A 128,919-nucleotide genomic window follows, 5' to 3' on the forward strand; every position below is an offset into this window, starting at 1 on the left:
ACCACCAAGAGCCGGTGCTCTCCTTCTAATTGTCTCAAATGCAGATTGAACCTAAAATTGACCTTGTTGGTCGGGGCTTCCAAATCGCATGGTTCCGCCCCATTTGATAATAGGCGGTGATTTAAGTTAAACCCCGCAATCATAAGAATGACTTGAAGAGCTCGAGGGATAGACCATGCACCATCGGAGATAATCTCGCTAACCTTAGCTTTACATCCCTTGAGAACCTCCGGTTGTAATTGTAGCCTCTGTTGAATTGATTGCTCCCCAATCCAGCCAGCCTCTCCATAAATCTACCTTCTCACCGAGCCCAAAATCCACCGAGCCCTAGAAGAAACTTCGTGCAAAGCCCACTTAATTCCCGGCCATATAGTAGACTTTGCATAATAGTTTATCAACTCTCCGCCTCTAGTAAAGAACTTCTTTCTCATGAAAACAAGATAATCATCATCATTAAACCTTATATGCCAAGCTAATTTCATTAACAAAGCCGATTTAACTCCTTCAATCTTCGATACGAGACCACCCTCTTTCGAGGTTTGCAAACTTTTTTCCCATGAGGTTGTCACTAGTCTTTTCAGAGTTGGATTGCCCGGCCCGAGAAAAATTCCTTAACAGTTCTTCGACTTCTTTTATGATGCTTACAGGCCACTTGTAGACTCCCATGTTGTACACCGGAATACTAGACAGGACCGACTTTATGAGAACACTCCTCCCTTGAAAGGATAGTAATTTTCCTCTCCAACCTGTAATCCTCTTTTTTATCTTGTCTATCAAGGGAGCTAACACAACTCTAGTAACCTTACCTTTGATCAACGGCACCCCCAGATATTTCTCGGGTAGAGCTCCCACTTGAATATTCAAGAGTTGTTGCAAGTGATGTTTTCTTTCCATATTCATACCCCCAACAAACATCCTACTCTTATTCTTGTTCATAATCTGACCCGACGAAACTTGATATCTCTCCAAAAGATCAGCTATGTTAGACACACTTCTAGCATCCCCTTTGCTAAAAATAATAACATCATCTGCATACAAAAGGTGAGTAGGGCTAGCAGTCCCTTTAACCACTGTAAGAGGTTTAGATAAACCCCCGCCTCTCAATGAGTTGAGACCCTGCTCAAAGAGTCCTCTGCTAGTGCAAACAACAGCGGGGAAAGAGGATCCCCCTGCCTTAAACCTCTTTTTGGCGCTATGAACCCAATAGGACCTCCATTCAACAAAATAGACAACCTAGCTGTGCTAAGGAGAGCTAGGATTAGCCTATTCCATTTTTCTGAAAAACCAAATCTTTTCAAAACCTCGAACAAGAAATCCCAAACTCAACGTGTCATATGCGAGTTATGTCCACCTTGATGGCTATACTCCCACCATATCTCTTCTTATCCAGTTCATTTATCATTTCCGATGCAAAACCAATACTAGCTTGAGAGTTTCTGCCTTTGACAAATCCACTTTGTTCTTTCGAAACCAGGTTCATCGATGATAGTATTGAGCCTTTGTTGCATAATTTTGGAGAAGATCTTGATCGAAGTTACTTACATACATATATAGGTGCATCTTCGATAACTTAGAAGCACTCCTATCTTTTGGAACTAAGGTAATGAAACTTCGCATTGCCACCATTGGGTATGATACCTTCCCCGAAAAAGATTTGACCGCATTACAAACCTCATACCCGATCAAATCCCAAAGAATGAACATAGAAGTGGCCATTGTATCCATCGGGGCTGGAGAGTCGGTAGCCTTCATGTTATTCATCTTCATCCAAATTTCACACTCTCAGAGGAATTGCGCCGCGACAAAGATCATATTGCCTGCATCCGTTACTTTGTGTGTGATCAAATTCAAGAGCTCTTCATCCATATTCACCTCCTTATACAGAACTTGTCGGTATAATATTGGACAATGTAATGGGAGATATCAGCTTGACTATGTAGTAGGACATTATCTTCGGTTTGCAATTCCAAAGATAGAGAGTTGGTCTGCCTTTTATTTGACGGTTCTGTGAAAATAAGCGAATTCTTGTCGTTACCATTCAACCAAGAATCTTTGCTTTTCATCTTCCAAAAAGTACTTATGTTCTTTCTGGCCAGCAGCAGAGCCTCTTCCTTCTCTTCCATTTCAGTTTTGCATCGATCATTTGTAGGATCATTGTCGGCCTCAGCTTGTGCCAATGCAAAACCTGCTTGGGCTTTATTCACAGCTTGCTCAATGTTACCAAAAACAGATATGTTCCAGGTTTTGAGTGACTCCTTTAACATTCGAAGCTTCTTATTCATACGGAAAATGGGGGAGCCCTCAACAAAAGACGGCCAGGAACACTTCATGAAATCTTTGAACTCTTTATGACTAGTCCATGCTTGGTTGAATCTGAATGGTACATTGTGCGGTCTAGGAATGTGAGCCACTGCCCCCAGTAATGGGGCATGGTCAGACCCCTCTCTAGAACCCACCTTATACCTCCAACCACCAAATTTTTGAATCCACGCCTGATTATAGAACACTCTATCAAGCCTAGCAAGAATCCTCCCTGAGCCATGCTGGTTATTACACCAAGTATACTTGAGACCCACATGATCACTAGGCTGCAAATCACAGTTATTGTACCAATTTAAAAACTCTAGCATCGAAGACCTTCTAGGAGGCAGACCCCCCTTTTTCTCATCATTATGTAAGACAACATTGAAATCCCCTAACACTACCCAAGGTAGATTAGGCATAAGATTTTCAAGCTCAACTCAAAGTTGTCTTCTCTGCACCATAAGACAAGCTGCATGAACTGCAGTAACAACACAGTCCTCTACGAAAGATTTGTAACATGTTGAAGCGAGGGCATGGATAAGGCTAACATTCACTCCTCTCCTCCACAAAATCCAAATATTGCCTTTCCTATCACTTGTTTCATTGTGAAAAAATTGATAATCTAAATAAGAAAGTCCCAGAGACAACACCGAATCACTCTTTGGCTTCCTCTTTGGCTCCCATACATAGAATCTCGTGTCTAAACCTGCCAGTAAAAACTCTTTGATTCTAGATAAAGCATTATTCTTACCAATACCCCGCACATTCCAAGAAATGATCTTCATTAATTAGAAATAGGGGTTTTCTTCTGCTCCTGCACTCTCGACCTGGTTCCGGGTGGAGAAACAGGTTGAGCTTTATATTTAGTGTTCTGTTTTTTTTTCTTAGTTGAAGCTTCAGGGTCCTGGGCTTCCAACCATCTTGTAGCAACTTGAATCACCTCCTTCTCAACTGGCGACTGAAGCTGACCTTCCAATAAGCTTTGGAATCCCGAAGCAAGACTCTGAAAGCCATTGTGTACGACTATAGAGCCAGTAGTTACTGGTTGAGACTCTGGTATATCTATATGGTCCACAACCACATCAGCTACACCTAGTGCTAGGACCAAGCCTACATTGTCCACCGGTGCAACCTCTTCATTAATTACTGCTCCCGCTGCCTCTTCTACTAGATTTCTCACGGCTGTATCTATAGCTTTAGTAAGTAGTAATGCTATACTTTGGTAGATAGACAAAGGCAGCTAGCTGCCGGATCTTGCATGTGATTAGTTCCTCCATAACTAATTCACAACTAATAATATACCAACTTATAACCACCACGAGGTTCTTGATACCTTGAGTTAATGAGTCTAATGCATAAATGAGCCACTAATGCGAAGGGGACATCCACCCTCTCCATAGTTCTTTGCCATCAAGATCAAGATTCAAGATGCACAAAAATTTAAGACGACTTCGACATTTCCGTCCACTTTGCATATTCAGCCCATGATCAATCACACTCCTACAGTCTTACTCCTACATCAAAATGTCTACTAGTGACCTATTGTATAGGTATATAGTTTTGGTCCACGCGAATCATGCTACCAACTGAGAGGGCTCCATGTGTATAAATGCAAATATATGCAATTTCAAAGAACGATCACAACTCACTAAAGGAATCATGACCTGTAATTGCTTTCAAAAAAGGTAATTGGAGGGACTTGCTAGGAGCCTAGGCCCTAGGATATGCATATAACTTGGTCCACCATTGCGCGAGACACCTCTCACTTCCAATGAACCACACATGAACGTTAAATCAGATTTTGGAGTTTTATAGACGAGCCTGATTTTGCCGCACGTATACATGCATAGGAAGTTGAGGTATTGGTGCCGAATTAGAATTATGTTATTTGAATCACTCGCTATGCATTCACTAACATTGTACAAGAAAGAAGTGTAAACAAAAGGGTAAATTTCTGATTCCGCCATGATAATGTCATTTTGTTCTTAATCCGCCATTGTTAACAACTCGGTAAAAAAGTGCTGATATTATTCCATTAGTTGCTAACAAAATGAGTTACAATTTGTGGCGAATTAAAATACATTGACATTATCATGGCCGAATTAGAAATTTACCCTAAACAAAAACAAGTTTACTCGGTTACTCCAAATCATCACAATATCTGCCGTGAAAATTCAGGAAAAAATCCACATTTTGAACTTAACCCAGTCTGCCAGTCAAAGATTTCGAGATTTGAGGCGTTGAAATTTCATCGATATATTTACTTTACCAGTATGTATCGTCCGATATCGTTTTCTTCCAGTAACAGAAAAAATGAATTTGAGCCGTTGCATTTCTCCATTAAAGAAGCTAAAAAACATGCACAACCTTCTTCTCTTCTTCACATACTCCACAACTACAACAACCATCAATGCCAACAAACCAACACAACCATCACCACCACCTATACAAGTTTTACTCACTGAGTCAGCAGGTAGAGGTGTGTTTGCAACTCGTAGAATTGGAGCTGGTGATTTGATACACACTGAAAAACCCATTGTTTCTTACCCTTCACAATCTCTTGTTCACAGTGTTTGTTACTTCTGTCTCAAAAGGTTGGGAAATAATAAGGATTCTTTACAAGGACACAGTGTGAAGTTTTGCAGTAATGAGTGTAGAGAACAAGCAAAGGTATTATCTTTTGTCTTTTTAGATATTGGTAGTAAAGATGGTTAGAAATTTCATTTATATTGGTTATGTAGAGACCTCAGTTTGTTAATATAAGTTAATTATTGTTATATTGTTTTTTTTTAGAATTTGGTTTTTAAGTAATTAGCATTGCATTTTTATTTATTTTTTGTAAAAAATTACGTTAGAAGAAGCACCAAGAGATATATGAGTTTTTTAGCTCTAGTTCTTTTGATGGCTCATAATTAGATTTCTTAGTGGTAATGCATAAAGCCTTATTCTTGTTATTGGAAATCATATTGACAATTGGGTTCACATAATGAAAGTCTTTCGATTTAGTGGTAGAAAACGATTGTGTTTTGAGTTGATTGTTTAGCTAGGCACTGTGTTATGGTTTCCTTGCTTAACTGGGTGTCACTTTTTCTTTAGGGGTTCTATGAGATTGAGGAGCGAGTGGATTGGTCAGCATATGATGAACATTGTAGGTACAATATTATTGCAATGCTACATTTTTTTCTTCCTGGAAGTCTCATTTTTCAACTGAGACTTGCAAAGCTATGTACTATGATATGGATATTAGAATGGTAGTAGATACATTAATAAAACATCTTTAAGTATCGGAACTTCCAATGAAATAGAAACTTGAACTTTACAACACCAGGGATGGGGAGTTTTCATTTCTTTAACACCTAGTTTTGGATAGTAAGGAATAGATTCTAATAAAAAGCGATTATATATCTGCTTTTTATTTTATTTTATATTATTATTATTATTATTATTATTATTATTATTATTATGTTTAAAGCCAGAGAGAGAGAGAGATGTACTGGTGATCTTTACACTCGTTATAGTAATTTACTTTTCAGTTAGAGTCGATCAACTGATCTTCTTGCTTTGGGTTTTTTGTCATATGAAGGAAGCTAGGTTTGAAATATCCACTTCTTGTGAAGAGGTTGGCTTGTATGGTAGTATCAGGAGCAGCATCAGCTCAGTGTCTCGACATACTTCAACCTGCCAGGCTACTGACTCAGATGATTTTAGAGGTGAGGACCACATAAATGAACATCTTAGAACTCTGAAGATTTGGATGAAGCTGTAGGTTCTTGTGTTTTTCTAATTCATGCTATATTCATCATTGCACAGTGCACCGGATAGAAGTAGATTTCTGTCTGCATCATGCAGATATAACTAATAATTCTATGGTACTATGAGATCAAGGCGTTGAGCATGGTTTTTTGTAAGGCTTGAGCATAACAATCAAGCATCTGCGATATGCTAGGCAATGCTACCTGTTGATATCTTTAGAGTATAAACAAAAAGGAAAGTTGTAACTGAAAATGTAAAAATAGATCTCGAAGAAGAGCAATCTCTCAAACATGAGAATTACACTATTACGGCCTACATGTGTCCTACGAAACACATGCACAGCACACACCAGCAGTACTTTGTCATAGATTTATCAAGTAGTTTCTATTTCATATCTACTTTCTCATTGTTCTGATGGTTTCATTTTGGACTTGATACCAGATGGAAGATGAGTTCAGTTTGCTGAAGAGCTGTTTAATGAAGGCAAACTTCAAGGATGAGCAAATGGCATGTATCCTGTGTAACTTATCCAAGTGTTACGGATATTATTTCTTTTGCTATGGTCCTACCTACGGCTCTTTGCTTGGAACCCTTAACAGAAAACTTAGTCCTTACCAAGGAATGGTATACTGGTGTACTGGCTCGATTCAGTATCAATGCCTTTTCGCATTGATGTTGCTGGAGGATCATCATATGAGGATCTATTCTTATCAGCAGCTGCCTCTGTTGAAGCTGAAGCGCCTGTTGGCAACGCTGTGTATATGCTTTTAGTCCTTCTACAATCATGACTGTGGTAAGTTGTCACTCCTGCTATCATAGTGGGTTGCAATTACAGAAGAACTCATCTGATTCCAAGAAACTCAAACTTAAAAGTGCCTTCTTAAAGCACATCTGTAGAGCTCTTTAGAGTTGATACGGAACCTAGAAAGTCCTATGACTATCTTGAATAACATACCTAAACCTCTAAATTGGTATATATATTACCAGTATAGAAGGGAAAATTACAATATACTGAATATAGGATGAGGTATCCTATATTGGCGTCAATACCGGTTTCCTAGAGATCGGAAATATCAATATCGGTTTCCCAAGATTCCACCCTGTATGGCGATATTTTTCACCCTGTTGGGATGATCATATTATCATTGCTTTTGTCTACTCAATTCAATTTCAGGATTACATTTTAATTTTGTATACCATGGTTTTCACCCAGATCCTAACGCTCACATAATATGGATAGAGAATGTGAATGCGAGACTCAAGGCCCTCCGAGACATTGAAGAAGGTTTGTCTTTGATACCTTGAGACATTTCCGATTTCAAAATCACCCTTTTAATCGGTTTTCTGTTCCATGCAAATTGTTTGAGACATTTTCACTTTTGGTATCAGGAGAGGAGCTTCGTATATGCTACATTGATGCCAGTATGGAGCATAATGCCCGACAAAACATCCTGTTTGAAGGATTTGGTTTCAGGTGTGGCTGTAATAGATGCTTATCTGGTGATTAGTGTTTCTTCTTTTCTTTTTCTGTATCTCTCCCTCTTTTTCTTTTTCATAAAGGGAGTTGTAGCATACTAAAAAGACAAAAATTTTGTTATGAAATGTCTGTAATTCTGGCGGAAAAAGAGGCCTTCCACCCCGGTGGCTCCGGATTTCAGATGCAACACTGTTGTTATGATACTTAAGTGAAATTCCATGCTGCAGATGTAATGAATCTACATTCTTTACTCAAGACTTTTTTTTATGGTATCGAGACATTTTCTTTACTGGTGGTTTAAAAGAGAAGGGTTAACTAGTATTACCCCCCACTAGATGGTGAAATTAGGGTCTCCCCAAAAAATACGGTAAACTTGGTTTGACTGTTAACTTTCAAGTCAAACAACTGAAAATGACACAAATGCCCCCACCTAATTAAAATTGAACATTTTATTTTTGAAAATAATGAGGGTATTTATGTTATTTTCAGTTGTTTGACTTGAAAGTTAACGGTCAAATCCAGTTGACTGTGTGTTTAGGGGGAAGACTCTATTTTCCCATCTAGTGGGGGAAATCCTAATAGATCTGACATTTTGGAATTGACCAAAGGAGAACAATTAAACAGAAATTGACTAAAATAAAATGGGAGAATGGTAATGCTCCAATTGTCTACAAGAAATTCAATATTCTTGTTGGCACATTTCCGGTGAAAACTACAAGATAAATAGAGGAGGAAAAATCATTTTGACCATTATCTGAACATACATTGCCCAAGTAAATTGAAAGTTCAAACATAAATCATGTAAACCACTCCTCAAACTCACCTTTGTGTGAATAAGTTCACAGGCAAAAACAAGTTAAAAAATCAACAGAATTGGTTACGAGTAGGAAGGACATAAAAAACCAAATCAGCATCAACCATACAGAACAAAGATAACTAAGATGTTTAACATATTCTGTCAAAAACTCTTTCAGTACTCACAAAGTCGCAATCTCAGTGATGTAACTCATCAAGATCGACCTCAAATCATTTCCTTCTTCTCCTTCTTCTTGGAGATCAAATGCACAGGATCCCGTGACCATAAACTAGCACATTTGCTGAAGGCATTTCTAACGTCGCAAGTCCTCCTCCTAGATCGGAAAAAAAAAAGATATGACAATCTAAATATATAGTTACGTGTCAAATTAACAGGATGCCAGATTTATGCTTAACAAAAGAGAAGTACTTTGTTGTTTTTTTAGGGTGATCTTGGGCACACCCATAAAAATATTCCCGTACCCCATAACTAACTATACCCCCAATAACCGCTTCAATCTATTTAATATCTCCCAAATTAATTTTGCGTATTTCCAATAGGGATAAAGAAAGAGAAAAAACAAAAACACTTATTCTAAAAAGAAACAACAAATAAAAAAATGTGAAAGTAATACTCTAGAAGAGCGACCTTGAAGAATTTTTGCACTAGAATTTCTAATAGAGGTAAAAGAATACCCAAAAAACAAATTGTCTTTTTTCTTTTCTAGAAATTGCTTCAATTTCGATTTTTTTTTATTGCAATTACTTATTCTTTATAATTGTAGAAGGGTTAAAAGAGTTTAGTAGAAATATATCCAATTGGAAATTTCTCAAACGAAAAATGAGAAAGGAAAAAAATGCATTAATGGCTGATAAGTGAAGGAGGAGAAAGACTTCTTTGTTTTCTCAAATTCTACAATTTTACCCTTTCTAATTCCTTTTCGTAAGGGCGAAAAAAAGTGACAGAAAACAAAGAAAAATAAGTGCGGGTTTGTGTTTGCTGGAAGGATAAACACTTGATTTGATATACTTAATAAAAAAAAAGATAATTTAGGAACCTAAATGTGTTTTAAATAATTTTATTTATTTATTTTAAAATTGGGGTACGGGAGTGTTTTTATGGGTGTGTCCAAAATCACCCATTTTTTAATGTAACAAAAGTCTGATTCTGTTGAAATTTCTCTTGTGATATCCAAGTGGAACAGATTCCTTAATTTACATACCACATTTTTTTGGAATAGCTTTTGGTATTCTTGGGACCTATTCTTTGCAATAATAAATATTTGAATTGCATAAACCTTATTTTCATTCAAATTACTACACAAATTTAAAGCAGTAGACAATGTTAATAATTTTTCAATAATACCTCTGATGATATTGCTCCCACTGATTCGGTTTCTTCGTGGTCTGCAACTCGGCTAACCAATTCGCTTTCTTCATCCATCTCTTTGTGGGGGATGTGCTCTATCTTCATCCAGTCTTCACCTCCGACGCTTCTAAATTGTCGTGTCAGCTTAAAACATCCTCTGACAATTAAAGAACGAACTGAAGTCGAGAGCCTATGAGTTGAAAGTGATTGAAGTTCAGGACAGTTTTCAAACTTCAATTTCTCCAGGGACTCAAGATAATGAAGTGAGGGTATAATAACCAGTTGAGGACAATTGCCGATGGTAAGTTCACGAAGGCGTCCCATGTCATTGTCGTTCGTTCCATTCCAACCTACTAAGCTAGGCATGTCGCACAGTTCTAGACTCTCCAAAGATTGAAACCGCACGCCAACGCTAGTATCACCGTAGAATTCGCCGCTTAAATATTGCAAGTTAGTCATCACAGCAACTTTCAGAGACTTCAGTTTTGGCAGTTGCCCAAGAGAAGGAAGGAGAAGACAGTTGTCACACTCGTACAAACTAATACTAGTAAGTTTAGAGAACAATGGATTACAGACCCAAGGAGGAAATTGGCCAGCACGATACCGTTTCAATACCAATTCTTTCAGGCTTTTGTGAGGTTCGAGATTATTTAAAATGAGTTCTACCTGGATTGGAAAATCTGTATTGCTCCATTGCAATTCTAACCTGTCGAGGTACTTCTTGCTCGCTAAGTTGGCCTCCTCAGCTTCTTGACCTTGGCTTACCCGCTCAAGCTGTTTAATGCAAAGTGATCCCCGAATGTTATTCATGTCCTTCAGTTCTTTGATTTGGCCAAGTTCTACACCAACAACGAACTCGCTTAGTGTTTGAAGGCCGGTTAACTTTCCAATTCCGGACGGCATGGATGTCAATTGGCAGTCTATCCCAAGCTCCAGATGTCGCAGGCTTTCAAGCTTATCTATGCCTTTTGGTAACCGGAGAAGCCTCAAACAGTTCTTAAGTCTTAGTTGTCTGCAAACTGCACAATTGGTGAATTGTTTTAGGTAACAACTTGAGACGTGTCTTGGATAAGTCGAGGAAACGAAGATGTTTCAAGTTACCAATACTCTCATTCAACTCGTTGATGTAAGTACAACTCAAATCCAACACCCGTAAGTGCCTCAATTTCTGGAATAAAGTGGAAGGCAATATTATGGAGGTTTCAAGTTTACAAAATATCAGAAAGGTGTGTAAGCCGTTGCATGGGTAGAAGGCCTCAAAGGTCATTTCTTGGAAATTGTCAGAAAAAAATGATGAATGTCGAGCACTTTTACTTATGCCTGACATGTGAGATCCATCATTTTCCTCCATTCTGAAGAACTTGTCACCGGCAACTGATTGAGCAAAATGATGGATCATGTCATGGATTATGTACGTGCCGTCTTTCTTTTGGAAAAATGACATCCAGAACAGCTGATCAAAGTAATCATGGCCTATTTCTTCTGTCCTTCTTCTTCCTTCTGGTAGAATGAAGCCCTCCCCCATCCACATTTGGACTAACTTATCTTTTTCGAATTCATGCCCTTGTGGAAACATGGAGCAGTATGCAAAACACTGCTTCAGATGTGAAGGCAGATGGTAATAACTCGATCTCAGAGCTGGAACAATTTCTTTTATCACCTCCGGTAAGTCCCATATGGCGCTTTTTAGAATGCTTTGTAGAACACTATCCCACTTATCGTCATCTGTTTCAATACGTAATAGATTGCCAACGATCTTGGCTGTCAAAGGTAACCCCTGACAACAATGTGCTATTTCCTTACCAATTAATTCCAATTCTGCAACTGCTTCCAAGTGATTTCCGCTTCCAAGCGCCTCTTGTCTTAGCAACAACCAACTGGCCTCGTCTGACAAAAGCTCCAGATTATAGATTCCATTTGTGTTTACCATTGATGAAACTACTCGACTTCTAGTAGTTACAATGATAGTGCTTCCTCCTCGTCCATGCCTCAAGGGTTCAGTCAGGAGCTCCCATTCACGCCTCTTCTCATTCCACAAATCATCTAAAACAAGCAGAAATTTCTTATCTCGAAGATAATTCCTCAAGTGAAGTTGAAGCAGATCTAACTCTAAGGGAAGAGAAGTTACGCCTGTAGCTGCCTCGATGATAGACCTTGTAAGTGCTTCAACGTTAAAATCTTTGGTAACAGAAACCCACATTTTCAAATTGAAAGATGATTTTGACCACATCTCAGATTCATTGTAGACGAGTTGAGCAAGGGTGGTCTTCCCAACACCAACCATACCTACAATGGAAATAACAGAAACATTTTGCTTTGATGCCTCAGGAGCTAGTAACATCTTCACTAAGTCACTCTTTTCGACATCCCTATTGAAAGAATGGGATGCGTCTATTAACGAAGTAGTCAGCAGCTTACTCTTGACCTTGTCATGATTGCTCCCTTCAGCTGACTCTCTCAAACAGAGGCTATCAATTTCCCTCAACATGTCATCCAACTTAACTTGAATGTTATTCATATTACGTGCTGAGGAGGAACGATTGAAGAATGATGAGAATAACTTCTTCTTTGTTGGCCAGAATGATACGAATAGCTTCCGCACGCGTGCCTTGTAAATGTATTGGATATTTCCACCTTTCAGTTTCCAAAATTTAATGGCAAGCTCATCTATCAAGTCATCTGCATCGTATGCCAGTTCTTCAAGATCTCGCAGCAAGACTTGCCATGCCATGTCGCATATTTCCTTGTCCTCTACATAAATGATCAAGGCTTGGACTCGCAACAAAGTCCTCTCAAGTTTCTTCAGCTTATACTCCACATTGGATATAGAATTGACGAAGGTAACGCCAAGATTGGTCAGCTTCTCTATCAGCACCTGTAACGAAGCAGATACAAAAGAAGAAAGCAGCATAGGCGCCATGCTTCTTCCTTGGTTCTCAGTTTGCTCAGACTGAAAACGAAGGCTGATTTCAATTAATAGTTAATGTTCCTTCTTTGCTGCATAGCTCATTTCAGGTGAGGAACTAGTAGCAAACTCTCTAATGGTATAGATATAGAATGAATGTGCTGCACTGCACAGTTTGGCTTGACTAACTAAGGGAGTCTAGCACTTGGACAATTTCCATAGCCTTTCCTCGCATTATCGAAAGCAGTCATACGCGTTTCATAGTTTTGAGAATTAACCTGGTTTGAATGTTTCGAACATGAAGTCTGTTTGAAAGTGTTAATCTGACGATTTGGACCGTCGGGTCTTTGTTTCGGAAGATATGGGTTGGAGTTTTGTGCATTGGAGGGATGAAAGTGATGGTTGCAAGGTGGATACAGATAATGCATTTCAAGCTTGACGGTGACTGCTAAGCAATATAGGAGAACTTTCAAGAGTACTGTCTTGAAATCTGATAAGATAGAGACAGAGCCACCATCACCAGAATATACACCAAAGAGCCCCAGTCCTATTCAGGATAGGAATGAGGCTCGACCACTTAAATCTCTCCTACATCGATTATGGGACGATGCTAAGGAACTAAATCCATATGATGTGTCATCAGGGTTTATTTTCCCACCTCACGGGGAAACAGAGGAAGTGGCTAGTAATTTTCAAATGGCTGATAGTGACTGTGAGGATGAGGATGACTCCCCTGGGCACCCAGGACGCTTCTATGTTCATGGTTGACTAGCTCTGTTTAGTTCTACATTGTTTTTTGAAAGATAGGAAACTCTTTTTTGTAGAAACAATTTTATGAAATGGAAATTTAAGCAATGAGATTTTTGCATATTCTATGTTATTGATAGTCAAATGCATTGATTTTATTTAATGGCTAGAATCATGCTAGTAGATTATCATGATCATCTCATATGTGAAAATGTGGATTACTTAGATTTAATTTAAGAGATGATTCTTATTAAGTAGTATCTTATTTTTGGAATTCAAACTTGATAGAATGGCACCCGATGGAAAATCCCCGTTTACGATGCTACCCGAAAAGGACTTGTTAAACGATAAAATTACGAACTTTGGTCTAGGAAAGTTAGGCTAATTCCGGAGATAGGAAGGTCATTGACGATAACCGAGACGATGCGCGAACCTACCGCGGAAAAGGATTAACCTGAAAGTCGCTTATATTCTTTGCTTAGGAAGTAGAAATGAGTATACAAGCAAAGATAATGTTGCCCGAATTGCCATACTTGGCACCATGAGGAATGACTTCATGATCGCGGTATGATGGCCTTGGATCGGCTAAAGAGCTATGGGAAGCGATAAAAGCGGACCTTGGGGTCTGCTCTTGCCGCAAACCGAGGAGGCTACAAATGAGCTTTGACAAATTTATCAAGTCCCCATACCTCTGATGACACAACACATTGCACGGTGATGAAACATGGTTCTTTGAGTTAACCCAAGCGGGACAGTCCCGTCAAATGAACAACAAATTCAAGTCATCACTAGGTCTTTACCTAAAACTTGGGAACAATTTAAAATCTTTATCTTGACGCGATGACGATATCACAAACTTTGCACGAGTGCAAAGGAAATGTGAAGCTTGAGGAACAAAGGCTTTCTCAATGAAAAGCCCGTTGTTCAAACCTGAAAAATGTTGTCAACTCCAAAAGGAAGGCTCCTTGGAACAAGAAAAGTGGAAAAGGGAAAGGCAAGGAAAAGGCCAAGCCTAACCCACAACAAAAGAAACCTAGGAAGTCATAGACATGACTAGTGTTGAATGCTTCCGTTGTCATCGATGGGACACTATGCTGGGGCATGTCCTTCTCCTAAGGTGAGTTTTACTTTAAGAATCTTGTCAATGTGATAAGAATCTTGTCATCTTTGTCGATTCATCACAATATTGGATTGTAGATTCAAGCTGACAATACATAACATAAGTCGATAGGTCCCTCGTTTGAAGATTTCGAAACTTCCACAAGGAACTTCGGAGAGTCCACATGGGAAACCAAAGTGTAGCTGATGTTTTGGGCACGCACTTGTAGGTTGGATTTTTATGAGTGGGAGATCCATCCTTATTGAAGAAGTACTCTTTGTACCCTCAATTAGGAGAAATCTTTTATCGGTTTTGAAATTACTTCAAGAATCCTATGTGTTTAATTTTTCCTTAACTCGCTTGAGATATCTTTAAATAATAGTTTGATAGGTCATGCTTATTTAATGAATTCTTTTATGACATTACACTTAGCACAAACCTGAAGTTTTATGTCTAAAATGGTTGGTACCAATTGTGGCATGCTAGACTAGGACATATTGGACCTGATGGGATAGACCCGACAGCAAGGGGAGGGTTGTTAGGTAACTTAACCTCTGTTAAAATGGAAACACAATGAAAGTTGTTTTTTTGGAAAAGCCACCAAGAAACCTTTTGGGAAAGCCCAAAGGGCAACTTATCCTTTACAACTTATTCACTCGGACATCCGTGGACCAATGAATGTAATAGCGACAAGGCATGGGGCTTTGTATTTCATTACCTTCACGGATGACTATACACGCATGGGACCGTGTACTTGATGTCTCACAAATCGAGGCACGCCTTGGACTGTTTTAAAAAATTACAAGAACCTAGTTGAGAATCAACTTGATAGGACAATAAAGCGCCTTAAGAACTCCGACCATGGGACGTGAATATCTTTTTTCGATGAGTTTAAGGAACTCTGTGAAAATAAGGGTATAGCTAGACAGACTAACTATTCCTTATATATCAGCGAGAATGGTGTCTCCGAGAGAAGGAATAGAACCCCGCTGGACATGGTTAGATCTATGATGGCTCGAGCTAACTTGCCTATCTCATTTTGGGGTGATGCATTGTTAACGGCTAGCACATACTTAACCTAGTTCCTTCAAAACCGCTGACAAAACACCCTATGAACTATGGATTGGTAGACAACCCGTTTTGAACTACCTTTTAGACTATGGGGGTGTCTTTGCTTTTGTCACTTCTCAAAATCGAGAATTTGGAAAGTTGAGTGCTCTGGAAAGAAGTGTATCTTTATAAGATACGATGAGACTTCTAAGGGGTATGTCTTCCTAGGGGAGGATACTCAAGGGCATGTCACGAAATAGAAACCGCGTAACGTCGATTCTTAGAGGATCAATACCCAATGAGGGGTGAGGTTGATAAGGATATACAACTTTCACGAAGTTGATAATCTTATAACTGGCGATGAACAAGCGAAGATGAAACTTTCATCAACCCACGATTCTAGTAACAATGGCATTGGTCAAATGATTGATCAATCCCAACCTAAATAAGAGTGTTAGAGGCCATATCCCCAAACGCCGGTTTGAGATTGAAGGGAGATAAATATGACCAATGCACTTACAGAAATATCGATGAACCTAAAACGTTCAAGGAGGCTATTTAAGGTCCAATACAAGTAAGTGGATGGAAGCTATGAAGGAAGAATTGGAGTCGATGAAGAAAAACAAAGTATGGGACTTAGTTGATCTACCTCCAATAGGAGATCTATTGGGAACAAGTGGGTTCTCAAGATCAAGAAAAATGCGGAAGGAACATAGACAAATTCAAAGCTAGGCTTGTTGCAAAAGGTTACACCCAAAAAGAAGGAATAGATTATGAGGACACCTTCTCACCAGTAGTGAGATTTGCCTCCATACGTCTCCTCTTGTCAATGGTTGCCCATTTTAGATTTAGAGCTTTACCAGATGGATGTCAAAACTGCTTTTCTCAATGGAGAATTACAAGAGGAAATCTATATGGATCAACCCACTAGTTTTTCAATCAAGGGTCAGGAACACAAAGTGTGTAAACTGAACAGATCCATATATGGTTTAAAACAGGCCTCTAGACAGTGGAATCTGAGATTCCATGAAGCAATGCTTCAAGACAAATTCGAAATGGTAAATAAGGACCATTGCGTATATGTTAAGACATCTAAAAATGGTTTTGTGATTCTATCTCTATATGTGGATGACATTTTGTTAGCGGTAAACAATAAGGCATTGATAAATTCCACTAAGGAGTGGTTGTCATTAAACTTCAAATGAAGGACATGGGTGAAGCTAGTTATGTCTTAGGAGTTAAAATAACTTCGTGATCGCCCAAACGCTTGTTATCTTTGTCTCGGGAGACATATATCAAGAAAGGTTTTGGAAAGATTCAACATGACCGATTGTAAGCAAGTGGATCTCCCAAGTAAGTCTAGGAGAGTCTTTGAGTTCTAAAATGTCTCCCAAGAATCCTCACTCAAACTTCGGGCTATGAAAAATGTATCATACTCAAAGCCTTGATCGGGAAGCCTTATGTATGCAATGTTGTGTACAAGGCCGGACATCCGCTATCTGATTGGGTTAGTATCAAGGTTCCAAACAAATCACGGGGTCGCATTAATCGGAAGGCTGTCAAAGAAGATAATGATGTATCTAAAAGGCACCGTGGACTACTCACTTGTCTACCAAGGGAAAGATCTTAAAAGCGATTGGGTACTCCGATTTGCCGGTGGGCTGGAGACCTTGATGAGAGGAAGTCAACTTCGGGATATACCTACATAATGAATGGAGGTGCTATATCTGGAGCGGACAAAAGCAAACTTCCATAGCACTTTCAACTATGGAAGTGAAGTATATTGCATGTTGCTTTCTTACCGTGAGGAGTGTGGCTCGGGCTCGGGCATTCAAAACACTTGTCGGTGTTCTCAAAGAGTCTTGAACCCGGTTCACATCACGGGCGACAAAGCATGGCTGCTCTTGCATATGCTAAAGATCCAAAGTACCATGGAAGAACCAAGCATATAGAGTTAAAATACCACCACGCATCGACAAATGATATCGAAAAGAAAGTGGTTCTACAACACATATCCATTGATCGGATGGTTGCGGATCCACCGACCAAACCTATTCCAAAGGAACTCTTCCTTGCACATGTAAAAATGCTTGGGTTAAAGAGGATGTGATTATGTTAAGAACACTTTGATGGTTTAATGAATAAAAGTGCATTCTTTCGGATCGATTGCATTCTCATTATACTATTTATCATCTCATATGTATGTCGGTAGGGTTGGTTGGTTCCTCACATGAACGATCCACTTCCATTTTAAACAGATGGGAGTTTAGCTTGACAAGTCACTAAACCTTATAGGAAGGGTGGACCTAGTCTTTAGAGTCATGCCCTTTCTTATAATTGGATAAGAAGAAACAGGGCTTCATAGGGAAGATTCGTCTAAACCTACAAACGGTTATTGCCAAGTGGGAGCATAGTATCATTGGAATTGTCATTAGGGATGACAACACTTGCATGGTATGAGTGGACATACGATATCTATTGTTGAGTAAACAAATTAGATACTCTTGCCATGACATGTTTTCACACAACATGTGTATAGTTGACCACGAGAGCAAGAAAATAAATATCCCTAAAATTCTTGCTATGTGAGCTCTATTGATATATTTTTGTTTAAAACATATCGAATGGTACTCTCCTTGAACTTTTGACCTTGTCAAGAAAATAAGAGGACTACTCAAATAACTTTAGTTTGCTCCCCACAAGCTCTTACTAAAAGGTCGATGGATGCATCTTGGGAAGTTGGTAGAACTCGGCGACAATGACTTCGTGTGCAAAGGGTAAAAGAACCGAAGGTTTATCACACAATCACCGGGATTCTACGGCGGGACAATTGATGATAATTGTGAATCATGTGATATGTTTTTGACTTTATGGTTTGGACTCATAGGGATGAGTGCTATTTGTCAAAGTGATGAAACAAACGGATCTTGGGATATACACACACACTCTCCGGATATTAGGTTTTCGGTTTATCTTCTTTAAGATCACTTTTATGGTAGATCAATCGCCGTGCTTTTCATTGTGACTTGCTACTTCCACGGAGATATCATGATCACGTGTGCTAGGGTCACACGAACCATTTGCCGGTGTGAGACACACAAATGGCTAAGCATTCTACTTAAATGCTTCTCTTAGAAACCTTCTTCCGCGTTGTGGGCGAGTGGGAGATGTTGGAAATAAGGTTGGATAGGCGCCCACCAAGATAAGGATAAACCATCGAGTATAGGACTCTATCCTATCGATATTAGATGAGTATAGGACTACATCCTGTCGGATATTAGATGAGTATATGACTCTATCCTATCGATATTATATGAGTATATGACTCTATCCTATCGATATTAGATGAGTATATGACTCTATCCTATCGATATTAGATGAGTATAGGACTACATCCCATCGGATATTAGATGAGTATATGACTTTATCCTATCGATATTAGATGAGTATAGGACTACATCCTATCCAATATTGAGGAGGTGGGAACCTCTATAAATAGACCCCCACCTCTCACATATTAATCATCCAAATAACAAGAAAAACTCTCTCTCCTTTAATGGCGGCCTCCAACATTTTCTAAAGTAGAAGCCCGTAATTTGTGGAGATTCCATAGGTGGTATTCTCCACTAGCCATTGTCGGTTCTTGGTTCTTGGTTAGGTGAAAAAAAAAATGTTGCTTCCCGTTTGTGGTTGGAACTTGACTCCGGCAAAGTTAAGAAGAAGATCTTGAGTGTGCCAGAGAACATCTTCTCACCTCAGTAGATCAAAAACTTGGAACTTGAATTGAAAGTTGTGACCAAGGTGCGATCTTACGTTTCCCTTATCTTTATTTTATGCATGTGGTATAACGTAATTGTATATATCGTAGGAATCATGCATGAGATATCGATAAAATCCTACAATTATCGAAAGCAGTCATACGCGTTTCATAGTTTTGAGAATTAACCTGGTTTGAATGTTTCAAACATGAAGTCTGTTTGATAAGTGTTAATCTGACGATTTGGACCATCGGGTCTTTGTTTCGGAAGATATGGGTTGGAGTTTTGTACATTGGAGGGATGAAAGTGGTTGCAAGGTGGATACAGATAATGCATTTCAAGCTTGACGGTGGCGGATTGGAGATGATGCTATTAGGAGAAGTTTACTTGGGTTCACTTTTAATGTACTTGTTATGTTATTTGTGCCCTGTAATCTGCTTTGACTTATTTGCCTGTTGTATTTGATGTACTAGTTCATAAATAAAAAGTATGATTTATCGGAAAAAAAAAAAAAAAAAAAAAACATGAAGTCTGTATTACAGTTCAATTTTGTCATGATGCTCTTCAATTCGCATGTCCCTCAGTCGCATTCACTTTGTGCTGTGGGTTAGATGTCATAACGAAACCAGAGTACCAGACAACCAGTCTATCACACATTCACACGTCTTCCATAGAACGAATCTAAATGGTATCATTTTATATAACTGCTAATCCCATTTCATCAACTTGCTTACCAAAAACGTTTGGACAGTATTGAAACATGATGATTCTCTGAATACAACTAGAAAAAAATATGATACAGAAATATGTATCTATATATATGCCTACATTTAAAAGAGCCACAACAACAACAAGAGAAGATATCCGTTAGTAGTTTATCACTCTTCCTCATTTTTTACAAGCCTAAGTAAGGGAATAGGGATGGTACCAGGTCTACAACTGACCAAGCAAGTCCAGCGTACTGAAGGAACCTTATGCCCGTATCAACATCGAATGAATCTTGGGAGGAAAAAAAGAATACTTTCTGGATGTAACCAGATTGCTTATTACCATTGGACATTTTACCATTGTTGGGTTCGTTTAACATTGGGATGTAGCAGGACGACTTAATTGGGATGCTCAAAGTGTTGGATACAACTGGAAGTATCCATTTAGCAAGAGCCTTGCTGCAGAACTTCACAAGAAGTATTGTAGGAATACCAACAAGCACTCTTCCCAAAAAAACTTTGAGACCAAGTGTCGGACTGAAGATGTGTGGAACGCCTTCATGGTGGAACTGATGATAAGTTTGCTGAACTCCACTAACCTGGATAATCATATAATAAATATTTAGCAATAAATAAATAAATAACAAATCAAATATTACTTTGATCCAAGAACCATGAAATTATGAATGAGTAAACAAGCAAGCTTGAGTACAATAAAATCAGTTGCTCTCTTGTTCAATTTATCATCGGAAACAGGAAAAGAAAGTTCAGGAGATAGAAGTCAAATGAACTCCCACAAAATTTCAGGGCCTACAAGGGGTCCAACCATCATTAATACACCTCCAAAATCCAAATTGCATTTTAGTTATCATGTTTTTCTTTTCCATATTAGGTCTGACAGCATAACAATGGAAAATCAATTAGTTAAATGTAGATGGAAAATACACAATTAAGGGGCACAAGAGCTATACTCTGATGGAGTCAAATACAGATTATCCTCCCCTAAGGCTGATAAGTTAGTAAATTTGCAAGATCTCTAAGGGAACTCTTGTGTCTTGGTACATGTAGATATGTGACACTTTACTTCCAACAAATAGAGCCCTCAGTAGGACCAAAATGCATTTTAGTTATGATTTTGGTAAACTGGTTTGTGTAGGAAAGAAGAAAACACAGCGAGATTAGTAGAATGACCTTCCTTCAAATGAACAAACGTCTTTAAAACTATGAAGGCTGTAGATCAAGAGAGGTTATGGCTTACGAATGCTGGAAAGAGTCCAGGTGGTGAGCCAGATTCCTTTTATCAACACAGGTAGTTGGTAAAGTTGACTTAAAAAAGAAAGGGACCAAATTACCCAGTAATGAGATACCACCTCAAGCAGTGGAAAATAGTCAATGTTTTCTTCAAGAATTTCAATGCTAAATAGAACCTTGACAGCGCAAAAGCAGTACCGAAGCCAATTATTTAAATAAGTAAATAACAAATACTTTCGAGCCAAAATACTAAAGAAATTCATAGTGTCCAGAGACTTTTTTCACGGAAGAGTAACGCTTCTCTGATACAGGGCACCATTTCATGCTATCCTTTAACCTGCTAATTATAATTAAAAGTAGTTTACAAAATAGTGCGCTTGACATTTCACGCTTACCTTATAGCCCGCAAACTAAAGAGTATCATAACCACATCAGTGGTAATTCTAGCAGATACAAGAAGAGCTAATTAAGAAGCATTTTAAGAATTCAGTGGCATTTAGATCCATTAACCACATGGAAATTAGGAGAAATATAACTTATCAACAGCCAAACGTCAATGTTATGACTTATCAAATTTAGAGCATTTGCCTTGAGAAACCAACACAAATTGCTAGAACATTTAAGTTCGGATATCATGATGATTTCAAATAGGTTACCAAACATCTCATTCGGAAATTCTTTGTTCAGAACTGAAGTTCAGTTAACAAATTAACTTTGGACCCTGAAGTAGTCAAGGTCATGTAAAGGCTGCATTAGGTACTGAGTTTTGGTGAAGAGGTCTAAAATTTTGAAATAATTATCTTGAAATGGTAAAGCGCATAATTTTCCAAGAACCACCTACAGTTCTGACTAAAAAGAGCAAATGATTTTACATTATCTAAATTTCGTAATGAGCCTCCAAATTGGGAGGCTTGTTACTCAACTAGTCCCCATGTTCCTCAAATGGATGGATTTCTTAGTTGTTGAGAGGGATGCACATCTCATGTCAAATGGAATATACCATATAGGAAAAAAAACTAAATCTGACAGATACATTTAAATTGATTTCTGTACTTACTATTCCCAAAAGCAACACCATCGAATGCTGTGTGGAACTCATAGCTTGGAGTTGGAAGCTCTGGTGTTGGATATGCAAAGAGCAGTAAGAAACTGAGTGTGATCCAGAAGGATGTCACTGCAACAGACATAAGAGAGATTCATTGAATTAAGAGATGGATCAGATCATCAGAAAGATGAACAAACAATATTAAACACCACCGAATAACACATACCATTTTGTCCAGAGACAACAAAACTATCCACATTGTCATGAACCATAAGCCAAATAGCAAGAATCACCAATCCGATGACAAGCCCACCTAACACATCAATTACACTGTGCATTCCAAGGTATATCCTTCCTAACAAGAGACCCACATTTCAGTTTTATTTATAAAATCAATGTCAAAAGAAGCCTTACTAACCAACAACAGTATAAACTTAATTACCCAAAACAATCAATCCCACAAGCAAGCAAGCTAGACTAAATCCAACAGTATTGAGGCAGTGTCATGTTGGCTATAATTGAAAACATAGTGCAACAAGTACCTGAAAACACATAAAATTCATATCTAAATGAGTGTATTTATTGCCACCCTTGCTACTAGTAGTCCAATATAAAAAGAAGACAAGGAAGAAAGTATTCATACCCAGACAAACAAACTGTGTTCAGTGTATGAGAAGACGGCAAGCCATATTCCAATGCATTTTCTTTCTCATCCTTAGTAGCTGTCACTCTCCTTACAGGTGGAGAGCTCGGTCTAGGTGCCGATACCACATCCTATAATCATCCACACAATGAACACCCCATTTCACCTTAAACTGAACTAAACAAAGAACCCATATCACCTAAGAACAAGTACCTTAATACAGTTCCCCATATAATCACACACGGCCATTAATAGTGTCATCTGTCTAGCCAATTTACCATGCCCACTCTACAATATCACCAAAAAATCAAAGACTAAACAAGGAATCATATAGAAAAATCCAGTAAATAAAATAAAAAAACTTACCCAGAAAAGCAAAGGTAGAAAAGCAGTATAAAATGGCACAGAAACAACACAAGACATAGCAGAGAAAAAATTGTCCAAGAACCTATGATGGAAACTCTGCAAACAAAATCCACACACTCCATCAAATTATAATCCAAAAAACAAAAACAAAAACAAAAACAAAATGGGGTACCTGGATTTTAATAATAAAGGGGGTGTCTTTAACAACATGGTGAGAAACCCAAGGTTGAATGAAAGATCTAAGCTTGTATGTAACATTAAAAAATGAAGAGAAAACAATCCATGAAAAGATACTAAATATAGATACAAATTGCCACATGGGCACTATTATGTTCTCCATCTCCTCTTCTTCTTCTTCTTCTTCTTCTAAAGTTTGATTCTTTTTTTAAAGAAGAAAGTCTTCAAAAGAAAAAAAAACAGAGAAGAAGATTCCCAATAATTATAAAATGAAGATTAGACAAACAGTTGGCGGGGATTTAAAAGATGGGTCTACCGTTAACATGGTTTATTGACCACATACCGAGATTGTAATAATGACTTTTTGTTTCTTATTTTTCCATGCCGTCTCTGACTCTCTGTTTACTAACATTTCCCGCGAAAATATCTGCGATATATATCAGAAAATCAATCCAATAGGCCGGCTCAAACGGCATTCCAGGTTTCTTTCGAACTCTTACTCATAACTTCATCTGAACATCAAATTTGCACACTGTGAATTTGTTTGAATAGAGCATTTCTAGATAGTACATAGTAGTAGTGTTTTCTTCAAATTTGAAGGCGAAATTTGGAGAAATTGGACGCAAATTTTGAACAACTCTAAGTGGTCGCATATATCGACCGCAAATATGATTGTAGAGCCCACCACGCACGCCATTAATAATATCGCGCACTAGTACCACTGTCACGTGTCATTGTTACTGTCGCGCGCCATTACTAATGTCGCGTGCTATCGAGTAGAAAGTCGGGAATTTCATAAATTGCTTCATTGTCACCCAATACTCCAAAACTATCTTTACAATCATTTCATTTTACCATGTCTTCTCCTTCATCATTGCAAAAAACTAGTCAACATACCGACGATGGCGAATTAACTCAACAATCATGTTATTTTGATACACTCGATCAAGAGAGGTGTCAAATTTGCACCTCAAGAAAATACATTCTATTATCATGTAAGTATCTGAATGCAAGGTGTCCTAAAACACCATATTGCTAAGGCTATATGCTCATACATAGAAGTTGTAACGAAGATGGTGAAGAAGTAAGATTTTTAAAATGCATGTATGATATATGCCCTGGTATGGAATATATATATATAGAGACAATTTGTTGATATACACGTGTGGTGGAGAGGATGATCATTGGTATAGGTATTGCCCTTATGCACATATATCATGCTTAAATGGTTGTGATGGTGTTAGAGAGGTGAAAAAGTTCACACACTTTGAAGAAAAATGTTCTGATATATTGAAGTGTTTAGTGTGTAGAAAATGTGAGTGGTTGGGTGCTGTAATGGAAAATGTTAAGAGTAGTTAATCATTTTATTTTCTATGACTATGTAACGTAATATATTTTTTTAATATGAATAAATTTTTATTTTATATAAATATATGTTAGTTTAAATTAAAAAAAATAAATATATATATAATAAAATAGAAATGGATTAACATTGTTTATTGATGATTAATAATAAATATGCATTTACGAAATTAAATTAAATTACAACAATCAACATCGGTCATTTCTAATGTTCAATAGATGCTTGACAAGCTAAGGTCGTTTTTAAGTCTATCATGCATACAGTGGCGGAGCTAGGAAAGTAAGTGAGGGTGAGCCAGCCAGACAAAAACCAAGCATACAAAAAATAAATAAATAAATAAATAAAAAACATATATTATATATATTAATGTATTAGAAAAAAAAATCAAATCTAAACAAGTATTTGTTCATAGTTGTCCTCGGCGGCCTTCTTTTTCGTCATCCTTCTTCATCTTCTGGAAGCGTTGTAAGATCAATTCGGTATCAATGCTATCAAAAACTTCTTTTTCAATGTATGTTATTAAACAATCATTCAACCACTCATCTGCCATCCGATTGCGCAAACGATTCTTTATGATATTCATAGCAGAAAATGCCCTCTCCACGATGGGCGGTAACGAGGTAAAATCAGCGCCAACTTAATCAACAAATAAACAAGTGGGTACACAATGTCTTCCTTCGTCTCAACTATTTTTTTGGCTAGGCCGCTAATTCCATTTACTTCACAAAACTTAGTATCGAGCAGCACATCAATGATATAATTCTCAAGCTGATCCGCTAATTCCATCCGATCTATCTCACGAAAAATCATCGGGATAAAGTCGAGCAAAACGGATCAACTTTTGCTTATCGAAAGCAACAAACGATTCACTAGGATCAAGACATGCCATACAAAGAAGTAATTCTGTGTTTGCTTCATTAAACCCGGTCGTTTAACTCTTGAATTTGCAAATCAATACGGTTGATAAAATAATCTAACCGCGATAGTAATGTAAATTAGTGTTTCCTTCGCTCTTCGTCGAGACCTCCCTCGAGCCATATACCTCTCTTCCATATTTGGAACAACCACATCATGATTGACACATAGTGAAGAAACTTCGGTCGGGAGACTATCCCACCCATCATCTCTCATCGCTGTAAAGCGTACCTTTGTTATTTTAACAAGAGTCATGGCATTGACAATGTCTTGGTCTTCATCTTTGCAATGCCTTTGACAAATCATTGCTAATTCCTAATATTGCTTTCATCAAATGCAAATTGAAGATAAATTCAAAAGACTCTGCTTGAATCTAATAATCCGTAAGCCTCACCTCTTTGTTCGAGCTTGAACCATTTTCCGCTACATTATCAAGCACATCAACTACTGAACCATAAGTGGTTATCATGCCAAGAAGTGTATAATAGTGTGAGCCCCATCGAGTGTCACCAGATCGTTTAAGACTAGTCTTTTGATTCAACCCTTTGCCACTTGAAATTTCTCCACTTTGTAATCTTTTGCAACAACTTTAGCCTTCATTGCATCGTATGAACATATCCCGTCGCTAAACATGATGCTCCAACGGTATTTACCACATTAGAGATAATACTAAAAAGGTTAGCGATTGGTGATGATTCTTTGCAACTATTACAAGGGCTAACCGGGCGATGGGCAAAACAATGAATATAAACTGCGGACTCATTCTCCTTCATTACAAGTGCTTTTAGGCCATTCAAATCACCTTGCATATTGCTTGGCCCCATCATACCCTTGTCCACGCGGATCTAGATATGCTCAACCCATGCTTGGAGAACAACTCATCGATTGCCTTTTAAGTGTTAATGCACTAGTTTCCTTAACATGCACAACTCCAAAAATCTCTCAATCACGAACCTTTCTTATCGACATAGCGAAAACAAGCGCCATTTGCTCCTTAATTGATATATCACGTGCTTCATCAATTAAAATAGCAAACAATGAATTTCCATAATCTTTTAGAATAGCATTTGTAGTTTCCACGGCCGGCCGAATTCACAATATCTTTTTGGATATCGGTGATGTCAATTTCGATTTTTAGAAGCATTATCAAGAACTTTCTTAATGACTTAGTTATGATCTTTCGAAACCGTTATAAGTTCAAGAAAAAATTACCTTTATTGATCGACTCATCTGATTCATCATGACCATGGAAAGCTAAACCTTGTCTCAAAGAAACCTAATGCAATCGGTTATTGCGGTTAGGTGTATTCGATAATCCGCCGAACTTGGTCAGTTATGCGTGAAGAAATGTCTCGATATCTTTGCTCTTGATTTAACAAAGCACATGGCTGCCCTATAAGCAATATTATGAGCACTATTTGGTCCTCAAACGTGCTCCTTTAATTTGGTTTTCTTTCCCAATTAGTAAACCCCACGTGAGAAAAAAACATCCCCACCTCCTTGTGCCCCCTATTAGGTTTAAAGAGAACAATATAGACATAATCACGGCATCCTCGTGAATACTATATTCCAACCAACTAAACTCCTCATACCACTCAATCTGAAAGCGTCGGATTCTCTTGCCTCTTGTTCTTGGAGGAAAAGCATGATTAGGCTGGCAAGGACCCCTAAGCAAATATGCTCTTCTCACCGAGTCTTGATCATTAGGATGATAATCTGAAATCTTTTTTTTCTCGGTCGGGGTCTCCACGAAGACTAGACAAGTCAAGTTCTTCCGCGATTTTCACGTTGAACCCGCTTTGACGTGGGTTGTTCAACACCACCATCCTCAATTTCTTGGTGACTTCGCTTTGAGGAGAATCCTACTTCAACACTGGCAATAGTATTTGTTTTATTAGGTGGTTGAGTAGGTTGAGTGGGTAACGACTTTCCTTTGATCAAATACTTTAACATATCTGTTTAAACAATTAAAATAAACTATTAATCAACTGAATTGAAATTGCACTAATTAAAATAAACTACCAATGTTATTATGATATTCACAAAATAAAATTAAATAAAAATATGTGGTTTAATGAATTCACAAAAAAAAATACAAAAAAATTAAAAAACATACTTTAGGAACAACTTAATATGAAAAGATAAAAAAATAAGACAAGAAATTTAATAATATTAGGCTTACTTATAAAATTTTAGAAATTATAGATAACTAATTAAAATAATAAAGAAAAAGGTAAAACTGTGGAAAAGTAGGTACCTGCGTAGTGGGTTTTGCTTCAATTTTTGATAAAAAGTCAAACTGGAGTAAGATATTTTTGTTTCTTTGTTTGTTTCAATTGTTTGGTTTCGGTTTGTGTGCCTGCTTTTTATTTTGTCTTTTGGTCGGTTATGGGTCGTGGGTTTTAAGTTCGACTTCAAAGCCAACACTGTTAAGTACTTAAGTGTTAACCCAAGTACTTTAGTACTTTACACAGACACAGTTAGCTTTTTTGGAGACTGTTCACTCTTTTTCGGATATGACTAGCTAACTTTTTGGTTTGTGTGATTATGTGAATAGTAGAAAAAAATTTGTTTACGAAAGTTGAGGGTGAGCCAGGGCGTACCCTGGGCCCCCCCTGGCTCCGCCACTGCATGCATAGTCTTTGATTGAACTCGTAGAGTCCCATCAATGTAGTATTCCCGAGTAAGTAAGATCTGTGGTTGCCCTTCTAGATCAGGAATGTATCTTCTCATTTCATAATTTTTATTCTTAGCTCCGATTATCATATTGTGCAATATGATACATGCTCGATCTTATAACATTACCCAGCATTGTCTCCACATGCCATAATTTGCAAGTTTTTGCCAAAATCCCAAATTTAGATTGCAAAACCCCAAAAGCTCTTTCAATATCTTTTCTTGCAGCTTCTTACATCGTTGTGAACCACTTCATCTTTAGAGCATTAGGTTTTGAAATTGTTTGTATAAATGTCGTATAGTTAGGATAGATACCATCAGCTAAATAATAACCCATATTATAGTTATGCTGATTTAGATCAAAATAAACAAGTGGAGAAGTACCATTGATCACGTACTCAAATACCGGTGAGTTGTCCAACACGTTGATGTCATTGTGTGACCCTGGCATCCTAAAGAAAAAATGTCATATCCACAGGTCTTCGGTTGCAACAGTTTTGAGAATAACATATGGTTTTCAAGAACAACCACTGTAAGTACATTGCTATCCAGTTGGACAATTATGTCATTCCCAATGCATGCAATAAATGCTTCCCAATATACCCGGCCATCCACGTATGGCAGAATGTGCAAGCAAGCGTTCTGTATTTGCAATATTTGTCCTTCGCAAGTAGACTGAACCGTACAATTTGATAATTGCATCACAGAAATGCCTCAACGCCTGGTTTTCAGTTTGCGTGGAAATGTATAATTGATCGTTAATTTGATCAGCCACCGTACCATAACCAAGAATACGCAAAGTTGAAGCCGCCTTGATCAGATGATCTATACCAAGTTTACCAGCATTGTTACATTTAAGCTGAAAGTATTTAAAATGAGTCTGAATATCGTTGAAGATGTGAAGGAATAAAGATTTTTAGTCTGAAAGTTTTTGAAATCCTCTTTCGGAAAAACAGGACGATCGACCGAAGTAGTTGGCCTTCAAGATTTCCAAAGTCAAAGCATACTTTCTATGCTTCACTTTTCGACCCTTCTTTGAACCACCATGTGGTGCCTTCGGAGCATGTACTTGTGCTTGTACAAGTACAGCCAAATGGTGCTTCATAAAGAGAATGACGTTAACAAATTCTTTATCAAGACTATCTGTCGAGTCTTCTGCTGGAGAAGATGAAGAAGAAGACGATGATGAAGATGAAGATTGAAGGGGAAAAATCTCATACACTTCACGATCCATTTTTTGGCAATGTGTGTGTATTGTTTGTTGAGGATTGATGTGAAATGGTCGAGTTGTTTGATAAGAATATTTGGGTTGAGTGTATGTAAAATGAATAAGGAAATGAGTGTAGATATATGGATGTAGAATTCCGGCCATTTTTTTGTCCGTTAGAGCATGCGACATTAGGAGTGGCGCGCTACAGTACCACTGGCGCATGGTGCTGGTCAAAGTAAAAAAAAATAAAAATTGGGGCAACATTTTTAATGGCACCCGACATTGCCACTATCGCTCCGCATTCGCATCCGAAATCCCAAATTTGCGAACAAGAATGCGGCTGGACAAGTGATGCGACCGAATTTGCTTCCACCTAGAGTTGGATTTCAGCGAAATTCCGAGTTTTGGAAACAAATTTGAAGAATTTGGGAGGTGATACTACCACCTAGAGATGCTCTTACATGCATATTATAATGTCTTTGAAAAATCCCTCGGTCACATTTGCCCGCGTCGAATGGAACCTTACCTAAGTCTATTAGTACTCTTGTGGTTGTACTATTCAGCTTTTCACATGTCATCGAACTTTTTGTTTTATGTTTATCATTTCGTATTTCAGGTCTAGTTAACAATGTGCCTAAAAATAAGGGTAAAGTAGTTCAAACCGCAACGCAACAGCCAACAAGAGCCGAGTAGAGTGATTTTTATAGTGGTCTCTGAACAAGAGAAATGGGACAGTGGAGAAAAATCTTGACTGTGCCGACAAGGAAAAGAAAGACGGGGGAGAAAGTAGTACTGATGTAAATGCTAATGTGCCTCTAATAAGTGTTTTGCACAAAGCAAAGAAGAAGATAAAAAAAGATTGCAACGAAAAGGTGACGAAGGATAGTACTGTTAAGGATAGAAAAATTGGTTCTATGAAAGATGATGAGAAGGACTCATCTTCTTCCCAAAGGGAAAAGCTGAAATATGGAAAAGAGTATGATGGTTTAGAGGAAGAAGAAGTTGTGGAGGAACTAGATGATGAGGCAAATGAGGGAGATGGGAAGAAGAATTTGAGCAAGATTGTGATGAAATAGCTGAGAAAGAGGGTGGTAATGAAGAGGAAGATGTGGAAGTGGATGCTAACGAAGAGTAGGAAGTTGAAGCAGAAGATGAGACCTAAATATTCAAGAAGGGTAAAGGGAAAAATGGTGGTGAAGAAAGTGACAGTGAGTGGAGGAAGGGTGGTATGTTCTGTAGTGCCCCCTCCCCACATATGGGTGTATGTGCAGGTTTGGAAGGATATAGTCGTAAAATTTTGCGAGGTGAGGTAACATTTGCTTTAGAGTTTATAACTATTTAGTACCACGAACTTTCATTTTTTTTTCTAAATGTTACCCGAACTTTGAAACTCGCCTATTCGTACCACGAACTTTCAATTTGTTTCAATTTAGTACATCAGTTAATTTTCCGTCCAATTTTACTAACGGTGTTCACGGTTAGCCCTATTCACACAGCACTATTCACGTGAACAATGTTTTTTCAAAAATTCAAATTTTAAAAAAACCCAAAAACACTATTCATATGAACAGTGTTTTTTCAAACATTCAAATATTGAAAAAACCAAAAACACTATTTATGCGAACAGTGTTTATCACTATTCACGTGAATAGTGATTTTTTTTTTTAATCTTAAAACTTAAAAATTATTTTTAAGATTGGTTAAAGATTTTTTTTTTAAAAATCACTATTCACGTGAATAGTAAAAATCTTTAATCAAACTTAAAAATAAATTAATTTTTAAGATTGATTAAAGATTTTTAAAAAAACAACACTGTTCACGTTAATAGTATTTTTCACTATTCACGTGAATAGTGATTTAAAAAAAAATCTTTAATCAATCTTAAAAATTAACCTTAATTTTTAAGTTTTGTTAAAGATTTTTTTTAAATCACTATTTACAACACTATTCACGTGAACAGTGTGTGTGTGTGTGTGTGTGTGTTTTTTTTTTTTTTTTTTTAATAATCTTTAATCAATCGTAAAAATTAATTTATTTTTAAGTTTGATTAAAATCACTATTCACGTGAATAGTGATTTTTAAAAAAAAATCTTTAACCAATCTTAAAAATAATTTTTAAGTTTTAAGATTGAAAAAAAAAATACTATTCACGTGAATAGTGTCTTTGGTTTTTTCAAATTTTGAATTTTTGAAAAAACACTGTTCACGTGAATAATGCTGTGTGAATGGTGAAAACGCGAATAGTACTGTGTGAATAGTGCTAACCGTGAATAGTACTAACGCCGTTAGTGAAATTGGACGGAATTGAACGGAAAATTAACTGATGTACTAAATTGAAACAAATTGAAAATTAAATTACAAATAAAAAGTTTCAAAGTTAGAGTGCCATTTTAGGAAAAAAGTGAAAATTCGTGGTACTAAATGGTTATAATTTCTTTGCTTTAACTAACTAATTTTGGTCTTTTCATTTGTAACTTAACATTACATCAGTTGAGTTTGTGTTTAATTTTCATTTGTAGCTAAACATTGTGTTTTTCAATGTAGGAACGTCCAATTTTGAGAGTGGTGCATCACATTCAAAAATTGGATCAATGGAAATTGGTTCATGAGTGTGACTTGTTTAAGTCCATGCTAGCAGAAACTGGGTTGATGAATGTGGTTCCTCAAGCTAGAAAAATTAAAATGAAAATAATTTAAAAGAAAAGGCATCACTAAATAAGTTGTGGCAGATTTAAATAACAACTTTACAAGGATTAATCTCTCTCTATAGGATTTCCTCTCTTGTATATTCAACCCTAAACAATGTTTTAAAAAATAGGAAAATCTGTCTAAATCTAGCGAATTGGCATTTATGAGTTTAAAAATCAAACTCTTTTTACTCTTGTAAGTTGCCAATTTTGAGTTTGAATATCATTTCTTGGTTAGAAAGAGATAATTTCACTTCTTAAAATTTTTAAATGTATCGGTTTAATTAGAAGGAAGTAAATTGAATCCAATGGAACGTCAGGGAACACAACTATTAGATTGGGTATGGCCGTATGGGACTTTCGATTTCTTCGATCCGACCCATATTCTAGTCGTATGATTATGATTGCAACAAAGAGGATTAATCGCAAGAACTACTCAATCATCGAAGTGTTGTTGGCGTATACATAGAAGAATATCTGAAGGTCAAGACATATACGAATGAACTTTATGGGTAAATTCTTCACGAAAAACAGCCAAGCTGTGTTCAACTGTTGATTAGTTACGAAAGGGCAATTTTATCAACATAAATAAGGACCATTGGCAGAAGCCAAAAGAGCCCTTGGAGTTTGACTTTTCCATGCCTGCCTTAAAAGGAAGAATAGATATATCAGATAATCAGAATACCTTTTGTTGGGAAATAGTTTAGTGATGGGGTTTTGGGAGGTGCATATTTGTGTTGTCATCAGATTCAAAATGGATACGACAGATGATCTCACTTAATTGTAATTTGTAAAGTGGCAAGTTATTTCTTCTCTATGTTTGTTGAAAGAGAGGGCGATGTTGACAATATGTCGTATGTGAATATTTCCCACTCAAACCATCATGCCAGATTGTTTGCCACTGTATTATAGACTTTTCTTTTTTATATTGATTTCAATGTGACTTTCTTGTTAAACTTAATTTTTTGACTTGCACTGGAAACAAAATAGTGTGGAGATTAGAGATTTAGTCATGAAAGTAGGAGCATATACGGCCAATGATATAAGCAACTGAGGAAATTATTACAATTAATTGCATGTATTACAGGGATTATTCCATGTAACAAAATACAAAAGTATCTTATGTATATATCAACACATCCCTCTTCCTTTCATTACATGCCTTCTTAATCCAGGAATATGAACTTTAGAAATGTAATGTTTCCAGTCTATGCTCCCAACATCAAATCCAAAGCTCCTCTTCTCTTCTTCAGACAAGTCCTCCATCAGGTTCTTTGTATTTGTATTATCAAACCTGAAATATAATGTTTGTTCCATGACAATTATTAGTATATTTTTATGTTCCTGCTCAAAACTTGTGATAAGGGTGTTAAATCTGGTTTTATGGCAGTTAGGATGATACTGAAGCACATATTCAGCCGTGTTGTTTAACATGACCACGTCTGTATTTGACTTGGTATAGGCTCAACTTTAATCAAACTATCTAGCTAGTTCTAGAAATACTCTAGGTTCTGGGCTCATCATAGACCTGCTGACAACCCTGAATATTCCAAGAGTACAAATCAATTGAATTTGGTTCAGATATGCTTAGGCATTTTATCAGATCCAACAGGCCAGTTTATGGTACATTAGCACCAGTTATCCCCTACTAATGGTAGAAACCTAAACAATGTTTAAATTTTACCTTCCACCATAGAATGTGTATGGCTCATATATGTTTGCCAAGTACTTTGCTTGCTCCACCGATTTTCTGCAAGCTGTCTCTAGTCTTTTCGACAACTTCTCTTGTGAGGCCGGCAATAAAGCCTATACGCTCGATCGTGTCTGTCCACAGATGTGATGAGAAGTCTTCCATGGAGCTGAAGAGCTTCATTTTAGGTACATTTATTGGCCCTCCTCTTGTGTCAATGCAAGGGGAAGAATTAAAATGTTCGAATAGAAGTTTAGCCAGGTCTTCAAACACTAAGGGGTTTACAACAGATGAGGCTATTTGGTAAATGCTCATTCCTGGTCTTCCTGCAGCTCCATGCTTTGCCATTGCTGCTAAGGTCGCATTCACTACCATATCTGCTGGGACCTATTACAATGATAATAATTAATGAATCCAATAACATAGTGAAGTTATCCTACTTTTGTAGTCTTGTAGAAGAACTTGCAAGCCAAGGATGTGATACTCACAACATCAAGTACTCCTTTGGGGTCTACTAAAAAACCAGTAAGTTGTCCTTTTCCGTAGTATAGAACTATTGGATCCATCATCCTGTGATCCTCAGATGAAGATAGAAGAGAGCAAATAAGATGAGCAAAAAAAAAAATTAAAGAACTATGTGGCATTTTTAAATTTTTTAGAAATCAGTATCAATTTTAAGAGAAGCTCGTCGTTAGAATGAAATACCTGTTTCCTTCCATCCATCCAGGAAAAGGCTCTTTACAAGTGCTTTCTATAACGCTTGGCCGGATGATGACCACTGGTACATCATCTCTCATGTTGTCTATAACCATCTCACCCATGGCCTTTGTGAACACATAAGTGTCTTGCCATCCGTAGACCTTTGCCCTGATAGAGAAAATTTCCAGGGGTATACACACAAATTTCAGTAAAGAGAGTTAAAAAAGAACTTCATTGGACACAGAAAAGAAAAACAGTATCACCTCTCTAGACCTAAATCTTTCATCTTTTGAGTCACTGCATCATTTTGAAAGGATTCCCTTGTATTCATAGCTAGCTTTATTTCAGCTTCAATATCCAACATTGGGAGGGATCCTGTAGGATGGGTATCCAAGCTAATTCTCTCCCTTGCTATGCTATCTCCTACTTAAGAATGGCTTCTCTAAGATTGTACCTTGTCTTTCCCCATTAACATAAGCTGCACAAATGAAAGAAAAACCCGACCACTGTGTAATTAAATGTCTTTGTACATGAATGTACTACGTGTCTACGTCTATCTTTGTTCAGAGTGTTGAATCTTTTACCTGTTGAAACTTGCAGGAAAAGCTTAAGTTGGGGACACCTCTTGTGAAGCTCATAAGTTGGCAAGGTCCTCTGGTGTTGATATCCAAAGCAACATCATACCTGAAATTTTTATGGATCTCAAGGTAATGTGAATTTTGAAGTGTATTTGATTTCATAACATGATTCACAATTGATCACTTTATGTACGTGCACACAATACCTTTCATCAAAAGTAGTACTTGCTGCCGAATTCACAATTATATCTACTTCGTCTGTAATCTTATCAATTAACTCTGTTTCAATTCCAAGATATGGTTTGCAAACATTTCCTACCACAGGAACCAGCTTGCTTAACATAAAAGACTGGTAGGATTTTCCATGAGTTTGCTTCAGGCACTTGAAAAGTTCTGTGTTTATGATCTGAAGAAAACCATTGAAACAATTCTTATGTTACTTGATATCAAAGTGATATCTAGTCCATTGTATATATAGAAGTATTGAACACGTAAACTCATCAGTGTATTTTACACCAATGTAGCTAAAATCAAATAACCATGAGTTACTAGGGAAAGAGAAAAGATGTTTACTTCACTCTTCAATCTTTCCATTGCTGCTTCCTTGCTATTTGCCTTTATCAATAGAAATATCTTACCAACATCAGGCACAGTCCTTAAAATCTTCTCAGTGAGAACTGAAATGCAGAAATAGAAATTTAAACCCAACAAATAGTTTTAGAAAATTTGGTACAAGTGAGCTAATTAGCAGATAGCACTTCATAAATAATTTTCAACTTTTATCCGAAAAGAAAATGTCAACAATTAATGACTTATTATTTGTGAATAATTAAATAGACAAAAGTAAAATCCATGGCTTTACATTGTAAGTCAACATGTAAAATTGCTAATTACTAATTCTTTTCCTGTACTAATTAAATTTGATAAGAGGATTAGTGTAGTACCTTTCGCGACGAAGCCAGTAGCGCCGGTGATTAATAAATCCTTTCCTCTAAGAAATTTAACAATGCCAATCCCTTCCATTACGGTAGCATTTGTTCCAACATATTGTGTCAAGCCATTCACTGTCATCTCCTCTTGTGTCTTTCCATTTGGTGATAAAGGCAAGTTTTCTGCATCTATCAATGTACTACCATGATCCTTCTTCACCGTCGTAGGCAGGGGCGACCTTTCTGTGAAAATAGACGACGCCCCAGTGGAAGTTGTCACATTTCCGATAGTACTGCTCATGCAACATACCATGTTCTTCTTCTTTTTCTTCCATGAAGATGGCATGTCAATGCAACATGACTTTGTTATACTTTTTGTTACAAATGAGTTTGAATTGAGGAACAAAGCCCCCATTACTGCAAAGAAAATTGAAGGATCTAAAAAAGAAAAATGAAAAACAGGCAAATGTTTTGTGTGACAAGTTGTTGGACTAAAACATTAACTAAACTCTTTCTGAATAATAAGAAAGCAAGTAAACAAACTAAAATTGTTAAGGTTGGTTTTAAGAGAAATGTGTGATAAGAGAAAGATGGGTGAGATTGAGTTTTTAAGGGAGAAGGAGATATGAGTTAGGTGATTAGAATTTGTGTTTAAAATCTTATAAAACGGCTCTCTTTTTGCCACCCCTCTTCACACTCTTCTTCATCGGCTAATATGGCGCGAATCTTTACTGTTCTATTAGCCAAGAATATTTGTTTTAAACAAAAAAAATACGAAAAAATAGGAAATGTGAGTTATAAAATTAATTTGTCATATAAGCGTGGGGGATGGTAAAAAGATTACCTTCGAATTAAACAATTATTAACTCCAATATAGTTATATCTACTAACATTTTCTTTGTTATATTTGCTAATTATCTATATCTTAATATCTATGTTCTGTACACATTACAGATCCACTAGTGTGTCTGAGGCTATTTTAATTTCCAAAATATCCCTGTTTCAAACAGTTTAGCCCCAAAAAAAAAATACTTTGTAACAATGTTAATATATGTACTATGGGAGTAGATCAGTAATTTTAAAATAAGATAAGCAACCATATATAGAGATAGATTATCAGCTTTACTGCAGGTATTTTTTTACATAAGATCTGGTCTTTTTTTTTTTTGCAAAACGCACTCTGGGGTTTTATATCACAACTAGCCAATATGCCGGCCTGTGGCCGGCTTACTACATTAATAGTTGATTTACTTTGGGTTATTATAATTGTATATTGTACTATTATTTTGATGATGAACTAATTAACTACTTAATGTTTTAAAAGAAAAAGTTCAAGCCTATTATTCTAGTGTATTGGGCTTTAAAATTAGTTGGGAATGTTGGTCTTTATAATTGTTTGGGGAAAGAATAAGACATCTGAGACATAATTATTTTTGGGCAAATACAAATGCTTTTAGAAAGAAGACATGTATTGCCAAATTACACCACTTGTCGAATGTGTTCTTACACTTCTTGTTTTATTAGGGTTACTTTTGGAATCCCTAATATAGCATAAACTCATTTTTAGTTAACCCAAAAGGGACAAATCAAGATTAAAGATTCTCCCCTTCGACCCACATTAAAATGGTTACTGTTTTAAAGCTGATATCTAATTAAAATAGTTGAGTTAACAACTAATAGAGAAGAAAATATAGTGATATCAAGTAGACATATATGTATGCTCTAAGTATTGAGTACATCTTGATAATTCTATCTCCATGTTATGTTGTCCTCGGCTTTTAATTCATTTTAGCTCCTCCAATGGACATGTGCATGACAGAAGCTTGAAGTCTCTTGTATAATTCTAACACCTTACATAGTTCTAAATTCTCAATCTACCAACTCAAAGTGCAAAAATAATACTGTCTCATTAAACAATATTGACCCATAAAATCTGTATTGAGCCATACAGATAGTATAGCTAGCTAGAGAAAATCACCAATGATAATTACAAACAATAAATCCTGAAATAGTTTGATATCAAATTAAAATAGTGATCTTGATGAAGAACTTGGAGGCTTGATGTTGCATTTGAAAAGGAGATTAAGAAATGCAGGATCTTTATACTTTTGCTGCACCTAAAGTTATCTTGTTGTAGGCATGCTGGGTAGTAGTTAGATGCCAAGACACAGGACTGAGCCCATTCCAGTTTTTTCGAATCTTGTTTCAACCCGGCCTATAACCTTTCACAATATTTCAAAGAGAGCATCTCCTAGCTCCATAACATGCTTTCTATAATCAACAATTAACTCTTGCAAATTAAACATCAACCTGTCAACAAAATATTCACTCACATAAATAAACTAAGAATACAATTTTTGCAAACTTTCTGAAGCCACAACAACTCAACCAATAATTATTGATCGCAATATCAAGTACACATATTTTGGCACTCGAAAATAGCTACTGCTACTAACAGTTAACTAATATTATTTAATTTTGGTACTACAGATGTTATGGTACCTATAAACAACGACCAAGAGGATCAATAGTAGACATAAGCAAAGTTAAAGTGTCCCTCCAATCAGTGACTTTTGACTATTAAAGAGTAAAGTTCCTACTAAACCTCAGTCTCTTTGCTAGATCACGACTATAAGTCTGTTTTTCAACTCATTGTCTTGAAGAGCATTGCACTGCAACAATGATACCGACAAAGAGTCACAACGGCACCAATGTGAAAAAAAAAAAAACAATTGCACATTATTGTTTATACTATGAAGTAATCTATGAATGAGGGAACACAGCTTCATGAATGTATTCACTTGAAATCAACATTGACCATATTACCTCATGATAAGAGATGCAAATTTTTTGTCCTAAAGCAAAGCATATAATTCCATAGTTCCATAAACAAATAAATGAGGATTATGGGATTGTATCATAGGATTAAGGACTACTCCAGTAAAAATTACATTTAGGCCTGATTGGATAACTAATTAGATGCTCTGTCTCAATAATCTCCTTTAAAAAATTGTAAAATTGCAATAAGTTTACTTAGGGATGAGTAAATAAATTTTCATATCGTTTTCTAATAAAAGAAAACCCTACACTCATAAACAGTGTGAAGTAGAACAACCCAAAAAAAAATTTGTATTGCAGATAGTTTATTTGGATCCATTTAACTATGCACCATCTAAATAATATTGATTAGATAAAACTATGCAAGCTAAATGTTATATAAAACCAAAATAGTAAGTCCTCTTCTTTGGTTAAATGGGTAAATTGGTTCGCACAACATTATTTAGAAAAAGAAAAAAAACCATATGAATACTATAAAGAAAGCATAGCTTGCTTACCTATGAGACAATATTCTGCTACATGCGCTCCTCTTCTCTAAGCATTTTATGGCCTTAAAAGCTTATAACACACTGCAGTTCTTAGTATGCTCCCTAATTAGATGAGTCTCCAATAATCTGTGGCGAACAATCTCTTATCTTTCACAAGTATTATGCTTTCTTTTCGTTGTTGCACATGTTGCTACCTTTTGACTACCCTTCACATGGAAAAACTTCCGGAAGTCATTTCTTAAATATCACCTTCTTAGCCATCCAACAATAGTCTGCAGAAATGACAACCTAAGAGTCATTTTTTCCCCAAAAGTAAGCATTATGATATTGTGATGATATAGTTACCGACATATTTTTCCGAATTTAAGTTTTCCAAGCCTAATGAAAAATCAAAAGATAACTCACAACTTGTACTACAAATATTCGTTTGCCATGGGACTATATCAAACATCCATCCATTCATATGACTATATCGACAAACCGATAATGCGCAAGCAAAAATGAAAAAAAAAAATGATTCGCAGACTTCCTTGTTCAAAAACAATTCGCAGCTACTAATAAGTATTGGGTATGTTTCTAATTTCCTACGGACGGGCTTGCTACATGATTGTTTTTAAATAGGTCCATATGCTTAAGAAAGCATCACATGAAAAAGAAGTTTTTTGCATTATCCTAATACTCATAGTACATTAGCTTACCAATAAAATGGCTAAAAAAGTAAGAAAACACTCAGAACTCACATATGCAAGGATAATCAGGATCTCTAGAGGAGTAACTTTCAACTTTGCAATTGGTGCTCATCCAGTATAAGTCATTTGCCTAGCTTCCATCTAACATCCTTTTGGTCATTCTGGTTCCTTACAGTATATTGTTGTATTGGAGTTGTATGCTTATAGCACTCCCACTGTACATGTTAATGAAAGTCAGGATCAGTAAGGAACACGCTCCATGACTAGCCAATGTAATGTAAATACCACATTGCCGTACAAAAATCAGTATTTTAATTTAAACGCCAATGAAGTGAATTATGACATACATGGAGATGCACTGGAAGTAGATAAAGTAAGTTAATCAGATACAATTAATATGCTTCTAAAGTCAATTTTTGACATTGTCATCGAGCTCCAGGAGGGATGTCCATGTAATCCATATTCAAAGCATAACATACGAATAAGAGCACATGTTTCCTAGAGATGATTGATTGTCAATATTGCTCTACATAGAACACAAATAAAGCCCTACTATTTTTAAATTATATGGAGATTAGGAAAAACTAAGAAGGTACCTTGATATCTGCTTGTTACTACTACTTAGAGTTTTGAACTTTCTAAATTAATGTAAAAGCAATCAAGGTTCCTTACTCACGATCTTCGTTTCGTAGAGTTTGAATAAGGATTCGAACTAACCTAAAGCTTAGAACAACTAAAAATTAGATGTTACACTAAAGGGAAATTAAGGAGTAATGTTATAATATAAATGTTATATTTTTTTTTCTTCCTACACAAACATTAATAAAAACATTAACAATGAAAACATGCACTTAATACCGAAATAGAAATTTGAGAGAGAAGTTGGAGAGTTAATCCTCCTCATGTGAAACTATCATTAGTGTTGATTTGAAAAAGGTTTTGATTCTTCCTAGACTCATAGACAAGTCCCTAACGGAAAAATAGATTGATCCCTAGCATGCATGGCTCACTAAAGAGCTCATACATGCTAGCAAGTGAAACCAAACAATGACTTATCTCTAAGCTCATTGGTTGATTCCTAACTAAACTCTACACCAACTACCATTTTGGGATAGGATGTAGAGTTAGTTGTTCTTCCTAAACCTCCCAAACCAACAACAATTTGTTTACCCTCACATGAGTTGGATTAACTCCCCAAAAGGGAAGTTAGCTCATGATCCTTGGGACAAGGATTTATGAACTAAGAAAAACACAAAAGAGAAAGAGAGAGAGAGAGAGAGAGAGAAGAAATATCAACAACTAAACTCACTTCTATTATTTTCTAGAAGAACAAGTGTTCCTCCATTAAAACTATTACAAGCTTTTTTTATCAAAACTAAAAACTAAAAACTAAACTTCTCATCTTTTTCACTAAGGAACTAAAATAATGCCATGTGAGGAAAATAAGTCAAGGGAGTAAATGGAGTATCCCCCACCCTTGTCTAATTTCCTCTCCATTTGAGAGAAATCTCATTTCCTCCCACGTGAATTATCAAAACCACATTGATTCATTTTTATCTACCACATTAAAACAAAGTGACACCTTGCCTTTTTCTCACTATTAACACCTAATCTAATTTATTACATGCAAGGTGTCAACTTTGCACCAATAATTTGTTATCTTTGTCTTGACATGCTCCATGATTGACGACTCATCCAATCTTGTGGCCCCGCATAGTGGGTCCATGTGCGATCCATGGCGATCCGGTATTTTGGGCGGTTTTACAACTTCCCCTATCGTAGAGTTCAAATGCATACGATTATTATCCGAGCAGCTCTCTTCTCGCATTCGAGTCCCGGTTCGAGAGGTAGGAGCTTTGGAAGTTTGATGCTTCTATGTGGATTTGGGAGAATTCATATATCTGCTGTTCCTCGTGCTTTATTGCGAGTTTAACCAATATTTCCATATTTACCGCAAATACCGCAAAAGTATGAAAACATATTTATTTCATGATTATTAAACACATAATAAACCAAATTTATATGTCTCAATGGGGTTTCATAATACACTTTTGGGTGCTTATCACACTACCCCAAACAAAGACTTTTGCTTGTCCTCGAGCAAAGAAGAGACACTAAAATAGATAAGTGGCCAAAATGTGTAGTCCTAAACTAATTCTCGTTTAGCGAGTCGCGGTTGCATTGACCATATGCAACAAGGCCTTAAACCACTAGGAATTCCCTAGTGGACGAGTTATAACCTCGTGAGAGTTTTCCGAGAAAAGATACTCACAAACTTCATTTATACTACAACGACTTCGATGACGAAACTTGTTTCCTAAATTAATCTCGGATATCCATACATCTCCTTAGCGGGGAACGAGGATTGATTTCTTTGAAACTCAAGTTAATATGTATTCAATAATTAAAACATCTACATATGATTATTCATGCGGTGAACTTTTCATTGAAATATACTAGCGGGGTTGTTTCGATCCCTTGGAGAGCTGCACCTAAATGGGTTCTCACGGTGTGTGTGTCAAAACACAATTCCACTCAAAATTTTACCACTCGGGTTTTGTTAACTCCAGTGTGCAGTGGGCACACGTTTCCTTACATCTCAATGACAATCAGAGGAGCCGATGTCGATCAATCACGTCTACTACTTATTATCACACTACCCTACTCCTAATTGAGCTAGAGGTCTTTATTAGGTATTGTGGGGCTTAGGTGGTAGTGTACTAGAAAATGGAAATGGATAATCGAAATTTACGAGTATGAGAGAATAGGGTCTTCATATATTTACACTAGAGAAATCCTTGTTTCTTTTCCTTCTTCTAACTGAGTTTTTCCAACCTTATTCTTAAGCCTCTCCTCTTGATGATTTATATATATATATATATATATATATATATATATATATATATATATATATATATATATATATATATATATATATATATATATATGAGTTGGCTCTAAAGCGAAAAATCTTGGACGGAACGGACTCAAACACAAAAAGAAATCTCACGTGCCTCCTTTTTATTACACTTTCTCTTACCAAATTATAAAGGGTTCGAGATCTCAGAATCGTTTCAGAGATCATCTCAGAACCGTGTTTTCTCACCGCTCATTTGAAGTCGAGATGTGTGTGTGTGCCTCGATACACTGTGTGTACTCGAGATGTGTGTGTGTGTGTGTGTCGAGATACGAGACGTGTGTGTGTGGTACAGAGATCAATCTCTGTACCCGGTTATAGGGGAACCGGACTCAATTATAAATAAGAACTGGGTCCCACGGACCAAAAATGAAACTATTTCAATTTCTCTTTCCGCCTCCCTCTTCTCTTTCACTCCACTTTCTTTTATTTTATGTATTTCTTTCCTCCTCTCCCCATTGTCTTTTTCTTCTTTTCCATGCTCTCGACGCCTTGTGAGAAGTTCAATACACCACAATTTTATCTCTCTATATATTTGAATATTCAAGACCTTTATTTTATTTTTTTTCATTTGGGTTGAATCTGAATCCAATTTCGTTTGGAAAACAACTTCAATTCTAAATACCAAATTGTGGGGAGGAGGGATGTTTATTTCTCTGATAGCACATTGCATCTTCTAATAAATTAATATATTCTATTAAAGCAATGACATATCTTATCAACAGTTCAACACAAATAAGACATGAAATATTGATGACATAGTGTTGCTTTAATATCAATCAACTTGTAGAGACGAACTTGTGTGGACATATATTTCGAAGTATTAATCGCTGGTGTATCACTCTAATAACTTGTGGAATTGTGTTGTGGAGTAATTCACAAATTTACTACATGATTCCAGGGTGGGAATGAATTGTTAACCAGTTGTAGAGTAAATTCACTAGTAGCACAAAAAAGAGTATAATGGTTTAGGAATCAATTATTTATGTGTTGTTCTCTCTTTCTCCCTAGCGGCGTCATCAATCCTATCTTATCCAGTACGTGTTAATTTTTATTTTATATATACACTATGCACGAAATTGGTAATTGAAATTCAAAAGTTCGAGTGATCAATGCAACTTCAAGTCTGGGTTGCTCTTATTAACTGGTTTTTATTTATTTATCTGGGTATGGTGTTTGTCAAATCAAAGAAATGACACCTACAGGACTTGATTATTCAAGAATTTTCAAGCTTGTATAAATCAATGGGTAGCTGGTAGTGTTGTTACTTGCTAAGAATAAGAAAGCAAATAACGACTTTGCATTTTGCAGCATAAGATTTCTTATTTCAAGAGAAGACAGAACACGTGAAAAGAGTGAGAGCAGGAGGTAGAAGTGTTTTTCACTTGTTTCCTTTAGCTACACTTGCTAGTTTAATACGAGAGGGGGAGAGAGGGAGAGTTATTTCCCTATTTTTAGTGCGTGGTTTTTAAGTTTCTTTTTCACACGTGAGATTATATTTTTTGTCAAAGTCCGTTTAAGGACGTCCTTCAGAGAGCCGGGCTGTATATATATATATATATATATATATATATATATATATATATATATATGGCTTAAGAACATGAGTCTATTTTTCTTTCCCTCAAGCAAGTAACTGACTTATATTTAGGACAAGTCTTTCTCTTTATTCTTCCACATTTCATCCTATTTCTCATACTCATCACTTAGGTAGGTTCTTTTATTTGGTTTAATAGATGGGTAAGGAATTTTTGTGGTGAAAGTGAAAGGTTTGATGAAAGGTTCATTAAGAGTGACTAGCGGTAATATTTGTAACAGGTAAGAATTTTTAGCTATGTCGATCCAAAGAAGGCCTAAATTCTCGCCTAGGGTTCGGATGGTGATCAAGTAAGTAGATGCGTGATTTCCTCTAATCGGAAAAACTACTCCTCTGTGTCATCACACACAAATCACTCATGTCAAGGCTTTTGGTTAGATTCTCACAGGATTTATAGTTTAAGTAACTAACCGTTGGTTCCAGAAACTTACTGTTATGTACAATCGATGATACTCAGTACATGAATATTCATGAAAAGATGTATAAACTATTGCATGCGTATTATCTAAAGTTTCTTAAAACAAATCCTAATTCGGATACTAATGTGAGATTTCTAGACAATTTTCATCATTGAAAAGGAAACAAGACTTTGTCACTAAGTACAATTATTAATACGAAAATAAAAAGTATATATAGGTTACAAGATGCCTAATTTTTTGCTTCTGAGGGTTTAAAAGCACCCCAAACGAAAGATGCTTAGTCCTCGAAGGATCAATAATTAAAGAGAGAAAGTACACGAGAACCGTGAGCAAAATTAGGGCTAGATTGTCGAACAGAGGGTTGGAGATCATAATATATTATTCGTAAAAGAACAAGAAAATGTTCAATAGCACACTTAAACATAGCACACGAAATAATGAACCATAGCATACTAAACATGAAAAACAATAGCACACTAAACATAAGATTTAGCTAGATATATGTACAATGACAAACTCAAGTTTACCATCCACCAGGACGTGAAGGTCTCAAGCGTCCTCTTTAAGGAAATGCATTTCCTTAGCATCGCTACCAATAGATAATAGTCCGCCAAATTTCTGCCCATTCTTTGTCTCCTGAGTCCCTCAAATTGGTCTTCATCTTTTTTAGTCCTTTGGGTAACATCGAACATGCCTCGTGTATCGAAATGAGGACGCTTCCATTGACGAAACCTCAATGAGCGAATGATTCTGTTTGCTGGGTACATGGAATCCACCTTGACCCAGTCATGAAAAGTAGCTGCAAACTGTGGGAAATGTGTTTTCATGATTCGGCAAGCGGTGACTGGTAAAAGTATATACTTATCCTGAAAAGTGCGAGCTCATTTCAGGCTAGAGACAACACAACCTAAAATGTTAAATAATGCATGAACCTGAGCTAGTGCACTGAATACGACGCAAGCAGCCTCATTGGCAGTAGAAAAATGTCAATCTCCCATAATGTTCAGGAGTACAAATAACATTGCAGTCCCCATGTTCATTGTCATGCTTGCTAATGGAATGGTGATGTTGTGCCATGGCACATGGCCATCTCCTTCTCGTTTGATCTCAAGACCATCACCATAAGAGTCGCGAAATGCTTGCCACCGAAAAGAACCGGTAAGAATTATGATAGATGTAATGCCAAGATGCGGCGAGTTAAGTGATATGGAAGGTCCAAAGTTAGGGCAAGTTGTTGTTCGAAAAGATATGAGGTGTGTCACCAACTTCGGATTGTGAACCCTTCTAAGTAGAAACCATGCGCATGGTTGAATCTGGTGTGTCTTCCATATTAGCATAAAAGTATGCAGCCAAACTCGGAGAATACGTTTGGTCAGGTTGAAGAATTAGGGAAGACCACCCAATGTTTGTGATGTAATCATGGAAGAGATGGCCATAGGCCTTGGAATCCATCATAGACTGAAAGGATTGCTCAGGAATGAGTTTGGGAGGGACCATGGATGATGAAAATGCTGTGTTTGATGAAGATGCCATGGTGTATGAAGTAATGAACTAGGTACGGCCACCGGATGGAAAAATGAGTATGTAAGAAAATATACCCTCCTGTAGCACATGTTAAAATTATATTAGTCACAACGGAAATGATGACAATCCTACTAAGCATTGCATACAAAAGAAAACAAAAAGATAAGACAAAATACATAGTACGACGGAAAAACGTAATAACATATATGATTATATACTTATTTACTTAGTAATATCATGTATTCTTATATTGATCTTGGAGATGCATATTTTTCACCAGACTGTTTAGGTCTTCAATTTGTTGGCTGAGCTGCATCTGAATGTCCCCTTAGTTGGCAGAGAGTACAGTTTGATTTTCCATTAGGAGAGCGTGATTTTGCAAGGATTGAGAATGATTTTCCAAGATCTCCTCCTGTTCAACATCATGCGTTGCTTGACGATCTTGGAAATCCTGAAGAGTTGTGATGATGATATTCTGACGAGCGTGTAGTTCCCTCAAGCCCTGATGAAGAAGTTGAATGCCTTCCATAGGATTAAAAATATTAAACATGGCATTTTCCTCAAAGACATGATCAGGATTTAAGCTTGGGTCGTGTTGTTCAACTATCTTTGTATCAGGAGTCCAAAAACCAGCGGAGTAGTCTGTTTGGAGTACATTTATATGTGCTCTTTGAAGAGGTGTCTCTAGAGAAATTACTGGATAACCCCAACGCATCATAATTTGCGTGACTAAAGTGGGTAGAGGTGCTGACCTTCTTGTTTTCTTGGTGATTACGCTCCAGAGGTGGTGGATTAGACAAAAATCATCTCTTTGAGTTTGCAAAATCCAAAGTAGGTGAAGTTGAGGTTTTGTGACTTCTGATTGGTGTGACGTACCTACCACATTGTGTCCCAACCAGTGGAGCACAACACGTTGATTATGTTTCAAATAGCGCGAAAGAACACTGTGATGTGTATTTCTGTCTTCATCATGAGATACGGTAGCTCGTAGTAAAGATTTAGTGGAATCAAAGGATGATTCTTGAAAAAGGGACTCCTGGGTATTCACAGGGATTTGAAGTATGTCGGAGAGCATGTCCTTAGTTAACTCCGATCGTCGTCCATAAGCATTGAAGTAGAATTTTCCATTTTCAGATCCGCTAAATTGGTAGAACATCAAAACCAAATCTCGGGAATAACCCAAATTTTGAATATAGAAGAGGCGTCCATCCGCGACGTATGATTTCGGTGTCAAAATAAGGAGAAAACCGGCCATCTTCGAAAGTTTTCAGGTAGTCTTGTTCAGCCGTTATTTTTCGTGGTTGATCCATTGGTAGTAGTATTGAGTGAAGGAGAGTGAAAATGTTTGAATAAGAATGGCTGAAAAAGAAGAAATTTATAGCCAAAATATGAGTCTGTACCAAACCGGAATCCAAGTGTAGTTAATGACCCATGTGATTATGAACATCATCAATGGGGATCCACAGTAAGTCTTTGTCATGTCAGATATCTAATTACAATTAATGAGATGGTTTAATGTTAGAAAATACGGAGGAAAGTTTCACAGGGTAGTTAGACTTACACGTAATTTCAGAAATGATGATCATAACTCAGTAATAGAATATTGATAGAATAATCGAGCTCCATGTGTGACAATTGTTAAGTGTACCTTGTAGCGTGCGCGATTTTCTCTGAACACCATGTGTATCCATTAATTATTTCGGTGAGTTTTGGATGGCCTTTCTTTGTTATGGTTTGTTTATTTATTTACTTATTATTATTATTTTTTATTATTTTATTATTTTATTATTTATTATTATTTATTATTTTTTTAATTTTATTTTTATTATTATATATATATTTTTTATTAGAGAGGAAAAGAAAACTAATATACACAACTAATTAATACGGAACTTCTCCATTTAATACGTAACCCGTACAAATGTGTGAGAATTATTTAACACACCATACTAATATACAAAATGAAAATCAGAAAAAGAGACGGTTACATAGATCTAGATGTTCTGGATCATGTTATGCATGAGTGACAAGAGAATAATGATAAACACTGTTATCACGATTAATGTGATAGCCCATTCGCGTTGCTCCTTTTCCCATCGCTCTAGTTTATTCATTATTGTCAAGAAATTGAAAATTTGTGAAGAAGAAGTTGTGAAGATTGAGAGAAGGGAATGAGTGAAAGAGGAAAGGAGAGTTGTATTTATAACTTGATTTCGTCGTTGGCATCGACCGTTTGGATCGATCCGTTGGGTTCGACCGTTTGGCTTTGAGAGTAGGCCCAATGAATCAAGGAGCAAACTCATATTTTTGAAAGTACTATATTCGCATAACATAAATAATTTCTCATTTAAACCGTCTGGAGATACAAAATTATGAGAAATCAACCGATATATAATAATTTAGCACTAAAAATAAAAATGCAATGCATTAGGGAAATAAATGACATAGTCATTTCTAAACCAAAGGAAATAAACAGCTACTGTGAATCTTCCGGGTTAGCAGAAGATGAACCCGGGTTTCTACGTCTTCGGCCACGACGAACTTCAGCCGAAATGATTTGGGGAATGAAGCCTAGAGAGATCAGAAAGTAACCGATCTTGAATTGCTGCTGATTTGCCATCATCATTCTCGAATTGGCCTTGGCGATTTCTCATTTCTTGCTGGAACTCATTCTGGGAAGTAATCATCTCTTCCTGGCGAAGAAACATCCTGCGCATACTAGAATTCATGTTCCTCAAGGCATCCATAGGAGTATTGATTCGGCGCATGGTATCTTCATTAAAAAACGATCACGGTGGTGAAGGAGGAGGAGGAGGCGTTATCATGCTCAATGTCATCTCTAGCTACCGGGTCCCAATGGTCTAAAACACAAGTCTCAAAAATTCCAAAATTCTCGAAAGACCTTGTTTCAATGAAAGGAGTAGCGATTGGAACCCTAAGTTAAGCATAAAATTTGAAAGTAACAAGTACAACAAGAGGAGTGACCTATTTGATGCGGTCGTAAGAATATGGCCCGGAAATGGACCATACAGAAGTGTGCTTCCTCTCCCCGTAGGATCCACAAAGAGGTGCAAGAAGGTCTTGTTCACGTCGGGCGTCTTTGAAGTTCCAATGGCGTTGTCGCCAACCATTAGTGGCGGCTAATTGGTTACGCCCGGCGAATCTTGGTACACGCGAGCCAGCGTTGTACTCCCCCCTCGAAGCGTGTCAAACATCAAATCCCTCGTGGTCGGATACTCGACAATAACAGTGGTCGGGCTATCGAGTTAATCGGAATCTGCGCGGTATTCGAAATCAACTCCAGCGTGAGTTCACGTTCCAACCCATCCGCCGTAATCCAAAATTCGTCACCCCGGAAACCTCCATTGTTATAAAATTTAAACACCAATTCTTCGGAATATTGAGCTGGGATTCGATGCAATAGATATTCCCACTCTCTACTAGCAATTTCCTCATCAAAAATGGGTGAAACATCCCTAATTATAGAGATTTGTGAAATTTCTCTCAACCAGAATTGCCTTCGCGGCTGCCATATAGCGGTGTAAATTAAATTTTGATGGTGCAAATAGCAAGAGGAGGTGGAGGAGGTGGTGCTGGAGGAAGGGGGTTGAGGTTGGTGGAGTTTGGCCCACGTCGTCTTGGTCTAAATTACTTGGATGTCGGTCAAGAAAAGTGGTTTGTGGGGGACCAAGATCCTTTTTTGTGGAAGAAGAAGTGAGGGGTGGACGCTGGTGCCCCAGCGTGGGCTTTGTACCCGGATCTTTGGTTTTTAGGTCGGGTCAAAATTTTGGCCCAAGTACAAATGAATTACAGAAATTCCTCTTATGTCCCGAAATGTTCCGAAATTTCAAACGTAGAAATTCGATTCGTTTCAACTCCGAATTTAACGGATGGGATATCAAAACGATCAGTATTAAAAATGCCATCCATTAGAATATGAAAAATCACATTCAAACATCATTTTTTTTTTTACCATCTTTTGTTTTTATTTATTTATACTTTTATATACAAATGTACAAGTCGAGAAGAACGTGTCAACAACACCGAAAATCCAAATAAAACAACACATCACAAAACAAACTTTAACTCAGGCAACTTTCATGTCGGCCTGGCTTAACCCAATCCAGCCGTGACCGCGGGCTTATCCTTTATGTTTTGGGGGCCTAGGGTTCGGGATCGGTACCATCCCCGACCAATGTGCAATGGTCTAATAATAATATTACCCTTAGTACATATGGTATAGCCTCAAACCGCCCGAAAACAAAGACATAGAAAACCGACGGGGTTGGCACGGTGGAATCCATTGCCCGTCTTTAACTAGGAAATGTCCGATGGTGCATATCACGCGACTCTCTTTGGGCACCACGCTGGGTGCTAATAAAAAAAAAAAAACGAGTATATACATGTTGAGTCTTTTAACGTCAGATTCTCAAGACGAATGTGAGTCTTTTAACGTCAGATCCTCAAGACGAATCCCAACCTGTGGGAGCAACGGGACGATGACGAAGTTTATCCTGTTGAGCTGGTGTCAGACAATAATATACCTTATACCGGCTCATCTCGGATAAAAGATCAAGACCTGACAAAGGAGTTTGATACCATACACCACCCCATCCTTTTAAACAAATGCGCTTTCGAGCAAAAGTACTACGACCATTACCAATTCGAGATGGGTGAGATTTGGACCAAATGATGAGTTGGAGTTCGCGAGGAAGAGAATAGAAAAGGGAGGAGAAAGAAGGAGTTGAAATTTTTGGTACCCATTGTTTTCCTGGAGGCACGTTTGCTCGATTATCAGAAGACATTTATACTCGGCCTGGCAGAGTTTTTTGTGGACTAAGGTTCCGGCTTGAACGACATTAACACTCTAGGGATTTTAGAAAAGAAAAATATAAGAGGGCGGCTACCCTAATGGCATACTTTTCCCGTTTAAATACACGGAAAGAAGTACACCAACAAATCTATTAGTCCGTGTAGACTGGATCATTGAGAAGAGTCTCTTCGACATCCGGAGAGCTTAACTCATGATAATGTTTAAAGCGCCGGCCATTTACTTGAAATTCGCTACCATCATTTTACGTTTTCACGAGAGATAGCCCCATAAGGGGTGACAAAGAGAGACAAATGAAAGGACCGGACCATCGAAGTTTTAATTTTTCCGGAAAAATGTGTAATCTTGAGTTGTACATCAAAACTTTTGACCGACTTTGAACTCTTTTCGCGGTATGTGCTTGTCATGCACTCTTTTCATGTTGGCTTTATAGGATTTCGAGATCATAGGCATCACTCGAATTTCCTCAAGCTCATTTAACCGTAATTTTCTCTTTTAAGCCGCTTCACGTTAGTGTTATAATTGAGGCTTTTGATGGCCCATAGAGCACGGTGCTCAAGTTCAACCGCAGATGACAAGGTTTTCCAAAAACGAGGCGATACTGGAGACATCCCTATAGGTGTCTTAAAAGCTGTTCTGTATGCCCACAAGGCATCAGATAATCGTAGAGACCAGTCTTTCCTAAATGGATTGACAGTTTTTTCCAAAATGGATTTTATTTCTCGATTAGAGACTTCTACTTGACCACTGGTTTGAGGATGATACGGAGTTGCCACTTTGTGCGTGACTCCATATTTCTTTACTAATGATTCAAAATTTTATTACGTAAATGTTTTCCCCGTCACTAATTATAGCTTTTGGAACACCAAATCGAGAAAAAAATATTTTCTTTACAAATAAAACGACCGTTTATGATCGTTAAGCGACATGCCAATGCCTCAATCCATTTTGACACATAGTCAACTGCTACAAGTATGTATAGGAAGCCATGAGAATTTGGAAATGGACCCATGAAGTCGATGCCCCATACATCAAAGATTTCCACAATTAGAATAGGATTTAAGGGCATCATATTGCGTTGAGTAATGCGACCTAATCTGGCAGCGATTGCATGCTTTGCAATGCTCATGTGCATCTCTAAACAATGTTGGCCAATAAAAACCACATTGTAGAACCTTGGCGCGGTTTTCTTACCACTAAAATGACCACCACAAGATTGTTCATGGCGTAAGGATAACACATCGTTGTGTTCCCGTCCGGGAATGCAATGGCGGATTAGTTAATCCCGAACAATATTTGAAGAGGTAGGGATCATCCCGTAAATAGAATTTTACTGATGGATAAAAACTTTTCCGGCCATTCTGAGACCAAGATAAAGGAACTTCCTCGGTAACTAAGTAATTAACTATGTCTGCGTACCAAGGGGACGAAAAAATAGAGTACAAGTGTTCATCCGGAAAGGAATCACGAGATAGGTTCGATGTCGATATCAACATCACCGACAAGTCTTGACAAATGGTCCGCAACCACATTTTAAGCTACCTTTTTATCTCTAATTTCGAGAGTAAACTCTTGCAAAAGGAGAATCCATCGGATCAACCTTTGTTTTGCATCTTTTTCGCTAATAGATAACGGTGCCGCATGATCGGTGTGTAGACAATAGTTGGAGAACCCACTAGGTAAGGGCCGAAACTTATCTAACGATACAACGGCGAGAAACTCTTTCTCAGTGGTGGTATAGTTACGTTGAGCTTCATTAAGGGTTTTACTCGCATAGTAAATGACAACCGGCTTATCTTCTCGGCGTTGCCCTAATACAGCTCCATAGCATAGTTCGGCTCGCGTCACACATTAATTCAAAAGGTTTAGACCAATCAGGTGGTTGAATTATGGGAGCGGTAGTTAATGCGGTTTTTAATATCTCAAAAGCTTGTTTGCAACTGAAATTGAAATCAAAAGCGGCATCTTTAAGCAGGAGATTGGTTAAAGGTCTAGCAACCTTTGAGAAATCTTGAATAAATCTCCTATAGAAACTTGCGTGTCCTAAGAATGCGCGAATGTCTCGAACTGTTTTTGGTATAGGAAGTGAAGCAATTTTTTCTATCTTTGCTTTGTCGACTTCGATTCCGTCCTTTGAAATGATATGTCCTAAAACTATTCCTTTAGTAACCATGAAATGACATTTTTCCCAATTAAGAACAAGGTTTTTCTCTTCACAACGTGTAAAGATCTTTTCCAGATTTGATAAACAGCTATCGAAAGAATCTCCATAAATTGAGAAGTCGTCCATGAATACTTTCATAAACCGTTCAACCATATCACTGAAAATATGAAGCATGCAGCGTTGAAAAGTACCAGGTGCATTGCAAAGGCCTAAAGGCATTCGCCTATAGGCAAATGTACCAAATGGACAGTGAACGCGTTGTCTTTTCTTGATCGCCAGGTCTATGACTATCCGAAAATAACCTGAATAACCATCAAGAAAGCGATAATAGGCATGACCGGCTAAACGCTTCGAAAGCATCCGATCGATGAATGGAAGTGGAAAGTGATCCTTACGGTGACGGCATTAAGTTTGCGATAGTCAATGCATATTCGCCATTTCTATCGATACGAGCGAAATGCATTCATCTTTATCATTTCGCTGCAAAACCAGAATGCCAGATTTCTTTTGAACTACGTGTACGTGACTTACCCAAACACTATCGAGATAGGGTAAATAATACCCGCATCTAGTAATTTTAACACTTCCTCCTCGACCACATCTTTCATTGTAGGGTTTAGGCGACGTTGTGGTTCACGCGACGCCCTAGCATTTTCTTCCGGTGTATCACGATGGGTGCACACATTAGGTTCAATGCCTTTAATGTCATCGAGGACCATCCAATAGCGTAAACGATGTTGTTGAATGACATTAATTAAACGAGCTTCCCGATCGTCGCTTAATTGTGAAGAAATAATAACCGGGTGACGACCATCGGTATCAAGTTGTAATGATTTTAATTCGAAGGAAGAGATTTTAATTCAGGGTGGTGGAGTGGGTATTAAAGATTCTTGAGGAAGGTCATCATCCATGTAGTAAACAGATTGATGATCATCCAAGTTACTTGATATCACTGTTGTAGGGTCAAATAATGGTACTGACTCTAATAACTCATTTACTTCTTGTGTATAATCATCGCCCTCAAATTCGAGTCGCTAAAGGAAAGAAATTGGTATACTTCATCTTCGTGAAAGAGTTTGTGAAATACTCTTGTGGAATGTTTGTCAATCTGCTGACCTCACCATCAATGTCGCTCGAAGTTGTTTCATCAACTTGAACACATTCACCTCGACCAAAGATTTCCGAAGGACATGGTCATGGAACCATCTCTACGCTTAATAAGAGCATTAGCAGTGGCAAGGAATGGACGTCCTAAGATGATAGGAATGGAATCACATGCAACCTCCTCAGATCCAAAATAACAAAGTCTACGGGATAGAAGAAATCTTGGACTTTTACACAAGGGCGACGCTTCCACAATTCCTTTTGGATACTTTATGGAACGATCCGCTAACCGTAGAGTCATGGTGGTAGGTTTGAGCTCATGAAGACCTAGTTGTTTAAATAAATAATATGGAAGTAAGTTCACACTAGCTCCTAGGTCTAGTAGTGCAAGAGTGTATTTTTGTCACCTAAGGTGCATGGAACCATTGGTCTACCGGGGTCCTTGTATTTTACTATACCATTGTGTTCGGTGATGGAGGGAAACTGTTCAGTGAGGAACACTTGTTGAGGAACATTAGTTTTCCTTTTTGTGGTGCACATATCTTTTAGAAATTTTGCATGTTTTGGTAATAATTTTAAGGCATCGAGAAAAGGTAAGTTTATTGTTAAATTTTGAAAAGTCTCTCTCAATTTCAAAAAAATTGTCATCGGGTTTATTCTTTGCCAAAGCGTCGTCAGGAAACGGTGCCTTAGGGCGGAATTTGGCAAAGGGGTTGACTTTGTTTCCTACATTCGGAGGTGTTGACTTTGTTGAATCTGGGGAATCTTCCGTAGGTTCATTATTAGAAATAGATTCCTTGGAACCCTCTTTTCTCGTTGGTTGATCATCTGGCATACGTATCTGATTGTCTACAGTTTTTCCAAATCGTAGAGTAGTGATTGCATGCACCTCACCTTGGTTGGGGGTGCTTGTACCAGAGGGCATTGGTGAGTTCAAAGGTCGTGGTTTGGCTGGTTTAGGGTTTGAACCGCTTGTGCGAAACCACGCCTTCGACTCTTTTCTTGCGCCAATTGCTGGAAGTGATTGTTGGATAGATGTTAAAATTTGAGACCGTTGGTTCATGTAAGCCAAGAAAGTCTCATTTGTCCTATCCGTAATGGTTGGCGCCAGTCACAGCAAATTAGTAGTTCTCGATTATTGCTTAGAAGTTGTTGATTATAGTTGGGATTTGGATTAGCCGGAACAAGGCTTGGTTGGTCCGATAATTAGCATTGGGATTATTTTGAAATTGACCTTGTTGGTATTGTTTGATTATTTCCTTGGCGGTATGGAATAAAATTGTTGGTAGGTCGAACAAGTGGATTAGCGAAACCAGGAGGAGCCCCCATTTGTTGGTTATTTTGACGCCAAGCGAAATTCGGATGTTGTCTCCACGGTGCATTGGGAATGTTGAATGCACATGCCTCCTCCGCTTGTTGAGTAGGGGAAGCATATAACAAGGGACAATATGCATCAGGATGATCAGGACTAAGACAAAGGACACAAGGAGCGGTGTCAACGTTCATGACTGGTTTTGGTAGTTGATCATTTACTTGAACTGCAAGGGCATCTACTTTTTTAGTTAGGGATTCTATCAAATTTTTTATTTCAGGATCGGGTTTTACCTCAAAAATAGATGTGGCTTTTGTAATAATCCTTTGATGATCTAGACGGCTCAGTGTTACCCCAGTGTGTACCTTTTTTTCGCTTGTTTTTCAAGAAAAGTATAAGCTTCAATAGCTCCTTTGTCCATGAAGCAACCTCCGTTCATTATATCAAGAGTTTCTTTTTGATGATCAGACAGACCATTAAAGAATGAACGAACAAGGACAGCTTTTTCTAGTTGGTGGTGAGGACATTCTAACAGAAGATCAATAAAACGACTCCATGCTTCCGTAAAGGATTCATGAGGATTTTGACGGAAGAATTGAATTTTCTGAAGCATTTGGTTGTTTTCTTCGAGTGTAAAACTGAAGCATAAAAGCTTGAACTAGTTTATTCCATGTGTCTATGGATTGTGATTGTTGTCCTGCTAGCCAGATTGACGTTTTTTCCGCTAAAGTGAATGGAAACAGTCGAAGCAAGAGTTGTTTCTTAGAGACTGCTGGATGATGAAATGTTGTTTCCACTTGTTGAAGTCTACGAAGATGATTGTACGGTTTTTCGTGCTCCAAACCATGATATATTGGTAACAAACTGAAAATGTTTGGTGGGATACGAAAATCACCGACAATGTCCTCAAGTTTGATGCAAGAAGAAGGTCCTTCCTGTAATGCAGTATAGAAATCCGAGAGGGGCTTCTCTGCTGGTGGAGGATCGTCAGCCATAATGACGTAGTTGATGGCGGCGAAGGATTGTGATGAAGGTAATTAGCGTAATAGAAGAACAATTTTTATGTGAGAACTTACGCAATTGCTTATCGATTTTTTTTCGACGATGGGTATGTTCAATTTCTTTAGTGGAACCGCACCTTAATCTCATGCAAGCATAAAATTAGATCTAACTTACGTAAGGAATTATGAGGACTCGAATTTTATTATTATCTTAAGCATTAGGGTTGAACAACATATGCCTAAGCTGGCCGCTAACGTAGCGGGAAGCTTAGGAATACGTGTGCATAAACCAACGGCCAGTCACAAGAGAGATATGAGGGAGGATTTCCGTGCAAGCACGGTTCTAATTAAGTAACCTCAATCTTTCAACTTTCCTAGACACCATTGGAATATGATTTAAGATTTATGGAATTAAAATTTATGCAAAGGTGGTAGTAAATTAATTTTAATTTAATTTAATTTAATTTAATTTTTATTTTTATTTAATTTTTATTTTTTTATTTTTTATTTTTTATTTTTTATTTATTTATTTATTTATTTATTTTTAAGATTTATGCAAGGGTTAAAATACAAACATGCAAATACGATCTACTCATACAATACTAGGTGCGAGGCATGTGAAGGTACTCTACTATAATGCATATAGCTATCGAATAGGCAAGCTTATGTCATCGATAATTATTTCCATACGTACAGGAAAATAAACATCAGTAATACGTATATGTATGCTAATTTGTAAATCGATATTACGTAAACGTATATCAACGATGAATGTGCAAATTTGAATCACTCATACGTATCTAAATACATTAGCATACTGAATACGATATACATCTGTGAATAGATGACAAAACTAAACATGCAAAGTATTATACCTAAACTAAAATCGACTCTTGTATTGCTTAATAAATCGATTTCGACAATACTCATTGAGATTGCGATGTCCTATAGAGAGCGACTTTACCCCCGTAGGTTTAAAAACAACTTACCCAACTCGATTTTAACCCTCGTTGGAATGTTCTCCTCTTTCTTGACAAAATCGACTTATTAGACAATACCGGGACGATCATGAGAAATATCAAACATTTAACAAGCAACATTTATAATGAGAAAGACATATACCCATGCAAAACAGTACCATTAATATGTAAATATACATTCATATGCAAATCATGTCCGAAAGTAATCGTATATAAATATTTACCCAGATACAAACTTGATTCATGCATAATTCGAGGCTAAAACTTAAATAATAATCCATAAATTTATCCTAATACTATATACATGGCATACATGCAGAAAAACATAATAATAATAATAAAAATAAATTACAATAATACTGAAAATTGGAACTCCAGAAGCTTCCTCGTTTTAACCTTGAAGCTGAAACAAACGTTTCAATTCGTCGACGCGATTAATCCTAAAGGATTATCGAATTTTTCAGGTATAGGGCCAGATATTTAGGCCTGGAAATGGATCAAGGTAGATCAGGAGATGCTGGTGGTTGAACAGGAGCAACAAATGATAAAATTCACCCGCGGACGCGGGTCCCACCTGTGCGCGCGACTGCACACTCGCGCACGCGTGTCAAATAAATTACAGTGAGCTCAATTTTTTATGGAAGTCTTATAATCTCCTGAAAAGTTGTTTCCCAGTCCTAACTTTTGGTACCTACAAGTGGAACGCAAAATTTTTTAGCGAACAGGTCTTTTTCGTGGTAAAAATATGATTTTGAACGAAAAAAAAACGCAAACGAACGACAAGGAAAGGAATGAAGAGAATGGGGGTTCCCCCTTGATGCAACTTCCGATCTTTAGCACAAGTTCTATGGCTTTAGAACAGCAGCGGCGCCATTTGATATCTGCTTGTTACTACTACTTAGAGTTTTGAACTTTCTAAATTAATGTAAAAGCAATCAAGGTTCCTTACTCACGATCTTCGTTTCGTAGAGTTTGAATAAGGATTCGAACTAACCTAAAGCTTAGAACAACTAAAAATTAGATGTTACACTAAAGGGAAATTAAGGAGTAAGGTTATAATATAAATGTTATATTTTTTTCCTTCCTACACAAACATTAATAAAAACATTAACAATGAAAACATGCACTTAATACCGAAATAGAAATTTGAGAGAGAAGTTGGAGAGTTAATCCTCCTCATGTGAAACTATCATTAGTGTTGATTTGAAAAAGGTTTTGATTCTTCCTAGACTCATAGACAAGTCCCTAACGGAAAAATAGATTGATCCCTAGCATGCATGGCTCACTAAAGAGCTCATACATGCTAGCAAGTGAAACCAAACAATGACTTATCTCTAAGCTCATTGGTTGATTCCTAACTAAACTCTACACCAACTACCATTTTGGGATAGGATGTAGAGTTAGTTGTTCTTCCTAAACCTCCCAAACCAACAACAATTTGTTTACCCTCACATGAGTTGGATTAACTCCCCAAAAGGGAAGTTAGCTCATGATCCTTGGGACAAGGATTTATGAACTAAGAAAAACACAAAAGAGAAAAAGAGAGAGAGAGAGAGAGAAGAAATATCAACAACTAAACTCACTTCTATTATTTTCTAGAAGAACAAGTGTTCCTCCATTAAAACTATTACAAGCTTTTTTATCAAAACTAAAAACTAAAAACTAAACTTCTCATCTTTTTCACTAAGGAACTAAAATAATGCCATGTGAGGAAAATAAGTCAAGGGAGTAAATGGAGTATCCCCCACTCTTGTCTAATTTCCTCTCCATTTGAGAGAAATCTCATTTCCTCCCACGTGAATTATCAAAACCACATTGATTCATTTTTATCTACCACATTAAAACAAAGTGACACATTGCCTTTTTCTCACAATTAACACCTAATCTAATTTATTACATGCAAGGTGTCAACTTTGCACCAATAATTTGTTATCTTTGTCTTGACATGCTCCATGATTGATGACTCATCCAATCTTGTGGCCCCAAGATAGTGGGTCCATGTGTAGTCCGATGGCGATCCAGATTTTGGGCAGCTTTACAACTTCTTCTATGCCTATCGCGTAGAGTTCATCATACCTGATTGTCCGAGCAGCTCTCTTTGTCGATTCGAGTCCCGGGTTCGAGAGGTAGGAGCTTTGGAAGTTTGATGCTTCTATGTGGATTTGGGAGAATTCATATATACCGTTCCTCGTTTTATTGCAGTTTAACCAATATTTCCATATTTACCGCAAATACCGCAAAAAGTATGAAAACATATTTATTTCATGATTATTAAATACATAATAAACCAAATTTATATGTCTCAATGGGGTTTCATAATACACTTTTGGGTGCTTATCACACTCACATGAGCAGTGTTCATATATCAAAAAGCTTTTAGCCCACATCTGTATTGATACTGAAGGGGACAAATAAAATATCAAACCTTCAATGGAGTATGGCCAATTATGAAGTAAGTAACGGTGTCATTCGATGGTAGCATGAAGAAATCTGCAACAACTAATGACACAACTACCTCGTCATCTCAAATCTAGAAAAAGGCATTAAAAATAAACCCTAAAAGGCTAAAACAATATCTAACAAGAAAGAGTGGGCAACGTGCTTTCACTTTTAGAGCATCACTATTAGCTACAAGTCTACAACAACTGTTTCGATTATTATGAACTCCGATCACCAATTACTCATGTAATTTCACAGACTTTTCAACCATCCTCTTGCCATGAATAGCTATTAAATTCATACCTAATATAAATCAAACGAAGAGGAAGTCCTAACTCCTAACTAATTCACAACATATACTATTAATCTATGGAAGTCTGTTTTATCGTGTGTATGTGAACAATAGAAATTGTGTCTTTTGTTCTTTCTTTCTGTTTTTTTCAAAAGGTTTTTTAAAAAAAGGTTTACGTCTCCTCATTGTGGAGAAGGTAATGAACTATTTTTTACTCTAACATCTAAAAATCTAGGTAACTAAGACACTTCAAAATTCAACTGTTATGATCGACTGGCAATTCATATACAAATTTAGTATTCTACGCTGCTAACCCAATAGATATAGAGAGAAGTAGATAAACCAAGTGAGCCTAGAGTTTTTGGTTTTTGTGGATGAAGATAACTCTGGACTTGTGCATGCAAAGAATTATATTGACCACCTATTAGGGTAAGACCTAACAAACCAATGTCCTCTCCTTTAATCAGAAATGTACACAAAGTCTATTTGTAAAATAATTCGCTAATATTTTGTGGTCTATGAAGACAACACCCAAAAAAAATGTAAATATGTAAATATTTCTTTGTTAGGTAATACTTATCCCATCAGATGCAAGAATGATGAATTGATCCCTCTCTATTAGTAGCCTATAAGAAAATTCAAGTATAGAGATCACCTTGTAATCCTTCAAACAAAAATCTCCAAAGGCCCTTCTGGTTGCTAATCTAGGGGCATAATCAAATGCATGGCAACCAAACCCGAGGCACTTATGGTTCATTTTGCAGGGCAAAAAGCCTTCCTCTACACCTTTTGATTCGTACAGCTTTCCCTATACAAATAGAGAGAAGGAGGAATTAAAGTCAACACTATACTATCACACTGTTAAGACTGGTATATAGAAAGTCATATTGGGTAAGTCAGGCTTCAGAACAATGGTTAACTGGACTGCCACTATCGCATTGATGTTGTCTTTAGATCCCATTATCGCCCTAGAATCCCCTTTAAGTTAATTATTTGAAAGAAGTCACCCCCTTTAGTCTAACTTTAGGTCAGTTAGAAGTTAGAACAGAGGAAAGGTAAAGGTCATCTAAGATATCGATCGCCATACTGGCATAAAGTAGTTCAGCAGTTTACATACATATACTTTCTTTTTTCCTTTCGAGAATACTCTTAGAATACCAAAAAGAATTGACAAATTGCAGTGCGAAAATCAAATTGGCAGAAAACATACCATGAAAATATCATCACAAATCCCCGTTATAACTATCATATGATTGATCAATAGCTAGCTTTGTGATTTTGTATAAATCAGAAGACTTTTGTATATCTATTGAAAAAAAATCATCTGAAAAAGAAAACTTTTGTATAAATTAAATGAGCTAGTATCCACATGAGTGCAATAACCGGTTAAGAAATACTAAACAAAATAGTGCTTTAGTAAATGATTTTATAATTAAAATAAATTCAAAGTGGTACACCTGAAAACTTACAATGACATTGAGTTCTTTCTAGATAATACAACCACAGTTCTTCTAAACCTTAGCTTCTCGAATGGAACTTTAACTCTACTATCCTACATCCTAACGTGCATAACTTTGTCTTCTAATTAGAGATCTTTTCATTCCTGCAAAACATGAGCCAATAAATTTTTTAAAACGATTTGATATAAAAATAAAATTAATAAAAATAAAAATAAAAAACTTGTTGGAGCTTGCAACGTTTGATGACCACTTCATAAATATGTATATCTGTAAGCTCCGTTTTCGGGTAGATGCTTGGAGGAGTTGCACAAAACTAAATCATTAGTATTAGTGTGTAGGGATGGCGAAGATCATGATTTAATGCAAATATGAGAGAGACAAAAGGGTGGTGACAGTATGATACCACATATACAATAACACGATTAAAATACCAACTATAATAGAATCAATACCAACTGACGGTTAAAAAAAAACAACTGAGCTATAAGTGACCCAACTTGACACTCCCAAACAAAAACAATATAGCACTGAATTCTCAATTCTTTATTAGCTAAATTAGATCTAAATGTTCCATTTTCCATTTATTTCTAAGAACTCAAATAAATCCTAAAAGTTCAATTCCATAAAAGTCCAATCAATTCTAATGCTAAAAAGGATTAAACATGTTGGTTTAATTACAAAATATATATTTTATAGAGAAAGAAGAAGATGCATACCTTGATTTAGAACGGTAGTGAGAAATGCTCCAAGTGGATACACATCAATATGTGTACTTGCTTTTCGAGTTCTAGCAAGCTCTTATGTAATATAACCAAGTGTACCTGCCATGGCGAGAAGTTTGAGGATCACCTCCATGATCACATAATTTAGCAAGGCCGAAGTCCCCTAACTTTGCATTCATTTCAAAGTGAAACATTATATAAGAAATATTTTTAGTTCACAAAATTATATAAGCATTGAGTGAAATTACAATTGATCCATCGATTCTACAACAAAAGCTTAGATATCAGGAAGTTACATAACTATAATCTTCATTTTTGTCGTAGACTAATGAAGTTTAGCTCATTTAGTTTCTTTCAAGAAAAAAAGAAAATGTCTATGTTGCTTATGTGTCTCAAAAGTCTAAACTACTAAAAGTGATTGCTACCATGTATATAACCATGTTCTCTAGATGTTGTTTTTCGTCGATTTTTCGAACAAAAATATATGCATATGATTGAATTTAATAGCAATCCATACACAATTACCCCAATGCTTAATAAAATCAAGGATTTTGTATTGAGTTAAGAGATTTTAGACAAAAACTAAAAAATAATGACATACCTCAGCTTCATCTTTGATTTCTTTGATTTTTTTGCATATCAGTTGACATAGTTGAAGCTTAGAAGAACGTTAAATGGATTTTTGATACTATGAGAGTTCGCGGAGATATTAAGTTTCTAATTTTACGGTTAGAGGGGAATGATCCAAGAATTGCAGAGAGATCTAGGACCAATGAAACAGAATCAATTTTGGTCTTTCGGAGATGACTAACGTAGAGAGGAGACGAGTAAACCCAAAAGATAGCTTTGGTAAATCTTGTGATTCTTTTCGACTCTAAAAGTCTAACTAATATTCCCGTCATCTTTATCAATATATTGAGAAGTAAGTTTGTAATTTCCTTTTTTCTTTAGGCCAGCTTTTTCTCCTGATTTTTCTTGTGTAAAATTTGACATGGACACCTTGAGAGAGCTCAAAAGGGAAGCTAGGCGAGGTGCTTCCAACTTATGACCCCTATGAATCCAACTCACGCCCACAAAGGGTCTTGAACATAAGATAAAAAATACAATATTAAAAAGTGTAGTCATAATTTCCAACAAACATCCAACTATATGTAGCAGTTCAAAGTTCCAAAAAGGTTCATTACAAGGAAAAAGTCATACCTGATTTTAGTGTTGCTCCTCCTTCTGATCAGATACATTCTTGCTACGTCAAAATTTGACCCAAAGAATACCACCGTGACCACTAAAAGTGCGTATCAATGTCCCAGATCCTTGATTAGTTCACACTAAACAGTGGCATGAGGAGGAGAAGAATAAATATTAAAGTCGGGCTTTTTGGATTGCAGATTAATTATAATAATCAGCCTAATGAAAATAAATAGTAGAAAATTGTACATGTCTGTCCATGCATTTACACAATAATCAATCAGGTTCTAAAAATCAATAATGACAATAAGTGCTAGAAAGTCTTTGAGCTTTATTAATGTTGGTGCTATTCAATTGGTCCAAACACAACTTCAACTGTTCAACATATTTACAGGAGAATCTTCCGTAGATTTTTTCTTTCCTTGATAGTAATAGTAATAATAATAAGGTATAGAAGAAGAAAGGTAAACAATTACCTATTTATATACTTCAATATAGATTGCTAACATAGGAGTAACATGTTTAAAAGTTTGAAACTTTGAATTGGCTTCAGCTTATTGCAATATTTGTCCTCGTCCTTTCTGAGTTGCCTAATATTATTGTTCCAGGTAAGTACTTATGAATGCCTATGATACAGCTTAAAAACAATTCATGATGGAATGTGAGAACTTAACGTGGAAGTCCTAATATTTAATTATTTAATTGTACCCTCTCAATATTGCATCTAAACTGTTAAGGGCAATAAAAGTTTAGTGTGTAATCGAATTATCCCAAGATTGAATTTAGAAGAAGATAGGAGGAAGAAACAGATGCATACCTGGTCTCGGGTCGCAAAGGTCATCCAGGACCATATAAAACCTATAGAACAAATGGATTGAAGGCTTGGAGAGCACCTTCTTCATGTAGGTTTTTAATTTTGGCGATCAGCCCAGCCGCTTCCTTTTATTAAGAGTTTATCGTGTATTTGAATTCCGACAAAGAAACATATATATAAATAGAGAAATTCTACATGTTGGAAATAAATAGAATTGAATTAAAAAAATCCCTGTTAGATTTTGCAAACAGTCTCTTCAATCAAGAAAGTGATTTAAACCGATCTTACTTTATTGTGTTTTTGTCAATGATGTCGGAGTGCTCAAGAAGATTGGGAATCAGTCATGTATTCCCATCTGAAAGTGCAAAAACCCATCAGAAGATAACATATTGGCAATAGGGCAGTGAAATTAAGAAACCGAATAGAGAATTGTTTGAGCCTAGTAACCATTTATGTTTTGTTGTTGAGAGAGGCGAGAGGGGGGGAGGATGAATGAATTGACAAAAAAGGTTACAAATAAGCCTTATTGGCAATAAAATCTAAATTTCCTAGACTTTAACTATCTGACATTCGTGAGTCTAGAGTAATGCTACGTGTGGGGCGTGATTCAGCCTAGAGCAAATTATTGGATATCAAAAAGCTTGGATTCTATACAATTTATTCCTTCTCCTATATGGTTTGCATTAGAGCATTCAAAATGTGGGTTATTTATGTGCACCTCCTTACGTTAGATGCATGCACATAACACCTCTAATTACAATAAACGTCTTCAAGGTGAGAAACGCACCTCTGCCTTATATAAAATGATACATTTAAAACCTACTGGTTGATGACAGTAAGAGAGAATACACACCTTTGCCTTCTTTCTCTGTATCACGCCCCACACGTATTGAGCATCCACGGTTGGCCACTCTTTGCAGATTACAAACACAAACATTTTAGGAGTTTTAAACAGGAAATTAAGGATCGTTTGAACTGCTAAAATTTGTTTGCATTTTGAAGCATACCCAAGAGAAGGTGTTAATGTCAGCTGTTTCATGCTTCCCGGCTTGTAATCCTTCGCCCGTTCCCTTCTCTGTAGGCACTAATATGGTTTTGGTGGCAAAGCGACATATTCAAAATTGCCTTCTTTATCACATCAAAACCTCCCTCCTCTCTCATGCTCTTAGTACTACAACCGAATTAACCATTTATATATAAGTCATAAACAAATACCAACTCATTAGTCTATTAGAGGATTCTATCTATCGATAGGTACGCAATTTGGTCTGTAAGATACTTCTTATATTAGACGATACATATATTGAAATACTGAGATCTCAGGATCATACATAATATGTTTACATGCTAAAAACTAAATATAATTAACTCAAATTACCTGAAGTTTATGTGACATCCTGCACCATTCCAGGGACCCTGTCAAACACAAAGCCAGGACATTTTAGTCTTAGATCGCCCAAATGCATATCTACACAAACAATAAAAAAGGAACCATGGATGTAAAGTACCTCTATTGGTTTTGGATCAAGAGACAGTACAACACCTCTATTGGTTTTGGAGAAGATTTAGTTTGGAATTTTCCTATTTATCTTTCCAATGCTCGTTATCTAACACATGAGTGTTATTATTAATACCAAACCAACTGTTTTACCCGCTTCAAGAAATTAACATCACTGTATATTAAATTTGATCTCAATAACAAATAAGAAGTGTTTAACAGAGACCAATCTGCAGCATAAATATCTTCAACAGCCACAATTTAGACTGTTAATATGTCATTCTTTACTTCTTTATAGTGAAAGGAGTGAGTAGTGCAACTGCAGACAAACTTAGATAATTGTATAGCTCATGTGTAAGTTACCATCTGGTATTACCTTCAATCTAGTGACATGAGATCGTGCTTATTGATGGACTTAGTGTGGCGCAACTACCTTTCCCTCTTTCCCTCTTGACGTGGGAGAATTTTAACTGAACCTCTTGTTTGTACTTTGTATTTCAACTGACATACCTCGGACTCTCTACCTGAAATTCCAAGTCCTTTGACAATCTCCTTTTCAAGGGTTTGTTTAATAGCTCCATTTTATGCCCTACTAAACAAATTTTATTTAAAAATATAAGAGACTTTAAAAAGTTTGAAGCTTGTATTTCAACCATTATCTCACTCATTCTTATAAAAACTACAAAATGCTACTTCCACTTAAAGAAAACAAAACCCAACCTCAGTTAAGTAGTTGTAAGCAAAACTTATAATTACCAATGGGAAAATCCTACATAGCTTGCTCTGAATTTATTACTATAGAGTCTCTAGTTGCTAATGTTTTAATAGTGCAAAAACGGTCAAATCAAGTGTGAAACACACTCACTGAAATAATGAAATGATAATAGCAATCAAAAAATAAAAACCATACTAAATTATCCAAGATATGATCAAATATAACCTAATAATTTCATAATTTCAGGTATAAAGTATAAACACATACATGATCATATCCATACCTGATCAAACAACTCCCCTCCTTTGCACGATTCCATCACAATATAAACTGCAATATGATCCTTAATTCCGATCCTTAGAAGTGTAATGTCCTTCAAGCTCTCAAACTTTTAGGTGCATCTCCTGATTTTCAGTTCTCTACACACAATCAATATTCTCAACTTGGTTATCCTGATTTGTAAGCACATACCTCTCCTCTGAAGATGAAAATCAAAAGGACTAATTTCAATTGAAAACTTAGTGAGACATTAACTGTTCATACCTGGAAATTAATCACCTGCGTTTTCTCTTTCATGTTTGAAGACCATAGCAGGTTCATCAAATGGTGTATTGTTTGAGGGACTCTTACAAGTTGAAACTCGACAGTGGATTGTTTCACTCATTCCACTAAGAATTTTCTCACGTTCTCCAAAATAAACAAAACAGGGAAAGCAAATTCAATATTTTATGCAGTCGTTATTCTTCTTTCTGCAAGACTCCAGATTCCGCCACCAGTATGTAGATTATGTTGATTGCCGGCCTTTTGCTTATCGTGTCAAGATTGAGGAAAAAACATAGAGAAATGAATATTAAGAAATTACATAAAATGTCTGAATGGTACTCTTCAATATGTCATTTAGCATCCCTTTTCTATATTATAAAGACTTTAGTATGAAGATAACCCCCAATTGATTGTTTAATGACAACCTAAAATTGGACTGCACTGTGGTCATGAAAAAAATATAAAAATTGGCGTATGGTAGAAAGACTATTCTCTATTTACCAACCAAACTTGAACCTCGTGCTAAATAGTGCACTTAACGATGAATTAGTGCTTAGATTATGAGATTGTCAATTCTAAACATATTTCAATGAGTCAGATTCCAATAGCACCAACAATACCTGATGACCTGGAATTAGATGGCACATGAACAGGATCAGAAGATGACGAATACAGCCCAACTACAAAATTGTTTGATGCCAATGTAGCAAATGGTTGAGAACTCTGTGGCTTTGGTCCCTGCAAATGAGAGGTTGAATTTAGGACTTTAGCTCGGCTTTCTTCTGACACTCCTCTCCTAGAAGTGCTATTTGACTTGGCATTGTGATTTTGTCCAGGGCCCAAAAGAGATGGGTCATTTGTAGTAATAGATGCCCTCTGACCCTCTGGTTTTCTGGGACCTATATGTTTCTGATCAATTGGAGCCCTCATTGGTCTACAGAAGGAGGAAGCAAAATATATTAGTGTATTCATTAACGTTCAGATAAATCCCACAATACGTTCAAACTGCCAAAGTGTTAACTATTAGCTATACGCTGAAATATATGAGGACGACATCATGTTTGGTTAAGGACTTAGTTAAAGAGGGCTTTTCTTGGCATTGGGATTACAATCAAGTATATCAAAGAAGAGAGAACAACAACTTTATAGCAACAATAAAAGATATTGAAACCTCCCAAATAATGACTAAGATACGGTAGAAGTCTTTTGCATAATATGTAAACCATTGAGTATACTAACATCATGTGATCCCAATCAGAACCAAAATCAAGAATAGGAACATAGATATAGATACGAAAGACCCACACGATACACTTACTTTTTACCATGATCGTGAACATTTCGAATTACTGGCACACGAGCAGTAGAAGAAGATTGAACTGACGCAGGCTTTTTTTTCCATATGAGTATTTTGATAAAAGCACAAAGAGAGATATTGTTAAGGATTAAGAAGAAGAAGATGGGGCCATACCTTAAATCTCGATGGGATTGTTCCGGATTTTTTTTCAGTACTTGGTTTCTCTTGTTTTGTTAGAGAAGGGATTTGTTTTCTTTTTTCATCAAATTGAAGTTTGAAGAGATTGGGTTTCTGTTGATATGGAGGTAAGAGGAATAGAGAGGTTGGGACGGCACACAGAGGTTTTTCTTTTTGGACTTTCTGTTTTTTGGTTTATTTTTCCATCGCAGACGTCCGAACAATTGAAAAGGGCGTTTTTTTTTTTTTTTTTTAATTTCTGCCGAAGGTGACATGTCCACATTAGAGTAAAAAGGGGGCAGAGGTGGCTTTCTGGGAGCATTCTCAACTACTCAGTATTAATGGTCTTTGATTAGGCAATTAGGTTGTAGGCATCATAGATAAGATATTGTCCACATGCTCATAAAAAGGTCCAAGAAAAGATACAGTCGAGCGATGGACCAAGATCAACATTTTGTTTGTTTTTTGGATAATAGACTAAGATCAACATGAGCGATGGACCACGACCCATTGATCGGTTGGTAGTGTGGTTGACTATTAGCTAGTTTGGCCATGTGGTAAAACACCAACAAGAAGCAAAAAAAAAAAAACATTGAGACCTGCAAGGTGGCATGCAATGTAAGAGGGTGTTTTCAACATAAAACGTGTGAGGTGTTTTCAACTCAATGTGGCGGAATTACATTGTCCGTGCTTGACAAATATGTTTATTCTTTCGTTAAGCCAATATCTTGCCTTCTGTCACAAATGTTCTATGGCACGGGTATATATGCCGACCAAATTCTTTGCTATGTGTGTTGATCTTTGGAGTCTCCTAAGTCCTATAATCCCTTGGATGTGGAGCATTTAAACTCGTTTGAACAATTTATGCTTGAATCTGAGAGTAGAAGGTATCCATTGAGGCATTGAGTTGAAGAGTTTCAATTTGTAAATGTTGTTTTGCCTCCATTTCAAGTCCCTGTTAAGTGTTAAGGAGAAGAAAATGTTCAAAGACATTAGTTAAGTTTTGTTACACCTGTAGCACATGAATGTTTTACGATGCTGTTGAACGTTGCAAATATGGCCTTAGCGGCTGGGACCTGAATATGTACTCTTTTGCATAAGAAAATGAGAGTAAGTTCAAAAGAAACAATTTAAAACGGGGACTTTGCAAACAGAGCACGAATTTGGCTCAGCCACTAACAAAGTAGCTGAACTGTTTGCCCTTCTTCAAGGTTTAAAAATATGTGCAGATAGAAATCTTTTGAATATTAGATCCTCTTTGGTTCCTTAGAAAGGCTTGGCGGGAAATTAAGAGACTCGTAATGTGGGTAATGCTTCTATTGCTCATATTTTTGGAGAAGGAAATATGGTAGCTGACAGGCCGACCCTTTGTTTCAAAGAGCCCAATGCAAAGTCTGAAAATTTGGGTTTTTGTCTGAGTTTCTAACACTATAGTGGGTTTTTAAGAGCTTTACGGGGTTTTTTCTTTTGTTTATATTGGGGGCCCTATGCAAAGCCTTAGACAGCATAGGCCTAGGGCCGGCCCTGATGGCTAATGCTCTGGCTAGAAGTAATATTGGCAGAATGATAACGTTAGAATTTTCGAAACATTTTAGGAATTGCCAAGAAGAATTAGAGGTTTCAGTTGCGTTTGTTTTAGCGAAAACTAATGGAAAGGAAAGGGAAAGTATGAAGTGGTCCACCTTTTCCATAAGTTTGGTGTGTTTGTTTGCTACGGAAAGGAAAATAGTCTTTCTACTGTGGAAATAAAACTATGGAATGAAAAGACTTTTTGATTCCGATGGTCAACCTACGGATTTGATAGGAAAGGAAGAGGAAAATAATTGTTTTCTTTTCATTTCTTTAGTTTTCGAATAACAAATATGAAATGGAAAAAGAAATAGGAAAGAGAAAAAAAAAATCATGAATAAACACATTTCACTAATCTTACATGTCTCTTATTTGAATCGATCAGCTGAACCCTTTTGGGTTGCCTATGTACCCCCGAGCCCTTCTCGGAGGATCAAGCTATGCCGTAATTTCTCTTCTCCTCTCCTCCCTTCCCCTTTATATATTTTCTAACCACCCCATTTCTCTAACTACTAACTGCTCCCTTATCCCCTGATCCTCTTTCTCCTCCACTCTCCACTAACTCATCCAACCGCTTGATATATCACGGCTTTGCTATCGTACTCTCGTATGCCCCTTGACTATTCCGCCTCCCTTTGGGTCACTGAAATCCCACTGGTCCCTATGCCCCTCCAAATTCAGCGTCCCTTACATGACTCGCAAACTGGATCACGTGCTCCCTCTTTCTCTATGCTGCCTCGGTCCCGAAGACATGTCATCTTGATGGTCATGAATTATGCTGATACAACTATTAAAAAATAAATTCATTTTCTTTTCATTGTTTTAGTATTCCATTTTCTTTTCATTGTTTTAGTATTTGCATAACAAACATAGTTTATTCCATCTATTGGTTTCCTTTTTTTTCCCCACATTACCAAATATACAATACCAAAATTTAGTTTCCATTCCATTCCATTCTATTCTAAAATGACATTTCTAAAATTTTCTTTTCCTTTCCTTAACTAAGTGAGCTAGTAAACAAAAACGTGATACAATTAGACAAGGTGGGTCTTGATAATACTATAGTTTGACATTGTATTTTTGTAAATAGTTTCATGTTTTATAAATGAAACTGTCTTACAAAAAATAGCAAGCTGCTTTTGACTCCCAAGACATACCAGTTTATGTCTATCGGCTGGTCTGTGTTCGTAAAATTAACTCATATATTGTCCTATATTTTTCTATTTATTTTTATCTTTTTTACACTACATACACTCCAAATTTTTTGGGCTCCTTTCGTGAAAAACACTATTCGATTGAAGTGGGTGTTAATTTTCGACACAATTGAAGAGAACAATGATTAATGTTATTTAATCAACCTAGCATAACAACAATACTATAGTTAAAGTAGATAACCTTTAGCATTTTAAGTACATATAAATTCAATTCTTGGGCAACAGCTCATCTTGTTCTCACTGTATACAATATAACCAGGAATACATATGCAACTTACACCTACATAGTTGTAAGATTCAAGAAGAGAAAGATAAAACAAATAAAGTTATTTCTTATTCATTAATGGGGTTTACAACTGTTCGCTCTCTCTCTCTCTTTCTTTATATGTGAGAAAATAGAAAATGAAAAATAAAAGTTCGAAAATGAATCTGGTCCTCTTTCTTTTGTCTTCACTTCTTTTATAGTTGCTCCACATATGTCCATCCAATAGTTTTTTGACATCTGTACATTCTTGTCTCTTTCACTTTGTACCTGAAATTTATTTATTATGAATATATCGGCCCTCATACCGATATTGTATTAGAACTTTGTTAAAATAATATTGAATATCGGTATGTACGATATTTTGGCACCACATCGCCCCTCTCGAAATTTTCAAATTTTAGTAATAAAAATTTAAAGATTTCGAGAAGCAATAATTTTTATTGTTCATCGATACTATTCCTCGATACTGTTCATTTACTACTATTCCTCGACACTCGTGCTTTCGATCATCGCTTTTATCAACACCGCAGACTCGATACTATTCATCTGATACTGTGCATTGACACTGTTCATTGATATACTATTCCTCAATACTGTTCATCGGCACTGTTCATCCGAGATGGGAATTTTTGTAAGTGAATTTTTGAAATTCGAAATAGATTATTTTATAAGTAATTTTTTGAAATTCAAGATAGCACTTTTCGAAATCCGAGATGGCACTTTTTATAATATGAAATAGCAATTTTTCGAAAATCGAGATGGCCCTTTTTGAAATCCAAGATGGCAATTTTTGCAATTAATTTTTCGAAATTCAAAATATGATTTTTGAGCTAGGATTTTGTCTTTGGCCATACATCGCTCCCGAAAAACATAAGAGACGATGTGTAGAGCACTCACAAGGATTCTCCATAACTCAAAAAATTTGAGATGGCAATTTTATTTTTCGGTATTGGCCTGGTATCGATATAATTCTACAGACATCAGGATTTTTTTATATTGACCTGGTATCGAGACAATGGGCTACAAATACCAGGATTTTTATTATATTGACCTGAATATCGATAAAATTTTACAAATACCAGGATTTGAATTGAAATTGAAAATTTGGAATTTGAATTAGAATTTTGATATAAGGAATTTTTGAATCTGAATTTTGACAATATAAAATTTTGAATTTAGAATAAAATTTGATAAATTGAAAATTTTAAATTTTGAGATAAAATTTTTGAATTCGAAATAGGATTTAATAAAATGAAATTTTTTGATAAAAGAAAAATTTTGAACTCTTCATCCCATCTAATCGATCCTTTATTAAAAAATCGCCCCAAGCAATAATTTCATATCGACATTCCTTAAATCATCAAATACAAATATCGAAAAATATTGGCCCGAAGTGAATAGCCTGATATCGATAATACAACTTTTATCCCTAAGTGATCTGTTTATATCAGTCACAAGTGGCATATATGCTTTGCCCCAAGTGATAATTTTATCTGCCCTAGTGATATTGGGCTCCACGGATTTATCTGCCCATGGCTCCAAATGGTTTGTTCATATCGATATTGATTTAGTTTCCCAAGTGAGCCTCTAATTGGATAATGGAAAATTAGCCCAACCAAAAACGGAGTTTTTGTCTCCAAGTATTCTATTTATATCGGTCTCGAAAAAAATTGATTTATATCGGTTGGCTTTCTTTCCAAATGAATCTCCCCAAGATTTACTTACAGCCGGTGACCTTCTCAATTTGAAGTTCAAATGATTCCACCATATCAAGCTCACAACTGTTTCATCATCTAGTATTTCGCCCCATGTGACTTATCTTTTTATTGGTGTGAAAACTATTGCCCTCCATCTTCCAATGTCGGTTCTTCTTGACCGAAGCCTTAGAAATCTCAGCCGCAATTTAGAATCTTAACCGGAGTCCAATGTCAAAACTCTTCTTATTAGAAAACTTCAGCATGAACAACACAATTCCCTTCTTTCTTTCAATCACAAAAAACCCAAATTTCACCCTATCAATCTCTGAAAAAGACATTTAAATGATTGATCTATACTGTGTTCGTGATATCGGTGGGGTATTCTTCTTGGTTTTCCTAAATACCGACTATAGAAAGTCGCCCCCAATGTCGGTATCGAAGTTGGACTTGGGTATCGAAGTTGAAACTGTTGGGTATCGGTATCGAAGATAGCTCCTGAATAAGAAATGCTGGTATCGAAATTGGGTTATTCATAGCGGCTCTCCAAGTTCAAAAATTGTGTATCGGTAACACCCAATTTCAATATCGATGTTCCTGAAATGAAGTGGCGAATTCTTTCACTTAACCGATGCTCCACTTCTGAAAATGATGCTAAACTTCTAAAACACCCACTCCCACTTCTAAAGTCGATGCTAAACTTATGAAACCGATGCCCCTATATCGGTATCCAAACTGGATTGGTATTTGATTCGGTATTGAACTTTTGTCGGGTATCGGGTATTTGGTTATGGGTATGGTATCGACTATCGACATTGACCTCGCCCCAGTATCAATCTCGAAAATTCTGGTATCGAAGTCCCCCAGTATCGGTATCGAAGTCGCCCCAACCTCGGTATCAAAAATGTTCTGTCAGCAGTTCTTTTTCTTTTAGAACTCTTAGCCCGCAAAGACTCTTCAAAATCTAATAACAATCAAATGATAACCATAAACATTAGGCATCCAGCACCAACAACACATGGAGTTTAGCTATTATAATCACAATCATATACCCTTCTTCACCACCAATATTCATATATGACCAAACAAATTTTTCAATACCCCTCATCTCAACCAAGAATCAGCACAGTATTAACGAATTAAAAACAATATTGATTAAAGAATGAGGGCAAGAAACTTATAACAAAATGAGGGCAAGAAACTTATCTGACTTTAGTTCGGTATTGGATTTAGAAGTTATCCAGACTTGAGATCAAGATACATCATCACTGTTTCTAACTCCATCAATTCATTATCTTAACTAACCTTCTTATTCTTCAAAAACAGCAACCATAATAGTAACCACTATTATGAAAAACAGCTAAGCTTAGTTTTGAGAACAGCATCATCGTCTACCTTCATCAACCTATGATTCTTGAACTTATGAACAGCAACCACTTCACCTTCATCAACCCATGAGTCTTGAACTTAAGAACAACAACCACTTCACCTAACCAAAAGATTAAACCCGAAAATCTTCAACTCAATCAATCTCTTCTTCATCATAAGATAGATTCGACTTCAAAGAAAAAAGAAAAGAAAATGATCTTTCTTGATCCTTGAAAACACAGACGGCACCAATGTAAGATTTAATGTAAGATTTAATAAGAGAAAGATAAAACAAATAAAGCTCTTTCTTATTCATTAATAGGGTTTACAACTGTTCACACACTCTCTCTTTACATATGAGAAAATAGAAAATGAAAAATAAAAGTTTGAAAATGAATTTGGTCCTTTTTATTTTGTCTTTACTTATTTTATAATTGCTCTATATACATCCATCCAATAGCTTTTTGACATCTGCCCATCTTTTGTTTCTTTCACTTTGTATTTGAAATTTATTTATCATGAATATATCAACTCTTATGCCAATATTATATTAGAACTTTATTAAAATAATATTGAATATCGGTATGTACGATATTTAGACACCACAATGGCTACTTCCCAGAATCACTATAAACTACAATCCTCTTAGTACGTGCCTCTTCCTTTTAGTACGTGCCTCATTACACCCGGGATGTGGATATTGCATATGAAATCCTCCCAATCTATGCTTTCGACATCAAAGCCAAAGGTCCTCTTCTCCTCTTGAGACAGCTCTTCCAACAACTTCCTCGTATTAGAGTTATCAAACCTGAAATGTTTTATGGTTCCCTTGTTAGTAACTATTTATTGAGTTATCAAAACAAAGATAAACAACTACTATCGGATCTGATGGCGGGCATCCTAGCCCTCCATTCAATTACTCTTAATTCAATAATCATACATATTAACTTTCTGATCCAACTTTTTGAACTTAAATTGGAGCGCATTTACGAGACCTAAGAGTGAACCGGCAGTACTAAGCCCCTATCCGCCATACACAGCGAATACCTTGCTTTAAAGGGATTTGCAACGAAACGCCTTGTAGGATAGGCAGTTGACAGGAAGATACCAGGAACATGTATTTTTTTTTCAATGACAGCCTACTGATTTTTGCATATGACACTCAGAGAGCATGATTTTACCCAGAGTCAGAAATTCCTATACCGAAAAATCTGGTATTAGTGATTCTTTAGTCTCTACTAACAGACATCTGACCTTCCTCCATAGAATGTGTACGGCAAATATATCTCCGCCAAGTGCTTTGCTATGTCTAGTGATCTTTGGATTCTCCTTCTAGACATCCTCCCTTTAGAATCTTCACTCTTTTGAACAGCTTCTGTCTGAATGTGAGTGTTGAAATCACCGATAGAGTTGAAGACCTTCATTCTTTGAACATTGATTGGTCTTCTATTTAAGTCCATGTATGGAGAAGAACAAAAGTATTGAAAAATATAAGAAAGCAAATCTTCAAACACGAGTGGATTTGCAACAGATGAAGCTATTTGGTATATGCTTAATCCTGGTTTTCTATTTGATGCATGCTTCACTGTAGCTGCCAATATTGCATTTACGACCATATCGGCTGGAACCTAGATAGTATCACGTCCATTGAAATAAAATTATTTTAGTGTGAGCGAAAACAAAAGTAATAACCTTACTACTGAAAAATACACTAGTAGTGAGTGTTACTTACCGTATCGAGGACTCCTTTTGGATCAAATGGAAAGCCAGTGAGTTCGCCTTTTCCATAGGATATAATTACTGGGTCCATCATCCTAGTAAAAGTATTTGCGAAAAAAGGAATGAGTGTTGCTGATAGACTAGAAACTATATTTACTTAGAAGTTGAAATTTTCAAATGGTAAATAGTCCAGCAACATTCTACCTTCAATCAAGCACACACCAAGTTTAACCACAGAAGTTAGTTGAGTACAAATAAATTCTACAAACAAACCTGACTCCTTCTATCCATCCCGGGATGGGTTCCTTATATGTGGCCACTATTACGCTTGGACGAATAATGACTACTGGAATATCTTCTCTTTGACTATCTATCATCATCTCAGCCATAGCCTTTGAAAAGACATATGTATCCTGCCAGCCATACTTTCTTGCCCTGTCAAGGACAATGCCCATTTCTCGTGTTAGTTTTATAAGCACTAGATTGATGCATGCGTTTTGCTTCAAACATAGAAAGATAATATCGTCATTTTCTACTAAAAAAATAGGGGTAAAATAGTCAAAACAAAACCAAAAAATTTAAAAATATATAAAAATAATAATAATACTGTTTCGGGACTGTAGATGAGAGCAAATTTTAGAGTAGTTTAGCTAGTGGCATTGACCTGGCCAGATGAATACGTGTATTGCCTCCAATTCGCTAATTTAAGAAGGGTCAGGTTGAGTTTGGTAACTTTACCAAAAAAAATGAAAAAAAGATTGAGTTTGGTAGAGAATTTAGAACTTCTGTCCTTCAATTCAACTCGGCGTAGTCCTGTATGTGAGTCTGTCTGGTATAAAGTAGTTGGCGAGGACTAGGGGAAAAGGGTGAAAAGAGAACTCATTTAGCACAAATTTGCACTCTCGAGAAAACGCCAAAAAACCATTTAAAATTTTACCATCTTTTAATAAGTTTTTTCATGATTAGAAAAAAGAAAAACAAAACACCATAAACAATCGGCTCTCAAATTGTGTTATGTAATTATAGCAGTTCTAGAATCGGTACGCATGAATCTGAGCTTTTGCACAGTACTTTGTGATGAAATATATCGGTATCTATCCGTATTTTTTGGTAGGGCTGTTAACGGGCGGATCTGAAACAGAGGATTACCTAGGTCTAGACCCGGCCCAAATTATATTTGATATTTTGAGTCCAAGTCTAGCCTAAGAGGGGTGCAAGTGGATATCCAAATATTCGAATTCTATTCGAATTCGTATTCGAAAAATTGGATATTATTTGAAAATTTCGGATTCGGATATTTTTTTATGTCCGAACTGGTTTCGGATACGGATACGGATTCGGATACTGTCATATCCGCATCTGATAATATTCGATCCGATTTAAAAAATTAATAGTTATTATATATAATTAATTTATTCATTTTTATTATATAAAATCATAAACTAATAATATAATAATATAATAACAAAATAATAATAATAATAAATGACAAATATATATATTTATACTAGTTTTTATAGTGGTAAAATGAATTATTTAAAGCAAATAAAATTTTAATTAATTTTAATTTTCGGATCGGATATTATCCGATATCCGTTTCGGATAAATTTTTTAATATCCGTCGGATTCGGATATCGGTATAAATTTTTCGGATTCGATATACGCATATCCAAGATCCCAACCTATCCGCTTGCACCCCTAAGCCTAACCCGTTTTTTGGTAGAGCATTCAACGGGCGGACTGACACAGGACACACCTAGGTCCGGCCAGAAAAATTATATTTGATATTTTGAGTCCAAACCCAGCCTAAATCTTATTGGGCAAGTTCGGATTTAGGCCAATTATATTTGATATTTTGAGTCCAAACCCAGCCTAAATCTTATTGGGCAAGTTCGGATTCGGGCCAGGCCTAAATCCGTTAGCAATACATGAAAACTGTTATTTTTGTCTAAAATTTAATTAAATTTGTAAGTGGTAAGAGTCGAACCCACAACTCTTGTGTGACAAACACAATACTAACCAATATGGCTTCCAATTTTCTATGTAAATTTTCAGTAAATACAAATATAATAGATATATTAATAATATTAAATATAAAACACATAAACTATTATAGATTTTGGGTCGGGCCATTATCGGATTGGACATAGGTATGTCCAGACCTGGCCCAATAATCTTATCGGGCTAAATTTAAAGTCTAAGTCCTTATCTTATCGGTTCGGATTCAATCGGGCTTCGGGCTTGTCCCTACCATCGATTACCTGACACTTTACTTTTGGTGTGGTGAGAGTGGACTACATTAAGAGCATTTGCAATGCGGGGGTTTCAAGGGGTTTGTGACTATAGTCACCAGTTTTGGGAAAAACCGTTTCGCGATGCAGAGGTGAATACCCCGAATATTTTGCCTAGTTGATTTCAAGGTGAAACTCATCACCGAGATAGTGGCTGAGTTGTTAACTTCGGACGGGATGTTGGATTCCGTCTCGTGTGTTTTTTTTAAAAAAAATAGGGTTATTTTTTTTGGATGGGATGTTGGATTCCGTCTCGCATGATATTTCAACTTTTTTTCGATTTTTTTTTAAATTTCAGACGGGATGTTTCATTCCGTCCGGAGCGTTTTTTTTATTTTTATGTCCAGACGGAATCCAATATCTCGTCCGACATATTTTTTCACCTTTCCATTGCACAACTTCACATTATTTTTCATTAAAACGGTGAAAAAAGAGTGAATAAGTACTGAGGTGGCGGTGATAAAGAGGAGATTATATTCACCTGCATGGCAAATGCTCTCACTACACCACTCTCTCTCTCTCTTTCTGCCCACGCTAGATTTTCTAATGTACACGTATTAATTATGTTGTGACCACTTACCCGCTTAACGGACATGTAGTACAGTAAATCTGATTCAATATCCGGACCCATAAAATAATATTAGTTGGGTGAGAATTTGAAATGATAAGTTCATGTCTATCAGTACTCCCAATGATAAAGCTGGTTATGCAAAGGAGGCTACTCTGCGCACACCATTGATTGGGTACCAGAAGTCCAGAATCCAGGACATAGCATTCAGATTTAGGTTTGTGGTGCATCTGAACCACAATTAACCAGCTGCTACTGCTGGTAGAATCTACCAGCGCCACGTAGCACCCAAACAGTTAGTATCTTTGACTGGTAACAATTTTACATAAAAAACATAAAAGAAAAAATATATTTTAATAAATCATAAATATGTGAAAACATATAAGTCTTCTTCTCAGTTTCCACTGCCGGCGGGCAACCACCATTCACTTTTCCTTCAACTAATGAAATAAGTTTTATACAAAGTAAAAACCCAAACAAGATCAATTTTGCAACAAGATTATACTAATTAAATTTTTTCGTAAAGTTTTAAATTGTAATGGATTATGTGTTCTAAAAAAACAATAAATTAATTGAAGCATGATTCAAATTTCAAATTGATTACACTAATCAAGTTGAAGTGGGTGATGTAGTGAGAGGCAAAAATGAGTAAAAAAAGAAAGAGAGAAACAAAAAGACAGAGAGACAGAAAAATAGTGGAGGAAGAGAGTGACAGTGGTGGCGGACTCTGCGCATTAGCCATTAGGCGATCTCCTAAACAATAGGTGATCGGCACAGGAGTTGGTGGTTGTCAACGAAATTAAGGACATAAAATAAACAAGCGAAACAAACAAAATAAATTTACCTCTCTAAGCCCAATTCTTTCATTTTGTGGGACACTATATTTGCTTGAGAGTCATCCATTGTATCCAAAGCCCTCTTTAATTCAGCATCAACATCTAATGGTGGAATGAATCTCGCGGGACATTCTAATGAAGCTTTCTCCCTAGCTATACTATCTCCAATGCTAAATGGCTTCTCCAAGATTACACCTTGTCTTTCGCCATTGACATAGGCTGTAATTATAAGATGAGCATTAGATAAATGTGAAAATAAATTGCACACGACCTAGCCGAAAATTGCAAAATATATATATGTGAAGACCATCACAATTGTCCAATATTTCCTGGAGACATCTTTAAATGTGAAAATGAAATGGATGAATATATACCTGTTGATACATGCACGAAGACCAAAAGCTTCTTGCACCTCTTTGCAAAGCTTAAAACTCGACAAGGTCCTAGAGTGTTTGTGCTAAGGGAGACATCAAATCTGGAATTTATAAGAATCAAATACAAAATTATATGTTGTTAGTTTGAAAAAGGTCGAGCATATAATTCTTAATAATATTGAAAAGGAAAACAATGAAGTGATGAATAATGCAACACGATAATTAATAATTAAGAGGCCACACATTCTAGTAGACAACTTACCTTTCGTCGAATGTAGTATTTCCAGCTGAATTCACTACGATATCGACCTCATTTACAAGGCTATCAGCTAAGTCGACTTCCATTCCAAGATTAGATTCACATACATTTCCTACCACAGCTACCAGTTTGTTTAAAATGAATGCCTGGTGGGATTTGCCATGGGATTGGTGCACACGTTTGAAAAGTTCTGTATTTATGATCTGAAGTCGACCATTAAAGTACCACAATTGTCAATAATTTTTAGACAAACTAATTTCAAAGAGACTACAGGAATAATTAACTATGAGTTCCTCAACAGAACTTACTTCTTTCTTCAATCTTTCCATCGCTACTTCTTTATCTTTTGCCTTCATCAATACGTATATTTTGCCCACATCAGGCACAGTCCTTAAAATCTTCTCAATCAGAACTGCAACCAATAAAAGGAAAAAATTAGCAAACTGTTAATAGTGGTCTTCAGCCAAGTAAGATAATGTACATTGAAATCAAACTGTGAAATTGTGTAGATCAAAGCATATGATCATTTTTACTATGAATTCGACCATGTGGAACCGCGTTATAACTAAATCATGCTGTGGTCCCTGTTGGGACCAAATAATCCAAAATTATGGCAACAAAAATTCACTAGCTGCTAAGGTTTAGCAATGTTCCCATGTTTAATGCAGGTCGTAATCAACACCATAAGATTAGTACCTTTCGCTAAAAAACCAGTTGCACCAGTTATTAGAAACACCTTTCCCTGAGAAATCTAACTATCCCAATACCATCAGAGAAAACCATTTCCTTTGGTTTCATCTCTTCTTTTATCTTCTCATTTAGTGCAACTTCCTTAATTCCCACACTTGTCAAAGCAGGCAGAGGAATTCTCTTTGACATTGTGGGCAAAACTGTTAATTCACTCAAATGTGAAGACAACTCACTTGAAATTGTTGCATTACAACTGTATTTCTTGCAACACAACTTAACCATGTTACTTTTCTTATTCTCTAACAAATCATCTATGGTTTTCTCTTTTGAAGCAAATGAGACTCTATGCAAAAACAACGAACTCATTTCTAGCTACTAAAGAGAAGTGGTAGTATAGTAGATATGTGCTTAGAACAAATTTTTCTCTTTGCAGTGAATTGGTCATTATTCAGATGAAAAGTCCATTTAAGGAATTTTCAGAAGGGGTAGTTGATGCTTATTGAATTTTTTAGTTGAGAGCTACAATAAAAGATTTACATGCACACCTGACTCCGTCCACAATGGAATTAAATAGTGAATGTTTTTCCTACTGGTCTACTCTAAAAGATTGTTATTACTGTAACACGCAGGAGTGTTGTTTTTTTTTTTGGTATAAAAACGGGAAGGATGGTATCTGCTTAACCAAAACTAGAATCGAAAAAATAAATAAAATTCAGCTGGAGTCTAGGCACCTCAATTTTATTTTATTTTATTGTAATGTATGTAGTTCTAAGGAATAATCAAAGAAGAAATTAATAACTATGCATGTAATATAATAATTCAATTATTATATTACTATGTGTGCAGCAAGAACCCATATAATAGAACCCATAGTACTTTCACAACTCCAGTTTCTTGAAGGCGAAAGTAAAGTCTACTTCTTTAGTTATGTGGAAAAGGATTTGTGAAACACGAAAAATTATCAATGCTGGATCGGTCTGGAAGTTTGGGTATGGTACTTGTATTAATGCATGGGATGAAAAATGGATTCCACATTCTGAGGATTTGATGGAACTTACTGGGAAACCACTAGACTGTCCTTTTCACTTTGTTTCTGACTTCATTGACATGAATACCAATACCTGGGATTGGGATAGGTTAAATGAATTTTGGCCTGTAGAATATGTGGAGAGAATTGTTTCGATACCTATTACACCAAATGAGAAGGATACTTTGATCTGGAAATGGGAGGACAATGGAGAATACTCGGTGAAGTCTGCATATAATGGTTGCATTCAGTTGATTACAGCAACAGATACTTTGGTTCGGGATAACAATGAAAGTCTCATTCAAACAAAGATTTTTCGTATGGCAATGCTTGCAAGGTGTCGTCCCAACAGCGGATATTTTGGCATCTCATCATTTTCACGTTTATCCAGAATGCACTTTATGTGAGAGCTGTCCTGAAACACAAACTCATGTTTTCTTTGAGTGTTCCTTTTCTAGAGCTATTTGGTGTGGATCAAATTTTAGTAGCCTTGTTGATTGGAGGATAATGAATATTGGCAGTTTTAAGGAGCAGTTATTGTGCTTATTAAAATATATAAGGACAATGCAAAATGGTGAAGTGCAGTGCTGCTACTTTGTTGGGGTCTTATGGATTATTTGGCTCGCGAGAAATGAAACAAGGTTTCAAGGTAAGCGTCCACATCTATCTCGATACATCAGCAGAGCCTTGAAACACATCCAGATGGTTATGGAAGTCATGTCCCGCCAGACGTATAGGGAAAAAATGATGGTTTATATTAAATGGTTCTCACCCAAAGAAGGCATGGTTAAACTGAATACAGGTGGGGCTTCTATTGGGAATCCAGGATATGCAGGGGGAGGATGTATTCTTAGGGATTCAGCAGGTCATTTTATAATGGGAGCAAATGATTCCAATTTTTTTCGCAACCAACAATGAAGTGGAATTTGTAGCTCTATTATACGGACTTCAAATTGTGGCAGAAGCGGGATACATGAAAGTGGAGGTAGAAACAGATTCCCAATTGCTGCATAAGGTTTTAACAGAGGAGAACTTGAAATGTCATTGGTTATTATCTAGAATTGTTACTCAGATTAAGAGAGTGCTGAGTAACTTCCAAGAAGTGCATTTCAGTTGGGTTTATCGTGAAGCAAATGGGGCTGCAGACGCACTAGCCTCACATGCGGCGGCTCAAGTAAAGAACTCTCGATGGTTACAGCAATCCAATGTACACTTTTCAACTGGGCCTGTTCGAGACTTGTCTTTCCTTCTGCCATTCTCGTCTGTATGGTGGCATCAGGCGCCAATCATTGTAAATATGCAAATCCTTTATGACGTCTTGGGCATATGTAAATTTCGTTTGGTCTAATAAAAGGTTAACTGTTACACCAAAAAAAAAAAAAATCTATAACTATCACATGATTCATGGCGATGACAAGTACCCATCATAATGATTGTTAGTTATACTCAGGCAATAAAAAGCGAATATGATAATACAATGCTATTATCAATTTAGGTAAGATATCTACTAACAAGTGTTATATGAATTTATCCTGCCTGCAACATTTAGCTAGTAATATTATGCTGGTTTGAATTTAAAAAAAAAAATAATACGCCTTGTCAACACAGTACATTCAAAGCATCTAATAGTATTATATAGGGGTGTTTTTTTTTGTCAAATTTTCGATTTTGCCGAAATCCGATCCAAAATTGGTTCGGCTTTGGGGTGTAGTTTTCATGGTCCAATATCGGATTTTCCAATTTCCAAAAATTTCAAAAAAAAAAAATATCGGATCGGTTTTTAGAGTTATATCCAAATCCGATCCAATTTTTTTTTTGAAATTTTTGGAAATTGGAAAATCGGATATTGGACCATGAAAACTACACCACAAAGCCGAACCAATTTTGGGTCGGATTTCGGCAAAATCGAAAAATTCGCAAAAAACACCCCTATGTAATACTATTGGATGCTTTGAATGTACTGTGTTGACAATTGACAAGGCGTATTTTTTTAAAATTCAAACCAGCATAATATTACTAGCAAAATGTTGCAGGCATGATAAATTCATATAACACTCGTTAGTAGTTATCTTACCTAAATTGATAATAGCATTGTATTATCATATTCGCTTCTTATTGCCTGAGTATAACTAACAATCATTATGATGGGTACTTGTCATCGTCATGAATCATGTAATAGTTATAGATTAGTTGTTCAGTACTATGGGTTCTATTATATGGCTTCTTGCTGCACACATGGTAATATAATAATTGAATATTATTATATTACATGCATAGTTATTAATTTCTTCTTTGATTATTCCTTAGAACTACATATATTACAATAAAATAAAATAAAATGGAGGTGCCTAGACTCCAGCTGGATTTTATTTATTTTTTCGATTCTAGTTTCGGTTAAGCAGATACCATCCTTCCCGTTTTTATACCAAAAAAAAAACACAACACTCCTGGGTGTTACAGTAATAACAATCTTTTAGAGTAGACCAGTAGGAAAAACACTCGCTATTTAATTCCATCGTGGGCGGAGTCAGGTGTGCATGTAAATCTTTTAACCGATCCGAAAGTTCCAATATTATTGTCGGTTTATTTAGAAAATATGTACTTATAAACTAATAAATCTCCACTATCCACTTGATTAGATATCGACCGTTCAATCATTTTCTAGTTTTTGTACTTCCAAAAACAAAACAAACAACATAACCTAGCCGCTACTTAACTCCCTCTTTAACATGTATTAGGCTTTTGTTAGTTCTTTACATGTAAAGTCTTGTTTTTTTTTTAAGTTCCTAAGTGTTTTACTGCTATTGTATATTTTGAAATTTAGTGATGTCAAATTTTCTTTTCCAAAAATAATTGAAAGTAAAGAGATCTGTAAAAAACTGAAAATTTACCAAGTATTCCAAAATTTCTGAATTATTCCGAATTTATGAAATTTTCGAAATTAGAAATATATTTTGAATCCGAAAAAAAATTGGATCGGATTTGACTAGCATATTCGGTTCCAAAAAAATTCAGAAAAAATTCCGAAGGAGCTTAATCCGATCCGATCCGATCCGAAGTCAACCCTAGCGTTACATGATTCGGTACCATATTAAATATTCATTATATTTCCACAGACATGTTAAACAGTCTACTACAACCCAACTAGTAATGAACAGGAATGATAAAAGACACATCCTTTTGCCTTATGCTCAAAACTTTGGGATGTCAATTACATGCTCTCTTTTTGACTCATTGAAATAACAAAGGCTCAAACAAATAAGTCGATTATTGTAGCTTACTATTCACGATATGTCAACACACATCATGGTACCGATCACCGAATTGAACATGCAATTTAAACCAAGAAAAATAGTACATTTTCGATACTCATACATGCAATGACAAATATCCGATCTTTAACCTTGCTTGCTCATGATACCAATGTAAACAAAAGTAAATCACATACCTTTTGTCCAAATAGAGCAGTGAGATCAAAAGCGGAAGCAGAATCGTCGATGATCAAAGATACGTCTCTTGTTGTCGTCACCACAATTTCTAGAATAATGGATATTTTTCACACCTTAAAACCTTATTGAAGCAACTAACAATTAATGGTGGTGATATGAGAAGAAGAATCGTGGAGAAGAGATCCCATTCACTTAACCTCTCCAACAAATATATAGGAGGAGTCTTGCCCTCTTCCAGTGCAACTCAAACTCTCCATCTCCTCACCCTTTTTCACTTTCTCTCACGTATCCTTTTAAAAAAAATCCCAATACAAGGAAAGAGGTTCGGTGGTTATAACCTCTTATCCCTCTCTCTACCCACGTTTTTCTCTTTCACTATTTATCCCCACCCCCCTCCTTTTTTTTTCTCTAATTAAAGCCCACTTAAGCCCATGTCCAAATAATACTAATAAAAAAAATAAAATACATGCTATAAATATTTATTTAATTAATTAAAAAATAGGGTTGTTATAATATACACACCTTAAAGGAATTTTGTCCCGAGATTCTAGGAAAAATGTAGATTAACCAAACAAATAGTATGTCAAACAATAAATCTTTATAGAGTATAAAGTTAACAGATTATATCCCAACAACTAAACTTTAAGTAATAATGTAGAACATGTCAGCAGGGATGTAGGGGGGATTTCCCGTCACTGAACATATGACACGTGTACGGGAAATAACCTAAGACTATAGATATCCAGAATGAGACGATGACCATCAGATCAGTTCTGTGAGTAAGTGATCTCGTGCTTAGCACGAGTGTTTAGTGGACATGTGCCAGGTACATGATTGACCGCCTTCAAACATAATAGTTACCCTAGTCGTTAGGAACTGGTATAGACAGTTCCTGAACAGAAGGAAACTGAAGATGGAGATCTTTGATGATAAGGAAGGAATCGTAATGACATATCTTAGGAGTTACCTTTTAGATATAATCTTCCGATATACGATATGACATTATGATCAACAAGGAAACTTACTTCCCATAAAGATATGGTCTAGATTCATACTTCCATAAGAAGAGGAATCCTAATAGGAAGGCAGAGTCCAAAAATAGAAGGGAACTTACAAGCGGTAAGGACAGCCCTAAACCCTAGGACTCTCGTCACCCTTCCTATATAAACCAGAGTGATTCGCTCTTAGGAACTACGCAAAATAAGGTGTGATTTTCCAATAGAACAAAGGAGATACGTAGGCAGCCGTCAGATGGTTCAACCCTGAACTCACCATCATCTTATCCCTTCTTTATCCAGCAAAGGATTCCATATCACAAGACACAGAGGAAGATCAGGGGATACACAAAATTTCCCCTACAAGGGAGATTAAATTAAACACAACATTTACAACTTGCACCCAATGGTCATAGTAAATAAATATCAGAAATGAGACATACATGTATACGCAAGTATACACACCTTAAAAGCAATACACATATACAATATCATATAGATAGGTATACTAATATGTAAATCACATACCTTGAAAGTGTGTCCATAAACGTATAGAACCCAAGAAATATGTGTATACGCTAGTATACAGAACTCAAAAGAATAAACATAACTAGTTTCTTCAATTGCCAACACTTAATTAAAATTATTATTTCTCAATTTAGCAAAACTAATATTCTTCGAGTTAAATCATACTAAGAAGGCAAGGTAGTTCCTCTCACACCGAGGCAGTTAGTTCCACCCTTAGTATTTCCCCACTAGTCCAAGACGTTTAACAATAAATATACACATAATAATTTCCTTTTCAACGATCTTCCCTATCAAAAAATTTCGTTTAAAAACTCATATGTTTCATCCGCCATCTCGGTGTTTACAAATATATCAACATTTCTCTCAGTGTCTCACGAACACCACATGTTCGAAAATAAAAAAATACATCGTATAGGCTGATTCATATCATCAACGACCTATACTATGTCCACTATCACATAGGATCAAACACCAACGATGTGTGGTATGCACACTAGATCACACTCCAACGATGTACATGTATACACTGGATCAAACTCCAACGATGCATACAGAAAGATGCTATGTATATTGGATCACACACCAACGATATATATATCTTGGACAATAATAACAATGTCAAATCCAACCTTAACAAAAAGAATCTCTTAATATTCTTTGGATAAATACAAATAAGTCAAATATAGAATTTCATAATAACATTTTGCTATTTAGTTGATACTTACTTTAAATAAAAACTTCGTTAGTAAAACAACATTATTACATGTTAAACAATGTCTCTTATAAATTTTATAAGAAGATAATCGTTAAAATAACAACCATTTTATTTTCCTAATCATATCCCAACATTCCACTATAAAAGTACACATAAAACAATAAGCCAAACAAAATACCACAAAGAAACACTCCTACTACCCATTTACCACAATCTGAGGATCACCTAGACCTTCACTATCTAGGTTAACCTAGGCTCTTATACTAAACTGTCACACCCAAATTTCCAGAAAATTAAAATAGGGAATTATCACCCTATTCCATCTTCTGAAAACCCAGGATGAAACGAAACCCTAATAACCCATTACTAAACACGATATAGAAAAATGTGATCAAATTAAAACCGAAAGAACAACTCTTCATTCACAAATAAAAATTACTAACCAACTCTATTACATTTGTTTCAAATCAAAACTTTCCAATTCAGAAAACTTAAACCAGTAAGGCTCCAAAAGCGAATCCAAATCAAGTGTTGTCACCCACTGCATTCTACCATTTATGTTTCCAAGAACACACTCACGTTGCAAAAGAAAGCAAACATGGGTCAGCAAATTGAATTTGCTGGTATGAGTAGACTAACAACATAAAGACATATCCCAAAATTTAATTATCAAAACAAACACCTTAAACGTTACCCATACTTAACCATTCTCAGCTTGGAAGACACGTAGTTCCGTCTTTTCAACCGGCATAGTTTCTTCCCAACAAGGTTTTCATTCTAATAACTCACTATAATAACTTAATCTAATAACTCAACAATTGAATTAAATCTTACCGATAACCGCTTCTGTGTAAGGGTAGGACAACGTCTCTGCATAAAACGTTAATAAGTCCTACCCTCCTGCAAAACAAAGTTAGCTTTTCCAAACATAATTCTTTAAAATATACACTTATTTCACTCTTACTGCAACCATCATGGGTATACATAATCTGGCATAATATATCGCCAATATTAACATTCATGTCACACCACCATATCTATCATATCACGCTAACCACATTCACGTACATTCCTTCGTAAGAAATTATATGCATCCACTCGTCTACTTATGAGAACGAGGAAAATATCACAACCAGGGAGTACATTCATCCCTCGTGAGTATCAACTTACACAAACCACATATATATTTATTGTAAGAAATCATGTACATCATAATACATAAATATTCCTATGCAATAACTTAGTCATACGTAAAAATCAATCTTTTTCTTTGTTTATTAATTATCTTGTTAACTCATTTATTAATAGACATTGCCCAACCTTTAATTCTTACTCCACGATTTGCACTTCACACATTTGCCAAATCACACATACCCGTGTGCCTCACTCAAGAAATACCACTACAAGACATATGTCCTAAGCGGGGATATCGCCTCCAGGAAACATATTTTCATCTTGTAAACTCGAAATTTGTGACAACCATCTCTCGGCTTTCCATACACATAAACAAAGCCTCTTTTGGGCATAAAAATATAACAGGTCATTTATGGCACATTCAATGAATACCTTAGGTCATTCTCGCCACATTCAAGGAATACCCATCATAACACTAACAGGTCATTCATGACACATTCAATGAATACCTTGGGTCATTCCCGCCACATTCAAGGAATACCCAACATAACACTAACAGGTCATTCATGGCACATTCAGTGAATACCTTGGGTCATTCCCGCCACATTCAAGGAATACCCAACATAACACTAACAGGTCATTCATGGCACATTCAGTGAATACCTTGAGTCATTCCCGCCACATTCAAGGAATCCAGACTTACATTCCCGTACATTCAAGGAATCCAGCCCACCCACAAGCGAATGCCTTAGTTCCTCTCTAAGGCGGCTTTTCACATGACATCATTAGTCATAAACATTTCATTTCATTGTTTTTTCATCAAAGAGGCATGGAGAGATCTAAAGATGTGGGCGACACATTAAATTTTCACAAAACTTTTTACAACACTTGTTAACACCCAAGAGTAGTTAACATTTATTATAATATTTTTTCATCATAAAATAAATATTTTCTCACACAGTAGAATAATTAATAAAGATTCTAAACACAATAACCAATCAACTCACCTCATTATCCATTATATAAATCATAAATATCCTAATTCTCAATTATGAGTAACACATTAATTAAATGCCTCATGAATACCTTTTAAACCACCACAAGCACGAACTCAATTATGTACTAACATTGTACATATATAATTATCACAATAACTACTATATAATATATAATATAGTGACTGCACTTTTGCTTAAAGTTGCCTACGTATCCAAATCTTTCAAGATTGGAATCAAGCCTTCGTAGTTCTTATTCATACCTACTACCACATCAAATCATACAACAACATTTTAAAATAATGCATAGTGATCGAAGGCATGTTATAACAGTAGCATATACATGTAATATAATAATTCAATTATTATATTACCATGTGTGCAGCAAGAAACCATATAATAGAACCCAAAGTACAACTAATCCATAACTATCACATGATTCATGGTGATGACAAGTACCCATCATAATGATTGTTAGTTATACTCAGGCAATAAGAAGCGAATATGATAATACAATGCTATTAACAATTTAGGTAAGATAACTACTAACAAGTGTTATGTGAATTTATCATGCCTACAACATTTAGCTAGTAATATTACGCTGGTTTGAATTTAAAAAAAATACGCCTTGTCAACACAGTACATTCAAAGCATCCAATAGTGTTACATGATTCTGTACCATATTAAATATTCATTATATTTCCACAGGTATGTTAAACAGTCTACTACAACCCAACTAGTAATGAACAAGAATGATAAAAGACACATCCTTTTGCCATATGCTCAGAAATTTAATTTGGGAGGTCAATTACATGCTCTCTTTTTGACTCATTGAAATAACGAAGGCTCAAACAAATAAGTCGATTATTGTAGCTTACTATTCACGATATGTCACCACACATCATGGTACCGATCACCGAATTGAACATGCAATTTAAACCAAGATAAATCGTACCTTTTTGATACTCATACATGCAATGACAAATATCCGATCTTTAACCTTGCTTGCTCATGATACCAATGTAAACAAAAGTAAATCACATACCTTTTGTCCAAATAGAGCAGTGAGATCAAAAGCGGAAGCAGAATCGTCGATGATCAAAGATACGTCTCTTGTTGTCGTCGCCACAATTTCTAGAATAATAGCTATTTTTCACACACCTTAAAACCTTATTGAAGCAACTAACAATGGTGGTGATATGAGAAGAAGAATCGTGGAGAAGAGATCCCATTCACTTAACCTCTCCAACAAATATATAGGAGGAGTCTTGCCCTCTTCCAGTCCAACTCAAACTCTCTATCTCCTCACCCTTTTTCACTTTCTCTCACGTATCCTTTTAAAAAAAACCCCCAATACAGGGAAAGAGGTTCGGTGGTTATAACCCCCTATCCCTCTCTCTACCCATGTTTTTCTTTTTCACTATTTATCCTCCATTTTTTTTTTCTAATTAAAGCCCACTTAAGCCTATGTCCAAATAATACTAATAAATAAAAAAAAATACATGCTATAAATATTTATTTATTTAATTAAAAATAGGGTTGCTATAGTTGAACTAATCAACTCATGCCACGCGTCCATTCTTCTTCTTCCTCCTTTTCCTTATCTTATTTCCCGCTCATACCTATAATAAATCAACTTATACAGAGGCCCGACCCTTATGCCGATATCTCAAGGGTTAAACAAAATTTAAAACTTGAAATATCACTTGACAATATTTGCCCACGACATCGCCCCCTCTCGAAACTTTCAATTTTCTCAATAAAAAATTGAATGCTTTGAGAAAAACTAACAGCTGCCAAATATTTTAAAAGTTGAACTATTTAATTTTTTGAGGGAAAACGAACCGATAGCATGTTATATACGCTGAAAGTTGAAAAGACTTCAAAAATTAAAAGATATAAAGCCTTGCTGTGTCTTTCTCTCTCCTCATTTAGCAAAAAACGCAAAAGAACTCAAAGAAAAACCAACAACACCTCCATTAACAACCTCCCTCAAGCTTCCTTTTGTTTATCGCATGTTCTTCTTCTACCTTCAACAGGTTAGTGAACATAACAAAAATACTTTCTTGTTTCCTTATTTACAGTATTCTATTTATCTTCTTTGACTTTGAGAAAATCAAGTTTATTGTCTGTTCATCTTCTTTAACTTAAAACAACGATTTTTAAGCAATAATAAAGGTTTTTAAGCATGCTGTATTAAGTAGTTATTGTCTTTCCACCAAACTCAACTCTTAAACATATAGGGTTAATTTGAAATACTTGTTTTCCCCTTGTTTCAGTATGGCTAGAAGCAAAACATGTGTAACTTTTAAGAGAACTATGTCAAAGCGTTCCTAACTTTGACGTCAAGAGTGTATGACATCGACACTCGATACCCGACTATCGACATCTGCCATTACGACACCCTCGACCCCGACATCACCATTATTAACCATCGATATGGGTGCTAACCCTAATATTTTATATAATTACATAGAATATAGCGATAGTAGTACCGACAACAGTTATAACTCTAATAATAAATTTATTGTTCTTAGTGATAACGAGATGATGAGCGAAAGTACTGAGTCCGAAGCTAGAGTTTCTTCTTCTACTACAGCCTCGACATCCCATTCATGGAAACCCTCTTATTTAGCCGATGGCCTTCCCTGTCACCCATATGAGACTGTAAGTTCAGAATCTGAACAAGAGACTCTTGAAGATGACAACATCTGGAGCGAAGGCTTAAACCCCTATTTCGCCAAACGCCCAAACCTTGAATTAGTAAAAGCTGCCTACTCCATCCCCGACACCATCACTCTCCAGCATTATGCCAGTGCTAGGAGAGGTACCAAATGTCAGAGTGGTGATGCTCAGTCTATCATCATTACTGTGGGGCAATTAGCCGCAGGGCTAAGACTGCCCCTTAGTGACCTTAATAGAAAGGTTCTGAACCATTTGTGTATCTCTCCAGGCCAAGGCATGGGCAGCTTTTGGAGACTAATGCACATATACAACTATTACAACCACCCCACCCTTCAAAGGGATCAGAAAATTAGACTCGCCGACATCCTTAACCATTACACCTTTGTAGAAGGAACCATCAAACTGAAAAAGGGTCCCTCTGAACCTACTGGCTACTTCTACCCAAAGAAGCGAAGCAACCATCAAGGAATTATCAGAATAAATCGAGATAGTGATAATAGATGGCCTCTGTATCTTTCGGGGCAAAAACTGAAGCAAAACAGATCTACCCAGACACTCTTAAAACAAAAACTGACCTTCTGAATATCACCACCTTCTGAATATCATCATCTTCTGAATATCACCACCTGCGAGAGTATCACCGCTACTACAAAACAATTTTAGAACTTGCACACCTTGTTGAACTTGTTGCATAAGAAAAAATGTTTTAGTTGTTGAGACTGAACCATTTTTTAGTTCAGTGGCTGCCTACATACCCCAGAGGGATCAAGTCTCTGAAAGTTTACGGAGTATAGAGCTTTCAATGTAGTTTTGTTGCTGAAAACTCTTCAATATGTAACAATCCAAAAAACTAGAGAATTTACGGATATGAATCCTTATCCCTAGTTTTCGCCATTGGATAGAGAATCTCTCGGATATGGATCCTTATCCTTAGTTTTCGCCACATTGGATAGAGAATATCCGGATATGGATCCTTATCCCTAGTTTTCAGTGACATTGGATAGAGTCAAAATCTCCAGATTATGTGAGATCCGGCTGGGCCTTGTTTTCAGCTGATTACGGGCTTATAGTGAGGCTTGCCCCATATGCCATGCTATGTCCTAGCTACGAACCAGGGCTAGGCCTGGAAATATGAAGGGTCCAATCTGGGTGTCATTCCAGAGATCATGCCCAACTGGTCCTTAGAGGCATTGTGCTGCTGAAAGCACTCCATCGAGTTGGATGTCTCACTACACAAGTCGATCCAACGAGGCCACAAATGAAGAGGATAAGGTAATGCCATGTGGACCATTTATGAGGGTCCACACATCGCCCCATCTTTATCACGCGGAGCAGCCACGTGGCAGAGAAGAGAAAGAGAATCCGATAATGTTTCTTTTGAACAAGCATTCCAATGCTGATATACCCGTAAAATACCCGTAATATATCCGATAAGTTTTTTGTCCGATGGATAAAAGTCAATGCCCAAAAATATATCCCTATCATAACTAAAAATAGTCATAAAGAATATTTCTATTTTTAAAAGATGGGAATGATATCCAGCTAATGGAATATCCATTGGTTACTTGGAGTGAAGACTTTCACTTAACAAAAACCAAAGTAAAAAAAAAAAGGATTCTCATGTATGCTCATCTCTTCACATAGGCTTAGACTTCCATAATAAACACAATGGAAATCCTAAGGGACATGAAAGATGATAAGGGTGAAAATAAAATGATTAGAAATGGGGTTGTTAATGGAGGAAGTGGTGGTGTTAATGGAGGGAGTGGTGGTGTTAATGGAGATAAAGGTAGAAGGATTGATGGTGGTGGTGAGCGGCATGGCGGACATGATGTAATAGATCTACCTCATCGGAAGTCTCGGCGTCTAAGGAGGACTAATGGAGGCCATGGTGTGGCTGAAAATCCAAGGTATATGGTCGGAAATTCGTTTCCAGCACCTACCTCTTCGTCCCTTTGCTTTTTCATTCCGTAAGTAGAAATAAGAAATAATGATTCCATGCTTTTCCTTACTGATGCTGCACGGTCTGGCTTGAACCATCTACCATCAGATTTGCTTCTAGATAAGCATGTAATCTAGATGAAGAATGATAGTGTACTCACCCTAGTCATGGATGGACCACTTGACCCTCCTTTAGACAAATGATTTGGTGTTGCTCCATATTGAGGCTAGAAGGTCTTCTCATGTCTGACTTTGACCCGTCAGCATTGACTTTGACCAGTCAACCTTTTTTTTTTTTTTTTTTGTGGAGATTCTCATAGACTTAGAGAGTACATGGTATTTGCTTGATGCTGAGAATATGTTCACTCTAACCGATGACATGTTTGCTTGTAGGGCTTCGTCTGTCGATATTGCTTCTGATGATAACGGTGAGGATGATGCTAAAGCTAACACTGAGCAAGCCACTGCTAGCAACGTTATGCCTATGCTTAGGTGGACTGCTGGAAGCAATTTACCGCTCAATCGGGGTACTTCACTATTCCATCCTAAACGCTTTTACAAGAGTTTTGGTATACCCGAGAGTGTTGTTATACATAAGCATGATGACGTGGCACTCCTGATTGCCGAAAATGAAATAGCCGTTTCTTATGCTCAGCTATAGTACGGTCTGAGACTTCCCTTGGGGAAGGTGATGTCTAGATTGCTGAATTGGTGGGGGCTTGCACTTGGGCAGATGATGATCCTGTTTTACTTGGTAATGAGTTGAGTCCGCTACATCCGTTAATCCTATGGCATCAGACTTGGAACAACAGAGATGTATCTTATGCTCAGGCCTAAGAAAAGGATTTTGAAGGACATTCCTTTCTTCATCGTCGATTTTGTCTCTTCGGATAGAAAGTTCACCCATCCCCCTACTCATTACTTAACATGGCATACACCAGCCTACAAAGTTTAGAAATTTGGGTAAGCCCCCTGAGAATGGATGTTCCAAATAATTTCTCGGTGATCTCCTTAAGAAATTATCTTCTTCATCCCACAATTTTTCTTTTTGTTACGCAACTCAATTTAGTTCTTTCTTTAATAGATACCTGGATTTCTGATGCTGTGGTGAGTGAAGTTGATGAGAATGCGGTTCAGAATAATCTTCAAACCTTGTTTGGTCTCCCAGAGATTATTAGGGACTTGAGTTACCCTGATACAATCGTTGCATGGGCTGCCATATACCTTGTTCATCCTCTTCAGTCTGTGGTGCCTGACACTGCTAGAGCTTCAGAAAAGGGAAATGAAGTATGTGTTAAACCTATGGCATTGAGGAGGCTTCCTCGTATTGCTCCTTCAGATATTATCCTCCCTGGCTCATTGGGTGATGGCGCTTAGAATTTTGACATAGGTGATAGGGTAGAGAATCCTACACGGCATCGGTGTTACATCTATTATTCTTCTGATGAAAACGATGCTCCACTGATTACCACGAGGCATCATGATCCTAGCTTGAGATCCCGCAGCTCGGGTTTGCATTCTCCACGAGCCACCATTTCCAAGTCTACTTCTATCCCGCCTTCTCTAGTTGTTATGCGAGGCTCTAGAGAACATCCACATGCTGAGGGTGTTGTTGAGGTCACCGCCTCTGGTGTCGTCGCTGAGAAGAACCATGTTAGTGCCGATGTGAATGGAGGGGGTACTCGTTATGTTATTTCTGATGCTACGGATGATGTACAGACAGTCAGCTCATTCTGTCCATGTCTCTAGTCACTCCGGGAACCACAGAGTGGGAGACAATTCTGCAGATAATTGCTCTGCTAAAAGAGTTAGAAAAGACCCTTGTTCCGGTTCGGTATCATTTTCACTATCTTTTCAGTATGCCGAGGAGCTCTTGATTAAGTCCTCCACCTTTTTTTGTGAGGCTTGTGCCGAGGCTGAGTTAGAACTTCAACGTTCATGAGACCATGTTACCACTTTGTTGGAGGAATGTCATCGACTTAGAGAAACACTGACTGCTCGTGATGAGATGATTGCGTCTAAAGACTTAGAACTTATTACTTTAGTTGATAAGCTCAGGGAGTCCCATAATGTTGTACGAGCTATGGAAAGTGACCGTCGTCTAAGTGAGGAGAATACAGGTCCTGTGGTGCAGGAAAACTGGCATCTAGTTGAGGAGTTGCACTCCAAGAATCGTATTCTGAGACTAGACAACTTGACATTTTGCTTTTCTTATTATGTATCTTCCATTTGTAGTCCGAATATTTTGAAGGCTATTGCACTTTAGTTATCTTTAATTACCATGATGTTGCCTGTAAGGATATTTTGAAGGCTATTGCACTTTAGTTATCTTGAATTACCATGATGTTGCCTGTAAGGTGAAGCCATGGACTTTTTTGAAATGCAAAACCTTCACCAGTGGCTTGGCAATAAAATAAAACTTGAAAAGTATTGGCATGAATATTAGCAAAGCTATATACTACCGCCCCCCAGCACTACATGTGGATACTATTCATATGTAGTGTTGAATAAGAAAGTTTACTGTGTATACTGGTAAAATTGGATATTTTCACCAGCATAATGTAAAAAGTAATAGAATTGATAAGTAATTGATGTTTGGCGACCCACCAATAGAATTCCATTGTAGAATAACCCTGTTGAATAGATACAACTGAGCTGAGCATATCGACATACTCAGAATAAATATCGAATGACAGTGAGTTGCATCTATAGAATGACCCGATTGAAGCGTAATTGGACTGAGCAATTTTGTAGTAATGCTCAGATATAAATAAGTCCATATAGTTGAACCTTTGAAGGTGTTATCTTGGACAGTTTCAGAAAAGATTATCCCAGTTAGCCTAAAGCATAGCTGGGCTTGAAATTTGAGCTTTTTGCTATGAAGCTCAGAGATGACGTTAATGCCCAGAGTCTGATTCTATGCATATTGTTTTCGGTTGAGAGGATCAATGTCATTCAACCGTACCAAGTGATGTTCTCTATCCAAACTTGGTGGCGCCTCTAAGGGATAGATTGCATCCAACACTTGGGTTTTTAAAGTCCTAAAAGTTTTGAGTTACCCGGTTCACAAATAGGATCGAGCTAGAAGGTCAACTCCATTTACTCGCACTAAACACACATTAAACTACGTATGTTAGCTTTTTGAACTTCGGGGATTTGTGTTTCATGCCGAAGCCAGGCAAGAGGGTCAAAGCCATATACTTGGACCCGATACTTTAGTCATACAGGACATTTTTCAAGCTGGCCGACTCGCGGACTTGCCTTATCACCGGCTTCATCAATTATAAGGATTTGAACAGGCAAGAGGGATGCTCGGTCTATACCAAGCTAGACAATTGATGCCATTCAAATTTGGGCTTCGAGTGTGCATTTAGTATTCTATGCACTTCCAAGTGCAAAAATGTTGGAGCTTGGAATTTTTGCAAGTAAAAATGAGGCTTTTCACTTGGCGGGCATGCATCTTGAGCATTTGAACCGGTTTTGTAAAGCTGATAGAGATTTGATCACAAAGTCGTCTATACCAGCTAGGTTCTCTTAGGTTTGAACCTGTAGTGTGTCTAGTTGGAGGGTTAACCACCGGTCAAACTTGACCCGGGCAGCGTATGCTTTGAACACGGATTTACGTAGTGTAGATGTGCTCAAAATTCATAGCACTATTAATAAGAGTATTACATTAACTTTCAATGAGGCAAATAATGAACGACAACAAATGATCATTGGGCTTAGTAGTTATTCAATGACTCTATACATGATATAAAGAAAAACTTGCTAAGATGAGAAGCCATGCTTTACTCGTGACATTGCCAGCGAAAGATTTTCATGGCATTATTAAATGATTTCAGTGCATCATTTATTTAAAAAACTTCCTAAGATGAGAAGCATTCCATGCTTTACTCATGACATCGCCGGCTAAAGATTTTAAGTAATATGAACCTTTAGATGCCAACCTATCCACAATGAAAGGCCCCTCCCAATTTTCAAAAAACTTACCCGTGCTCGGGTTATCAAAATTCTTAGCTTTTCTGAGGACCCAGTCACCAGGTTTGAAGACACGTTCTCTGAGTTTTCTATCATGACTGCGCTTCATGTTTTCTTGATATTTGACTAATTGCTAAAGAGCTGTATCCCGGCGTTCATCAATAAGAGGTTTGTTGTAAGCTAAGACTTCATCTTCAACCCGAATTTTTCTTTCGCTTTAGTTAAATTTGTTGGCTTTGCCATGATTTATGTTAGAATCTTGCTTACGCACCATATGCTAAAGAGTATGGTGAAAAACATGTGGACCTTCTAGGAGTAGTCCTATATGCCCATAGGACAGCAGGCAACTGACGAACCCAGTTGCCTTTAGCTTCAGTAAGCCTTTTCTTAAGGGTATCTAGGATTACCCTATTAGTAGCCTCTGCTTGGCCGTTTGCTTCAGGATGGTAAGGAGCAGAAAATTTGTGCTTTATGCTCATAGACCCACAAAATTGTTGCATCTCTATGGAGCCAAATTGGGAACCATTATCTGATACTAATTCTGAAGGTACTCCGAACTTGTAGATAACATCACACCATAGAAATCGCTTTACATCAGCAGTAGTTATTGAAGCCAAAGCTGTGACTTCGACCCACTTTGTAAAGTAGTCAGTAGCCACCAACAAAAAATGAACTCTTCCAGGTGCCCTAGGCAAAGGTCCCACGATGTCGAGCCCCCATTTTGAGGAAGGCCAAGGGCTGAGAATTGGGTGCAATTCTGTGGCTGGTAGTTTTCCAACTTTAGCATATTTCTGGCACAACACACAAATTTAAGTGATTTGTTTTGCGTCTCTTTGCATGTACGACCACCAATAACCCTGCGTTAAAGCCTTGTGGGCAAGACTGTGACCTCCTGAGTGATTTCCACAAACACCTGCCTGAATTTCTTTAAGTATCATTTCGCCTTGCTCTGGGGTAAGACATCTTAACTGTGGCTGAACCCCATTGGTCTTTTGTAAAGTCGATCGACTCTTTCTTTAGTGAACAATATTGTGAATTTCCATGCCTCTCGCTTAACCTTCTGAGATAAAGCTTTCTCTATGGGGAGATTCCTCGAGTTCAGATACTCGATGAAGGGCAGCCTCTAATCAGATTTTTCTAGTGCCAAGATTTTTAAGTCCCTTATCTCTAAATCATCAAGAGTTTCCTCTTCAGATTCTGCTTCAGATTCAAACTTTTCGCTTTCAGTGGGGATGATGTCGCCCCCAGTATCTTCATGGTCCCAATACTGCCAAGGTTACCAGGGTTCATTCCTTGATATGAATAATTGAATGTGGGATGCTTTCTTTTGAGTTGTTTGCGTAAGGATGCCAAAGTCTGGCGATCCTCAGCATCAACTAGATCTTTAGATTCTGAAGATGCACGATCTACCTGTTCTCTTTTTCTTCGTCGAGTGTTAACAACCACGGACTTGTAATCGTTACACTCTATAACATATGCCTCATGAAGTCTCATTGGTTGTAGATTGATGCTTTCGGCTCTTGTTTGGAAATCAATTTGGATTTCTCTTGGTTCATCTAGTTTGGACCGATTCTTGAGAGAGTAAGCTTAGTGCACCAAAGATGCCTCGATTTCATTCCTTAGCCTTTGGCTGATAGAGATTTTCTCAAATTGCACAGCCAATTTATGTATGACTGTCAAATATGCTTTGCCATCCTTTCATCTTTTGCTTGAAAAGTACCACCAAATTAATTAGCCACCAAGCGAGAATCAGTTAGCATTTGAATGTTCTTCACTCCCAGCTTAAGTGCGGCATTCATACCATAGATAACAGCTTCATATTCGGCTTCATTATTAGAGGTAGAAAAGCCTAGTATGACCGAACTTTTAACTTTCTGTCCGTCAGGGCTGATAAGTACACAACCTAGACTAGATTCGGATGCATTTTTTGAACCGACGGTGAAGACGGTCCAGAGAGCTTGATTATTGTCAAATATGCGCTCGCCCCCAGGATCGGATGTACTAGGTGAGAATTCCTCAGTTTGTGTAGGGAACTGAATAGAATGATCAGGAAGGTGTTCTACTTCTGCTAATTTTGGACTCAGTTGGATGTCATCCACAGGAAAATCTGCCATAAGAGAGGCTAAAGCATGCCCCTTTTCTGCAGTCCTTGGCTTATAAACAATATCATATGCTCTGAGGTAACTCGACCATTCAATCAATCTATTTGATTCCTCCTGTTTGTCGAGGGTCTTTTGTAGAGGATACTCCGTATAAACTGTTTGGGCAATGATTCACCTAAACATACTAATGAAGTCGTAAGGGGTGTTGATTGTGGTAGAGAAGAGACTGAACCATGTCGATGGTTGCCTACGTATCCAGAGTATTTTATGGAATCAAGTCTTCATGCGTGTAGTTCTTTGCAACAAAGGAATGGGGTACTTATAGGATATTAATGAGAAATATCATTTCCTTAATTGCTAGAAAATCTTATGTAATTATGTAAAGTCTTAATATGAAAGCATATCTTGACAAATATATTTTCTAAACCTGAACCTGCCATATCTAGCTTATGGTGCCATAATTTTGGGCAGGGCAGGCGCGCCATAATTTTTGGTAGGGTAGGCATGCCATAAATTTGGGCAGGGCAGGCACGCCATGAATTTGGGCAGGGCCGCACGCCATAATTTTGGGCAGGACAAGCACGCCATAATTTTGGGCAGCGCATGCCTGCTATAATTATGGGCGGCATTGGCCTACCATAATTTTGGGCATCGTACCTAGTAGTGAGTGGCGCTATAGTGGTACTCGACAAATTATGTTTGTAGGGGTACGAATATAATGGTACATACATAAGCCCCTCTTTTCTTTGTATGTAATTTATTCACTAAGCCAAAGAATAAAAAAAATTGTTACATATATAAATAAGAGGTCAAGTCATGAAATTAAATGAAGGAAAATTTATGGCGGAACCGTAAATTTTATTTTGAGGTGATGAAAAACACCATTATTTTGTATATTTGTATCGTGGAGTAAGGTGTCGTAGACATAAACTCTTCGACTTTTGATGTGTGGAGTATGGTGTCGCAAAATACATACTCCGTCTTTTGATGCATGGAGAAAGGTGTTGCAAACGCAAAAACCCACGGTTTGATCGTGGAGTAAGGTGCCACAAACACAAACTCCACGGCTTTTGATCGTGGAGTAAGATGTCACAAACCACGTCTCCGCGGCTTTTGATGCGTGGAGTAAGGTGTTGCAAATGCAAACTCCATGACTTTTGATCGTGGAGTAAGGTGTTACAAACGCAAACTCCACGACTTCTGATGCGTGGAGTAAGGTGTCACAAACACAATCTCTACGACTTTTGATGCGTGGAGTAAGGTGTTGCAAACATAAACTCCACGACTTTTGATGCGTGAAGTTAGGTGTTGCAAACGCAAACTCTATGACTTTTGATGCGTGGAGTAAGGTGTCGCAAACGTATACTCCACGTCTTTTGATACGTGGAGAAAGGTGTCACAAACGCAAAAACCCACGGCTTTTGATCGTGGAGTAAGGTGTTGCAAACGCCAAACTCCACGACTTTTGATGCATAGAGTAAGGTGTCGTAAAACACAAACTCTATGACTTTGGATGCATGGAGTAAGGTGTTGCAAACGCAAAACTCCATGACTTTTGACATAGGTTAGAAGACTTAGCTCGATCACCACCCCCGATGATCGTCGATGGGCATTATTTACAAATATGCCAATTAAGTGGTAAACTTCGATTCTTAGTTACTGCATACAAGTGTTGTTGAAGCTTGAAACTTATGATAAAATTGTACTCTTGACTTTCGTCATTTTGCCTTTAAGAAACGGATCACATGTAACATGGCGTCAAGGAAAACTTTTTAGGTTTTACGATTTGCCAAATGAGAACCGTCTTGGAACATCTTTATTTATAGTTTTTTCCTTCAATTAAGTGTGTGCTGCATTGTTATTGGTTGTAGCTCCTTTGCATTTTGTTTTTTATTTGTCATTTGGTTCATGTAACACTTGTGGTATGAAATCGTTCAACAGTAAATAGAAAAAGTTTTGGGCGTTAAACGTATTGCAGTCGCCCCTAATTGTTGGCAATTCACTGGAGAAACAACCCTGTTCTACGACAGTTGGATAGGTGCTCCAGCTATTCAATGTCGACAAGTGCTCGCCCCAAGTTTTAAGTTGTGTATAAAATATTAGTGAAACTTGAGCTTTGTTGCTATATCTACTTTTCCATATTTCTTCAAGTACAACTTCTTGACCGTGTCTTTATTTTGCTGGTCAGTGTAGGCAAGCTAGGGTTCTCTAATGTTTTACGCCAGATTATACTACTTCTTGCGGTCGTCCCCAGTTCTGCATTTTGTATCATTAAAGAAAATCGCCAAACGACATCTTCGTTTACTGCATGATTCTTCCATCGAGTTTCATCCACACCCGCAATGTTCATTGTTTTCTTGATAATGCCTTTGATTGCTGTATTGTGAATGCTGCTCTTGCGGCATCTTGATTTTCAACTTGAGGAGTAACTTCAATCGTCTTTACATCTTACGGTGTGGTTAAGCCCCACTTGTTGCTTACTTATAGATTTATTTTGGTTCCTTGGACTCACGAGACCTATCTTTGGTAAAACGGGCTAAAATTTGTCAAATTGGGGAGTAGTTTCTTATGTGTGGCCGCATTCTGGGCTGATCTTTGTTAAACCTTATATATCGATTTGTTGCATTCAAACCATGTCTTAGGTCGTGTTGCAATTCGTGCCTGAGGTCATGACCTTGTTGTCCGACATCGCCTCTTATGGTTGATGTTGTCCATCTTTTTTATCTTCTTGACATGTTGTGATCAACACGTGATGATCTTGGAATCTATCTCATGATAGGTATGTTGTCTACCTGACAACATGTTTTGTTGTTCTTCATGTCTTGTGCTTGACCCTTGTTATGCCCATCGTCGCTGTTATTTCAAGATCTAGATCGTCTCCTCGAATGGGATGAATGTATGCTTGACCTTAAGTGATTTGAATGATTTTTAGGGATAGATTATAATGGACAGAATCTGCCATTATTATCCTGTATTCGGTTGAATACATTTCAGTTTTCACCCTATTTGGGGACTTTTGCCGTGTGGAAAAAGCAGCATCGGCGTCATCCGTTGATATTTGCTTCCCTTTGTCCAGTTGCTTCTACAAGTAGTTGTTGTGTTCATTTTCTCTTCTAAACCTTTGACGCATCATTTCTAATTTAACGCGTCTTCATATTACGTCTCTATATCTACGGATCTACTTCGTTTGCATTTGTAACATTTAGATCTTGAGGATGAGTTGTTGGAGCCGATTATTAGGTAATGCGTTAGGGGTGGGCAATGGGCGAATTCGGGCTAGCCCGACCTAAACATTAAAGCCCTTCAAATATTAGGGCGAGATTCGGCCCGACCCTAAAAGTCAGCATAGGGTCGGGTCGGGCCGGGTCACAAGTCTAAACCTCAAGCCCTTACCCTACCCTAAGCCCTCTTTAAAGGCTTTAGGGCCGGGCCTATATATTTTCTTTTTTTTTACTACATCAGTTTTAAAACTCATTTATATTACAAAAATGTACAATAATCTACAAACTCAAAGTCCAACCAATCTAGTAATAATCCTGTATAAGTCCAAAAATTTAAAATGCACATCCACAATCTAATGAACTGAAGTACATTGAGAGTTCGGAATTTGTTCTTCCTTGTACTCAAACCTCACTAAAATTACATTTTAAATTGAAATACATAGACAAATAATTATATTATCATTTTAAAGGAAGAAGTAATAGATATAAAGAAGAAACATAATAGTTTTGGTTAAGGGTCATGGAAGTTGTTAAACTATTTGTAATATCATAAATTATTTCTATAATAGATTCAAACAAATATAATATTACATTTCTTCTAATTTAAAAGTGATTCAAGCTTTGTATATGGAAATGAAAATATTGGCTTTTGAACAAGTGATGGAGAAAGGTTTGAGATTACAAATGTCATTTTTCTGACAAAGGTTGTTTTTTGGTTTCTATGTTACAAATGTCTGCTCTGTATTTTGCTTTAATGGTGTGGAAGGAAATCTTTAGTTTTAGACTTGGCTTGGATGTGAATAAAAATATAATTTATAAGAAATAAGTGAGAAAAAAAATTGAGAATAATAAGTTATGGACTTTGACTTGATGATCAAAGGAATAAAGTCTTATTTTTTATTAGGCTAGTGTTCATTGTTCTTCATGGTACATTAAGTTGACAAGTTTTTGTTATATAAGACAAGTTATTGGAAGTACCCTTGGGTGTAAGTGATAAATTACAAAGGACAATGTTATTTTAATTGAAAATATTTAACAAAGAGTTGGACAATTATGGTATGTGTATTTATATGAAAGTGTGAAACAGGGCCGGTTAGGGCTTGGTTAGGGCTTGGTTAGGGTCGGGCTAATGAGGGCTGAATTAGGGTCGGGCCTATGTTTTAGAATCTTAGCCCTAGCCCTGCCCTAGAAGGCATTAGGGCTGGCCCTAAACTCTGTGAGGGCTTTATAGGGCTTAGGGTCGGGTCGGTCAGGGCCGGGTTAGGGTCGTTAGGGCCAAATTCCCACCCCTAGTGTACGTCTAGACCTAGGCTATTGTGGCACTTGGAGATGTGAAGGTTGAGCTTATAGATCTAGTGCGGCTAGTTGATCCATCGCGACCTGATTAATCGAAACTTCAGGATTTGGTAAGTTGTTTTCTTCTTCTTGTCGTGTTCTTGCATTCTTGCTCTTGTGAGCCCGTGTAAAAGGGTGTCTTCAGTTAAGACCTCGTGTACTTTTGAAAGAGTGGGCAAGTCGTGAGCCTGGAGCTCTATGTGAAACCATAGGGCATAGGAGTTGGGTTGTCTGTGATTCACTACTACATAAATGCTCATTAGCCATGGTAGGCCAAAGCGCATATACCACTGTTTCTCTAATAACAGTGGCTAATAGGCATATGCCACGGTAAGAAAAACTTTTCTAATTTCGGTACAAACAAAAGCCACTAGTCTCGTAAAACAGTGGTATATAGTATGTCATATACCACGGAACAAACCAATATCGCCTAATTTGTATTTTGATGTTCATATACCCCACGATGTGAACAAAAAAGGTGGCTAATGTCTGCAAAAAAATAAGCATACCGTGGACAAAGTCGGTCTACCAAAACCCCACGCGAAAAATTAATATTAGAAAGTAGGGCCAAAAACCGTCTCGCGCTCAAACTTAGTCTTTTCAACTTCCAAAACTCTCTCTAAACTTCTAACTTCAGACTCTCTAAACTTCTATCGGTCTCTCTTTTTTCTTCAACTTCTATCGTCCACTAGTGTTCTTCTTCAACTTCTATCGGTCTCTCATCGTCACCAGTAAAGCACTAGAATAGTAGTGATTTTATTCTACAGCTCTCCCCGATTTCGGCTATCAGGTATTGTTTCTTGCTCTATTTAAATTCAATTTTGGTTGTAAAGTAATTGTTTTTGCTTTATATCATTGGTAGCTGTTGATAGGGTTCACAAAAAAAAAAAGAAATTGCAATTTTTCTTTGCAAAATTTGGACTCGAAAATTTGGGGATTTTAGTGTAAAAATTGCAGACTTGTTATGGGACTTTAAAAAAAATCAGAGAGTAGATAGGTTATGTTCTTTTGTGGTCAAAATTCCTTGTTGCATAAGTAGCGACCTGCACGATGGTGTAACGGCCTTGTTGTCTCCGACATGGACTCGGTGAACCGTATCCTTTGTTGTGTTGAATTTCTTCTCTTTCTTATGATATGATTTTTCTTCTCTCTTATTTCTTTTTCTTTCTTTTTTACTTGCATCGCTCCTTTAGATTTATAAGAAGTTCATGACCTGATCGAGAGGGTCGAAAGTGCTTAGTTCAAGCACTTTCTTATTACTCTGCAAGTAGATACAGAAAGTATTCTTCAATAGTAATCCTTCTTCTTAAATCGTAATCATATATATTATTCTAATAACAGCCGCATTCTCCGAAGATTGAGGAACAAGAATCAATCTATTAAGAGAAATATTTATCCGATAAAGAATCTTGACAGTTAGCGTTCACAGATCACTCTTTGTTAGACTCGCTTCGGGACATGTAGTTCCAGAGCTAACCTACTAGATATTGGATTTTCACTTACAACGGAATTTGCCCCAATCTCCTCTGTTTCTGCCATCAGCTGCCCCTTCCCTTCAACTCTTCCCGCTGAAAACAGTCTAGCACTCTCAAGCTCATGTAAGAGAAGAGAAGGACAGAAAGCGCCCCGGGGGCCAGAACAAGCCTTCCGGAACGGAATGAGACTTAGTCGGCGCTTAGATGTTGACCCTAAAACCTATTATCAGCGCTGTCCCTCCTATAACTGGGCCCAGTGTCCCATCGATTCAATTCATTTCCTTCGCTCTCTCCTCATCTTTCTATTCATAAGCCCACGGCTTCCTTCCACGTTTCCCATTGTAAATAGATGCTTCTTGTCTTTTCTCTTACTTTTGCTTCTTTTCATTTTCTTTTATTCAATTATTCTCCTGATGGGGCTCGACCCTAACCCATTTTGGATTCGACTTGAATCCCTTATCATAGGGAAGGGACTCTCCTATGATAAGATTTCCCTCGCTATTGTTCTTCACCTGTTTAGTTGATGTTTATTTTATATTTATAATTTTCTTTATGTGGTTCATTTTTTTCTGTCTATTTTCCACCTTTGTGCTCATTTGGTTCTACCAGAATCATTATCGGTCTACAATGCATCAGCCCATGTACTGTCTTGAGCAGATAGATGAAAGCGGACATTGTTTTCCTTCTTATCAGAGCCTGATAAAACTTGTACAGTTAGGGGATCTTGCTAACCAAAAAATCCTTTGGTTGATACTAAACTTGTAAAAGAGGTGGGGTGGGGGGAATGTAAATATACTCAGCTATTAGAATCACTAAGTTATTCCTAGTAGGCTAGTACTTTCAATTGAATCACCTTAAGAAAATCGTTACTGTTTGTCAAAACTCCAGAAGGATTTGAGCGAATCAGTCGAATAGATTTTGTATCACACTGCCTGCCGCGTGTTTAGTGCTTTTCTTCCCCCAAGATAGTAGGTGCATTGATCAAGTGTTTGCATTCCTCAAATTATGATTCACTGAATTGCTTGGGGATATTTTTTCACTGAATTCCATGTGAGGTCCCAAAATTATATGAAATTCCATAGCACTGTCTCGATGCATCAAAATGTGGTCCAATGAAAGGTTTAGCAAGGTTTTAGCTTTCACCGAATACTTGCCTTTTAGTAGCCTGGTAAAACTTGTAATGGCCTGGTGATGACATGTAGTTGCCTATATAGTGGCCCCGGCGATTACAATTTTTCTTAGTGGCTTAAGGTGTTTGACTAAAAGAATAAGATATGGAGTCTGTTTTCGTACATAAACTGGTTTTAGAAACTTATGCCTGTATTTTTATTTTTAGTTTGCAAGTTTGCTTATTGTTAATTGATATATTGGCCTAGTGATGGCATGTAGTTGCTTGTATAGTGGCTTTGGCGGTTCATGTTTACGGTTTTGTTAGTGGCTTAAGGTGTTTGGTGAATGAGTAAGAGATGGAGACTGTTCTCGTTACATAAACTGATTTTAGAAGCTCTTATGCTGTTGTTTTACTATTAGTTTGCAAGTTTGCTTATTGTTGATTGATATATTGGGCGAGGAGCGGCTTGGTGATCGTGATTTGAGTGACAAATAGATAAACACTCAACGGTAAAGATTACTAGCTTTCAATTTGTTGATTGTGTGTGTGTGTCTCTTTTGCAAAGTTAAGTCTTGAATATTATGATCTAGGAATTTCTGATATCAAGACCCAATCTTAATGCTACACTTAGCTATTTCATTTTATTCTACCAAGTATCTAGGTGGTGGCGGGCACATGTAAGGAAAGTAGGAATTTCCCCATTCATGCGCCCTAAATCCATTCCCCACGCTACACTTTTGGCACCTTAGGTTGATTAGTACAAGGTTATATTGCATGTTTTTATTTTCTTCAACCACCCAGATTGAGCCAAAATCTATGAATTGTGTGATTTTATCTTGCTTAATCACATTTTTTTTTCATGTGTATGTAGTACTTGTGTATTGAATTTCGACATTGAGTATGGATAAGCCTTGGATGTCTATGGATAGATCATGTCGATGAATCTGAGGAAGGGGTCAAGTATTTTATAAAATGTCTTTGGAGAGCATGCAGGCCCGACAATCTTAATTTCATAAGATGCCCATGCCTTAATTGTAGGAACCACTTGCATCGAGTTTGGGCGATATTAGGGATCATCTGTTTCATATTGGTTTTGAAAAAAGTTACAAAACGTGGATATGGCATGGGGAAAAGCCTCACGTGGGAAAGTCCCGGTGTCAACACGCATGAACCTCCATGTCAAGACTTTGATATGGAAACCCCATGTGATTTTGGGGACACGGTTAGAATGGTTAATGATGCATATGAGAGTTTCACGGGGAATCACGAAAAGCTTTGTAAATTGCTTGAAGATCTTTGAGAAACCTTTGTACAAAGGTTGCAAAAGCTATACAAAGTTATCATCCCTTGTGGAATTGTTCAACTTGAAAGCCAGTAGTGGGTGGTCAGACACGAGTTTTACCAAGCTATTGAAGGTGTTGGGAAAAATGTTGCCGGATAATAACGAAGTGCCACAATCCATGACCAAAGCTAGAAATATTTTGTCTACGTTTGGAATGGAAGTGTGGATATATATGGTGAAAATGGGAAGGTTGCAGGTTGAATGAATATGATTAGAATCAAATAATTAGGGGCTTTTATTTAAAAAAAAAATACTATAAACCACGGTTTGTATCCAACCGTCGTATATATCATATTTATTTCCCACGGTTTGGAATGACTATACACCACGGTTTAATAAGAACCGAGGTATAATCAGTTTATATAACCCACGGTTTGTATCCAACCGTGGTATATATCATCATATTTCCCACGGTTCACATCGAATATAGCAGACTTTTCGGGCTATTAACCACGGTTTGTAAATTCTAATACCACTGTTTTACTAAAACCGTGGTATATAAAATATTTTTCCCCACGGTTTTGTTAGAAGTATTTGTCACGGTGGTTGTTACCACGGTATGAAAACAGTGGCTAAAGACTTTTTACCACTGTAAATAACAGTGGTATATGGGCTTTTCTGTAGTAGTGATTAGACCCTCAATGCTTTGACAACATAAGCGAACACCATGTTAGCCTAGGGCGTAGAAGGTGTCATTGATTTCTCTTCTGATGCTATCCACTAGTGTTTCCCCACTATTTCGACAAAAAATGATCAAAACACTAAGTGGTGACGAAAGAGATGAATATCGTAGAAAAGTAGTGAGAAAAGTGATGGTGATCGAATGAATGATGAGACTGTACCTTTCGGTTGCCTACGTACCCAAATTATTGATGGGATTAAGTCTCAAGAACGTAGTTCTGTATGAAAAATAGTTTGGTATTTATATAGAAGTAGAGATTTCTTGTAGCTTAAGTAATTGTGATTGAATATAACTCTCAACTGATACTTATCTCTTTGATAAGAAACGAATCTGGGCATAAATTAACATATATTAGTGGCAAGCCATGTGGCTAAGCGGTTTAGCCTTAGACACATGAGTTAATGGGCCTGTACATTGATCCATGGTATTGCAACTTGGGTTTTAGCCCTGTTTATTAAACGAATAAAATAGAGACCCCTACTAATGGACGTTTGCCACGTAGGTAGGGGTCGAAACACCGCCCCCTCTTTGGCATGCGAACGAAGTTCATATGGCAAAGAAGAGAAGAAAAATCAAGGAAAAAATGGAATAAGAAAAGAATGAGCGGAATGTACAGCAAAGTGTTGTGTGGACGTAAACGATAGGAAAATGGACAGTCGAGAAAAATTCGTGAATTATCGGGAACGAAAAAATGTCAAAGTAACATATACGGGACGCAATGTAGTTAAATAAAAGATGGCCAAAAATGCACAGAAAAAATAAAAGATGCACAGAATAAAAAAAATTGCAAAAGAAATTGGTTGTCGAAAACTGTACCGAACGCATCACGTAACAATACGAAAATTGATTTCGACGATGCGTGCCAGCGGAATAGCGATACTAGGATTAGACCGTTGAAATTAAACGTAGGGGCAATTTAATAATAATAGTAATAAAAGGAAGTTAAATACTAATTGGACTCAAAGTGTTCGGATGAGATAAGAATGTGGAGTAGATAAGAATTGAGATTAGAGATGAAGTAGGATTAGAAAAGAATCCCACCAGTACTGTAAAACAGCTCGACAAAGTGGTGATAGATGGACACCACTACATGCATTGCATGAAGCCAATCTCTGCCTAGAATGACATTATATGTGGATGGGGAGTCTACCAGAACAAAGTCAACTCCTACAACCTTAGGACCTACTGTGACTGGCAAATTAATTTTACCAACCTTTTTAGCTGGAGCACCATTAAATCCGATAATTGGAGTATCATCTTCCTGAATAAGATCATCATCGAGATTCATGACAAAATAGCATCCAGAGAATAGGATACTGGCAGAGCTGCCGGTGTCTATCAGAATTCTTTGGACTTTGCGGATGCCAACCCATGATGTAATCACCACAGCATCATTGTGTGGATAATAGACTCCTCGCTCATCTTCTTCAGTAAAAGTTAGTCCTCCTTCTACAATAGTCTCAGCATAGAACCCAGATTTAAAGTTGATACTATTTACTTGATTCCAACTACCAATTTTTTGAATCTTGCGCTTCATGCTCTATTTTCTTTCACGGTTGGATAAGCAAACAGCCGCCTGAGCATGACATACATCTATCACATCGTGCTCGATCAGATTTACATGAGCCAGCTTTTGACTACCCTTTAGATACTCCTTCAGTTGTCCCCCATCTGCTATTCTGGAAATCTCCTTCTTGAATGCATAACAGTCATTCAAAGTATGGCCGAAATCATTGTGATACTTGTATTTCTTTGACTTATCTCTCCTTCCCTCAGTATCAGGTTTCATAGGGAATGGCTTGGAGAGTTTTCCTTTGAGCTTGTCATACGATTCTGATAGACTGACTAAGCTCTAGAAGAGTAAGATCTTTGCTCGGGTGGCCATCTTGTTTCTGACTCTGTGAGACACCAGTTTTGGCATCTTTGTTAAGCTTCTTTCTGTCTTTGTCACGCTGTTGCTATTGCTGTTTTCCTTTATCACTTGCAAAATCCTTTTGCTGCTTGTACTTTGAATCTTCCTGAATAGTAGCATACCTTTACTTTCGCACCCGGCAAATCTGAATCTGTTTTACGGAGGCTTGAGTTAGTGAGTTGTATAGACCAGACTTATCAAAAGGAAGAACATTTTTGAAAGCTTGTGCAACAATGTCATCTGGGACATTGTTGACCTCCTTGAGAAGCACCCTGAGTTTTCTGACAAGGTCTCGAATGCTTTCTCCTTTCTCTATGTGGAGGTTGAAAAGAGTTCCAGAACCTTTTATGGTCTTCCTGTTGTAGCGATAATGTTTTGAAAACTTGTCGGCGAGCTGTAGAAATGTATGGATTGAACGAGGACGGAGCTCGTTAAACCTTGTCAAAGCTTCTCCCCTAAGGGTAGCTTAGAACATTATGCACATCAACGCATCATTGTTATTAAAAAGAGCCATAGACGATTTGTACTTCATCAAGTGCTCATATGGACAACCATCTACATCATCGTACGTTGGAACTGAAGGTTATTTGAAAGAATTAGGGGAAATGTAATCTCTGATTTCATTTATAAAAGGAGATTCCTCAGGTCCTTTGATTGCCAGTTTATGTCGTTTATCTTCCCAAGTAGCTTTGGAATCCATGGTAGTTCTAATGAGTTCTTGGACTCGCTGCTCATTCAAGTTGTCACTATTTTCTGCCCGCAGGCGACATTGTTACGTGCCGACTCGTAGATGCGGTTTCTCCTTTCAGGGATCCGCCTGGCTCAACAGAGTCTTGCCTATGTTGCCTGAAATTTGCTTCAGCCTTGCGTGGGTTTAGCTCTCTGGTTCAAGCGTAACCACCCACAGAATTGTGGAGGGCTCCGGTTCTGTGGCTTCTAGTCCACTGTTAGCTACCTCTTCTATCTCCAACCATCTGATAACCTCCATTAGTCCTCCAGCGAGTGTTCCTCGAACCATTGTATCCGGATTCTGAGGAATCTGAACCTCCAGGACTACGATCAAATCTTCTGTTACCTCGAGCTGGTCTGTATTGTCCTCTTTGCAGTACCAGACTGCGAGAGCGTTGCATGTCACGCTCCATATCAATTTGAGCCGCAGAGGAATATCTGGAAATTGACATTGATTGTTCCTTGGGGTACTGGGAACGTCTTGACACTGATCTACTTCGGTGACACTGTGGGCTACGAACTTGTCCTAGTACAGCGTCAGCACCACCTAAACGCTCCACAATTGGAGTTTTGTGGTTTTGGGTGTGGCTGGAGGCGTGGCTCATTAGATGATGCATCCTCTTTTGAGACCTGCTCTCCCTTGGTACGGAAGATTCTTGCTGAAAGTTTTCTTCCCTAGGCCTTTTGTCGTCATTTTTCCTAAGCTGATTGTTTTCTCTGGTCAGCCTAAGCAACATAAACATTAGAGTTTCTTCATCAAATGGGTGAGCATTGTGGCTTAGATCCTGAGGGCCCAATCCAGGCCCAAGGCGGCCTTGCAAACGCCTAGGCAATATGGATGGTCTTGATTGGGTGGAAATAGCACCCCGACCTAGGCCTAAGGCGTTGCTGCAGACACTGAGGCAACATCGATGGTCTTGCCCCAGCAGATGCAAATCCATCTCTGTGTGTGATGACTCAAGTATCCCTAGTTGCATCTTGTTTCCCTACTGGAACAGTAATTCGTAGGGTCTCCACCAAATCTTCTTCTTCATGCTGGGCGTCCAGATTTTGTTGGGGAATCTGACGCGTATACTTCTTCTGAGCATGAACCTCGTCAGCAACTATGTGTTCTACTATCTCAGCATTAGGAGGCAGGTTTTGTGCAATTTCTAGAGCCTGACTAGTGTCAGCCACCCTTTGATTTCTTTTGGGTCTACCAGCAGTCATTGATCGTGATATTCAATATAATAAAAGAGAAGAACGTAGTCGTGGATTGATTTCCCCACAGATGGCGCCAAAAGATGTCGGGGCAAAAACTGAAGCAAAACAGATCTACCCAGACACTCTTAAAACAAAAACTGACCTTCTGAATATCACCACCTGCGAGAGTATCACCGCTACTACAAAACAATTTTAGAACTTGCGCACCTTGTTGAACTTGTTGTATAAGAAAAAATGTTTTAGTTGTTGTGACTGAACCACTTTTTAATTCAGTGGCTGCCTACATACCCTAGAGGGATCAAGTCTTTGAAAGTCTACGGAGTATAGAGCTTTCAATGTAGTTCTATTGCTGAAAACTCTTCAATATGTAACAATCCGAAAAACTAGAGAATTTCTGGATATGAATATTTATCCCTAGTTTTCAGTTACATTGGATAGAGAATCTCTGGATATAGATCCTTATCCCTAGTTTTCAGTCACATTGGATAGAGTCAAAATCTCCAGATTATGTGAGATCCGGCTGGGCCTTGTTTTTAATTGATTACGGGCTTATAGTGAGGCTTGGCCCATATGCCATGCTATGTCCTAGCTACGAACCAGGGCTAGGCCTGCAAATATGAAGGGTCCAGTCTGGGTGTTATTCCAGAGATCATGCCCAACTGGTCCCTAGAGGCATTGTGCTGCTGAGCACTCCATCGAGTTGGATGTCTCACTACACAAGTTGATCCAACGAGGCCACAAATGAAGAGGATAAGGTAATGCCATGTGGACCATTTATGAGGGTCCACACAGTATCCTATCATCGTATCTGGCCAGTGGGAGACTTTGAGGCCTATTGATGTACCTACTCTGGTACACCACATCTTCAATCTTGGAGGTACATAGTAACTTCTACCTATCTTTTCCTTTTTTAAACAAATCTCGAACCTTCTATCTGATTGGCATATCCTTGCCTTTGTTTCAGTGTAGAGACCTGCTACGTTGCAGAGTCGTAGAGATTCTCTTAGGGTAGTGGAACTTCTTCGAGGCAGCGATGAAGAAATTCAAGCCAAAACTGGAGCCGATCAATATGGCAACCCTCTCCCTGTTTCTCTTGAAGATATCACCAACTACCTTCCACCTCTCTATACTTTGGAAAACAATTTTGTAAAAATCGACAATCCTCGAGGTAGAGATCCTTCTCCCTCCCAGCCTGCTCAAGGTTCACTTCAGCCTTGTTCTTATGAGACGATGTTTAGAAAAAAAAATTATTCCTCTGAACTTCCTCTTAATATTCCCTCGATGTTATTTAGATTATGTAGCTAATGGTTTAATTATGACTGAAGATCTATTTCCCAAAATTAAACAAGAAATTCCTGATTTTTACAATTATATCCTTCTTCAGGATGTATTTGACGCCCATTGTTTACTTTACACAGATATATATGGCCTCCCGAATTCCCAGGGCAAAGACTTCTGCTACAGGAAATTTCTTAGGCTAACTCCAATGGTGCGGCAAAACACCAAATTTCACGTAAAATGTGATCCAATGGTACGTTAAAACGTTATACCGCCAACGCTATCTTTATAAGCTTCTCTATTTATTCAGTCACTTTTAACGCGATAGCGTATGCTATGTACGCCATAGCCAGTGGCGGCCAAAAAAAAAGAAATAGCTCTACACGCCATAGCGAGTGGCGGTTAGAAATTTATTTTCATTTTCAAATAACTCTGCACGCCACTCCCACTGGCGGTTACCATTCAATCAATATTTCCACCCACCACTCCCATTGGCGGTTAGCATTGAATTCTATATTTTTTTGTTTTTTTAATAACTTAATTTATGCAATTACCATTCTATCCTACCCTTTTAATTTTTTTTTTATTTAGTTGTATTTCTTTGTTATAATTTCAATTTTAAGATTAAATTTATTCCGATTTCCAACAACTTAATTAATTATTTAAATAAAACATTTATTGAAAATAAAAAAACAACAAATTAAAAGGAAATACATTAAAAATGCATATACGAAACATTTAAAATTCTTAATCAAATTAATCAATCGCTTTCTCCGTATTCTTCAAAGTGCAAATTTCTTGAAGGAGTCCATGCATTGCGAAGAATTTGATCTTTCAAAATTTGATCTTTCAAAATTTGTTTCTTTGCGTTTTTGTACCATTCTTTTCCTTAAGGTGTCATAGTCGATGTATTTGTGCTCATGATCTCCTTTTCCCATGCCAATGTCTCACGAAATTCTTTTTTTTTCTGCAAGTTTAATCCTTGAAGGATTAGGCGCTTCACTTTCATAGAATTTTTCCCACGGTCGATTCTGCTTCAATGGCCTCCATTGCCCGTTGAGATTGTCACGTTAATTCTTTGAGAGAAATTTCGTTTTCACTGTCAACTTTTTTTTTTTTTGTTTTGATTTGTCTCTTCCACAATCCGGTCTTTTTGATGAACCAGGTATTTGCATTTCAGAATCAGGTGTTCCCCCCATGCCATCTTGTTCGTTTAATGGAGCTGGAGACCCATTATGAAAATTAGCTTGAGAGAAACCAGGTGTAGTTGGAATTGAATGGCGCGCCCATTTTTGGTAGTCTTTCAAAATAAACCACGCATGATCAAATTTGAAGGGTTTATTATATGAAGACCTCGTGACATATAACTTCCTTGCTTGCTCCATCTGTAAAAGAAAAAAAAATATTAGTTTGAGTTTAATCAATTATATTCTAGCTATATATATATATATGGGGATGGTTATATGAACTCCACTAAAAAGAACTCCAAATGAACTCCGCCACTTAACTCAATGAACTAGAAGCTGATTTTTGGTGGAGATGTTTTCCACACAATAGAGATCATCCTCACAAAAAATCAGCTCATTTGAAGATGTACAACCTCATCAAAAATCATTTAGAAAGTTATGAAATTATCCAACGGTCCAGATTTTTTTAATTTCGATACAATTTTTGACAAGGTTAGACATATTCAATTGAGCTGATTTTTGGTGGGGGTGTTCTCCATCATGAAATGTACACATCCACAAAAAATTAGTCCTCAGTTCATTTTGTAAATTCATTTTTATGAGTGGAGTAACTTTGGAGTCGCTATAAGGTGGAGTTCATATAACCATCCCATATATATATATATATATATATATATATATATATATATATATATATATATATATAATATATATATATATATATCTTACAATGTCCATTTCATTAGTTCCTGATCTGTTCATATCTTCGGCTTGATTCAAACATCCACGAAATAAAGTAACTGCTTTATTTATAAGTTGTCAACGACTTGTAACACTTCTCATAGTTCGTGCCTCTGTAAAACCCCGTATCATCCTCTGATTCTCAAATTGTTCTTTAATTTTATCCCACAATATGTTGCCTGATTGGTTTGTTCCGGTAATTGGATCAATTGAATTATCCAACCATGCTTGGCATAATACTGTGTCTTCATCTACGCTAAATGATGATCCCCTGCTTGACATTGTTACTGAAAGAGAGAGAGATGAAGACAGTATTATTGATAAGACAAAAATAAAATATTACTGATGTTTGCGGGAATGTGCATTTTAGAGAGGAAAAGACAGTCTTTTTATAGGGTCAGATTGAATTATTGGATTTTATTTTCTTGTGGTGTGTACGCTATTGATTAGGGTCATTGGGTTGTGGGCAAGATTGTAATGAATTATGTAAGAAATTATTGGGGTGTGTGCAAGATTGAAATGAATCATGCATGCATGGAATCTATTTATTGGGGTGTGTGCAAGATAACATAACTCTCCTGGCCCTCCACTAGCATATATAACATAACTCTCCGTAAGAAATTAAACCAATTTGCTATCTCACACAACTTTTACTATTTTCAATTTTTATTCCATAATTTATTTACTAGAAAAATGAATTCTGATCACTATACCAAAATAGGATATCCTTAACGGTTTCTAGCCGTTACTAAAAATATTTGTAACGGTTTTTATGCGTAACTGTTTGGGCGTTATTAATGTGTTAATTTAATTAGTTACGGTTTTTAACCGTTACACATTATTTATAGTAACGGTTATTTAGCGTAACTAAAATTAATTACTAACGGTTTTTTGCCAACACGTGTGTTACTTATTTCCAACAATACTAACGGTTTCCTTTAGATTCTAACGGTTATAAAATGTAAGTTCCTTTAGCTATTAGTAACGGTTTGTATAAATTGGTAACATTTGTTAAGCGTAGAATATGTGTTACTGATTGAAGCATTTACTAACGGTTTTTGCACCCATTGCTAACGCTTTTACTTCCACGTAAGTGTTACTTAATGAAGAGATTAGTAACGGTTTTTGCGTTACTAAACAATTTTGTATTTAAAAAAAATTATTTTGGCCCTGCCACCCATTTACCACATTTACCTGCACAACATGTCTCCCTTTTATTTTTAATGAATTCCACAAAAGTTATCAATAAACATAAAACCTCACAAGTACATCTGATCAAATACTAATTTTCATTACTACAAATCACAACTAAAAAGTCATACATAATGAATGAGTATCGGATTTTGAAATTTACAACTTATCCGTAGACTTATCCAAAACTTTATTGATTGACCTACCTTCAGTACTTCATTATGGTCACAGTTAACAAAATCTCGTGATGAAATTTGTTTTGCAAAGAATGCGGTAACACCTAGTAACCACGGTAACAATAAGGAATCAACTCCCAAGTCTGAAAGACCAAAATGATAAGAGAATATAAGTTCTAGATCATACATTCACACCAAAATGATATTATATTGATATCATATGCAAAAAACACAAGTGCAAACTCACCTTTAACACACCCATGACATTAGCGAAGGAAGACTTCATCTCATTCATTTCCTCCTTCAACTCATGTGTGATGCAGTGGAGATCTTTAAGTGCACAAGATACTTACGAACATAAGCGGAAAAAAATAAAAAGTAGTGAAGAAGAATTACTTAAAAGATGAATTTGACGACATATATATGTACAAGATACTACTAAAAATGACTTTTGCCCAGTTGGCAAAGTACGAGTACCACATGCCAGGATTCAACACCTAACAGCATCATCAAACAAGTTATCTAGCAATGTAACGAAAGAAATAGCTTGATGGAAGGCAAGGAAAAAAAAAGGATTTTGCACTTGAACTCATCTTGCCTAACTAGGGATTTACTAACTACTCACCTTTTCTAAGGTATTAGAGGCAAGATTGAGTAGAAGTGCTGAAGTAATTTACAATAATAAGTTTACACTGATTTGGAAAATGAAACACCAAATAGAAAGGATTGGTGCGAGAAGAGGAGTAAAATCTATATGTCAATGTTTCACATATTTTGCTTGCATGAGACATTTAGATACCAAAAAAAACAAGTAGAGTTATAATACATCACACCAGTTCATTACTACTAATACAGGCATTCCCTCTAAACTCCCTAGTTTCTACACATATTTTCGGGCTGCTAAACCCAGCCTCACCCTGTTAACCATTTGTTATTGTTCATATCCGCCACTGCACCATGCTATTGTCCTATCTCCAACTCAAATTCAACATTCTAAAATCTAAAGTACTGATACATGTTCAATTCCATAAAATTAAGAAAACACTTTGATCAAATAAGCATTGCTCACCTGGATTTTCGAGTGCATCGATTTCAGTGTGAAGCTTCTTTCTTATAACTTACACAACCAACACCCACACCACCAACACCACACCTACACCACCCGGCACACCTCGTATTGTTCAATTCCATAATATGATTGAACTGTTTCTCTGTATAAGAATGGTTCACCTAATTGTAAGTTGCATGTGAAGTTAATTACTACGACTGATCAAGCTACAAAAATTACAAAATTGAAGTGCAAATTTCAATTCATAAAAAGAAATCATTTATACACAAATATCTACCTTTATCGAAGAAAGCACCACAAACTACTGAAGCATTCCACAATAACCAAAACCGCCAATCAATAAAAGGAACTAGTGTTCATAACCTGCAAAGATTACAAACAACCTCATTAAAAATAGACAATAACCAGTAAAAGGACGGCCATCAATAGCTTGTCGTTGGTACATATAAAATAATCAAAATGAAGAGATTGTGAGTAAATCGTTTTGATTGATGCTTGGATAGTGGATAACCAAAAGCATGTACTCGAATCACGGCAACTAAGCATATGCTGACTTTACTAGTGAGAAAATACAAAGATAATAGATAAAAGACCCTAGCTACAACAAATCAGACATGTTACTGGTCTCTCATCTAATCCACAGCTTGCTGATTTTTTTTTAGTAAAATTTCTCCCTTACAATGAAAGCTATTGGTGCCTGTAAGTAGCCTGAAGACAATTTCTCTCCAAGAGCTTCAACAAGGCAACTCTGTAATCCTCATTTTTCTATTCAAACTGAGAAGAGTTTTCATTATATTTTAATATTTTGGATTACAGGTTAAGTAGCTTGTTAGGTTAACTATTAGAGTCAACATATTGAGTGGATTGGGCAGGTGTCTCATCTCAAATCAACCATGACACCTACTATCTCAAGGGAGGATTAAGAATGGTTTTGGAAGTGAAGCAACACATTACACCATTTTAAGGACGTCATCTCAGCATATCTAGTAAATTTATTCACAATCATTCAAGCTAAGTTGTCAGGGGAGAGGGGAGGTGCAAGGCGTTAGGTTTCTTGACTAACGCTTTAATACCCGCCTTAGAAGCGCCTCTGACAACATAGCATTCAAGGTGAATAACTTATATCTGTTAATAGTGCAACCACAATTCAATCAATGAGAAGAATATGAAAAACATGTGAGTAGAGAATAAACTCCATAATAACTATTAATGAGCCACTACCATAAAGTACTCACAATTTCAGAGTAACTTGGATCATAAAGATCCTCATCATGTGCCCAGTCCTCCAAGCTAAGCTCTGGACATGAACGAGTACCATTAGAAAAAAGCCATTGACCTTTCTCAACTTTTCTACAATTAGGGCATTGCATCACTCCCTTTACATTGAAGGCTGAACCGATGCAATCTGTAAAAAACAGTATAAAAATACAGATAATGTTAATACAGGAGAGCACAATCATCACATGCAGAGATATTAATCTTTTTTATAAGTTGACACGTGATAACCTTGAGATGAAACATTAGAATTTACAAACACCGGAGAGTAAAGCCGTACCAATACATTGACATGCATATATCCATTATCCCTTCTCAACTCTAAGCCACAAGATTGTAACTTCTAACACGCATCTAAAATTTTCTAAAATTTTCACTTACGAAATTAGGGCACTATTCAGAATTTTCACTTACGTAAATTAGGGCACTATTCGAATTACCTCAATTGTAACCTCCTATGCCCCAATTGCCATGAACCCTTTTTGGCTTTTGAAACCGCAGCACCACCATCAAATGGTTCTAGTTCATCTGCACCTTGGCCTTCCTCTCGGCCGGTGGCCGAAATCAAATCGGCATACTTCAAATAAGAACATACCATCTGCGGGGTTCAGCGGCCATGATTCATTTAATCGGACAAACCAATGGGGTCCATTCTCAAGACAAGCTGTAATCGAAACGCTATTGCTTCTCCGTCTCATTTGCTGCTCAAGAACCAACCGCCATGATGGATCGGTAGTCCACATTGCTTCAAATCTAAAAGGCTTCTTATTTTTCTTCTTTTGGACAATGAGTTGTAGTAGCGAGGTTTTGTGATCTGAAAAGGAATTAGGAAAATGTATATTTTTGCTTTAGGAAAGATTGTTCTCCATGCAAAGATTGACGAGAACACAATCTAATCTTTTGAACACATGGTTCCGTTCTTCTTGGCCATTACACCATGTAAAGATTGTTCCCCATAAAACCAATATCCATGAACCATCTCATGAAACGTTTGAATGTGATATCGGGTTTGTCGGGTCGAATCCCCATTTTCCTTCCGAGATGAGAATAGAATTAAAATCTCCAATGCACGCCCATGTTCATCATTTCGGGTTTCAACTCCTCCAACATTGACCATTGCAATTTTTGTAAAGCGTTTTTGTACTCACATACACACCAAGAAAATACCAAGAACCATTAACATTATCATCTACAATAGCATGCAAAATCCAATTATCGAAAAAAGAGAACATCCAAGTTCAAACCGCCTCCCATAACACCCGAGTCCACCTGACCTTCCAACAAAGAGCACAACAAAAATTATAGCAAACACTATATCATTAATTAGATTGACTGATTTATCCCAATTTGGTAGAGTTTCACACATAAATACAATCTTCGGCCTATTCTCTTTGATTTTTCTTTAACCACACTAACCATCGAGGGTTGCCCCATTCCACAACAGTTCCATCCCACCACCACCATTTACCAGTTTTATATTGACTATATTTACAACTCTCAAATACAAAGAAACACCCAATAAGAAATCGAGAAGAGAAGCTTTGATTACGCAAAAACTCATCAATTGAAAGGCGAAAACAAATGCTTTTAGCAAACCCAAACACTTGCACCACAAACAGCAAAAAGGCAACACCTTTGCCAAGATCAGAGACACTTCAATAAAAAATAAATCCCCGACTCAACCAGAGAAGACTACCCGACTTTAGAGAAACACAACCACTTTCAGTTATTTGTCATGTCCTTATAGAAATTTGTAGGGGTAGTCTTATAATACCCGTAGTATGAGGTGTAGTATTTAACTAAGAGAGTAGGTGAGTTGTGACAGAGCAATGGATGTTAGCAATGGAGTTGTGATGCCAACCGACATGATGGATCGATAGTCCACATCTTTGAAGAAACGGATAACGACGAAAAACAAAGGAGACGGTGGAGTCTTTGAGAAACAGATAACCGAGAAATTCGAGGGAAGGCTGTTTGAGAATCTTGACAAACCAAAGGCTAAGACACATGGTGAAAGAGATTTAAGAGAATACTGCGTTACAGGTAAAAACTGGAGATTGGAAAGATATGGTGTTGAAAGATGCCAAATGCCAAAGATGATCTGACACCTTCTTCCTACGCATTCTATCATGAGGTAGACGGTCTGACATATTGCTAAAGCAACTAACGTAAAAAGTGTGACTAATGCTTGCAGTGTTAAAATTAGGGCACTATTCAGAATTTTAAGTTTCCTCACATTATAAATACACACTAACACACACATTGGAGACCAGAGAAATGGTACGCTGAAGCTTCGAGAGCACTTAAAGCAATTGTGACAGTATGTAATCATGCCGATGTTTACCACAAAAGTTTCAAGGCAAGTGGAGAGCAAATCGAGTGCATCTGAAGTTCAGTTCAAACTGAACATACTAGAATAGAGTAGAGCGACAACAGGATGTACTAAAGTTTGTTTCCATATGGACTGGAAACAGCATGCACTAAATTTTTGTTTAAATAATCAACCATGACACCAAAATTCAGCACACAAACACACCCAAGATGATGACCAAGGCAAAGCACAAGACAGGCAACAAAATTTCCGGGAGCTCTCTAAATCAAAGACAATTATAGACATTCACACTAGAATTTCAGAGTAATCAGACAAACAAACAATCTATCAATCTACCTTCAGAGAGAGAAAGGTTTAAGGGGAGCTGAAATTGGAACAAGGGAGAAAGAAGACAGACGGGTACAAACAGAGGGACACATAAGTTATAACCCCCTCCCCCCACGCCAATGTATCGTCAATGGATGAAGGTAAAAAAATACAGATGGAGGGACAAAGAAAAAAGTCTCTTCGTCACCCTGATAAAAGAAACGGTAAAGTTGTGCATGCAAATATATTAGACAAGTGAATACCTGTGGGTCAACTATCCAACCATGATATAACGGAATGTCAAGAAGATCAAATATAGCACATTCTCGCGTAAACTCAAAATCATCCATCCTGCAAATAAAACCAAAATCCTCATTTCAATCCAAAAACCAATAATCACACCCAAACAAAACTTATCAAAACCTATAATAAACATAAACACCTACTTTCTAAACTGAACATTCACATCAATCCCAGTCGCAAGCCGATCAAGTAGATTCAAAGCATCTGATATATTTTGCCTCTGATTCTCAACATGTGTACAATCAGGCATGGAATATAGCAACAAAATCAAGTAATGCTAACGCAATCTATATACCAGTGAAACAAGAAGAGTGTAAGTGACAACCGTCTTAACTAAGCTAGGCACAGGCATCTTTTACATTATTCGACAAGCTACAGAAACACCAACAAGAGAAACTAAACTAAGTTACAACATGTTAAGCAAAGACTAGTACACACCTTTAGTTCGAGAATCCCAACGTTCAATTGGAAAACAGTCCAAGGCTCCACCATCCTCCCTCCTCCTTTATCCGGGCTTGGGACCGGCAATGCAAACCAATTATATTAATTTGCACAGGCGGAGTTAAAAATGGGTTAGGACTTTCTTCAACCTGCTAAGCAAACAAGCATACATACACTGCAATCAAATTTAATAAATAGATATAGTACGAACATATTAAAGTAAATACTCATCCATACCAAAAAAAGACCATAAGTTTGTCAAGTCACTATGACATCCATATTAAACAAAAAACAAACGGCATTCAAAACATAAAGAAACCAAACCATACTAAAAAATCCCAAGTTCAGAAAGTTTGCATATCCCAAACAACTTATTAAGAAAACTGCATCCTTGACTCGAGCCAAATTAAAGGACCTCCAGCACTAAAGCCATCCAAAAATCTAACTCCATCTTGGGGCCCATCGTAAACAAGAGCATCACCAACCAAGACTTCCTCTATGTAGACTTTTTTTTCACCTGCGAGAACTTTTCTGCCATTGCAATCTCCAGCTGTCTCTGTCATGACATACCCCTTAGCAACCACTACACCATCCCTATCTAATAAGGATGCATTTGGTGAAGAACCAAGCGTCCTGTAGAGGGATTCAAATTTGCAAACATATTCATCAAGTTTTGTTGAGTCGAGTGACGAACAGAATTGGAACCGACTTCAGTTTCTGGTGTTAGGCCGCACGGTTGTTGAGTAGTTGATGTTCCATTGTTTTTAACAGCCTTAAGTACATCCTGACACAATTTATAGTAACAATTAGTCATACATAATGAAATTGTATGCAAGAAAGCACAAGTGCAAACTGCAAACTCACCTTTAACACGCCTATGACATTAGATAAGGAAGACTTCATCTCATTCATTTCCCCTTCAACTCGAATGGATGAAGAGCTTGCTTGCTGCAATAATGCCTTGGCAATACACATGACGTTGCAATTGCTTCTTAGACTTGTTGGAGCTGATTCCACGAGTTCTACTCCCTTTGTCAGGCCCAAAGACTTCAGACAACTCATCATTATCGAAGTCTACTTCCATTACACTACCCTCACTACCCGCACTTGCTTCTTTTCTTCTTTTACTAGAAGCATCCACTTGTTCCTATATGAGTAATACATGCATAAATTATGAGAATGGTATGCAAGTATGCAACATAGTTTATATACAATACCAACACACAAGTAAGTTCAAGCTTCAATGTTATTAGAACTTACATAATGGGTTTGAGCGCTCGCTAATATAGTTCCATCACGACGCTCATGTCCTTTTTTCCAACTATCTACCCGTCCATGTTTTCTACTAGGATCTTCTTTATCCTACAAAAAAAATCCTTAATAGTTGTTAGCATAAGGTGATAAGAAAACGTTAGTACAAGAATAGACACCTACCATTTTATCCAATTTATGGGCATATGTGCCCCGCCCATTAGTATGTCGATATATATTCCTTTTGGCATTCTCAGCATTCTTTGCGTTTCTAGCTCTCACTTCAGCGGTACTTTCATTTCTAACAAACGCAGCCCAATGATTTGGATCCTTGCCATCCGGGCATGCTTTGCAATAGCTTCTTCCACGCCTCCTGCACTTACGCAAAATCTCTTTCCTAAAGGCATACTTTGATGATCTGAACTTTTGGGAAAAGTCCTTTTCAACTTCTCGGCGTGCCATTGCTTGGAGAACATTAGGCTCAAATTCTTCCTACATGAACAAAGTGATGTTTGTTCATTTCATATTAAGTAAATTTCCACACATAGAGCTGGACAACATGTAGATATAGGATTGGAAAAACATACTAATTATCAAAAATAATGGATGCTATAATTGAAATTAAAGTACATGTAAACCATACCATTAATTTGTTCCAGACATTATCCTTGAAGCTTCCATCTACTTTTCTCCAATCTTTGTAATGAATTGGAATACGAGCTCGAACATAAACTCCAACCTGGGTATTCCATTTGGCATGGTTAGGACCCACATCGACACCATCCCCATTGAACTCTATAGGTAACTTGGTAATCGTTGGTTCCGAAGGCTGAGATGTATGTGAATCGGAAGTTAAATTATGAGATGGAAGTGGGACTGAACTTCGAGGCTTTGGGAAGCAGTATGTTGTGATTGACCTGATGACATTATTAAATAGCCTAATATGACAAAAAAAATTGTTAGAACAGAGAGGTAAAACTAGGATACCACAAAAAAAAATGACAAAGTTCAAAAGTATACATTTATAAAGACCACTCTTGATAATAAAAAAACATAACTCTCACCTAATTGCACAAACAAACTTCAAAATAGAAAAAAGTAGAAAATGAGAAGTTCGTGATGCAACTAAGAATCTTAAAAATATCTAAGAATCTTAAAAATATGATAATACAACTATTACAATCGAGTTAGACTTTGCATCAAAGGCTGCAAATTAGGTTGGTCCTTAAGAATAGATTGGAAGTCGGTTGGTGCATCTAGTTCATCAACTCGACTTGTCAATCGCCTATGTGAATTTATCACTACCCACCAATTAGGATTTCTCAAATCCTTTGAGTAAAATACTTGACTAGCCTCGAAGCAAGAATCGCCGCTCATCAATATACTGATCAACACTCTTTAGCCTATTGAGATTAACCATCACCAAATTAGAATCTGGACAAAGTTACAACCATTGGTCTTGTCCTCCACCTTCACCCAATTGCAGTAAAAGACAACATGCTGGAAGGTCGTTATAGTCCAAAATTCTATTATCTGTTCTATAACCCCATACCACTTTAGTCGATGCATCAATGGGATTTTTGTCCTTCCTACTTGATGTAAATGTAGTGATTGCATTCATGCAAACACCACTGTCTTGTGTGGCAACTGTTTCATCATGCGACCTAGTAGAGAACACAAAACCATTAACACGATACTTTTTATACGTTTTAGCTTTGAACAATGGTCCTTGGACAAATCGCCATAAGTCACAATTTGTGTCTTTTTCAGCCAACAACTGTGAAGTGAAAAAAAAACGACAATTAGAAAGTTAAAAGTACAAATTGTAATATCCTAGTACACTAAATACATGAATATAAGAAAACAATACCTTGTCATATAACCACACAATGAACTTCGGTCGATCTCCACTTCTTTGCTTTGCTATCCCTTTTCTTCTACCACGCGCACTTGCTTGCAAGGCACGATACTCACTACAATTTGTTTATGCAATTTGACATGACTATTTATTTATTTAATTTTTCTAGACTAGTAATTTCAAGTCAAATGTGTCAAAAAAAAGAAATCAAACCTATAATGTTCATCAAGCTTTTCGACGCCTAGTCGAAAAAGAACCCATCTACGGATTTGTATCCATTGTTCCTTGCCTAGGGTCACAGTTTTACCCTCAAGTATAGGCCCCTCATCACAATACTCTCCATCTTCATCTAGAAACACCTCACGAGTAGCTTTGTGATTTCCATCCCGTGAATTTGGCATGTACTCCATAGCATACCTAATGATTCAAAACAATATAGGACTCCGCAATGGAGCCTTCAACATAGCGTTTATTGCTCGGAATATTTTTACACTCCTTCATTGCCCTATTAAAATAAACAAATCCAAAATTGTACTTAGTAGTTTTGATGATAATTGCCGTTAAATATGAAATAAAGGTAAAATTGTACATACCGTTCAAATGGAAACATCCATCTAGGATACACGGGTCCACAAATCAGCCCTTCATCAGCCAAATGCACCAAGAGGTGGATGCTGATATCAAAAAAAGCGGTTGGAAAATACTTTTCCAACACACACAATGCCTCTGCTACCATGTATTTGGCAACTTGGATTTCTTTTTTTCGGATTAAGACTTTCGAACATAGGAGATTAAAGAATAAGCTAATCTGGTGAATAGCTCTACGCCAAATCCGCGGTGTTTTGGAAAAGCGTGTTGAAGCAAAAAACTGGAGCAAGTAACACATAATCACGTGATAGTCGTGGT

The 128,919-nt window shown here is 36.9% G+C and overlaps 6 protein-coding genes, 4 long non-coding RNA genes and 1 pseudogene across 13 annotated transcripts; 2 read left to right on the forward strand and 9 right to left on the reverse strand.

Annotated features, from left to right (window-relative positions):
* Positions 1-504: 504 nt before the first annotated feature.
* On the reverse strand, positions 505-2,723 carry LOC147484791 (uncharacterized). The gene is made up of 2 exons (XM_086579820.1): positions 1,873-2,723; positions 505-1,192 (listed from the first exon to the last, which is right to left on the reverse strand). The coding sequence occupies exons 1-2, from the start codon at positions 2,721-2,723 to the stop codon at positions 505-507; spliced, it is 1,539 nt and encodes a 512-aa protein (XP_086435946.1).
* Positions 2,724-4,543: 1,820 nt separating this feature from the next.
* On the forward strand, positions 4,544-7,789 carry LOC147484792 (histone-lysine N-methyltransferase ATXR4-like; annotated as a pseudogene). The gene is made up of 7 exons (XR_015204380.1): positions 4,544-4,974; positions 5,401-5,456; positions 5,888-6,014; positions 6,499-6,568; positions 6,666-6,850; positions 7,271-7,342; positions 7,447-7,789. The product of XR_015204380.1 is annotated as a histone-lysine N-methyltransferase ATXR4-like (transcript).
* Positions 7,790-8,258: 469 nt separating this feature from the next.
* Positions 8,259-12,762, reverse strand: LOC147484793 (putative disease resistance RPP13-like protein 1). The gene is given in 3 exon segments (XM_086577019.1): positions 8,259-8,664; positions 9,696-10,706; positions 10,708-12,762. Coding segments are annotated over 3 exon segments (2,943 nt in total). The 5' UTR covers positions 12,619-12,762; the 3' UTR covers positions 8,259-8,643.
* Positions 12,763-12,907: 145 nt separating this feature from the next.
* Positions 12,908-21,593, forward strand: LOC147484794 (uncharacterized). The gene is made up of 2 exons (XR_015204369.1): positions 12,908-13,012; positions 19,575-21,593. It is a non-coding gene; the product is annotated as an uncharacterized LOC147484794 (long non-coding RNA).
* Positions 20,052-23,799, reverse strand: LOC147484795 (lipid phosphate phosphatase delta-like). The gene is given in 9 exon segments (XM_086577020.1): positions 20,052-20,558; positions 22,269-22,389; positions 22,487-22,615; positions 22,703-22,750; positions 22,753-22,802; positions 22,904-23,034; positions 23,117-23,191; positions 23,270-23,365; positions 23,442-23,799. Coding segments are annotated over 9 exon segments (1,224 nt in total). The 5' UTR covers positions 23,610-23,799; the 3' UTR covers positions 20,052-20,152.
* A 9,506-nt stretch (positions 23,800-33,305) lies between these two features.
* LOC147484796 (fatty acyl-CoA reductase 2, chloroplastic-like) lies at positions 33,306-36,302 on the reverse strand. Its single transcript, XM_086576962.1, is given in 12 exon segments — positions 33,306-33,591; positions 33,982-34,092; positions 34,094-34,374; positions 34,476-34,557; positions 34,693-34,854; positions 34,950-35,113; positions 35,115-35,164; positions 35,271-35,315; positions 35,318-35,370; positions 35,471-35,670; positions 35,838-35,941; positions 36,209-36,302. Coding segments are annotated over 12 exon segments (1,494 nt in total). The 5' UTR covers positions 36,288-36,302; the 3' UTR covers positions 33,306-33,428.
* Positions 36,303-38,085: 1,783 nt separating this feature from the next.
* Positions 38,086-65,816, reverse strand: LOC147484797 (uncharacterized). 3 transcript variants are annotated; one of them, XR_015204278.1, is made up of 9 exons: positions 64,973-65,816; positions 64,171-64,295; positions 62,965-63,069; positions 62,258-62,391; positions 61,444-61,596; positions 60,483-60,556; positions 40,260-40,423; positions 38,696-38,865; positions 38,086-38,503 (listed from the first exon to the last, which is right to left on the reverse strand). It is a non-coding gene; the product is annotated as an uncharacterized LOC147484797 (long non-coding RNA). The 3 variants fall into 3 exon arrangements; XR_015204279.1 differs by lacking the exons at positions 38,086-38,503; positions 38,696-38,865 and adding an exon at positions 39,699-39,791; XR_015204280.1 differs by lacking the exons at positions 38,086-38,503; positions 38,696-38,865; positions 40,260-40,423; positions 60,483-60,556 and adding an exon at positions 60,395-60,455.
* A 166-nt stretch (positions 65,817-65,982) lies between these two features.
* On the reverse strand, positions 65,983-69,404 carry LOC147484798 (uncharacterized). The gene is made up of 6 exons (XR_015204281.1): positions 69,197-69,404; positions 68,346-68,659; positions 67,726-67,989; positions 67,466-67,601; positions 66,348-66,385; positions 65,983-66,140 (listed from the first exon to the last, which is right to left on the reverse strand). It is a non-coding gene; the product is annotated as an uncharacterized LOC147484798 (long non-coding RNA).
* Positions 69,405-72,096: 2,692 nt separating this feature from the next.
* On the reverse strand, positions 72,097-82,469 carry LOC147484799 (fatty acyl-CoA reductase 2, chloroplastic-like). The gene is given in 10 exon segments (XM_086576961.1): positions 72,097-76,117; positions 76,564-76,937; positions 77,042-77,123; positions 77,302-77,463; positions 80,732-80,942; positions 81,098-81,198; positions 81,360-81,559; positions 81,665-81,768; positions 82,053-82,100; positions 82,103-82,469. Coding segments are annotated over 10 exon segments (1,755 nt in total). The 5' UTR covers positions 82,413-82,469; the 3' UTR covers positions 72,097-75,954.
* A 29,316-nt stretch (positions 82,470-111,785) lies between these two features.
* Positions 111,786-112,298, reverse strand: LOC147484800 (uncharacterized). The gene has a single exon (XM_086579821.1). The coding sequence runs from the start codon at positions 112,296-112,298 to the stop codon at positions 111,786-111,788; it is 513 nt and encodes a 170-aa protein (XP_086435947.1).
* Positions 112,299-124,363: 12,065 nt separating this feature from the next.
* On the reverse strand, positions 124,364-125,006 carry LOC147484801 (uncharacterized). Its single transcript, XR_015206427.1, has 3 exons — positions 124,902-125,006; positions 124,607-124,750; positions 124,364-124,511 (listed from the first exon to the last, which is right to left on the reverse strand). It is a non-coding gene; the product is annotated as an uncharacterized LOC147484801 (long non-coding RNA).
* Between the last annotated feature and the right edge of the window lie 3,913 nt (positions 125,007-128,919).

This window comes from Coptis chinensis, chromosome 8 (genome assembly GCF_015680905.1).
Source record: "Coptis chinensis isolate HL-2020 chromosome 8, ASM1568090v1, whole genome shotgun sequence".
NCBI lineage: Eukaryota > Viridiplantae > Streptophyta > Magnoliopsida > Ranunculales > Ranunculaceae > Coptis > Coptis chinensis.

Coding starts and splice junctions, on each gene's coding strand:
- LOC147484791 (XM_086579820.1), bottom strand. CDS start 2,723: ATGCCTAATCTACCTTGGGTAGTGTTAGGGGATTTCAATGTTGTCTTA. Junction 1,193..1,872: donor GACAAGTTCTGTATAAGGAG/GTGAATATGGAT, acceptor TTGGGTTCATAG/CGCCAAAAAGAGGTTTAAGG.
- LOC147484800 (XM_086579821.1), bottom strand. CDS start 112,298: ATGAAGCGCAAGATTCAAAAAATTGGTAGTTGGAATCAAGTAAATAGT.